Genomic DNA, 144,179 nt, shown 5'->3' with positions numbered 1-144,179 from the left:
AAATCCTTATCTTTTCTCTTTTTGTTTACTTGATCCAAATAAAGACCTGTTTGCTGTTGTTTTCTGGGGCCTCTTTCCTAATTAGGACCAGTTACAATATTCTTTTTCTTCTGACTGTGAGAGGATTTTACCGTAAGTACCAATACAAATAAATAAAATGATGACTTCAGATAAGCCTCATTAATGGTGCAAAAAAAAAAAAAAAAAAGAAAAGAAAGAAAAAGGTAGTTCTTCTTTCCTGCAAGCCTTGAATCCTTTATAAATTTCAATAATCATAAATATTATGTTTAATATAGTTCATCACCCCAAAATGCACCTGGTGTTTAATTTCCAAATTTAGGGCAGCCTTGGTTATGCAGCGCTTTAGTGCCACCTGCAGCCGGGCGTGTGATCCTGGAGACCCAGGATCGAGTCCCACATCTGGCTCCCTACATAGAGCCTGCTTCTCCCTCTGCCTGTGTCTCTGCCTCTTTCTATCTCTCTGTGTGTCTCTCATGAATAAATAAATAAAATCTTTTAAAAAAAGTAAATACAAATTCTACTCAACTTTCACTAACACCTAAAACTCTATAGTGATGTTTACGTTTTAAAGAGGATTCTCAGGGCACCTGCATGGTGCACTCAATTAAGTGCATGGCTCTTGGTTTCAGCTCAGGTAATGACTTCAGGGCCATGAGATCAAACTCCGTGAGAGGCTCTGTGCTTAGCACAGAGTCTGCTGAAGATTCTCTCTCCCTCTCTCTCTGTTCCTCCTCCACTCTCACATAAATAAATCTAAAGTGTCTGTAAAAAAAATCATTAAAAAATTAAGAGAATTTTTAATTACTCTATTCAAAATCTCTGTTGGGATAGACTCTGTTTACCAACATAATGAGAAGTTCTCCATAAACAAAAGTGTAACTCTTAAGTTTTCTTTTGTTGACGGTCAACAGGTCACTCTGTGACCCTTTGGGGGTTGAAATAATGAATATAGTAGCTTTTAACATTGACCAGACAATGAATTGTATACCTTCAAAATTAAAATATTAGGCCCAAGAATTGGTATTTAGACAGCAGATGGGTATTAAGGAGAGCACTTATTGTAATGAGCACTGGGTGTTGTAAGTTCAAGTGTACATCTGAAACCAATATTACACTGTTGTTAACTGGCTGGAATGTGAATAGAACAACAACAACAACAACATAAACCCAAAACGAAATAAATAAAGTGATTGGAATCCCATCATCTGGCTCTGTCTTACTTTACACATGATCAGAAAGGTTTAAGTGAATTACCCAAGCTACACATTCAGGTAGTTATAATTCTGAAATTAGAACCTGGGGCTTCTGACTTCTCTTGAGCTGTAACTTCAATAGGTCCATCATTTGGATAAAATCTATCTTCCAGGGAAGCCCAGGTGGCTCAGTGGTTTAGTGCTGCCTTCGGCCCAGGGCGTGATCCTGGAGACCTGGGATCAAGTCCCATGTCAGGCTTCCAGAATGGAGCCTGCTACTCCTTCTGCCTGTGTCTCTGCCTCTCTGTGTGTGTCTCTCAGGAATGAATGAATAAATAAAAATCTTTAAAAAAAATCTGTCTTCCACTAAGATCCCATCACTCACAGATAATTTGTATATATTGTTCTCTATTAATCTTTTGAAATCACTTCCATTTCTAGGTGTCTGCGTAAGCAGGGAGGGATTAAAAATATCAGACTAGAGAAGCCCTGGAAGCCCACATACGGGAAGAAATGCCAGTTCTTAGGAGAGAAACTTTAGGCCCACTTATCTACATTCTGAGATGAAGCCCTGGCCTAAAATGTTCCTGATATCTAGGTCTAATTCAATCTTGCAGATACACTAGAAACATTGATACAAGCAATGAAAACTAGAACTATGGGCATCCCAACAACAAATTTCACCCACTTTATATTCTTTTCCCTTGATCTCAATATACTACCTTCCTTGCTCTTTTTCCTGCTACCCTTTCTCTAAAATGCAGAAGAATTCGTAAAAAAAAAAATGCAGAAGAAAGTCATTATTATCTATACCTCATTCAGGCTTATCTGTATTCTACAAGTACAGAGATGGAAAACATGAGCCTAAGCCTACTCTTCTTGGCATCTTCCAAAAAAAGCATTTTGTTGTATATATATTCTAATATATAGAATAAAATGCTTTAATCATCTTTAACTCCTTATGTTTCCATTTTCAACTCCTGAAGTCAATTAATTATTGTCTCTTATTGTTATCGTGTAGGTCCTTAGGTCCTTTTTTCTTTTTGATTTCTACATCGGTCTTTTCTCTGCCCTCACTTCTCTCTATTTTTTTTCTTCTATTTGATATAATGAAAAATGCACCTTTAGAACGTCCCGATGAAGTTTAAAACAGTGTCAGGCAATGACTCTGAGAATAAGTAGGCTTAGTGTGCAGCTGAGCAGGAAGCATCCTGACAATTAGAACCAGACATGGAAAAAAAAAAAAAAAAAAGAACCAGACATGGAAAGCAAAGATAAAATATAAGGTAATTCAACATCCAACTGAAAATTGAATGAGTGCGTTGCCATCAAATGAGACCATTATCTACCTGGGAATAAAGTGTATAAGCTCCTCTTCCACATTTGCATTCTTGAAATAAAATAAAAACAAAATGCACGCTTTTATAATATACATAAGAAGTAATAGAAAAATTCACACATGAATACTTATGGCTAGGAATTAGCTAAGGGGTCTTATCGTATTGCATCACTAAAAACTAACAAGTAAACTCTGGAGTTGGTATTGCCTGCAAACACAATTTAGCACCAAAGGCAGTGTCCTGAGTACCTGAACCAGCTGATCTCAGAAGCAAGGATTTTTCCCAGGCTCAGTCCTCTCAGACAGCATAGAAATATTGATCTGTTCTGAAGTTTCCTGGAATATCCAACCCTACTTCCAAATTCCCAGAAATTCTACACTTCCATTATCTTGTTTGATAAAGCCAGCCAGACTGGTGACCGCTGCCAGGTCCTTCAGTTTCCAGTTCTTACCAGAAGTATTCTCCTAACACAGAGCTGTCATTTCACTCTCTTGATGTCAATCAACATCATTGATGGTTAGACAGTGAACACCAACCAAAAACATGAGGATTCCATATGAGATACCGACAATACTGCCAGCCTCACCTCTGGGCACACATGCTATGTTCTATTGCCAGATTTAAGAACTTGATGGTCTTTTGGGGGTTTGTGTTCGGGACTTTTCAATAGCTACTCTCTATGTTCTCGAGTTAGTTAATTTTAACACATTATTTTAGTACGTACTTAAAATGTCACATTCTATGTAAAGCATTCCTTCCCTCAGAGAAATTGAAACTCTACATCCTTTGATCATTTCTATTCTAGAACTATCACATTTAAATTTAATAATTTCCTTATTACACATGAGACCAGTGGTTGGTGGATAAATTTTGTACATTAGCCCCTAAATGACCCTCTGTTTTTGTACGCAGTTTTTATTTTACCATTGTTTCCATATTGTCTATGGATGCTTTTATGCAACAGTGGCAATGCTGAGGAGTCGCCACAGAACCTACGATATATAATACAATCCTGAAATATTCATTATCTGACCCTGTTCAGGAAAAGCTTGCTGAGCTCTGCACAAGAGTTGGACGTTCTGAAATAAGATATACTGTGCCATATTCATCTTTCCATATCCATAAGCTCACAAACTACTTGAGTAGGGGTTAAAAATTCTTGTTAAGTGAATGGATTTCTCTTGACCTTCTTTCATATTTCTTAGTATTTTATTTATGCTTCTCTCATTTACAGAAGACATTGTCATAAAGAAATCGAATGATTTTAGTGCTCTAATATATAGCCAGCACTAATTATATGTACATTAAATATGCAGAAAGAATGAATTTGATTAAACTTTCAAATCTAAGCAACATGTTATTGGACACTAATTGGCAGATGAAAAATACTTTAAGGGATAGTTGATGCAAGGATGTAGGATGGCCAAGATGAAGTGAGAGAAATTAAGCTGCTAACTTCATAAACACTGGAAGACATTCGTATATTTAAACAAAGTAGACAAATTAAAATAGTGGCATTTGTGACTTCCTTTTTATATTTCATCTTTTTAATATTTTATTATAATAGGTTCTTTAGAAGTATTAATAATTATAATTCATTAATAAAAATAACTCATTACTAACTTTGAAATATAGTGGTGAAGATCAGATTATGTATCTTAATGTACACATATTAGCCTGGCATTCAGTAGATATTATTGTCACCCTCTGCAAAAGTTAATCAAACTAAGGACAACTAAACCAGGCATTTCCATCCTTGACCATGTTCCTGGCATGTGTTATGAAGATACATCCTGCGATCTATGCATAGGAATTACATTTCAAAAAGCTAGACTTCAAGGAATTTCACTTTTTTCTCCAAGCTAGAATCCGTCATATGTTTAACTCTAATTCAGAGAAAAACATTTCAAACCTTATCTTTATTTTTTCACATACCATTAGAAAAAAAAGAGAGAGAGAGAGAGAGAGAGAGAGAGACCCTTTTGATGTTTTTCTCCAGGTTTGCAGACATTCTATCTGACAGTGAATGTGATCTAAGGTTGTGCGGCTCAAAAGCCAAGGTAGTTTCCAAAGTGCTTTCCCCACTGGGCACACACAAAATATGCCCTTTGATTATAACCTTCAGCCTTTTTTTCAAGACTAGTTTCTGTTCATAACTCTTTGGAGCTTAGAGTCAACTCAGGTTTGTTTTTAAGCAAAGAATATTTCTTAAAGCTGCATGCAAGGTTGATAGGCCAGCGGTTTTGATTTCAGTTTTCCAACTATGCCACATTGTTTGCATCTGTGTTTCAGCAAAGCCTTAAAAGCATTTTTCTGTGGCTGTTTGCAATTACCTCTGCTGGCCATACATCTATACATACTAGTAGGAGAGCATTCTCTTCGGTATTTATTAATAGAGCTGCAATTAGAATTAATGTTAGACTCTTAGTTAAAATCCCAGAAGAAAATAATTTAATGGTAAAGTCATAATTGTATCCTATTTTAACTTGAGAAATTAAAAATTTGTTGCTAATCCACTTCGAGTTGGTAACTGAAAAATAGAATGTACTATTCCATTAAAAAAGACAGAAAAATAATAGCAACCTCAACCAAGACCTAATCCAAATCAGTTTAATGAATGTCAGACATATATATATATATATATATATATATATATATATTTTTAGAACTTAGAATAATTTGGGTTTTTTTTTTTGGTAAAATAACTCATGTTAAGCATCTATGGACTTCACATTCACAGACAATGCTACTGGCTCATCATTATGAATGTATAAGATGCTGTTATTCCAAATGTCTAGTATATTTGTTCTGGGTTATCACCATATGATTTGGTCTTCTTGTCCATGACCCATGGTAAAACTAATTATATGTATTAAAAAAAAGAGAGACCAAAGGGAAGAAATTTCAGAGTATGTAATAAAGTTAAAGATCTACTCCTTCCACCAAATATACTGAAATTAAAGTATTATGGTTTTAATTCTATTAGCCATGTTCCAAAAGGCAAACTACAGCCAGAGACCCATGTGCCTTCTTTTGTAAATAAAGTTTTATTGGAACACAGCCACATCCACTCATTTACATTTGTCTGTGGTTGCTTTCCAGCTACAACAGCAGTGTTGAGTAGCTTTGAGAGAAACTATAAGGCCAAGAAGCCTAAATATTTACTAAAAGCCCTTAAGAAGTTTTCTGACTGATTCTCCAGAATATTAGAATCTGAAACGGTGGTCTCAAGTCAGTTCTACTGTCTTTGAATACCAAGAGCACTGGAAATAAAGATAATCCAGATATTAATTCCAGGGGCTATAAATTTACCACTGACATAAAATGTTTTCTGACCTTCAGACCGGAGCACTCAACTGCTCACTGGCCACTTCAACTTGGACATAACAAGTTACCAAATTCTTTTACATCTCTCAGACATTAGTCTTATCCATCCTGTAATAGATACTCCAAATTGCTTCCAGGGAATGCTTTAAAAGACAAAATTGACCATGTATATATTTGAAATTTGTAAAATCTGTGAGCACCATTTAATATTCTTTAAGATAAAATCAAGCTACTTACAAAGGCTTAAGATCCATGAGATGGATCAAATCTTGGATCCAACTAATTGATAAACTGGTTATGTGAAATTCGTCTCTTGGCTCATGGACTTTAAGTAGTTGCCCATTCAACATTGGCTCTGCCAATGTTCACTCATCCAAAGCACCGACTGAGATATTAGCCTACCAATAAAACGACCTTAATTTACCTTGACCCATAGGTTAGGTACCACATATGTACCTCAGAAAGATCCTGCTAGCCTTATCGTGACAGTATGACTTTAGACCGTAATTGTTTTTCTTTATTTTTCTCCAAGTTATTTAAAGGATAAGCTTCTTGAGGATACAGCCTTAATTGATTTTGGTTTCCATTTTCTAAGTGCTTAAAACAAATAAAATACTTACTCAGAGTACTGAGTCTTTGGTGAGACTCAAGAGCCTAGTAGAAAATAATTCTAGGGACACCTGGAACCACCTCAACCACCTCAGTTGGTTAAGCATCAGGGTCCTGGGATCAAGCCCTACACTCTCCCTCTCCTTCTCCCTGTGCTCTGCCTGCTTGTGAGCTCTCTCTCTCTCTTTCTGTCAAATAAATAAATACAATCTTAAAAAGAAAAGAATTCTAGAAAGAATGCGTGGTGGAACGAGAAAAGGCTATTTGTGTGATACTAATGCTAATTAACAAAAGACTGTACCTTCATTCTTTCTTCTACAACAAGAACTCTAAGTAGTTTGGACAATTTTTGAAAAAAAAAAAAAACAATAAAGAACAGTGACCAACTTGAAAAAAATCCTAACTTCTTCATATTGTCAGCAATCAATAATTTAACTACATAAGATATTGTGTTACCACAATATTCCTACTCTGTATAAGAAGGGCAACTGGCAACTTAACTGCTTCTTTAAAAGTTTATGAACTGAAAAAATATTTTATCCTATTTGCAAATATTATTAATACGGTTACTATAAACCTCTACTTTTACAACTTAGATGGCTAATTACCATTTATACATTCAAATTAGCTTATTATCTACATTTTACAGATGAGGAAACACACATACACAAGTAAATTAAACCATTTCAAGGCCATAAGGTAAATAATAAAATTTTATTGTATTTTATTTTATTTATTTATTTATTTATTTATTTTTAATAATAAAATTTTAAATGCATAAATTCCCATCACATTTCCATTGCTAATGCTTAAAATTAGGATTTTAGTTATATTTTATTTGCAAAGTTTTCAACAGTAAGGTAAGAACTATTATTATAACAATAGACCAAATAACTCCTTGGGAGTCCTTTATTATTGCAAAATATCATGTAAGAAATATGTATATCAAAGCAGAAAAATCATGAAAACTATTTTTTTTTAGTCTAACTAGTCACATTCGTAGCAGACTGGGAATAATACAATTTTCTAATTCTAACAGCCTAGCAGATTGCAACAAAAGACTATACCTCCAAAAATCGATTTGATTTTTGCTGTCTGATCCTTATCTTTCACCAAATATGGTGAATTCTCTATCTTACTCATCTAATACTTCCAATCACTTTTTTAGCTTTTCCACAAAATGTCTAGCCCCGTAAGTCATAACCTCTTTGAACAAAAAAATCTCACCTTTGGAAATAAAACCAGTAACAATAGATCACAGTGGCAAGAACATTATTTATATCTTAATAAGGAAACATCTAAAGTGGATTTTCCGGGATCCCTGGGTGGTGCAGCGGTTTGGCGCCTGCCTTTGGCCCAGGGCGCGATCCTGGAGACCCGGGATCGAATCCCATATCAGGCTCCCGGTGCATGGAGCCTGCTTTTCCCTCCGCCTGTGTCTCTGCCTCTCTCTCTCTCTGTGAGTATCATAAATAAATAAAAATAAAAAAAAATAAAGTGGATTTTCCTTTAACTCTTAGAAATCCTGTCATTCTATACCAAATACACTGAGAATAAAGGAAAATTCAGACTGGGAATAAATAATTTTAATGAAAAATTAGAACATCCTCCTTAATATTTGGCCCTTTTGCTTATAGCCCCCAAGAGTTGTGGGTATCAGGTGCATATTTCTTGTGATAAAGTTCCTCAAAGGAAAGCCATGTAAAAGGCATTTCTTAGAAATTCTGTTAAACAATCCTGCACAAAGACACTTTCAACTTTACTATGTTCACTAGCTTAGTTGTTAGAAAACCAAAGTTGTAAAGAAATAAAAAGCAAAGACCCAAAATGGGAAGTATGTACTCCAGCAAATTATTCTCTAAATAACCTGTAGTTCTAGAATAACAGAATTTTTAAAAAAGTTTTAAAAATTGGTCAGCCTACGCTTCTTTTGAATGAATCTGTGTGCTTTTACAACGTGTTTGTTTCTGATTTTAGTGGGCAATAAACTGAAACTGATTCTAATTCTGATCTTTGTGACAGTGACTTTGACAAGATCAAGAGTCTAGGAATTCCTCTTTGCTGTCACTCACTGACAGAAATGTACATAATAGTGCACAGCAGGAGGTACGACCTTGAAAACCACCAAGGAACATAATAGTAAGGTACCATGGAAGTAAAGGAGAAGTATCCAGGGGATAGAACACACAAATAGCAGAGACAGGGGAAAGGAGGCAAAGAACATGGACAGAAAGGATATTATTGATATAGACCATAATTAGGGCAGAAGTTCATCGAAATTATTTATAAGTGAAATTAGATGATTATACATGTCAGATTCAGCAAAGCATTCTAAGGAAAAAGAATTTATGATCTCAACAACAGTATATAGTTGTAATGAAGAATGACATTTAAAAAACATTGCTTTACCTAACAAATACTTCTTAATCAAAAATGTCACCTCAACTTTTCTTGGCTGGATTACAGTACTGGGAAAATATTTAGCAGGGTTTTTTTTAAAGCTTTTTGAAAACATATTTTATTTTATTTATTCATGAAACACAGAGAGGCAGAGACATAGGCAGAGGGAGAAGCAGTCTCTGCGAGGAGAGCCTGACGCGGGACTTGATCCTGGGACCCTGGGATCACTATCTGAGCCAAAGGCAGACACTCAACCACTGAGCCACCCAAGTGCCCCAATATTTAGCAGTATTTATTTAATTCTTCCTGCAGATGTTAATCAAACATTTAAAGGCACTTTTCAAATTGGGGTATTTGTGGCAGAGCAGGTGCTATTAACAAAGTTTGGGTCCTTCTAAAATGTATCTGTTGAAATCTAATTCCCACGGTGATAGTATTTGCAGGTGGGGCTATGAGAGGTGAGTAGACCATCAAGGTAGGGCCCTCAGGAATGACATTAGTGCCTTTTTAAAAGACACCCCAAAGAGATTCCTGACCCCTTCTGCCATGTGAGGTTACAGTGAGAAAGCCGTCTATGAATCAGAAGGCAGGTCTATACCTACCGGACACTGAATCTTGGATTTCCCTCTCCAGAACTCTGAAAAATAAATTTGTGCTGGAGGAGGGGCAAGATGGCGGAAGAGTAGGGTCCCCAAGTCACCTGTCCCCAACAAATTACCTAGATAACCTTCAAATCATCCTGAAAATCTACGAATTCGGCCTGAGATTTAAAGAGAGACCAGCTGGAACGCTACAGTGAGAAGAGTTCGCACTTCTATCAAGGTAGGAAGACAGGGGAAAAAGAAATAAAGAAACAAAAGGCCTCCGAGGGGGAGGGGACCGCGAGGAATTAGAGCAGGACCCAGGAGGGCGGGGATGCCCTCGGGCTGCGGGGACACTAACAGGCACCTGCGCCCCAGGGAGATGCGCTGAGCTCCCTAAGGGCTGCAGCGTGCATGGCGGGACCTGGAGCAGCTCGGAGGGGCTCGGGCGGCGGCTCCGCGGAGGGGGCTGCGGGGCGGGAGCGAATCCAACAGCGCAGGCCCCGGAGCACAGGGCCCAGGACACAGCCCAGGATCCGGCCTCCCCCGGGACAGGCAGAGGCCGGGAGGGCCCAGGACAGCAAGGACGCTCCTGCCCCAAGCTGAGCAGATCAGCGGCCCCGCCCCGGAGCCTCCAGGCCCTGCAGACAGAGAGCCCGGGAGTTACTGCGGGAGCTGACTCCATGGCTGCACAGCTGGCCCCGCCACTGCGGCTGTTCCTCCTGGGGCCTCACGGGGTGAACACCCCCCACTGAGCCCTGCCCCAGGCAGGGGCAGAGCAGCTCCCCCAAGTGCTAACACCTGAAAATCAGCACAGCAGGCCCCTCCCCAAGAAGACCAGCGAGAGGGACCAGTTCCAGGGGAGGTCAAGGGACTTAAAGTATACAGAATCAGAAGATACTCCCCGTGTTTTTTTGTTTTGGTTTTGGTTTGTGTTTTTTTTTTCTTTCTCCTTGATTTCTGATTGCTTCCCCCACCCCACCCCCCCTGTTTTTCTCTCCTTTCTTTCTTTTTCTTTCTCTTTTCTTTCCTTCTCTCTCTTTTTCTCCTTTTCCCAACACAACTTGTTTTTGGCCACTCTACACTGAGCAAAATGACTAGAAGAAAAACCTCACCACCAAAAAAAGAATCAGAAACAGCCCTCTCTCCCACAGAGTTACAAAATCTGGATTACAATTCAATGTCAGAAAGCCAATTCAGAAGCACTATTATACAGCTACTGGTGGCTCTAGAAAGAACCATAAAGGACTCAAGAGACTTCATGACTGCAGAATTTAGATCCAATCAGGCAGAAATTAAAAATCAATTAAATGCGATGCAATCCAAGCTAGAAGTCCTAAGGACGAGGCTTAACGAGGTGGAAGAACGAGTGAGTGACATAGAAGACAAGTTGATGGCAAAGAGGGAAACTGAGGAAAAAAGAGACAGGCAATTAAAAGACCATGAGGATAGATTAAGGGAGATAAATGACAGCGTGAGGAAGAAAAACCTACGTTTAATTGGGGTTCCCAAGGGCGCCCAAAGGGACAGAGGGCCAGAATATGTATTTGAACAAATCCTAGCTGAAAAATTTCCGAATCTGGGAAAGGAAACAGGCATTCAGATCCAGGAAATAGAGAGCTCCCCCCCCCTAAAATCAACAAAAACCGTTCAACACCTCGACATTTAATAGTGAAGCTTGCAAATTCCAAAGATAAGGAGAAGATCCTTAAAGCAGCAAGAGAAAAAAAGTCCCTGACTTTTATGGGGAGGAATATTAGGGTAACAGCAGACCTCTCCACAGAGACCTGGCAGGCCAGAAAGGGCTGGCAGGATATATTCAGGGTTCTAACTGAGAAGAACATGCAGCCAAGAATACTTTATCCAGCAAGGCTCTCATTCAGAATAGAAGGAGAGATAAAGAGCTTCCAAGACAGGCAGGAACTGAAAGAATATGTGACCTCCAAACCAGCTCTGCAAGAAATTTTAAGGGGGACTCTTAAAATTCCCCTTTAAGAAGAAGTTCAGTGGAACAATCCACAAAAACAAGGACTGAATAGATATCATGATGACACTAAACTCATATCTGTCAATAGTAACTCTGAACGTGAACGGGCTTAATGACCCCATCAAAAGGCGCAGGGTTTCAGACTGGATAAAAAATCAGGACCCATCTATTTGCTGTCTACAAGAGACTCATATGAGACAGAAGGACACCTACAACCTGAAAATAAAAGGTTGGAGAACCATTTACCATTCAAATGGTCCTCAAAAGAAAGCAGGGGTAGCCATCCTTATATCAGATAAATTAAAATTTACCCCGAAGACTATAGTGAGAGATGAAGAGGGACACTATCTCATACTCAAAGGATCTATCCAACAAGAGGACTTAACAATCCTCAATATATACACCCCGAATGTGGGAGCTGCCAAATATTTAAACCAATTAATAACCAAACTCAAGAAATACTTTGATAATAATACACTTATACTTGGTGACTTCAATCTAGCTCTTTCTACCCTCGATAGGTCTTCTAAGCACAACATCTCCAAAGAAACGAGAGCTTTAAATGATACACTGGACCAGATGGATTTCACAGATATCTACAGAACTTTACATCCAAACTCAACTGAATACACATTCTTCTCAAGTGCACATGGAACTTTTTCCAGAATAGACCACATACTGGGTCACAAATCGGGTCTGAACCGATACCAAAAGATCGGGATAGTCCCCTGTACATTCTCAGACCATAATGCCTTGAAATTAGAACTTAATCACAACAAGAAGTTTGGAAGGACCACAAACACATGGAGGTTAAGGACCATCCTGCTAAAAGATGAAAAGGTCAACCAGGAAATTAAGGAAGAATTAAAAACATTCATGGAAACTAATGAGAATGAAGATACACCATTCAAAATCTTTGGGATGCAGCAAAAGCAGTCCTGAGGGGGAAATCCATAGCAATACAAGCATCCATTCAAAAACTGGAAAGAACTCAAATTCAAAAGCTCACCTTACACATAAAGGAACTAGAGAAAAAGCAGCAAAAAGACCCCACCCCCAGCAGAAAAAGACAGTTAATTAAAATTCGAGCAGATCTAAATGAAATCGAGACCAAAAGAACTGTGGAACTGATCAACAGAACCAGGAGTTGGCTCTTTGAAAGAATAAATAAGATAGATAAACCATTAGCCAACCTTATTAAAAAGAAGAGAGAGAAGACTCAAATGAATAAAATCATGAATGAGAAAGGAGAGATCACTACCAACACCAAGGAAATACAAACGACTGTAGAAACATATTATGAACAGCTGTACGCCAATAAATTAGGAAATCTAGAAGAAATGGACGCATTCCTGGAAAGCCACAAACTACCAAAACTGGAGCAGGAAGAAATCCAAAACCTGAACAGGCCAATAACCAGGGAGGAAATTGAAGCAGTCATCAAAAACCTCCCAAGACAGGAGTCCAGGGTCAGATGGCTTCCCAGGGGAATTCTATCAAACGTTTAAAGAAGAAATCATACCTATTCTACTAAAGCTGTTTGGAAAGATAGAAAGAGATGGAGTACTTCCAAATTCGTTCTATGAGGCCAGCATCTCCTTAATTCCAAAACCAGACAAAGACCCCATGAAAAAGGAGAATTACAGACCACTATCCCTGATGAACATGGATGCAAAAATTCTCAACAAGATACTAGCCAATAGGATCCAACAACACATTAAGAAAATTATTCACCATGACCAAGTAGGATTTATCCCCGGGACACAAGGCTGGTTCAACACTCGTAAAACCATCAATTTGACTCATCATATCAGCAAGAGAAAAACCAAGAACCATATGATCCTCTCATTAGATGCAGAGAAAGCATTTGACAAAATACAGCATCCATTCCTGATCAAAACCCTTCAGAGTGTTGGGATAGAGGGAAATTTCCTTGACATCTTAAAAGCCATCTACGAAAAGCCCACAGCAAATATCATTGTCAATGGGGAAGCACTTGGAGCCTTTCCCCTAAGATCAGGAACAAGACAGGGATGTCCACTCTCACCACTGCTATTCAACATAGTACTGGAAGTCCTAGCCTCAGCAATCAGACAACAAAAAGACATTAAAGGCATTCAAATTGGCAAAGAAGAAGTCAAACTCTCCCTCTTCACCGATGACATGATACTCTACATAGAAAACCCAAAAGCCTCCACCCTAAGATTGCTGGAACTCATACAGCAATTTGGTAGCTAGCGTGGCAGGATACAAAATCAATGCCCAGAAATCAATGGCATTTCTATACACTAACAATGAGACTGAAGAAAGAGAAATTAAGGAGTCAATCCCATTTACAATTGCACCCAAAGCATAAGATACCTAGGAATAAACCTAACCAAAGACGTAAAGGATCTGTACCCTAAAAACTATAGAACACTTCTGAAAGAAATTGAGGAAGACACAAAGAGATGGAAAAATATTCCATGCTCATGGATTGGCAGTATTAATATTGTAAAAATGTCAATGTTACCCAGGGCAATTTACACGTTTAATGCAATCCCTATCAAAATACCATGGACTTTCTTCAGAGAGTTAGAACAAATTATTTTAAGATTTGTGTGGAATCAGAAAAGACCCCGAATAGCCAGGGGAATTTTAAAAAAGAAAACCATAGCTGGGGGCATCACAATGCCAGATTTCAGGTTGTACTACAAAGCTGTGGTCATCAAGACAGTGTGGTACTGGCACAAAAACAGACACATAGATCAATGGAACAGAATAGAGAACCCAGAAGTGGACCCTGAAATGTATGGTCAACTAATATTCGATAAAGGAGGAAAGACCATCCATTGGAAGAAAGACAGTCTCTTCAATAAATGGTGCTGGGAAAATTGGACATCCACATGCAGAAGAATGAAACTGGACCACTCTCTTTCACCATACACAAAGATAAACTCAAAATGGATGAGAGATCTAAATGTGAGAGAAGAGTCCATCAAAATCATAGAAGAGAACACAGGCAGCACACTTTTTGAACTTGGCCACAGTAACGTCTTGCAAGATACATCCACAAAGGCAAAGAGAACATTTGAAAAACATGCATTCCTCTGCGACCCTTATTCAAAGCACGTTTAGATCTTTAGTGGTGAGGAAAAGGTTCATTTCCCTCAAAAGAGCTACTGTTTTTGTTCAGAGAAAATCCCGGGCCACCATTTGTGCCAGGCATCACTTGCACCAATTCTTGAAATTAAAAAAAGCGGTCATTACAATCCAGTCATCTTACCGAAGGCTGGTGGCAAAGAAGAAGCTGCAGGAGATGCACAGGCTGCGGTTCTCATCCAGGCCACTTACAGAATGCACAGAACATATGTTACTTTTCAGACCTGGAAACATGCCTCCATTTTAATTCAGCAACATTACCGAGCATACAGGGCTGCAAAATTGCAAAGAGAAATTCTGTTTGACAGAGTCCTTCTGCTTTGATCATTCAGGCTACATATAAGGGAATGAAAGCAAGACAGCTTTTAAGGGAAAAACACAGAGCTGCTATCCTAATACAAAGCACATACAGAATGTATAGGCAGTATCTTTTTTACCAAAAGATCCAGTGGGCTACAAAAGTAATACAAGAAAAATATAGAGCAAATAAAAAGAAAGCTCTTCAACACAGTGCACTCAGGAATGCAGCAGCAGCCTGCACTGAAGCAGATTTCCAGGACATGATCCTAAGGAAACCGATTCAGGAACAGCATCAGGCTGCCACTATTATTCAGAAGCATTTTAAAGCCTCCAAAGTAAGGAAGCATTATCTCCACTTGAGAGCAAATGTAATTTTTGTCCAAAGACGATACAGGCACTAACTGCAGTGCGCACCCAGGCAGTCGTGTGTACACAGTCTTCATATAGAAGTTGTAAGGTGCAAGAGGACATGCAGCATAGGCACCTGGCTGCCACACGAATTCAGTCATTCTACCGAATGCACAGAGCCAAACTCGATTATCAAGCAAAGAAAACCGCCGTTGCTGTAATACAGAATTATTTTAGGTCCTATATCCGAGTAAAAGTGGAAAGGGAAAATTTTTTGGCAGTTCAGAAGTCTGTGCGAATTATTCAGGCCGCTTTTAGGGGCATGAAGGTTAGAGAGAGACTGAAAACCCTCTCGGAGGTAAACGTGGTAGCCAGTGCTAAGCAGTCTGCCTTCTGCTCTTGCAGAACCGAAGCTCAGTGTGCAGCTGTTCACGGCTCAGCACTTAGGACTCAGAAGTGGCGTGGAGCTTCCCTGGTCACTTGTTCACAAGAGGCCGAGTACCCCCAGAGAGAGGCTCTAGTAGCGACTCAAAGAGCTTTCTGCGAGATGGTCACAAGGAAATTGGAAACACAGAAGTGTGCTGCCCTGCGCATTCAGTACTTCCTTCAGATGGCCGTGTGGCGGAGAAGGTTTGTCCAGCAGAAAAGAGCTGCGGTGACCCTCCAGCAGTACTTCAGGACGTGGCAAACAAGAAGGCAGTTTTTATTGTACAGGAAGGCAGCAGTCGTCTTACAAAATCACCACCGAGCCTTTTTGTCTACAAAACATCAAAGACAAGTATATTTACAAATTAGGAGCAGCATTATCATGATTCAAGCTAGAACGAGAGGATTTATACAGAAACGGAGGTTTCAGAAAATTAAAGATAGCACCATAAAAATCCAGGCTGTGTGGAGGAGCTATAAAGCCAGGAAATATTTACATCAAGTGAAAGCTGCCTGCAAGATTCAAGCCTGGTATAGGTATTGGAAAGCACGTAAAGACTATCTAGCTGTATTAAAAGCTGTTAAAATCATTCAAGGTTGCTTCTACACCAAACTGGAGAGAACACGGTTTCTGAATGTGAGAGCATCAACAATTATCATTCAGAGAAAATGGAGAGCTATACTTTCTGGAAGAAGAGCTCGTGAACACTTCTTAATGATGAAAAGACATGAAGCTGCTTGTTTGATCCAAGCGAATTTTAGAAGATACAAAGCAAGGCAGGTCTTTCTCCGGCAGAAGTCTGCTGCTTTGACCATACAGAGATATATACGAGCCAGAAAGGCCGGAAAATGTCAAAGAATAAAATATGTAGAATTAAAAAAATCTACAGTTGTTCTACAAGCACTAGTGCGTGGTTGGTTAGTAAGAAAAAGAATTTCAGAACAAAGAACCAAAATCAGACTTCTTCACTTCACAGCAGCTGCATATTATCACCTGTCTGCTCTTAAAATTCAAAGAGCATATAAACATCACATGTCTATGAAGAATGCTAACAAGCAGGTTAATGCAGTCATCTGTATCCAGAGGTGGTTTCGAACAAGATTACAGCAAAAGAGGTTTGCTCAGAAATACCCTAACATCCTCACAAATCAGCATGAAGTTCCAGAATGTACGAGCCAGCAGAATAGAGCTGCATCGGTCATACAGAAAGCAGTACGCCGTTTCCTCCTCCGTAAAAAACAGGAAAAATTTAATAATGCAATCAGTAGAATTCAGGCATTATGGAGAGGATACTCTTGGAGGAAGAAAAATGATTGTACAAAAATTAAAGCTATACGACTAAGTCTTCAACTTGTTAACAGGGAGATTCGAGAAGAAAACAAACTTTACAAAAGAACTGCGCTTGCACTTCATTATCTTTTGACCTAGAATCACCTTTCTGCTATTCTTGAGGCCTTAAAGCACCTAGAGGTAGTTACTAGATTATCTCCACTTTGTTGCGAGAACATGGCCCAGAGTGGAGCAGTTTCTAAAATATTTGTTTTGATCCGAAGTTGTAATCGTAGCATTCCTTGTATGGAAGTCATCAGATATGCTGTACAAGTCTTGCTTAATGTCGCTAAGTATGAGAAAACTACTGCAGCAGTTTCTGATGCAGAAAACTGCATAGATACACTGCTGGACCTTTTGCAAATGTACCGAGAAAAACCTGGTGACAAAGTTGCAGACAAGGGTGGAAGCATTTTTACAAAAACCTACTGTTTGTTAGCTGTTTTATTGAAGAAAACGAATAGGGCCTCTAGTGTTCGAAGTAAGTACAAAGTTGTTGACCGTATTTATAGTCTCTACAAGCTTACAGCTCGCAAACATAAAATGAATACTGAAAGAACACTTTATAAACAAAAGATGAATTCTTCTATAAGTACTCCCTTTATTCCAGAAACACCTGTAAGAACCAGAATAGTTTCAAGACTTAAACCAGATTGGGTTTTGAGAAGAGATAACATGGAAGAAATCACAAATCCCCTACAAGCTATTCAAATGGTGATGGACACACTTGGCATTCCTTACTAGTAAATAACATTTTCAGTATGTACCGTAAAAAATACTAAAGCTAATCATGAATGTGTAAAGTGTTTTTGGCTCTCCTTTGTACAGCTTCTAAAATCTGACTCTGTATTAAAATTAAAATATATATATGTAACAATAAAAAAATGCAAAAAAAGCAAAAATGAACTATTGGGACTTCATCAAGATAAGAAGCTTTTGCACAGCAAAGGATACAGTCAACAAAACTAAAAGACAACCTACAGAATGGGAGAACATATTTGCAAATGACGTATCAGATAAAGGGCTAGTTTCCAAAATCTATAAAGAACTTATTAAACTCAACACCAAAGAAACAAACAACCCAATCATGAAATGGGCAAAAGACATGAAGAGAAATCTCACAGAGGAAGACATGGACATGGCCAACATGCACTTGAGAAAATGCTCTGCATCACTTGCCATCAGGGAAATACAAATCAAAACCACAATGAGATACCACCTCACACCAGTGAGAATGGGGAAAATTAACAAGGCAGGAAACAACAAATGTTGGAGACGATGCGGAGAAAAGGGAACCCTCTTACACTGTTGGTGGAAATGTGAACTGGTGCAGCCACTCTGGAAAACTGTGTGGAGGTTCCTCAAAGAGTTAAAAATAGACCTGCCCTACGACCCAGCAATTGCACTGTTGGGGATTTACCCCAAAGATTCAGATGCAATGAAATGCCGGGACACCTGCACCCCGATGTTTCTAGCAGCAGTGTCCACAATAGCCAAACTGTGGAAGGAGCCTCGGTGTCCATCGAAAGATGAATGGATAAAGAAGATGTGGTTTATGTATCCAATGGAATATTACTCAGCAGTTAGAAACGACAAATACCCACCATTTGCTTCAACGTGGATGGAACTGGAGGGTATTATGCTGAGTGAAATAAGTCAATTGGAGAAGGACAAACAGTGTATGTTCTCATTCATTTGGGGAATATAAATAATAGTGAAAGGGAATATAAAGGAAGGGAAAAGAAATGTTGGGAAATATCAGGAAGGGAGACAGAACATAAAGACTCCTAACTCTGGGAAACGAACTAGGGGTGGTGGAAGGGGAGGAGGGCGTGGTGGTGGAGGGGAATGGGTGACGGGCACTGAGGCGGACACTTGACGGGATGAGCCCTGGGTGTTTCTCTGTATGTTGGTAAATTGAACACCAATAAAAATTAATTTAAAAAAATAAATAAATTTGTGCTGGTTTTAAGCCACCCAGTCTAGGGTATTTTTGTTACAGGAGTGTTAATGGATGAAGACAATGGGAAAGAGTATATTTACAAGATTTTTTAAATTTGGCATAAAATAACTTGTGCTCAAAGGGTAACATTATTCAGTTTTTGGACTATCAGTTTATTCAATATAAGTTTCTTCTATCAAGCTGTTAGTATCAACAGTATTTCCTTCTAGAAGATACTGTCATGCTTTTAATTATATGAGTCTTATCTCATTGTCTTTAATACACCTCTGTAAAAAAATAGTTCTCATCTACAGCTCTACAGATGTGGAGAGAGTCATTCAGATTAACAAATGACCATCTCTATGTAAGGAAAATAATTTACTCTCCTGATCTTATGCTCAAAGAGAGAAAGGTACAAATAAAATTAGGAAAAGATAAACTATTAAACTATTTAATAGTAGGGTCACAGACAAAATAATTTTTGGTATGAACTCAAAAACATATACCTAAATTTTTTTGAGTAATTCAAAAGAAAGCAGGCAGGAAACAGACACAGAGAGAATGCCAAATGGTCAATTACAAGACCTAGAAATCCAAATGCAGTACCCTAAAGAGTTATATTTTTATCCACCACAAATGTCTATTAAATATTACAAGTCCAAGCACTGATTAAGTTACCTATGTTAATATGATTATAATAAGAAAATCCACTTATTTTGTGAGTAGAAGGTAGAGAAAAATGCACTGATCATGAAATACATACAATCATATGGAGTCGATACTTCGTAAGGCTAAATTCAATCAGTGAAGCCATTTACTTTGTTTTCAATCGGCCATGCCCCCAGAATGACAAATGATGGGTAAAAAGTATTATCTATTTATACAAATATATGTGTATCCACACACACACACACACACACACACATGCATGACACATACACCTCTACTTTTGTGTGTGTTTTCAAAAAAAGCATTCAAACCAAGCAACTGAAGATAGAAACAAAAAGTGAATTTGTATCAGTAATTGATTTGTACACTATTGAACCAAAAGTTATATTTAATCATGATAAAAGGCTATAAAACTGCACTTGCGCCTGTACAACTCAACTTTTTTTTTCCCGACAATTGGATGAAGGCATAGAAAACAAAATAAGTATTAAGTCTTCTTAAGAAGAAATTTTATTTAAAAAGTAGCATATTAGCCACCATGGAATTTCTACAATTTTGTTTCATATGAACAAAGGAAAGGACTTGTTTTCTGTAGTTTTAAAAGATGAGAAGTAGAATCAACCAATATAGGTTATATTAAAAGAGCCAAGAGTCATAATCAATGCTTGTGAAATTTATAGTACCCCAATCATGGTAAATTTTTGATTTAAAAAATTTTATTAAATTAAAAAAAAAAAGTTTGAACCTAGTTGATCTCTAATATTTCTTCCAACTTAAAAATTTTGTACTTACTTCCCAGAATTAAAAGGAAGTTCCATGCAGTCAGCATAGACACAAACATTTCAGAATCATTCTGTTTGGCAACATATGGTACAGTTGATCCTCATTATTCTCAGATTTCATAATTTGCAAATTCGCCCACTCACTAAAATTTATTTGGAACCCTAAAATTGATACTTGCAATGTCTTTAGGGTTATTTGAAGATATATATGCAGGGCAGTACAAAAATTCAGTTGCCTGATGCACACATTCCCAACTCAGGTTGAAAAAGACAACACTCTGCTTTCTTATTTTAGCTTTCATACACTAAAACAGTGTCCTTTTCAAGGGCTATTTGTGCCTCGGTTTCACATTTCAGAGCTTCATGTTGATGATTTTGTTCTTTAAAATGGCTTTAAGCATAGAACTAGAGAGCTGTGTGGAGTTCCTGAGCAGAAGAAGGCCATGATGTGCCTTAGGGAGGAAATACGTGTGTTAGATAAGTTTCATTCAGTCTTGAATTACAGGGCTGTTGGCCATGAGTTTAATGCTAATGAACGTTAATGAATCAACAATATATATTAAATACAATGCCTTCAAACAGAAACACACAAACAAAATCATATATTGATCCATTGACAAAAATGTGACAAAAGGCCCACAGGAATCTACTCCTGTATTATTTTTCCAAGGAGCAAGGGTTCAATATTTGCTAAATCAATGTTTCAGAGACTCTATAGAATACAACCACTGCAAATAATGAGAATAGACTATTTCCTTGCAGTAAACTAATGTTGGATTATCTAAACCTCTCCAAAGGTGTGTTCATTTAGGACGTGGGAAGCATTTAGGTTAAAATTAGCTTCACATGAGTACCTTATGGCTTGGTATTCTTACTGCATTCTTTGGGAGTCAAGGATAAATATATTCATGTTTAAGGAAAGTTTTCTAGCTGTGTGATAAAAATCTTGCCCTTCTCCAAATACACACATTAACTTTCTATATCTCATCCTTACTTCCAGATCATGAGATCAAACTATCTGGGGGACTATCTAGAGACAATGTTGTAACATACGAAGTACTTTTTAAGCATTTACTTCTATATAGTGAAACTATAACTAGCAGTCAGCCAGGTGGCTATTTATTAGTGCCAAAATGAAATCAGCAAATCTGAGCCTCTGGCTGCCTGCCCCTGATCACAGAGGAACACATGCATTGCTCTCTGTCTGTTCCTGGAAACCTCTAAGCCAAACCGTGTAAGGCTGTTATGAAGCCTGAGAAATCCAGAGTTGCTAAACAATTGTTAGCACAAGTTACAATACACCAAACTTACTGTAAATATTTACAGCACTGCAAGTTAGTCAAATCCACACTCTTCCCCAATTATAAACAATATTAAAAATATAATTTCACAATTTGCATTTTGATCAATAGTTGCATAGTTTTTATGCTTTGTTCCTCAATATCTGTCTCTTTTTGTGAAATGTTTACTTCCAGTCCCATACTTCAAGCATTAAATGGGACATCAGGACCTTAAAATTGAATGGGGATTATTGGTTCCAGAAAACTTATGTGCTATATTAAAACTGGCATCAAAACCTTTTATGAATTTAGGAGGTATAACCTTTTATGAATAAGTTAAGGGTATAAAATATGAATAAAAGATTATGTTTAAGTTTGAAAAGATATTCTAATGGAAAAACAACTCCTGGAAGATCATGGTTTGTGACCACAAACCACAACATAATTTTCTTCATTCAATTATATGAGCTTCATAAAAATCAGCATACTGTACCTTGAGTAGACTCAAAATGAACCTCATGGAAAACAACAGATAAGGAAAGCTTAGATTTGATTTTTGTTGTGAAATCTACATACTGCCCTTTTCTTAAATGAACAAATTAAGAAGATATCGCCCACTTGCAAAGACACAGAGCCCAAGAAAATAAAATAAAATGCCTGTTGCAATTTCACATCAGGAAAAATTAACTCCACAGTCAAATAACAAGAGGTTTATCAGACTGACAACCAAGGAAATGAGTTTCAGGATGGTCTTCCCTTAACACTCAGCGATAGCATTCTCACATTGAGAGTGCCACTACCTTTAGCTTTTCCTTAAATTATTATCAAATTAAAGAGAACTCAGGATCACCTATTTCATTATTACCTAAGTGAACCATCTTTGTTTTTTAATTTTATATTTTTTAAAGATTTTATTTATTTATTCATGAGAGACAGAGAGAGAGAGACGGAGAGAGAAGCAGGCTCCATGCAGAGAGCCCGAAGTGGGACTCGATCCCAGGTCTCCAAGATCATACCCTGGGCTGAAGGCAGAGCTAAACCTCTGAGCCACCCAGGCTGCCCTTTTCTTTAATTTCAATATATCAACATAGAAAGTCATCTTTTTTTTTTTTTTACATCCGTATGTAATGTACATTAGGTAGCATTTAAAACCATACAAAGATAAATAGTACAAATATTCATAAATGATTTGTGGCATATGCACAAATATTGCAAATATTCACAAATGATATGTAAATTAAATATAAAATCGAAACAACGGATAGAAAAAGAAACTATTTAAATCATTTTACATTATCTTTCTCTTAAGAAATAGCCAATATTTTCTCAAAATTCACAAAAAAATGACCAAAGCAAGCTTATTTATTCTGTGTTTTAAAATTCTCTGTCTTGTATATAAATTCTGAAAGGAAACAGACAACCCTTTGTAATTCAGATAACGTAGAAACTAGTGAAAAAGTATGTCCAAAAATGAAGACATTTGTTACCTCAGAGAAGTATAGGGTCATTCTCACCCATAAATGCATCACATTAATCTTGGGATGATAAGGAGAGTGATGCCACTTAACAGAGTAGATGATTCTAAATACGCACACATATGTCTCAACACAGCACAAGATGTGCTGATCCACTGCAGGAAGCGGTAAAATAATTACAAGTTTCCTTGAACAAATCAGAGAAAAAAAAGTGACATAAAGCATCTTCAAATAGTATCGAGATAAAGAAAATTTTAAATGATACTTTTAAAGTTTGATTTCAGGACAGAGTTATGCTAAATAGTTAGAATCATGCTTGTGATACAAATGATGCTTATTACAACCCTTCTTCCTACCTGTAGGAGATGTAGGGTTGGAGAATTAATACTAATTTTAATGTCTTTCAATAAGAGTATCATGTGAACATTTTCTTGAAATTAAATGTCTTCCTCTCTTTCCTTTCCATCACAATTAATTCAATGTATTTGTAAGGAATCCTTAAGTACCATAAGTTTATTCAAAATTACTGAGTAAAATTGATCTGAAAGACATCATTTGAGTCTTTTTAAAAATATTTAATCCTTGTGCTTTATTTTTAAGTGAAGTAGAGTTGAAATAAAATATTTTGTCACTGGAATATTTTTAATGATGCTGATTTCTTAATCTAGAAGGCAGCAATTGGACAAATAGGTGATATTTTAAAGTTCTTAGACAAAGAGAAAAGAAAGTATGGGGGTAATGCACCTTCTACCTTATATATACATATATATAATGTAGGAGGTGCATATATCATATATATATATGATACAAACATGCATAAACTATACAAGTCTACAAACTGTGTAATACTTTTTAATTGAAGTGGTGTTATTCACATGACCTTAGACACAAAATAAACAATACCAGCAGAGAACAGAGCTGGGAAGGTACATGTGTCAGGTTTTGCTTGAGCTGAAAGATCCTTTACATTCATCTACTCACATCTCTAATAATAAACTGAGCCAACAGGTTGCAGTCTCTCTTGCTACTGTAGTTTTAATCAGTTTTCTTAGTTCTCTTCCTGAGAACCAGTAGACATGGAAAACCCATCATTTGGTCCAACCAAGAACAACAAATCAGAAATCTTACCACAGAATAAACTGGGATTATCTGTCAGGCATTTGTCTCAAAGTCTCTGCACTTTCAGTCATCTGTGACCAACCCCAAATAATCTAGTTCTTTCCATGGAAGAATTCTCATACATGCTTAGAAGTCAGTTGTGGAAACAAGAGGCCTAACAAATGGTCAAATGCTCACAATCAAGGAAGGAAATGCTATCACATTAATCTTTTTTATAGGCCAAGTATTTAGACAAGAGCCGTGCACAATCTGCCACAATTGCTTGTGGTATCTACTACTATCCTCTTTTACAGAGGAAGAAACTGATGTTTGGAAAGATTAAGCAACTTCCCTAAATTCACCCATAGCTATGATTCAAAGCCAAGTGATCTCAAATGCAAATCAAAGTTTTGTTCCACTATACTGCAGTCATATTAGAGTCAAATACATCTCAACTAGTGCAAATTCTCTCTAATTCACTTACTTTGAAATTGTATTAATTTCAGAAATTATAAAATTTGCCAAGAATCACATAATCTCAAAATTGGTGGACTGGTGGACTGAGTCCATTGTAAATTGTGTTTCTTCTCTATATCCACCTAATGCTGGTTAACAAATGCATTTGCCATCCTCTATCAGGATCAGTTTTGAATTGTATTTGTTTGAAATTATAGCAGGTCATCAGCAACATAGTCCTATAATAAAATGTGACCTACCCATATAACACGCTGCCTCAACTATTATGGAAAAAATTAGTTTCTGAAAGTTCTTTGCATGATAGAACTTTCATTATTTTCATGAAAAAAAATATTTTTAAAAAGTCACAAACTACTGGGTGATGAACATTAAGGAGGGCACACGATGAGATGAGCACTGGGTGTTATACTATATGTTGGCAAATTGAATTTAATAAAATATAAAAGGTCACAAATTAATGAAAATTTGTGGTGGATTTAAAACAATTTATATTCTAAATTAAGAACAGTTTTTGATATATTGAAAAATACTAAATTTTAAACAGTGTATTAATCAACTCTTTACGTATTTTAATGTTATACTAATGTTGAGGGGGAAACCAGGATATAATATTGCATATAATACATGAACTCAACTCAGCCCCAAAAAGCAGTAAAAAATAAATAAATAAATAAATAAAATGAATACTGAAAGGAAATGCTCTAAATGTTAAGTGTCTAAATTATAGAGTTTAGGGAAATTTTATTTTTTTTAAGATTTTATTTATTTATTTATGAGAGATACAGAGAGAGAGAGAGAGAGAGAGAGGCAGAGACATAGGCAGAGGGAGGAGCAGGCTCCATGCACCAGGAGCCCCACGTGGGACTTGATCCTGGGTCTCCAGGATCACGCCCCGGGCTGCAGGCGGCGCTAAACCGCTGCGCCACCGGGGCTGCGCTAAAGGCTTTATTTTTAATGTAAATTCTAGAAATATGTCTAAAACATCAAGACTATTGTTTGTTTGTTTGTCTGTTTGTTTGTTTGCCTAGGATTTGTGATGGATTTTATCAGATTTGCTCACGATACTAGAGAGAAGGCTACATCCAAAATTAACAAATACCACAGATGCACTTTGCTATTTTACAGTTTGCTATTTTGTAATTTTGACCACAGTTGCTTTCCAGGATTGGCCTAGTTTATAGATTGTAACCTAGTAAGTATTAGACCTAGAATATGTGTCACATTCTAGCATGGCCGTCTGCTCCAGTGAATATTTCAGTACAATCCAGATCCTTGCATAGGTTTATAACTTCTTGAGCCATAAAAGAGACCCTGAAAGATTCTATAGAGATCTGAAATACTATAGAGTAGAGGCCATGGAGCTACCACTGATGAAGAACCACAAAATATTTAGAAATAAAGTGAATAAACATGTTGGGCCAGGAAGTATCTTGGAATAAGTTATCTTTGAATAATGAAAATCTTGACTCATCCAACAGGGTGGAAGTCAGTAAAAAATAGATCTGATGTGTTCCTTTTGGCATTTATCAAATGAAAAGCTAAAGAAGAGAGTGGTAACCTATTACGCTTGTCTATATATTATTTTACTTGTTTCTCAAATAAAACAATAAGAAATTGAATAGTATTTGACAGGCATGTTGTTAAGTCACAAAAATTATTTCAGTTAATTCACACATTAACTCTAGGGGGTAGATAGTCCTATTAGACTCAAGTTTACAGCTTTACAGCTGAAAAAACTAAGATGTACACACAAAGCCACATGCAGTTTAGTGGAAGCAGCACAGGTTAGTAAGAGTCTTAATTTTAACTAAATGTGGAAAATTGACAACTAACTAAAGTTGAAAACTCTTGTTTTTTATAATATACATTAGCTATGTGTTTGTAGATATATGAAAACAAACACTGTAGAAGAGCATAAAAAAATATAGTCTAGAATGCAAGATGAATCTCTCAGTCATCTGATCACTTCCAACAACAGAGATAGTTTGCCCCTTATTCATGCACAAAAGGAGCTACAAAGCTGTTTGCAGAATATTTTGTCATTGTTAATGGCTTATCTATTTAAATAACTACAGATTTAAAAGTGATAACCTGATAATTGGTGGGAAAGTAATGTAGGTTTAAAGTCGACTATATCAAAACCCGTTTTCAAGGGCAAACCAACCAAAGAGACAAGAAATCTAGGGGAAACTTTACTTGGACACTAAGCTTGCATAAATAACAAAAGTAGAACAAAAATTCTAGATTAGCCATGAGTGGAACTGAACCAAGACACTGTCCTGCCCCCAGTTTGTCATTTGTTCATGCCTGTATCTTCAAACATAGAATTATATCTAGAACATAACAAGCATTCAGTACATACTTTCTAAATTAATTAATACCTGTTTTTTAAAAATCACAAATATTAGAGACACAAGTTTTGGCAGAGCAAAATTCAAGGCAATAGGTGGAGAGTTAAAATAATTGGATTTTTTATTTGAGTAAGGAAACAATTTAAAGGTAATACAAGATTTCACACTTGAATGTAAAGGTATGGAAAAGGTTGCAGACTTAAAAATAGTAGAACCAAAATATTTGACACTTACTAAAAGGAACCATATGGTTAAACTAATTCAGTTAAACAAAACTGAGTTAAACTAAGTAGTAGATAGATAAGTGAGACAAAAACTATAAAGAAATGTGGATGTTCAGAGATGGCAAGTGAGGGTTTCAAAGCAAAGGAACCTAAGACAAGCTGTACAAGAATACTGTGTGACCCTAAGGATGCAATTAAGGTGAAAAAAGTTAAATTTATAAGATAGTAACAAATATTTACTGAAAAATTACACAATGTTAGAACTCCACTGTTAAGGATAAAAGCAGTGGGTAAATCAGGTCTTTATTTAGATCATAAAGAGAAAAGTGTCCTATTACTAGAAAGTTATGAAAATAATTACAGGTGACCATTGGCTAGAATTTGGCCTAAGATTAATGGGATCAGGGATGCCGTTAAGGAAAAGGGAAAAGAAGTAGCAGATAAAAAATATAGCATGGATGCTAGTGGGTCAAAGGATATTAAGATCTGGCATCTAGGGATCCCTGGGTGGCGCAGCGGCTTGGCGCCTGCCTTTGGCCCAGGGCGCGATCCTGGAGACCCGGGATCGAATCCCACATCGGGCTCCCGGTGCATGGAGCCTGCTTCTCCCTCTGCCTGTGTCTCTGCCTCTCTCTCTCTCTCTCTCTGTGACTATCATAAATAAAAATAACAAAAAAATTAAAAAAATATTTTAAAAAAATCTGGCATCTAACTAAGATGTACTTTAGGAGGAGAAAGTGTTCCTCTCTCTCTCTGTATTTCCCAGAAACTGAAACAGGCAGGCAGAAATGCAAAAGCAGCATCCAGCCTGGCTCTGACTGTGTGGTGGTCAATAAATGGATGGGAAACATGGGAGCATCACTAAAGCAACTCATGTACACTTCTCACCACCACCACCACCATCCCGTCTGGGGTCACAGCTCTAAATTAGGACCATCCCTAGAGATAATTCTCATCCTGCAACCCCCAGATAAGGGCTGTGTTCAGTGAGTTTATGACAGCACACACACCCCTGCAAGGGGAGAACTGGGCTCATTTATCCTTATCAGTTCCACCAATTAGGAAAACAGATGCATCACAGAACAGTTGTGGTATATTAGTCGATGGCAAGGCACTGCATGGTCTAGGGAGTCAGGGAGACAGCTGGGCTAGGCATAAACAAATATGAATCGCTGACTGTTTGGAAAGTTCTATATACACCATAACTTTTAATAAACACACATTAATAATCACAGTTAATACTACTGTGGTTAGATAATCGACACAATCAGGCCAGATAAGCCAATTTTTATTGAATTCACACCACTTACTGAAGGCCTACCAAGTTTGAGCAGATTATATATTAGGAGATAAGTGAAACTGAAAAGCCAGCCCTAAGAAGGTCTATCTTGTGGTGGGCAAGACATTAACATCAATAAGATGAAAAAGACTATGATGAAATATGCTTAGAGTCTTATAGAAGAAGGATTCAGGAGTCAGAGAAAATTTCTTGAAAGAGAATTGGAACTGAACTTTAGTTCTCCTTCACAGCTAATAGAGAAAATCCTTTATACTCAGCAATTTACCATGCGTTGCAAAAAAAAGCAGAGACTAGCAGTTTAAAATGGAATCTGGCTGGCAGGATTCTTGTGTAGTGTCTCCCAACTTCCCAAAACAAACACTGAGACAAGATACCACCTAAATGAGGGCATCCGGTGTGTGAGCCAGGCTATGCATACATACCCGTGGCCAGAATCGAGATTACTCTACCTCATACAAAGCCAATGGCTCTGGAATCCAAATACAGGTAGTGATCCAACTATACTCTTCTTAAAGTGAGTAGGAAGTCTTTCATCCTCCCTCCTATTCTGCTCTCTGATTTAGAAATGCAAGATCAGAAAATAAGAGGCATTTTCCTAACCCATAACCCCTAACCTATCAGGCAGGCTACTAAAACCTTCTTTTCTATATTCACTTGAGAATTACATTCCCCATAATAGTAGTGGGAGCTGGAGTGAGGCAACTGTCCTGCATTCAGATAGACACAATCCCCATGAATCACAACCTCTTGGCAGGTACACAAAAGTATCCATCTCTACATTAACTACAACAGGAAAATAACCAAAAAAAATCAATCACTCTGCCAGTCAGGTCACAAACGTCTCATAAAACTTATATAAATATCTTGCAGAAAAATTTAATATCCCGTAAAAAGGTTAAGATCAAGTACATTTCCAATGGAATAACTATTGTTCCTTGATAAATTATTTCTTATCCCTCACTTCAGTCTAGTATTTCCTCAAGCTCCATACTAAATATCTTCACTGTCTTTTCCCTCTTCTGAAACTACAGAATGGTGGTTGTCTGACGATGCTTTCAGAAATGCTTACTCAGTAGCATCTGGCTATGCCAAAGAAGAGTTGTGTCCCACTAATGGGGTCAACTAAGCCATGGACCACGTTAAAAATATGAAATCATAGTCTGAATTTAAAGTGGTCAATATGAACAAGATCTTCTCTTAGGTTAGATTAGAATCTTTTAACTGCATTGAAGGTACATCACTTACTGATGCATTAACCGAAGTACATCCAATTTAGACACTCTAGCAATTATTGGGGCAGCACTGCTACTAAAATAACTGCTTTTATTAAAGAGCAAAAATGTTATAGAACAGTTTACTTTTAGTGACATTATGGCTCATTTCCTTTTTTATTTTTTATTTTTTATTTTTTTAGATTTTATTTATTTATTCATGAGATACACAGAGAGAGGGAGAGAGAGGCAGAGACACAGGCCGAGGGAGAAGCAGACTCCCTGCAGGGAGCCCAACTTGGGACTCGATCCCTGGACTCCAGGATCATGCCCTGGGCCGGAGGCAGGTGCCAAACCAATGAGCCACCCAGGGATCCCCTATGGCTCATTTCCTATACATCTAGAAGGAAACAAATATCAAAATATGTTAATATTTGTACCATAGTAGCACACATCAATGAATGTGCAGTTTTCTTCTCTATTTATCTTATTACTAATGAGCCATAATTAAAAATTAATTTCTAGAGTGATTTAAATATAAAAATATAAGCTAAAACTCTTTATTTTTAAAATATATTTTATTTATTTATTTATTTGAGAGAGAGAGTGACTGTGTGCATGTGAGAGAGAGAGAGAGAGAGTACGAGCAGGGGAGAGGGGTAGAGGGAGAAGCAGACTCCTCAGTGAGCAGGGGGCCATCTCAGGGCTCCATCCTTGGACTCAAAGATAATGACCTGAGCTAAAGGCAGATGTTTAACTGACTGAGTCACCCAAGTGCCCAACTAAAACACTTTATATTCTATTGGTTTAACTTAATAAAAAATATATTTTAAAAATCTTGTGATATTTTCAAAAAGGTAGTACCTAAATAGTTTTTATCAACTTTACTTTGACTGTTTCATAAATCTGATTAAGAATTAAAATCACTGTTGACCAGAAATGCCCAAACCTTTTTAAACATATTGACTTCAAATACTAAATTATAATTATGACATAGTTCATAAGACTATTAAAAATCTAGATATTAAAATATTAAAACATTATGCAGACACATAGACCTATAAAATGCATAACTTGAGCTTTAAGTACAGGAGTTATAGCAAAAATAGATCACACTTAGAACAGTGATTCCTGAGTCCGAAGCTTGAACCCACAAAGAAAAACAACCTCAAACCCTATTTACCTTGGCTTCATTTTGTTTCCTTCTTCTGGTGGCTATTATAGAGAACTGGATTCACAATCTTATTACCCATGTGATTTAAGTATAGAAAGTATTCTCTCATAAAGTTTTGAGCATCAAACATGACTTAATTTAAAGATTGTTTCAAGTACATTAAGTTATTAGTACACTTACTTGTCTGTTCATATAAATATGTATGAAAGACATAATGTCATATTAAAACATGTGTATTTTGGGTAATTCTGGAAGATCAATGGAAATAGGACTCTTAGAAAGTGAGGGGTACAGTTACCAATAAACGGTTAGCATTTGAGGGCAGGATAAGAATATCTTTTGTCACACTCAGTAATTTATGCTTTCATGTTGAAGAAAGAAAGCCTGTATAAAAAGTAACCAGATTTTTTTTAAATAGAAACCCTAGAGACCGTGTGTGTGTGGGGTGGTGCCAGGGAAGGAGTGGAGACAGCTTGATGAAAGAATGAAGCAATAGTACTGATGAAACACTGCAAGAATGCAAACAAGGTCCCGGCAATGGAGGTGAAAGGGAAAGGCCACATATTAGGGATTGTGGACCACGTTAAGGTGGAAAGTCAGGGAGACGGAGAAGCTAAGGACAGCATTAAGTACTTTCTTTAACACAGATGTCTGGGCAGATAGGAGGGGGCTGCTGAACAGCAAAATTTATGAGGTCAGTCTTTGGACCTGCTGTGGTTTTATGTGTCTGCACATCTGTCAGTAAAGATATCAAGAAGGTAATTAAAAATAAGGAGATATGGGGCATCTGTGTGGGTTAAGTGTCTTTCTTCAGTTCAAGTCATGATCTCAGGGTCCTGGGATCGAGCCCCAAGTTCAGCTTTGGTGCTCTGTGCTCAGCAGGGAGTCTGCTTGTCTCTCTCCCTCTCCCTCTGCCCATCCCCTTGCTTGTGCTTGCTCTCTCTTTCTCCCTCAAATAAATAGATAAAAAATCTTTAAAAACATAAAGAGTTGTAACATGGGAAATAATTCAAATTGGCCTGGGTAGCTAGATTTGTTAGATTAATCAGCACTCTCCTTCAGGTTCTTGTTTGTACCTTTAAATAAGTCAATCAATACATTATTAAGTGGGGTTTTTAACACACTTTTTTCCTCTTTGATCTGCATTCTTAACATGAAATTGTAAAAGGATGTCAAGGAAGTGACTGTAAAAAGCATGCATAATGTACAACTAGAAGAGACACAGAAAAGCTCAAAAGTATTTGCGGGACTCTGTTGTTCAGTATAGCAGACTACCACTAATATGTCACTGAGACACTGAAAAGGTTACATTATTTTAGCAAATTCTATAAAAGAAGCCATGGTATATTATAGAAAGTTTTCCCTCAAAAGTGGTAAAAATAATTTTCTACTTGCCTATAAAGTTGCATGACATTTTCTCAAGATACTGGATACATTCATTATGTTACTTCAAGTTCAAAAGTTGAAAAATAATGTCTATATTCTTATCACAAGAAGGAATATTAAATAAAAACTATATCCATTGAGACATGTCTGAGTGAACTGATTTCTCAGGTTCTAACATTCGTAGTCTACCATCTGTTAGACACTGATCCATGCATGGAACACACAGAGATTTTTTCATTGCAGAAAAAGAGTTTTCATCTTCTGGATATACCTTATCCAGTCTGATCTCTGGAAAATATGTGGCATTAATTTCCTTTTAAAATATACTTCCAGGGGCGTCTGGGAGGCTTAGTCGGTTAAGCATCTGCCTTGGCTTAGGTCATTATCCTGGGATCCCAGGATCTAGCCCTGCTTGCTAAGGGCTCTCTGCTCAGCAGGGAGCCTGCTTCTCACTCTCCCTCTGCCTGCTGCCCTGCCTACTTGTGCCCTCTCTCTGTCAAATAAATAAATAAATAAAACCTTTAAAAACTAAAATAAAATATTCTTCCAAATATATTGACAAACAAAATAAATTCTTGGTGTTTCATTAATAGCACAAGGATTAACCATAATGAAGAAAGCATTTGGCAAGGTAAAAAGTCCAAAGGTGATTGCAAATGTGGGGCATTTTTTTCTATAAAATACAAGTTTTGGAAGATGATCATTGCAGTTATGTATATCACACTCCGAATGTTTAGACATTCAGAGAACACACTTTTTTTTCCAGTTCACCTTCATACAGTGAAAAATATTTATATAATTTAAAGCCCCAGTGTGTTATATATACATTGAAATTGCAAGAATAAAAAATAAAAATTGTAATGCAATGCAAAGGCTAATGTTTGACAGAAAACTCTTCTTGCTACCATGTCTGAGTTGACAAGTTAAAAGGCAAAATGATATGGATTAAATGCCTTTACAACCTAGCAGGTGTCTAGTCATCAATAATATTCACTACAGGCCATTGTGCGGAGAGCACTTCTCTTCATTTCCTAATTCCCTGCATGGCTCTCAGCAGAAAGAAAGGGATGTAGACAATGATTTCTGACACCTCTAACAACTTTGGATAGAAAAAAGCTTTTCTTGCAATATACAAGTATAAGTATTATTTCATCAACATTCTCTGCAAAGTTATCCATTGGATTTTCATAAAATTTGTTTTATTAGATATTGACATCTGTAGAATTCCAGACATAATTATAAGATTCTAAATGACTACACAGAAATAAGGAAATCTGTATTTTCATTGAACAAAAAATGGAGGTAGATAGGAAGTAGTCAAGAGAAGAAACAAATTAATTTATATGCATCTGTTTTTAGCATGACACTTATTAAATTAGAAGAAAATGCACTTTCTAAATTTGGTGCAAAATAAAAAAAAAACTGATGAAATACCTCTTAGTATTCATTTTAATGGTCTTCTTGCACAAAAAAGAAACATTAGGGGATCCCTGGGCTCAGCGGTTCACCGCCTGGCTTTGGCCTAGGGCATGATCCGAGAGTCCCAGGATGGAGTCCCACATCGGGCTCTATCGGGCTCTGGGCATGGAGCCTTCTTCTCCTTATGCCTGTGTCTCTGCTTCTCTCTCTCTCTCTCTCCCTCTCTATGTCTATCATGAGTAAATAAACAAAATCTTTTAAAAAATTTAAAAAAAATGAAACATCAGAAAATTGTCAAGGCTTTCAGATTGAAAATTCAAATAGAACATGTGGAAGTGTAACTACTAAATTTCAAAAGAAGTTCCATCAAGAATCTTCTTAAATAAGAGACAATCTTTATAAAAATTGTATGTTTTGTAATTTTAATCTATATTTTAGTACAATATATTACCACTTCATATTTTAATGTTTAATATACTTTGGGGGCTGAATAATTAATCTGTTTTATTTTAGCAGAAACTAATTGTATATTGTCTATTAGGAAATTCGTGTCATGTTTCAGACTAGTATTATTGTTTAAATCCCAGCTCAAGAACAAAGAGGATATTTCATATTATATTCAGTACTCACATATGTAAGGAAATTAACGTAAGCCCAATCCTAATCCTTCCCTCAGTATATACCCTTTTCTATAATATTCACTCAGTTTAAAATGGGGTACATGTGTGTCTGTGTCACATATTGAAAACCTAAAAATACCAATTGTTTATCTTTTTGGTAAATATATCCTTCCAGGATTTTTAACCTTATATACAGATATTTAGTTCATGCTGATACAGACTCTCTGCATAAATCATTAAGAAATTAGTTACATGTGTTTAAAACACTACTTTAAAATTTATAGACATATATTAATTTTGAAATGCTAGACGTGGATTCCATCTTATGACTACAACTAGAAACACAAATTAATATTTCATTTAGTAAAAACAAACAAAACAAAAACCTGGCCAATGTTCATATTCTATTATCTTGAAAATGATAAATTCTAAAAAGAGTTATTTTTTCACTAAGAAAAATGTCCTTTCAGGGCAACTTCAGAAAGACAAATCCACACTATTCATATTTAGCTAAAAGTCAACAGAGAGGGGAGATATCAAATCTTGGTATCCCAAATGTATGCCTACCATATCAGCTACAAAGCTCCAGAATGGCCATTTAACTACTAGATTAGAATATTTAAATAACACAGTTTAATCGTTGTGGATTTTCTGTATACCTTGCTTAAAACAAGACACAAGACAATGTGAGCAGGGTTTCCCTTATGGTTTGAAATAATGTCTTCCACTAAAATATAATTGTCCTTTCAGAAAGACAGAAGAATTGACCACCCCCATAGACTTTGGCAACAGCTCCCACCAGTAAGTACATTTTTGGGCTATGTTGTGGATGTTTGATTTCAATTAGTTTCTGAAATCCATCTATACAAAATTTAGGTGACTCTTTCCAGGAGTATACTTAGTAGCTTAAAAAGAGAAAAATATTATTTATAATACATTCCCATTTACTTGGAAGGAAGGATGGAAAGAAAAAAGGAAGAAAGGAAAAGAAAAATAGGCAAGTAGAAGCTATGTATACTCAAATATGGAAATATTCTTCCGGTTGTCTCTACAGTTATTGAATATTCAAAATGCCCGAGTATCCAAAAGTATATTGCTGTTAAAAAATTTTATGGTAACCTTTCTTCCCAAACTTATTTACAGATTTATAAACATCAATATACTACATTACATCCTCCCTTTTTCTTTTTTCTGTATTCTTCTTTAGATTTTGAAATTGAAGAATATGTTATATCCTTTTTAATTTTTCTGTGATTTTTTTCAAGGCTCTCCAAACTGTCTCATTAGAGTACCTTTTCTATTAATTCCTATAATGTTCTATTAAAAATATTCCACAGAATATCATAGAGCAATCTGAAACCAAAACTCTGAGTACTTAATGCAAATTATGGATTTTACATTTAGATGTTTTTTCTCACAATGTTTCTAAAATTTATTGAGTGTCCATAATTTTCTGGAGATAATACCAGGAATTAAGCCTCACAATACCTTGTGAGGTAGGTATCATACTTGTCATTTTTTAGGTGAAATATCTTAGGGTCAGAGAAGTAGAATCACTTGCTCAGTTACACCAGCAAATCAAGACCAGGCCTATGTAATCGCAAAGACACAACATACTAACATCCTCTACACCTGTATCCTGTGGTTACAGTTCTCCAACTGCAGGTAACACTATGATGTAAAACATGAAATAGTCATAGTAGCTGCTGCTGCTGCTCACACTTCTGCTGCTGCTGCTGCTTATTATTATTACTCTAGAAATCCCAAATATGAAAAGATAGAATTGAGTCTGGAAGACAGTCTCACCAGGTTACTTTCCAAAATGTGACTAAATGAATGATTTGAGAACATGCACATGGGCAAAAACAAAAGCAAAAAAAAACAAAAAACAAAAACAAAACAAAACAAAAAAAACAACAAAAAAAAAACCTTTATCTGTTTATATATTTTGCTGTTCATAGTAAATTAATTTGAAACACATTAATAGGGTAAGTGAGGTGATCATCACTCTGAATTATATTTCCTAATTCTGTTCTTTCCGTGGCAATTGTAAAATCTACAGGCTTCGCAATGGGTAGGAAAAAAAAAAATGTTCCCTGCAGCTGCAGCTGACTTTCTGGCAGACTCGGAAAGCAACTGTGTTGGCAGCTTAACCAGGCATCTGGGGCTGTCGGTGAATTAGTCTCAGTACTGACCTTCTAGATCGCCTATAAACACTCTGCATTTGCCTTGCTCCATAATGAAGGGAATTTAACTCTTTCTACGATTATGATTAGAGGTTATTATGAAATCCTCTCTCTAAGTTAATGCAACCTTTATTTAATGACATACTTACATAGGAAATAACAAGTGTTTTCCTTTCTTAAGAACAAATTCTATTTGATAAAAGTGAAACTTTAGATTAGTTACAACTCATGCAAACTGGTTCCGTGAAGAGCTATCTCATGATTTGAGGCCTTTCAATTCTCTTTAGCATTAAGAGAGCACACTTTTAAATCATCCAGTAAGGAGGAAAAATGCAATTATCCGTTTAGACACCAGAAAGTATTTCACCACTCTCTAGTCTACAGTCTACTTGTCCTGCCTGAAAATTATCTCTTAATTAAAGTCTAAAGCACTCTTGGAGTAGTTTCAGAACATTATCTTTATTTTGAGCCTTAATGAATATAAAAAACAGTTGTTTATGGCACTTAGCATAAAATTATCCTCATTTATTGAAGTCCTTTCCTGGAATGACCAGGCTTCTTTTCTCTATTTAAGACTGATAATTTCTCTCTCTCTCTTTTTAAAGGTTTTATTTATTTATTAATGAGAGACACACAGAGAGAGGCAGAGACACAGGCAGAAGGAGACCAGGCTCCATGAAGGGAGCCCGATGCGGGACTCGATCCCAGGACCCCAGGATCATGCCCTGAGCCAAAGGCAGATGCTCAGCTAACTGCTAAACCACCCAGGTGCCCCAAGGCTGATAATTTCTAATAGTTTAAGATTTTTCTTAGAAGTATTTTACAAATGACTATGTCTTCAGTGACCTCTCTTCTGAACATACATGTCTCTCCTTATAGAGAGCAAGGTGAAAAGTCATAATGCAATGAATTATCTATACATACACATGCATTTTTGAAACAAATGGAATCATCAACAGGTTCATTGGCTATGTACTTGTATATCAATAGTATGCCAAAATACCAGTAAATATATGAATATACATACATACATAATGCAGATGAATTTTTAAAAACACATTATATATCAGTACAATTTTATAAACACACCGGTAACTAATTTCATCATTTTGTAACACTTTGTTTTAATCAAAACTTTCATTTAATGATAAAGGCATAATCATATCCTAACTTTTGCAAAGTATATCCATTTGCTTTAACTGCTGAATTAGTTAGTCTTCAAGTTGAAAAAGACCTTGGAAATGATCCAAGTCTAACACCCTCTGAATAACTGACCCATAGAGAGATGAGTTTGTTTCCCCAGGGGATGGGGAGTCAGTGGCACAGTCATCAGAACTTTAGTTCTTGAAGCCCTATCCCTTGTACTTTCCATTTTCACTATACTGCCTCCGACATAAGGTTTAAATAGGGTTGAAATGAGATCATGTTTAAACCTAAAGTACAGCAGAGCTTATTTTAAACTTCCATTCAATTTTGCTAGAACAGGTTTCTTATGCAGAATTTCCCCTATGGCCTATTTTAATCTTTGGTTTTACTTTTTTTTTTTTTTCACATAATGCAGCTATAATTCCATGACTTCAGACAAATTTCTGATATAAAGAAGAAACACACACACACACCCTGAACTAGTAATGATAAACACTGAACATAGGAAATATATTAATATTTTTAAAATGTTCTTCTGACATTTTAGCAAGCAAATTATCTTACTCTGTGTTTCTTTATTTTAAATGAGCAACAGCGGTATTGTGCTTTATTTCAAATATAAACAAAATACAATTACAAAAATTCTTAAATGATCTATAATCAAGTATGGAACATGACATGTTTTTTAAAAAAGGACTTAGAGAGTGCTACTACATTATAGCTTATCTTAACTAGGTGTATTTTAAATGCAGCTGTTAATTTGATTTCTGTTCACCATAGGAAGTTGCTTTAAAAAAGTCTTTTACTTATTTATTTTTTTAAAAAGTCTTTTATTTAAAAAAATAAACCACAATCATACTGGTTCATACACATAAAATTACTGAAAAAGTGCTGCAAGATAATATTCTAGGAACAGAGATAAAAACAGGAAACGGCAATCGTATACTCAGAGAGTTTATCATCTATAAGAAAAAGGATGAATATATAAACAATAAGACAATTAGATAATTTTGGATAGTGATGCTAATGTCTTAGATAATGTCAAGGAGACTACGTTAGAGTACTAGCACACTTAGTTTAATTTCTTGATTTTTAGATTACCAAGTACAACTTTTCATTTCTAAGTGCTTGTCATATAGTTTACAACATTTTTGTTTGTTTACGTAAAATGAGAAGACTTTTTTTATTCTACAAGTAACTTTACTTTATTTCAAGTTTTCAGTTTAGATGTTTGGATACGTAAAGGTGTCTCTCCAAACTCTCAAGTTCTCCCCAGTTTTAAAGATTTTAGTTTGAAAGAAGCACCTGTCCCTTTAGAACACCTGCTGATTGACATATTAGGAAGTAAAGGGAGAGACTGCTTTTGTAAGTTTTGTTTTGTTGTCAATATCTCATGAATTAATGCTTAAACCATTGTTTTAAGAACTGTTCTGTTGTGGTGTATTTCTCCATTTAACCTCTGAATGTATGTAGCCAATAATAAAATATTTTTTGAAAAGTCAACAATTCAATTCGTAAACTACAAAGCCACAATAGGAAGAGCTTCTCCTGGGCCTGACCCGCAAAACGCAAGGGCTTTCTTCTAACTATTGTGTTCCATCACTTCCATCCGTATTAACACCAACATAAGAAGACAAGAGTATTAATTTTAAGACATATTAGATCTTGACAAAAAGCCAACTATGGGAGATATATTTAGAAAGTTCTGAGTTTGTTCTAAGTTGTAGGAGTGTATGTTAAGTTTGTGGTAGATAATTCTCTGAAAGGTTATTCATTGGTGTTATTTTGGATCATATGTGGCTAATATTAACTATACTTACGTGTTACAGTGTTAGAAATTCACATGATGTGTACCATCTCACTACAGTTAGGCTCTGGACACGATGCACTAAAGATCATCCACAATTTTTACTGAGGTCTATTCTAACCTCTTTCACCACGTATGATGTCTATATCCACTGGGTCCCTAAAAAATTTGATTTACTGATATGAACTATAACTTTATATCAAGCCTCATTTGGAGATTCTATTTAGAAGAAACATATTATGGATAAAGATGCAAAAGATCTACATCTACCCTCTCCACAATACTGTTGTTTTCATTCTCATAATGATCACTCTTTCACCTATTCTACTATCTTCTCTGATAGCAAAATAAATCCAGAAATGCCTTACTTACTCTTGTTTTTCTTTAGTTTACTTTTAAAGTGAAAAACCACCTTTAGATCCATGAGGTATGTCTTTCATCACTGATAAAATGTGGCAAGATGAAAATGAACCTCTACTGAAGTTTCCAAAGGAGCATTTGGAAAGATAAGATGAGGGTCTCCCAAAAAATGCCATGCCAGATAGTCTATTTGCTGTCACTGATTACTGATAGACAATAGCTGACACTAGGTTGTCTGAGATTAATCTTCGTCAAAAATAATTGTAAAGAAGCCTTCTTTTTCTAATATCAGCTATCCAAGAAATAATGACCACAAGAAATGACGAAAAATGCATGGAGTAGTTTTGGTATTAATTTTGGAGCCGCAGTCCAAGGAGAAAGTATACTGCCAGAAATGTATTACTCTCTCTCCTTCTGATTTTACTTCCAAAAAAGTAAGTGGTCACCAAAGTTACAATGTACATTTTTGTATTTTTGACATTTAAGACTTTCTGTATTCTGGAAGGAAAATGATTGTGGAATATTATGATTTAGGTATTTTTCACCAAATATCATGCTTTATTTGAAGTATGGTATATTTTTAAAATAGGCTATCTAAAAAGCATTGGGCTTGCTGATGGTGTCATTTAACTTTCCATAATATAAATCTAGTATCTAACATATTAAAGTTTAATGTCTTCTTACTATCACTGCCCAGCATGCCAACTTTCAAAAAGTGGATCATTTATTATCATAAAAACGCTGCATAATTTTGAATATGTAGCTATGGCAAATCTATGAATAACTTCCATAAATTCTTTGTCTAGTCTAAGCTTTACTCTCATAATGATAGTATCAAAAACCTAGGTACTGTATTTTTGTAAAAAGAATTAAAACTGAAAATATAAATACTGACTTTTTATATCATCTTAATTTTTCTATTTTTTCACATTTTAAGGTTATGGCAGTATACAGTGGAAGTTACCTAATCCTTCTTAGGAAAATTGATAAAAAATCAAGACATTCCTCCGGCATGAATAATCTCCCTTTACTTATACAGTTCACCCATTTTGAACTCTTACTTGACAAGTGTTTTCCCACTGGCACTCATCCTAATACGTGTGACTTCTATTTTATTTCATGAGGCCAGGAGGCCAGACATGAGCATAGAAGTCTAAGAGCACTTTCACTTAGGTTTATTAGTCTAGAAGATGTGCATCTGAGAGATTATCTCTGCATTGTAAGATGACATGCCATGGAACCATCCTGAAATTCTGTATTGATCCTGTCTTTCGCTGATAAAAGATTCGTGAGATAGCAGAAAAAGAAGTTTTCTAAATAACATTGACTTTTCTATTAAGGTAAGACTTAAATGTTTTATGATGTAAATAGCAGCAAGGAGGATTTATTACATGAGAAATCAAGAAGGACAGAAATTACTTTTGTCCCCAGTCAAAATTATACAACTGTGATTCCACAAGGAGGTAACTGGGTAGAACTCTTGAAATACTAGTCTTTATTTATATCCGGATTTTCATTGGAGAATAAATTATATGATATATTCTTCTCCAAAAGTATTGTAAAGTCATTAAGAAACATAAGTTACAATCGCTTGTTTATAACATGAGATGGTTTTTGAAAAAACAAAAAAGTTGTCATTCTTTTAAGTTCTCTCCTATCTGTATTTTCTAAACTTAAAGGTATCTGAAGCTATAATTCTTAGCAAGAAAATATACCTCAGAGACACCAGTGTACTAAGTATAGATGGGCAGACCAGTAATTCTCTTGTTACTTAGTTTCAAGTAAATGTGCTCTTTTATATCTGACTACTGGGTACCACAAGATGGTCGGAAGTCACAATTAATGATATCCTGAAACATGAAAACACTAACTGACAGCCTACCTATGTCAGTTTTGTTTTCTTACAGAGAAGTGTATTAAGCAAACAATTTCTTTTCAAGGAAATCTATCTTATTTCTTTTGTTTTAAAGCTTAATTCAATTTTTAGCATTTCAAATAATTAAAATGTTTTCCTTGAGCTTCTGTATTTTATGACTTTTTGATATGACATCAACTCAAATTGTACAAAATTTTACCACTTTAAATTCTGACTCAATAATAGTAAGAATTTTGGAAAATGAAAAAGCCAGGTACAGAGCCTTTTAAAGCACATAGTAACATAAAGATTTCATATTATCTTAAATGTTAAAAAAAAGGGAAGTTGTACAGTATGATAAAAGTTAACTGCTTAGAAGAAAGTTTTTTCTGCTGTATGAAAATACTGCTGAAAACAAACATGTAAGATCACTATAAACTTAGCTGGTTAATAAAAAGTAATGCTACTAGAATACTGTATCTTACCTAATGCACTTATTGAATGAAAGTGTTTTAAGAAGTCACTGAGACACAAAGATGACAGAACAGCACCACCTAGTTCTCTATATAAAAGTTTAAAATATGTATGCATCTCTGACTTACTTCAGAGAACTGAATATACTCTCAAAAATAAGTCATTTAATATAAAACTATATGCTTGCAAATTATTACCTGCAACAGAGCATTTACTTCAATTGCTTTGATTTTAACGTTTCATTTAAAAGAAAAAGCAAAATTAAAGATAACAGTTAAGCTGAGGTTTTTTAGTTGTGCAAGGCACTGCATTCTGTAATCCAGATAAGTAAATCTCTAAGTAGACTAACTGTACATGCTTGACCACCACCATTATGATTTCCAAAAGTATATATCTTTTTTTTTTTTTTTTTTACTCTATCTACTACAAGATATATATATCATCTACCCCGGGGACACCGATGGACAATAAATAATAATATAAAAACACCATATGACCTGTTAGGAATATGACCTCATGTGCATGTTGAGGTCATCAATCAAAGTTAAATACTAAAAGAAATAATATAAAGATATCGAGAATATTTGTATCCCACTCATTATTTTACATATTCCAACATTTCACACAACTGTATATACAATTCATTTTATTTTTAAAGTTTTTAAGTGGTATTCTCATCTATTCTCCAGCTTTATTTATCAGGTGATTCTTATTTCAGCCATATTCAGGGCAGCTTGAGCAGGAGGAAAGATTTCAAGAACAACATTTCATCGGCAGTCTCGAGAAGCCATATACTAGTAGCACAGGTTTTAATCAGGCACAATGTAGTATTGTAATATAAGCAAGGGACAGAGTTTTAATATATATGACACAGTATAAGGAGCATTGTTTCTGAATAGGACACTTTAAAAATGTTTTCCCTGAGGCATCAGCAGCTCTTTAAATGACTGTCACTGGTAACATCAGAATTGCTCAAGCAGAACTTCAGCTCTAAAAAAACTAAATATTGTTGCTTGTTACATAGATTCTTCTCACAGACCTCTTCTCCCCTACATTCCCTCTGCTGACCTGGTCATCTACTGTTCTGGCCCACTGAGCCTTTATGAAATTAAATGAATCATCCTCTTGAACAAATCAGTTAGAATAGACCGTGCTTGAATATTTCTTGTTCACTTGTCAGCTTCTTTCAAGTTGTATTAATAAAAAAAAAGAAAGAAACTGGAATCATACTGAGAATGTTTTCAGGATAAACAACTGGAGGAAATGAGAGCTCTTTAGGCCAAACTTAAATAAAAAAAAAATGTTAAAAGCTCAGTGAGGCTTATAGTAATGCTCTTAAATCAGCGATTTCATATTTTCATTGATACATCCACATTAGGTAGCTATTGAAAACATATTACTATAAAAATGGATTTTTTATTTTAGAAAATAAGCTAGGGTGTTACATATTTTTGTGTAACTAGTATCTCAGCTACTAGACTATTAACCCCATGAGGGTGGAAACCGTTTTCCACCTTGTTACTGTGTATATCTAACATTTAAAACAGTGCCTGCAAGTAGATATTGGTTTAAAAAAATGAAACAGTGAATGAGTAAGTTATGCTTAAGAAAACCAAAGCCTATGAAGAATAAAATGATTATAGAAATTTACGCATGCACACATTGAATAATGCACAAAAACAAAATTCAATTTAAAATTGAAACAGTCTATTTTCTTATAATAAAAATGGCTAATGCAATGAGAGCTGGTGTTGTATGAAAGTGATGAATCACTGAATTCTGCTTCTGAAACCAATATTGTGCTGTATTACTACCTAGAATTTAAGTAAAAAATTTAAAGAGAAAAAAAATAAAATAAAGGACTAACAGCAAAAATTTACTAGTTTTTGAAGTTGATCTACGGATGTAATTTCATGAGAAAGGCACGTATGACCCAAGCTCAGGCTGATGACTACAAAACTAATTTATAAAACTCATTGACAGAGACAGAAAGCTCTGAAATTTATGTAGACATATGTATCAGAATAAAAATCTCTTTACAGTGTAAAATCTTAACTGAATAATGCACGGGTAGATATCAAAAATTAAATTTTAGTAAAAGGTATTTTTTAAGACTACACAGTGAATGTTACACTGTGTTACAAAGTATTTTTAGGTGGAAAGTGAAAAGAAATATGCCATTTCTGTAGTCTTCAATCATCCATAATATTCTTCTACAACCCATGACCAAAGAATGAATGTGATTCTAGTTTCTCAGCCTACAGAAGAAACTGCAGAAGTAACTTGCTTGGTTACTGGGTGTCTCGGTCAGTTAAGCATCTGACTCTCGATTTTGACTGGGGTCATGATTTCAAGGTTGTGAGATCAAGCCCCCCATCGGGCTAGTGCTGGAGATGGAGCCTACTTAAGATTTCCTCTCTCCCTCTCCCTCCCCTTCACACAGAAAAGAAGAAAGCAAAAGAAAGTAACTCGCCCAAGGTCTCTAAAATAGTGGCATGGTGTAGATGAGAACTGAGGCCTTTTCATTCCTACCATTATGTCTTGCTGCTGCAGGGCACTTCCAAAATTCAGAGTTTGAGTTAGTCCAGCAATATCTCCTCGCTGTACAGAATATGGAACCTACCACCACGAGGCCAGAGTCTTTACTGTGCCTCCACGCTAGCAGTAGTTTGGCATGGCTGCTGCGTATGTTCTCCTGAAGGATCAGGGCTGTGATTCATGCCTCCTCCCCTGTCACAAGTTACTCCCATTCTCTGTTCAGTCCCCCAAGATGATATGAAAGTTTTTGGAGGAAATATCTCTAACACCTGATCAAGTTTACTACTGGCTTGTGATAAGACCATCATTAAATGATAGAAAGACTGTCTTCCCAACCTGTCCACACCCATCCATCAAACAAAGTTGTGGTATTACAAAATACACTTTCAGGCTGTCCTGTCCTTCAAGGATAACTTGATGTTCTGCTTTGTTGGTCGTCTGTACTTGTGGAGCCAATAAAATTCGGTAAAGTGAAGTGAAGGTTTAAAGTAAATCTGACCTTACTGAACTCTACTAGATCTCTAAAAAACTGTGAACTTATCACTGTATCAATACCTTCATCTTAGCTATTCCACGGCAGTGAAAGGATAGGGAGGATTGAAGTTTCAAAATACCATTAGTCTTACCTCACCCATAGCATTTTTATGTTTAAAGAAAAAAATGCCGGCCAATGGGCATGAAACTATCATATGTAAATTTTACTTGGCCTTTTAAAGATATGTTTTTTATATTAAAACTAGATATATAACTTTATATATTAAAAATATATAATTTTTACTGAACACACTTCATTTTCATGCTAGTTAGCATCAGGTCTTTCCATAAAGACATTGTTCAGTATTCTTTTGAAGAATATAACGGATATTGTTTTTAATTTGGTGACTCTGGACAAAAACTTTGGCCTGAAATGCTTTCCTTCTATCAAATTAAAAAAATTCATTTTCTGAGTGGGTCATTATGATTAAAACTGTTGAGAAATAAACAGGTATAACTCTTCGTCACATTTCCAGTGTTTCCGATATTAAGTGGTTACACATTAAAAAATCATGTCACTTCTAAAAATGGATTTAGAAGAATATTCTCTATATAATAAAAATTCAGTAACATATTATAATATTTTTTTCACCATAACAGGGAAACAGTCAACAAAAACTGCTTCTGAAACTACCTTCCTGTTTATTCCCTAGGCTCTGTAAAGTCAGTCAGTAAGGGCCGAACCGAAGCCACATTAGAAGGTTATTCTGCAGCTGTTGCATCACATTGACAGTCACAGTTTAACATAAAGAAGATTCTAAGTACAGCAGCTATGGGTGAATATAATTCTTAATATCAACTCCATAAAGTGGTAACAACATTTAATAAATTGAACTAGTTTAATCTGCTTGGGATATTTTTATTTACTGAATGTGCATTTCTACACAATGACGATAGAGTGATTTCAGCACCTTCCGTCAGGTAAATCTTAAGTTAGCCTAGTCAATAATACCTTTTCAGATGCCCAAAGTCATGAAACAGTTAAAAATCCAAAAGATATCAAGAAATTGATTTTCTAAATTTGAAGAAAAACTCTATGGCTTTAAAGAAAAGCTATATTTCCCTGGGACTTTTAAGAAAAAGCATTCTTAAAACACTTTATGTGGCATTAAAGTCACTACGAATTGTAGAAAGTCTTTTTTCCCTTGGTGTTCAGCTCCCAGTAACTACATTTAAATTCTCTTCAAAAGGCAGTTAATATTCCCATCCTACCACCCACGGTCTTTCAAAATGCTAAAAGGGAAATAAATTCAACCACAGCAAACATGTGTCTTCAATTGCAGAAGTATGACTAAGTATCAAGAAAAACCCCACAATATTTAGGATTTTCTTTAAAAGGCCTTTCAAATAAAATGGATGTAATCTTCCCAAGTCAAATTAAGTGAAATGCACCCTGAATCCATACTTTAGAGAAGATTCCCAGAACATCTACTCCACAGCTTTGGCAATAACAAAAGCAGGTCAGTCCCCACTGATAATCTGGCAGATCAAGGTCAGTTTGTAATTCCTCTTTGTTCATACATTTATCCGGAAATACTGGCTACTCTAAGTAGAACAGTAAGATGATTTGGTTTCATGTTTACCTAAAGCCATCATCAGGAATATTTGGAGGACTACAGATAGAAATCTTTAATAAGTTAAAAAAAAAAAAAAAAAAAAAGACAAGGGGTTATGATGCCCGGAGAAATCAGGGAGATTCAAAGCTATGAGATGAATGTTTTCAGTGCAAATTCGTATTGCTTGCCCTAATTGAAAGCAATGGTCTCATAGTTTTGTGAAGGATGTCATTATTCAGAATTGTTTGTGTTTCTTAGTAGCCATTTTTTTTTGTACTCTCTCTGTACCTTAAATACGAATAAACATTCATTGCAAATATTTATTCTATTCAGAATAGTTTATTGGCACTTTGGCAGTTATAACATAAATACTTAAATATTATTTGGATCCAATTAAAGAGATGTGTCGGGATTAAATGGATTGGAAGAGAACTAATCAATCAGTGGAATGAAAACATTAAAAAAAAAAAAAAAAGACACAGACCAGACCTTAGATTAAGCACTTGAAATAAAATGAAGAATAAGACCCTGTACTTTATGGGTTTATAATCCAGTAGAACAAACAGACAGATAAATACCAAACATTCAAAATACTATAATAAAAATACACAAAAGGGTTACATAGATCATAGCATAGGCAAAATAAAATGTTTCAAATATCAAGGGCAGATGGCATTCTTTTGCCTAAACACATCAGATGTTGGCCAAAATTTTTCTTAATAAAAAACTCCAGTGAGTTACTGGAGACCAGTATTTTTTTAAACTATCATTAATAATAACGTGGCTTCAAATTTGCAGTTGTAAAATAACAAAACAAAAATTGGTTAAAATTGTTAGTATATATCAAAGTTAGTTAGTATATACAAAATGCTTTTTATTGCAGTAGTCATAAATAAAAGAAAAAAGTGTACTTACAAGTCAAACTGAAGTTTTCTGATGATATGACACATAGGCCAATGCAAGTCAAAAGGTACAATTAAGATAAGTATGCCCTCAAACTCGTGCAATGCAGGAAAATATCCTCCATACAAGTGGTGACATGTACTAAATGAGCCAATTCGTATAACCATCCCTCCACAAATGAAGTCCCTATTTAAAAAACATCTGTCTTTCTTTCTCTTTCTCTCCTCTTCCTCTGTTGGGTTCAATGTCCCTATATAGTTTCACAGTTGTCCAAATTGCATCTAAAACAAAAATCGAAAAAAATCATGGCTCAGATTTGACAGTGCACTGACATTTGGCAGCCCATGCAGTTGCGGGCAATTAATACTATCTAAAAATCTACAGCCTCAAATAATAACCAGCGTAACTTGAAGATCCCACCACAGCAAATGTGTTAACAGACTAGTTATGGAATAGAGTATTGATTTAGGAACAATTTTTGATTCTTGTTTTGAGAGAGTGAAAGGGACAATCCCTATTCAAGATAAGGGATACACATTTTCACTCATTATTTTATTTCATTCCCAGGCCAAAGAACTACTCAGAAATAACAGATACTGTATTATGTATCACAATGGTGAATTTCATTCTGCCTTGGCAGGGTAACTAGTAAGTGTAGAATGTAGCTGCTTGCTATACTGGAGTCATGGGTATATAATTGCCTTCAGAAACATCCTTCTCTGAATACCACCTACGCATTAATACATGACAGTGAACTTACAGCCAGACCCCTGTTCTATCCCACATGATCCTTGAAAAGGCTTTGAAATGAGGCCACGTGCATAATTAAGGCACACTGAATACCACAGTACATGTAACAAGCTAGAGTATTATGAATCCTTAGGGGAACCTCATAGAACTAATACATTTTCTAAAGAAAGCTGCACATGAGTAAAGAGAGCCCAAAATGCTAATTAGATCCTCTCAGTGAAAGCTATAGAAAAGTTGATTCTTGAATCCTGAAGTTGGGCACAGAATGGAACATTTGTATACAGAAACACTGAAGGGGGGGGAAGAATTTGACATAAAAGCCCCTCAATAGATGGTTTACACAATTCATGAGAAAATAAATAATACAAAATAAACAAAATAACAGTGGGAGAATGTCAACCCTCCTGAAAGGGTTAAGTATGAGAACCGATTTCCTATTAGAAAGGGATTATGTAACAACAGAGGGAAATACTCACCCTAGCATATGCTAATTTAGTCAGCTTTGCCAGGCCTTTCTGTGTGTGTTTGGCTGGCTGACTCACCTTCCTTGCCTCTCCTTTTTGCCATTTCATTATGAAAGTAAGGAGTTTGAACTCTCACAAAACGCAATAATAGCAATAACAAAAACAAGTAAAAGCACATTATATGAGTTTTATCCTTGCTAAAACATTGGGGTATGCATTGTGGAGGTCAAAAGGAAAATCACCCAAACTGTATGTATTCAGCACATAGGCTTTAGCAAATCTCCCTTTCTTGAACCACTCTTCATTCCTCATTAATTACTTTTAATAGGTCTTTCAGGTTAGGAGTATGGTCGGGACTGGGGGGATATTATATTCCTGGACAGTGCAAAGGAAGCTGAGTTACTGTGTTGCTCAGACTTCAAAATAGAAAATAGAGAGCAGTAAAGGAGTGACAATTAGACAAGCTTATTGTATATTTTTTGTTTGCTTTTTAATACAAATATTCTAACCATCTCTCATTTCAACCTAAATCTACTACTTAAGATTGGAAAGTAGGGGGCATATAAGGTATGAGAATGAATGGAAGATACGTAGGTGTCATGGGCATTTTCCCCCAGAGGGGATAGAGGACAAGCTAACGTCAAATATGAATTCATTAAGAGAGTAAAAATGTATTTTACACACCATAAATTTGAGTTTGGATGTTTAAGTAAACCTTAAGGGAGTCACTTGCATTTTGAAAGGCAAACACTTTTAACAAAGAAGCCAAAAATATTTCTCTATAAGAACAAATTAATTGTTTTTTTATAAATCATACTGAATCAATATAACAGCTATACACTTAACAGTTGGCAGCACATCCTTGTCAGGAAAGGTGCTTTCTTGCTCTATTCCCAAAGATGACTTTAGATAAACAATGAGTGCGCCGTTACTGTAAATAAGCCATCATCAAAAACATAAAATTGTTAGGGGATCAATTTGACCAATAAAAACTGTTGCTTTCTTAATGTGATTTGCAGTACTTGATCATACTTAGCTCTAAGATTTTTTATTTCTCAAAGCAAATGATTCCTTATTTTTATTTTCTAATCTCTAATGACCTCTGCATCTAGCCCCCAGAATGACTGTTTATGACTGAATTGGAGCTTCCCGTTCAGCATTCAAGTGGCTGAAAGATAATTTAAAGATTCAAGTAAAAACTATTTGCTGACTTAGAGTTATATCAAATGTTGAACAATGACTGTCTTAATATTTACTTCAAAGACCTCTAAAATAGAATGTAAATAATTAGTAGCCAGCCCTCTCTAAGGCAGATCCCTTTACAACTTCAGCCCTGTGTCTATTCGTGTAGTGGAAGGGTCTCATTACTTAGTTTCATAAGCACAAAAGAAGATTCAGAATAGATGCTCAGCTCTATCACAAATTCAGAAATTGTATAGCTTGCTTGTGTGTTTTTAAGGGGAAACGCTAATCATTGTTAAAGCCTAAGAAAATTTATTCAACAATATACTTTTTAACCCTCATAAAAAGGGTAAGAGAAAATAACTGAGTGCAAAGAAAACAAACTCTTGCCTTTTCCTCACATCACATCCCATCCCTGACAGCTCCCAAATTATAAAGATACTGAAGAAACCACCCCCCCCCCCTTTAAGTAGGACCAGCCCTAATCCAGAGGCAGCCCATCCAGGTGCCTTCCTGAAGTTTTAGCAACAAAAAGCATTCTGTTTGTGATAAGAAAACCATTTCCCCCCACTCCCTGATTGGAATGTCCCTGAATAGGTTCATGTTGACCTGAGAAATCGATAACCTGAATGCTATGCGACTGCCTCGGTTCTTCTGTCTTTAGGCGGTTTTTCTTTTTTCTTTTACCTTTAAAAGATGCCTGTAATTGCTAATCGGGGCTCTCTGCCTCCGAAGAGCCCTTTTGCGCAAACGTTCAATAAACCTTCTTGCTAATTGCATCTGCCTCTCTGGGGTCTGAGTCTCTGGGGCGTCCACCGGGACACGTTGGCACCCGTGAGCCAGGGTCCAACAACTTAACAAAGTTTAAGTGCTGACATATTATGAAGAGATGCAGCTACTTAATTCCATTAGGACATACCTATTCATGCCAACACTATTTATTATGTATCTACTAAATTGAGAATAAGAAGATTGCACAGATGACAAAGGCTCAGGGCTTGCCCTCAGGAAGCTTAAGTTTAGTAGTCATTGGGCACTAGAGCTGTTCAAGGAGGACCAAAAAACCAATACCTGCCAATTCCACAAAGACCTCTAAGTTCAGCTTTTGAGTCTGGCTTCCTCAGTTTGTGATTTCTCACCACTTCCTCAGCCTACTCAGCCAGCTGTTACACATTGGGTGGTTTTGCCAAGGTTGTTAAACGGGCCTATTAAAATGAGGACGCCTTCTCAATAAATCTCGTGGAACACACATCAGTGTTCTCAAATAAAGCATCAATAGGATAGGTCTATTTATATTATGAATGTACCCCAAATCCTTCATAATAAATAAACCTTACTTGTCTCAACCATCTGATACCCCATAGATTTCTCATTTTAAAAAGAAAATTAATATTATTTGATATTGATTTTACGTCACTTTAAAATGCATGACTCACATTTCGTCCAGCATTTTTGTACTTCCATTTGCTCCTTAAGTAATTCAAGTAATTTTTTTCATTAAAAAAAAAATGGCATCTCACTATTTCAATGTGGGGCAAATAGTTCTCAAGTATCTGATCTTCCAGGGGAGAAAGCAGAAAGAGGCCTCTCAATCAATGCTTACTTTGGTCATGTTATGCTCCCACAGTTCTAATAGTTGTAGAAATGGTGAAGACAATGAAGTAAGTTTCCATATCTTGATAGAAAATCTGCCCAGAGACTCCCCATATTTGCAGGGAGATTTTCCTAATTACTAAGTGTTTGGGGTTTGACCATTTAAATCATAGTCTTTGGCTCTTATGTACAGATTCTACTCTTTAAAGTTTCAGTTGTTAATCAAGAAAGGGAGGAATACGGTTCTTGCATTCAACATAAGAAATGAGCTCAACAAGACTAAGGCTATTACAAATAGAAGGAAATGAATGGGAGAGAGAGGCTTTTGAGAAGCATTAAGTTATCAGTATTTTATTAAGTATATGTAGGTGTGTTTGTACTTAATAATATACTTTCTAAAAATGTAAGGGGAAGTTTATGTTCAGTGTATTCACTGAGGCAAGTACTATGCATGTCCAATTGACCTTCAATTTGAAAGTCTTTCTAAAATAACAGATCATTCATCAAAATATCTCATGGAAAATAAAACAAGACAAAACCAAACACTAAAATCCCAGTATTTGTGTTGGATGTGTTTTTCTGTAAGACTAACTCTAAAAAGGAAACAAAGTTCTCAACAAAATCTCTATGTATGTCTATTTTCTGGTTATATTTTGTCCTTTCTTCTTTGCCCTTTCTAGGACCGTTTTCTTGTGCTAAACGAGACAGTCTCCATCTTTGCAGTGCCCCCTCAGGCATGGAAAGGGGACACAGCTTCAGCCAGGGTTAGCAATTGAACTGGATCTGCTCTGTAACCAAGAGAGGTTTTAGTTCCAGGTGGCAAGCTTTTGCACGCCTCCTTCTAAAGAAATTCATTTCTCTAAACTGTTCTGTAACCTCATTCCAGATTTTTCCCCTGCCTGTGATGGAGGAAAATAAGAAAGGATGCCCCATAAACTAACACAGAAGCAAATTTTGTTATCTAAGTAGTCTATACATTGCGAGTTGTGCTTTGGTCAGAAACATATTTATTTCCTTCTAATGATTCATTTTCATTTCCTAAGAATCCACTGAAGACAAAATGGTAGATTTTTAGAATAGTACTATTTTTTTTAACTTATTTTATCATTGACTTGATTCTCACCACTGGCTCATTAACTTTACATATTAACAAGCCAAAAGGTTGATTTTGCTTCCCAGAAAGGGTAAAATATTGGTGACAATGTAAAACACAGAGAAGATACGTTCAAATGAGTCTTCTTGTCTAAAATAAGGCATAGTGCAAGAAAGGGGATAATAATAGAAATGCTAAATTAATTGATCAGTATTACTTAAGTCACAGAATACCACCATAGTTCCGATAAAGCTAAAAATAAGAAGCTATAGGCTGCCTATAGCATTTGCCTAGTCATAACTACCAGCAGGCAGAACAGATTCCCTCTAGCCAAAATCAGTTAGTTGCTCACTAGTTCCGCCGCCACCCTTCTTTCTCTGCACATGGAAAGGAAAGACCTGCTAAGTGTTTAATCTGTGTCCAGGAAATAAAGCTTTTCATTTTACAACCTAACCAAGTCCTAATAAAAGTGTAGGATGCTGGGAGGAACATAAACCTCAACCCTGAAGCAATGTTTTTGGCCAAGAGTAAAACAAGGAAGGCCTGAGCAATTTGTTTGAGCAGGAAATGACAATATCAACAAAGTGCGATGTGTCTGTGGAGCAGTGTTTGATCAATGTGAGTCAGCCATAAACATGAGACGACAATCCAATGGTGCTTTGCACCCCCTCCCCCTCTAGTTTTTTTTTTTTTTCCTTTTAAATCCTCTTCTGTCCTTTGGTGTCTTAACATGGCCTGATCTAAGATGCTCATAAGTACACAGACCCTGTTGGGCTGGTGCTTTCTCCCTGGTTGCTGTAGAGGACGCTTATTTATTTATATATTTGGACCTGATGCTGGTGCTGCTGTGGGTTGCAGTGGTGCATTTTCTCTGGCATGCCCACAGCCCTTCCACCACCACCTCTAATCTGCTGTGAAAAGCAGCACTTTTTAAATAATTGGCTTACGTACTTAATACAAGAGACCCATGTTCTTAATAAAATAGAATGCAGCTGATGGAATCTCTCCGGGTAGACAGAGTAAATCCTCCTCCAGGCTGAGAGAATGAGACACCAGCAGACAGTTATTTTGCAGTGCAGTGAATCGACAATTCATGGGAAATGTTGAAGGCAGAGGAGGCGACCCCCAAGTGCAGTCCTTTGCCCACATGCTCTATAATAAATAATCTCACACCAGCCCAGCAGTGTGTGCAATGACGTGCCGGGGCCAGCACGCACAGGTTGGCAGGGAAAACACATCCAGCGGTGTCGAATTTTCATCGCAATCACCGAATTAACTGATTTCCCCACCTCACACTCCCACTACCCTGCAGAGAGCCCGCGCGCGCACACACACACACGCATTGTTGGGAAATGCAAGTTACTGAGAGGTGAAATAGGGCATCTAGGAACACGTTTCAGCATGGATTAGAGACCCAAGTGATGTGTCAGCCTCCCGGGGTACTTGTGAGAAGGTGGGAGTGCGAATGGTGGGAAATGGGACGAGGCAGCGTAAGCAGGGAGAAGGCTGCCGGCTTTCTCGGGGATGCTGGCACATGACATATCTGAAATTCACATTTAACATAAAACACAAAAAAGATGGTAAGAAATACCTCCGCAAGGTCAGTTAGTTAATTCAGAAAAACTCTGTCCACTCTGTTTTCCTTCATATCATAAATATGCATAAATAAAATCCATCCCAGTCCATATCCTGGAGGATAGGAGGCAGGATGCATTCCAAGGACTTGCTGAAAGACGATTCATCGACCTCATTTAAATCCTCCAAAGGCCAATTGGGTTTTGCACGCCTGCGGTCTACTTGTGTCTTACTTCCAGATTCATTTTACCAAGGGACAAATACATTTGATCAACTTATCCTTCCCACAACTACAGAAATGACGACAGAGGGGTTAGAGGTGGGCAAAGATTTAGCAAGAAATCAAGAGTCACCTAGCTTTGAAAATCCTATAGTCCATCGTTTCCCATCCATCCTTCCTGTATCTCACTCCCGCATCCCTGTATGACTCCTCTCTTCAAAGCAACAACTTTCCGCCCGCCGGCCCGGCCCCCCCAGCCCTGGCCTTCCGCCCCCGCCTCACCACCCCCCAAGTGCGCTCTCCCCACGCCCTCCTACTCCGCACAAGGCCATTCACTTCATCACCAGCGTCCTCCTCCCCTTCCACAGGGCCCCCTCCTCCTCCTGCAAGAGGGAGGATCTGAGGAAAAGTGCACCCCGGTTCCCCAGCCGCTCTGCATCCAAACCCAGTGATTTGCATCATAACAGCGTTTTGTGCGGTTCCCCCCACCGCGGTCGCAGGGGTTCGTACATTGCACGTGAAAGGACAATATTAATGACGGAAAGAAGCGGCAGGAGCAGAGCCATAGAGAGGTCGGGAATCCGAGCGGAAATCCCTTCGCAGTAAAGTAACTGCTTAGGTGCGTAGATTTCTTTGCTTAAAGAAAAAAAGAAAAACAAAGAAAAGAAAACCACACAGGCTGATTAATTTTAAAAAACAGGCTTGTTGATACAGTAGCTTTGAGTCTTTTGCTTTTTCCCTTCCTCTTTCCCTTTTTTAGTTCTTGATTTATTCTTTCTCTCTTTAACCCCCTTTTCTTTTTCTTTCTTTCTTCCTTTCTGTCGCTCTCTCCTTTACATCCCAGACAGTCTCCTCTCCCTTCGGAGGTGCGTGACACGTCTCAGGACACACCTGCCCCCGGGGATGTCACTGCAGTGCACATGGCGCTGCCGCTGCTGTTCTCGCAGTCTCGGTAGCTCGCTCCCAGGCTCTCACTCACTTTTCTTTTCTTTTCTTTTCTTTTTTTTTTTAATTTTTTTGTTTATTTATGATAGTCACACAGAGAGAGAGAGAGAGGCAGAGACATAGGCAGAGAGAGAAGCAGGCTCCATGCACCGGGAGCCTGATGTGGGATTTGATCCCGCGTCTCCAGGATCGCGCCCTGGGCCAAAGGCAGGCGCTAAACCACTGGGCCACCCAGGGATCCCCCTTTCACTCACTTTTCAAAGACGCACGGATGTGGTGGTGGGAAGCAGAGAAAAGAGGAAGGCGACCCGGAAAGGGGGAGGTGAGAGCGAGGAGGAGGGTGGAGGTGGCCGGTGGGGGTGGGTGGGAGGGTGTGATGTTCAGAGAAGGCACCAGGTGCCCGCCGGAAGGCGGGGGAGGTGTGGGGGTGCTGCTGGCGGGGACTGAGTGAGGGATGGAGGCAGCTCAGGTGGGTGAAGAGGCGGAAAGGGCCGCGCACGGGGCTGCCTCCTGGGAGCGCAAGGCTGAGCCAGGGCCGGAGATCCGAGGGCCTGGAGCCAACTGCCGCTGCCCCTGCCGCACCGAGGAGTGGGGGGGGGGGGGGGGTGCACATCGCCGGGGAGTAGGGGACTGGAAGGGGCAGAGTGGAAATGCGGGGTGCAGTGGGGGTGATGGGGAAGGGCGTGAAGCTGATGCTCCCGCGGCGGGGAGGGGATGACCTGGTAGAGGAGCCCGCAGACGCTGTAGAAGCGGAGGACGGCGCTGCGTCTCCAGGTCACGGTCCCTTCTCTAAGGGGCTCGGAAGGAACGAGGGGGCGAGAAGATGCTGGTGACGGGGGCCCAGAGTGCAGGGGTGTCTCGGGGTCCTGGCAGGGGAGGCGGCGGCGGTGGACGCGGCGCTGGCGGCGGCGGCGGCTCCCGGATGCTCGAGCTGCAGCAGCAGCAGAGGCACCGGCGGCGGCGGCGGCAGCAGCTCTACCGAGCGCCAGACCCAAGGGCAAGCTCAGCGCGGCGGAGGCCCCGCCCCCACCCTGGCAGGGACAGACACCGCCCCCGGCCAATAGGAGCGCACCCGCCTCCCGGGCCTGGCCAATGAGAGGAGGCGGTGGGCGGAGACAAGCGCCGGGAGAAACCAACTGGCTTCTCAAGGACCCTTGGGGCAGGGAGGACCCGACCCCCGCCCACACCCCTCCCACGGTCTCACCTCCTTGGACACGTCTCGCCCCGACTTCACAGGGGAGACCCTCGCCCGTCTTGACCGCGCCTTCCCTCAGGAACGGTTCAGCCAATCGCCACCGCGAGGGGGCGGGGTTAGCCACGTCCCCGGCAGGTTCTGGGATCCGTGGGGCCTGGGCCAGATCCTGGGTGCGAGGTGCTTGTGCGCATGCGGACTCCGAGAGCAGATGGTGGCTGCACCTGCCCACGCACCAGCTGCAGCACATTCTCCAACGCTCTCAGCAGCAAAGGGAGAGAGGGCAGGGGGCGGGGGGAGGCTAAGTGTAGGGAGCGGCGCACCTGCCTGCCTGCAGCATCACTCACCAGAGTTCATATTTTACCTTACGTTGCCAAGATGCCCTGTCCAGCAGTGAGGAACCCTATAATTCCCAATCTCTGTGTCACTTTCAAGTGAGGATTAAAGATAGGCATGAGTTTTCTACACACTCCCTTTTCACATCTTTACAATCTTTGCTCCTACGTGTTCCAGATAAGGAAGAGGGCTGCTGATCTCTACATAAGACTTTCCCTAAGCGGCTATGTCAGAGGTTTCCAAGACTATCACCAGATTCAGTGATTTGCTAGAACCCACAGGGCTCAGAAGTTCTTGTACACATAATTATGGCTTATTACAGCAAATGGACAAAAAGCAAAGTGATTTTTTTTAAAGCAAAATGATTAAAGGAAAATAGTACATGGGGCAAAGTCTGAAGGAAACCAGATGTAAGCTCCCAAAAGTTCTCCCTCAGTAGAGGACATGGTTAATTTCCCTAGCAACAAGATGAGGAAACCTGTTTGAAGTATTGTCTACCAGTGAAGTCACCTGAGCCTACAACGCCAAGGCTTTTATTGGTGGTCCACCACGTAGGTATGTATATAGCCACTGCCTACAAGACCAGTTTCTGAGGCTCCAGAAACCCAGGAGAACAGGTGTTCACCATAAATCACAACGTTTGCACATATTCTCTAGAAAGACTGGTATAACACCTCAGGGACACAGGCATACAAAACATTTATATTGTTTAGAATCCAAATATTTTTTAACAACTTTGTTGAGCTATATCTCACATACCACACTATTCACCCATTTAAAATGTACAATTCATTGGTCTTTTTCTATTCAGAGATATGTACAACCATCTCCACGATTTTAGAACATTTCATTACTGGAACTGTGATTTCCAGTTCTGCACATAGGAAGCTGAGAAGTCAACTCTCTGTCCTAACAACAAGTAAACAAGCTGAATAGACTTAAAAATCAACTGTTCTCAGGTTTTTAAGAGGGGGAAGACACAGGAAAAATCACTGATCCCAAGATTGGATATATAGAAAGGTGAATGAATAACAGGAGGGAGTCATAGCTTACCTGGAGCAGACACTCACAAGCGGAAACACCTGTAGGAACCAGGCCTGAGATGAAAATTTGAACTGTACTTGTACTTGAAAACTTGAATTTCTGGAGTCTCAGAGCAAACAACTCTGGGGATTAAAAACTCCAAGGGGATCTAGTCATAGAAGAAACTCCCACAATACTGTTAGACTCACTTGTAGGAGCTCCATCAGATTCCCACAATAAATACTATTAAAAAAATTCCCTGGGGCTTACAGCAGGGAAGGGGAAGAGAAACCATTTTGAAACATGCCAAAGCACTCCATTTTTCTTAATTTCTCTTCACTCCACACCTATCTATGTAGAAGTCTGAAAATTCAACAAAAATATTTCTGGAACTATTAAATGAGTATAGCGAGGCTACAGAATGACAGGTTAATATACAAAGGTCAACTGATTTCCTACATGCCAGCAATGAACAAGTGGAATTTGAAATTGAAAACACAATGCCTAGCCAACACTTGTCTCCTATGTTGTTAATTTTAGCCATTCTGACAGGTGTGAAATGAGATCTTTTGTAGTTTTGATTTGTAATTCCCTGATGATTGATGTTGAGCATGTTTTCATTGATGTTGAGTCTGTTAGCCATCTCTATGTCTTCTTTGGAAAAACATCCATTCATGCCTTCTCCTCATTTCTTAACTGGATTATTCATTTTTTGGGTGTTGAGTTTGATAAGTTCTTTATAGATTTTGGATACTAACCCTTTATCAGATATGTCATTAACAAATATCTTCTCCTATTCTACAAGGTTGCCTTTTAGTTTTGTTGATTGTTTCCTTCACTGTGCAAAAGCTTTTTACATTGATGAATCCCAATAGTGTATTTTTGTTTTTCTTTCCCTTCAGGAGACATATGTAATAAGAAGTTGCTACAGTTGGTGTCAAAAAGGTTGCTGCCTGTGTTCTCCTCTTGGATTTTGATGGTTTCAGATCTCACATTTAGATCTTTAATCCATTTGAACGTAAGAAAGTGGTCCAGTTTCATTCTTCTGCATGTTGCTGTCCAGTTTTCCCAGCACTATTTTTTGTTAAAGTGACTTTTTTCCCAGTGGATATTCTTTCCTGCTTTGTTGATCAGCTGACCATATAGTTGTCAGAATCCATTTCCGGGGTCTCTACTCTGTTCCACTGATTTTCGTCTGTTTTTGTGCCAGTACCACACTGTCTTAATCACTGCAGCTCTGTAATACAGCTTGAAGTCCAGAATTGTGATGCCTGCAGCTTTGTTTTTCTTTTTCAAGATTGCTTTGGCTATTCAAGGTCTTTTATAGTTCCATACAAATTTTAGGATTGTGTGTTCTAGCACTGTGAAAAATCCTGGTGGTATTTTGATAGGAATTGTATTAAATATGTAGATTGCTTTCAGTAGTATAGATATTTTAACAATATATGTTCTTTTGATCCATGAGCATGGAATGTTTTTCCATTTCTTTGCATCCTCTTTAGTTTCTTTCATCAGTATATTATAGTTTTCAGAATACAGGTCTTTCACCTCTTTCGTTGAGTTTACTCCAAATATCTTATGGATTTGAGTGCAATTGTAAATGAATCAATTCTTTAATTCCTCTTTCTGCTGTTTCACTATGGATGTATAGAAATGCAACAGATATCTGTATGTTGATTTTCTAACCTGTGACTGTACCGAACTTGTGTGCCAGTTCTAGCAACTTTTTGGTAGAGTCTTTTAGGTTTTCCGTATAGAGTATGATGTCATCTGTAAATAGTGAAAGTTTGACTCCTCCCTTGCCAATTTGGATGTGTTTTATTTCTTTTTGCTGTCTGACTGTTGAGGGTAGGACTTCCACTGCTATGTTAAATAACAACGGGTGAGAGTGGACCACACTGTCTTGTTTTTGACCATAGAAGAAAAGCTCTGTTTTCCCCACAGACAATGATATTAGCTGTGCGTTTTTCACATATGACCTTTGTGATGTTGATATAGATTCCCTCTATCCCTACTTTGCTGAGGGTTTTTATTATGAATGGATGTTGTATTTTAAGGGGAAACCTCTCACACTGTTGGTGGAAATGAAAACCGGTGTAGCCACTCTGAAAAATAGTACAGAATTTCCTGAAAAAGTTAAAAATAGAACTACCTTATGATCAAGGAATTACACTACTGTGTATTAACCCAAAGGATATAAAAATACGAATTCAAAGGGATACATTCACCCCAGTGTTTATAGCAACATTATCAACAATAGCCAAATTATGGAAAGAGCCCAAATGCCATCGACTGATGAATAGATAAGCAAATGTGTATATATAAATAAATGGGATATTACTCAGCCGTAAAAAGAATGAAATCTTTCCATTTGCAACAACGTGGATGGAGCTATGGAGTATTATGCTAAGCAAAGTAAGTCAGTCAAGTAAGATAAATGCCTTATGATTGCACTCATATATGGAACTTAAGAAGCAGAACAGATGAACAGGGGGTAAAAGAGAGGCAAACCAGGAAACAGACTCTTAGCTACATAGAAGGAACTGATGATCACTCTTCCCAGGTGAGCAGGGGATGCATTACATGGGGGATGGGTATTAAGGAGACCACTTTTGATGAGCATGGGGTATTGTATGTAAGTGATGAATCACTAGGTTCTGCACCTGAAACTAATATTGAATGGTTAACTGTAATTTACATAAAGAATTGGAAAAAAAGACTCACAATACCATTTACATTAACAGTCTCAAAAATGAAATACTTAGGGCAGCCCAGGTGGCTCAGCGGTTTAGCACCACCTTCGGCCCAGGGCCTGATCCTGGAGACCCAACATCGAGTCCCACATCAGGCTCCCTGCATGGAGCCTGATTCTCCCTCTACCTGTGTCTCTGCCTCTCTCTCTCTCTCTCTCTTTCTCTGAATAAATAAACAAATAAATAAGTAAAAAAATGAAATACTTAGATGAATCAAAAAAACAAACAAAAACTAAATAAATGGAGATATATTCTATTTTTATGGACAAGATGATTCAATATTATGAAAATGTAAAATTTTATATATATATATATATATATATATATATATATATATATATAAAGGGGGGGATACAGGGAGCTATCAATGTAATACCAATTAAAATCCCATCAGGTTATTTTATATGTATCAAAAATTAATTCTAAAATTTATATGGAGAGACAAAATATCTAGAATAGCCAACACACTATTGAGGGAGAACAACAGAGTTGGAGGGCAGATGCTACTTGGTTTTAAGCCTTACTACTCAGCTATAGTAATCAAGGCAGTGTGGCATTGACAAAAGAACAGACAAATAGAGTAATGGGCCAAAACAGAGATCCCAGAAATAGATCTCCATAAATACAGTCAACTGATCTTTGACAAAGGAGAAAAGGAAATACAATAAAGATAGTCTCTGCAACAAATGCTGAAAAATTGGGCAATCATCTGCAAAAACATGGGCCTAGACACAAATCTTGTACCCTTTACAAAAAAATAATTCACCTACATGTGAAAAAGAACACTATAAAACTCCATGAAGAGAGTATATGAGAAAACCTAGATTACCTTGGCTATCATAAGGTCTTTTTACCACACCACCAAAGGCAAGATCCATGAAAAAAAAAAAAAAAAAGATAAGCTGAATTTCATTAAATTTAAAAGCTTTTGCTCAATGAAAATCAATATCAAGAAAATTAGAAGATAAGCCACAGAATGGGTAATATTTTTTTCCAAAAAATGCACCTGATAAAAAACCATTATCCAAAATATACAAAGAACTCTTTTTTATTTACAAGATTTATTTATTTATTTTAGAAAGAGAGTGAAAGAAGATGCATGGGAAGCATGAGTGGGGGTAGGAGCAAAGGAAGAGAATCCTCAAGAAGACTCCTTGCTGAGCTCAGACCCTGAGGTGGGGCTCAGTGTGGGGAAGGAACGCCAGGCTCCCATTCTACCTCACTACCTATGTGATTATGACTTGAGCCAAACCAAGAATTGGTCACTTAATCGACTGAGCATTCAGGGGCCCCTTAAATATGCCAAGAAGTCTTAAAACTCAAGAATAGGAAAACAAACAGCTCGATTTTAAAATAAGCCAAAGAGAGGTTAGGGGCACCTGGGTGACTCAGTTGGTTAAGCATCTGACTCTTGATTTTGGCGTGGCTCATAATCTGGGTCCTGGAATCAAGCCTCCCATTTGGCTCCATGCACAGTGGGGAATCTGCTTAAGGATTCTCACTCTCCCTCTTCCTTTGTCCCTCCCCCTGCTTGCACATTCTCTTTATGTAAAATAAAAATAAATAAATCTTTAAAAATAATGATAATAATAAATAAAAATAAGCCAAAGACCTTAACTGATACTTTACCAAAGAAAATACACAAATGGCAGATACACGTATTTAAAAATGCTTCACACTATATGTTATCAGGTAAATGAAAATGAAAATAACAGGGAGATACCCACACACACTTACTAGAATGGCCAAAATCCAGAACACTGACAACACCAGGTCCTAGTAAGGATAGGAAGCAAGAGGAAATTTCACACACTATTGGTGAGGATCAAAAGTGGAACAGGCACTTGGAAGACAATTTCAAAGTTTCTCGCAAAACTAAACATACTCTTAATATATAATCTAGCCACATTCTCCTTGGTATTTACTCAAATAAATAGAAAATCGTGCCCACACAAAAACTGGCACATGTATGTTTATAGCAGCTTCAGTTTAATTTGCCAAAAGTTGGAAAAAACCAACATGGCCTTGAGTAGAAGAGTGAATGAGTGAATGGATGAATGAATGAATGAATGAATAAATATTTATCTAGCACTAAAAATAAATGAGCTATCAAGCCACAAAAAGACAATGAAGAACTTTCAGTACTAGTATATTAGCATATATATTAACATTTTAGTAAGTAATAGAAACAAATAGAGAAGGCTACATGATTCCAAATATGTGACATTCTGGAAAAGATAAAACTCTGGAGACAATAAAAGTATCTATGGTCAGCTGGGGTCGGGGTGGTTGGGAAAATGAATAGGTAGAGCACAGAGGATTTTTAGTACAGTGAAAATACTCTGTATGATATTATAATGATGTATGTATGTCATTATATATTCATTCAAACCCATAGGATGAATAACACCAAGAGTGAACCCTAAGGTGAACTATAGACTTTAGGTGATTATGATGTGTCAAAGTAGGTTTCCTTTTTGGTAGAAAAAAAAAGTAGGGTGATTGTTGATAATGGGATAATGTGTGTGGGATATAGGGAGAGAGATGGGATCTCTCCCTCCCTCTCAGTCTTGTTGGCAACCTAAAGCTACTCTAAAAAAGTAAAACCTTAAAAAAAAATCCAGTACCCTTTAGCTTTCACCACCTTATGATCCCAGCTACCTCCCAAGCCATAAGCAATCAGTCATTTATTTTATGTTTCTATACCTTTGCCTATTCTGGATTTGTAGTGAATCTTCAAGATTGCTAATACTGTGGCTGCACTGGCTCATATGATTTTTATTTTGGTTATAGGACACATTTCGGCAAGAAATCATCAAGGAACTTCGAAGAACAAGATTTATAACTCACACATCCTGGAGGGAATATGGCATGTCAAAGGCACAGAGTAAAGGCAAGGTAGAGAGAAGGGGGTGAGAGACATAGAAGATGGAGAGAGAAAGGGATGGACAGAGAGACAGACAACCCTGAACTTGGGGTTCTGCCTTTATTAGGGTTCAAGTGTGGAGTGTTTAGAGTTTCATGCGTTCACTTTTCACCAGCTAATTTAAAGCATAAGAGCAGGAATTAGGGGTGGGGATGTAAAAGCAGGGTCCCTCAAGCTGTCAAGTATCTCAGTTAACTAAGGCTTTTTTGCGAAAGGAAACTTCATGGCGGGGGTGGCCTAATTCCATGCCTGGTTGTTTTGCTAGTAGTTGGGTCACAGAACTAATAATATATTTATTCAAGATGACTGTCTTTTAATAAAAATTTCCTGGCCATAAAAAAAACCTAATGTCAACCGCTCATACAACACCACCATCAACAACAAAAAGCTTCATGTCAGGCACTTATATTACACAGAGAATCTACATTATCACATTTGCTTGTTTTATGTATCTCCTCGCACTCTTGCTAGAGACAAAGGAGAACTCCCCAGGATAGAACAGCTTCACTCTGTCTTCCCAGCAGGAATTCCAAAATTTCTGTGGACAAGTGCTTGATATATTTGCCTGTTAGTGAATGTAGTAATCCTGCCTTTGATCTACCATGCATTTTCTGCATGAATTTATGGAGAGATGAAAGCTGATGCCCTGTCATTTTAGACCATTGAGCTCTGGACTCAAAGGAACCACATTTGAACATATGAAGAAACTATGTGACATTACCTGAGGGTTTGTGATGAACTGGATATTCCCTATTTGCTCATCCCAGACTTACCTTCCCCCCATCCCAATCCTGCTGTGTCGCAGAGGCTGACCTCCATGGACTTCATCAATCTGGTTGTCTTGCCTCTGCTGCTAGTTGTGATCAGCCCATGGAATGCACACGTCGGAAGCTAGAGAAAGATGAAAGAGAGATACATATCAGGTTTCTTATTTCTCTGTGTTTCTCTCTGCTCGTTTGAGGGTTTGTGTGTTTTTTATTGTTGGTGGTGGTGTTTTTGTTTTGTTTTGTTTTTAAACATGTGTATTTCTCTACTACTGTCCACAGCTTCTGGTCATGCATTACACGACTGTACTTCTAAGAGCGTTCTGATAGCCGTTCCCTTCTTTATCCCTTCACGTCTAAGGGGTAAAAGACACATTGATTGCTTGCTGCTGCTTCATGTTCAGGGCAGGCGCTTCACCATTCTTTACATTTCCCTTAATCATCCCAACTCCTGTATAAATACCACCTTGTATAACTCTCTATCATTAGATTTTTTCCAGTTACCTCTTGAGTGTGCCTGTTTTATGCTAGTAGTTTGAAAAATACATGAGATTCTCATTGGGTACAATTACTGGGTAGAGATTTGCTTCTGTTTGGCAGAATGTGTGGGAAGAAATAAACAAAGGACTATTTGGTTCTATTTGGTTTAACCATTGTACAGAAAGTAATTTTGCATTTTCCATGTACTTCAAAATGTTTCTCAGCTACTTCTTTAGTGTTGGGTTGGTGGGCATGTTCTTGATTCCAGCCAACAGATTATAATAAGAGGTGCTATGTATCATTTGTAAGCAGAGGCAGTTCAGAACAGGAGTAAATTCTCCATGCTGTATTTTCCTCTAACTTAGCCACAGCTAAGGCCAGATTTTCTCAGGATAAAGAAGAGTTGCCCTCCCAATACCAGCTGTCCAAATTTTCTGAGGTAAAACCATGAATACGTTAGACTAAGTAATGAAAATTTTGACATATGAGTACTACCTTGCATGTTTTATAGTAAAGATACATCTGCACAATAATAAAGTCCATTTGTAAAGTGTTTCTCTGTTACATCATTTGTAACAGCAGAAGACTAGAAACTATTAAAGCTTCCACAAATAAAAACAAGTTAAATAAACTGTGGTTTAAACACACAGATACAGAAAAATTGCAGGCTATAATGCTACATTACCTGAAGAACACTCTCTATAGATTGTCAACTTTTTGTAAGAGGACGAAATATAAGTACATATTCCTGTTTGCTTTATTTGTGTGAAGAAAAAGTAATATAATAACAAAAACATAGTAATATAGTGGTCTCAAGATGAGTGAGGATTGGGTGGAAGTAAGAATTCTAAATGTACAGCTTCTCAATTAGTTTGAAACATTTTTGAACCATTGAATGTAATGATTTATTTAACAAATGACAATTGAATATTTTTACCTCTAACATCAGAAAAATAAAAATAAGTAAGAGCAATGCACCATACATTCTCAACAAAATGAATCAATGGAACACCAAAGAAGGCCTCAGAAGAAATGCAAGTGAAGCAAATATTCAGCTGTTGACACCTGTAGGTAGAGGATCAATTTGTTTCAATAATGATGCTGGAGAGATTAAATTCCTATTGCAAAATGTAGGTAATGTATGTGTCTCAAAATATATTTTAAAATAAGATATTACTCAAAGATATATTTTGAAGAATTATAATAGGCAAAATTATTTTTGAAGGGTGTGAATATATATCTGTATATGTATCCATATATAAAGATTAGCTTAAATAATTATAAGATTTCTGCATGTCAAAAATCATAAAATTTCAAAACAAAAGACTTAGGCAAAAAAATGTGAGAGAATATAATTTTCCAACAAATAGTGAAATAAAAATCTGATATCCTTCAACAAAAAAGAGATAAAATGGTCATTTGAAAAAATAGTAATAGAGAAACCGAAAAAAGCTGTTATGCCTAGAAACTTTCAAAGGAGGAAATACAAGTAATCAATAATTGCATTTAAGTAGTCCAATGTTAATTGTGATCAACTGATAACCAGATATCGTTCACTAGGCTGTCATAACTGAAAATGATTTTTTAATGCACAATAATTTACAGTTGTTCAGGGAATATATGTGGTAAGGTGCTTGTAGACATATCAATAGGTGAATAAGCAACTTAGCAACACACGTCAAAAGCCCTAAGAATATGAGAAAATATACATGTTTCCCCAATTGGGGCTATTGCAAGCAATAATTCATTGAGCAAAATGTCAGCTATTTTCTCTAATTTTAGGTTACATACTACTCAATATAGAGTTATTTTTTTAGTATGTGTATAAACAATGATTATAACTTTTCCATATATTTATGGCTGCATGTTTTATTCTATGAAATGCTTTCTTGTGTTGATCTCATGACTGGAAGTGTTTTCATTTGATGAAAATAATTATTAGGCGCAAACAGGTTTTAACCTGATAGTTTCTTTTCCATTAGCTTTGCGAACAAGAATCAATACAAGAACACTTCTCCAAAAATGATCTCTCATTCAACAACTATCAATGAGCATCTACCATATATCAGATCAGGTATGGTGTTAGGTGCTAGGAATAAGGCAGAAAACTATAAAAACAAGACAAACAAGTAAAAAAAATAATCCTGCCTGTATACAGTAACTAATATTCTAGTGCATTTTGAAGCACTGAAAAGATGATAGATTCTGTAACCAGATATGTGAAAATAATCAAAATAAAAAGATACCTTCACATGTTCCTACCACTTGCTCTTTTTTAAATAATCACATACAGCTAATTGTCTTCCCTGTCCCTTTCCAACACAATTCTTTTTCTTTATGATAATAATAAAATATTCATTAAATAATTAATTCAGAGAGACAATATTAAGGTAAAAGATTTTCAAGTTCTCAAACTCATCATTGATACATATCCTCCAATATTCATTTATATTTTGTCTATAGTTCTACATTAAAATATTTCACTTGCCTGGGGAAACATTTAACAATATTTATAACAAAGAAAACCTACCCTTGGAGAGTGGAAGCAATGCTGAATTGTTTCCTACTATTCATTAAAGCTCAATTATAAAAAAGAATATTTATGGAATTAATCTGTTTTATTTCTCCTCTTCTTCCCCGTTTTTCTCCTCTCCCTTTCCTCCTTCTTCCCCTTTTTCCTCCTCCTCCTTTCCCTCCTTCTTTCCTGTGACTCTAAAGTGTTGTGCTATATCAGATTTTGTATATATTTGTGCTTATGTTTGAGTATAAATATATATAAGTTCTGATATATTATACATATATAATCTACATATATAGCTACATTATACATATATATTATGACTACTCTAATATTTAGTAAGTTTTTAAGTGATTATTTTTATAATGAGACTTTTGAATAAAATATTTAGGCTCACCTTTGTATTCATTATGAGAAAAAAATCTTGCATTCTCTTCCTCCCTCATACCTTCCTCTGCTCCGTCACTTAATATTATCTTCCTTGTGTGTTTATCTTTGTATCATTTTATTTTTTAAATTTATTTATTCATAGGGACACACAGAGAGAGAGAGAGGCACAGACACAGGCAGAGGAAGAAGCAGGCTTCATGCAGGGAGCCCGACGTGGGACTCGATTCCAGGTCTCCAGGATCACACTCCGAGCCGTAGGCTGCACTAAACCGCTGTGCCACCAGGGCTGCCCGAATTTATCGTTTTAAAAGATGTCCTTTGACTGCAAGCTATTGTGCATAAGGTAATAAAGAGAATTATCTTAATATCCAAATTTTCTTGTTTTCATTTATTCATTTGATATTATCAGAATATCTAATATTTATGTTCTATCCTGTTATTCCTATTCCTGCCTTGGTTTTTATGATTTCAATTTTTAGTTGAATATATTAAATTCATTCCACTGGAGGATCCCTGGGTGACTCAGCGGTTTAGCGCCTGCCTTCCGCCCAGGGCACTATCCTGGAGTTCTGTATCGGGCTCCCTGCACGGAGCCTGCTTCTCCCTCTGTCTCTCTCTCTGTGTCTCCCATGAATAAATAAATAAATAAATAAATAAATAAATAAATAAATAAATAAATTCTTTAAAAATAAGCAAATAAATAAATTCTCCCTAATAGTCTTTTGCCAGGATCTTTCCATTCACTTCTTACCTAACTATAGCCTTTCTTCCAGAAAGGCTTGTATGAAAAATGTATGCTGCTATTTTACGGTAAATACTGTTTTGTCTATATACTTTATACTTGGAAGATGACTTTGCTGGATATAAGATCCTTGTATCATATTTTCTTTCCTTGAGTCTCTTTGCAAGTGTTGATCTTCTATCAATGAATATTGCAGCCAAAGTGATTACCTGGACCTTCATTTTCAATTTATCTATCTTATTTCCTTTCCTTTATAAGTGCCATACTCTTTTTCACCAAGAAGCCAAATGGATCTTTCCTAATAAACTCAAAGGAACATTTGTTTATTTGATTTTCTCCTTCACATATTCAGTTTTGCACATGTTATATATTTGGTTCCTGTCTTTTCTTTACTACTTGTTCACTACTTATTTGAATTTAGTTTCCTTTTGTTAATTTTTCTCACTTCACTTTTCTATGTATCCTACTGTTCTGTTTCTTTTCTTCCTATTTATCTTCCTCTTTACTGGCCATTCTTTCCTGTGTTCTTAGTGTTTTTTTTGTAAAAGTTGTGATTACATATTTAATATTTTTGTGTTAATGTTGGGAGTGTTGGATTCAAATTTTATCTGCTTTAATGTCTCGGTTTTCTTCCATGTTTTTTCTCTGTTGGGAAGTTTTCCTATTACCCCTTTTCTTTTCTTTTTTTTTATTACCCCTTTTCTTAAAGTAACATTATATGGATGCTTTATCTATTCCCCTTTGTTGGTTTTGTTGTTGTTGTTTCTTTCTGTGAGCTTTTGTTTTTTGTTTTTTGTTTCCTTTTGGCATATTTTTGTTGAGTTCTATTTTCAGAGAAGAAATTAGCAGGCGATAGCAATGACCGCATTCTTAAGTACTGGTTCTTAACATCTTTTTTTTTTTTTTTTTTGGTTCTTAACATCTTTTGTCTAATTTCTCTGTAGATGTTTGCCTTTTATTTATTGATATTATTTGATTACTGATATTAAGAGCCCTTTATTTACTAGAAATTATTTTGTTACATGCATAGTGTTATTTAAATGAGCACAGAAGTCCATGTAGTATTATTTTATAAATCTTTATAAATCCTCATTCACTTTATTTATAACCTTTTGTCATTGATGGTTCTATTAGGATAACATAAACCTCTGTAAATATTGCAAGCAATTTAGAGTTTAGCACAGCAAATTAAGTGCTTACAAATCTGTTGAAAGGACTGAGAAGTAAAAGGTCACGGCATACCACCAATAGATCTCAGGTTTGTTGATAGCTTTGGGGGAATTATGAAGTTCCTATTTCCAACCCTGCTCAAAAGGTACGGGAAGTCACTGCTGTTGGTTGCTGCAGGGCAGGCTGTAACACTGAAGAGAATGATTCTTAATGGCCAGCAGACACTAAAAATTCTCACATTCACCATATCCATGCTTTTGCTTTCTGCTGCAAAAGGAAGAATAGAACTGTTTCACTTCTGCCTTCCAGATCTAACAGTCACTCATATTATTATAATCTAAACCAAAGCACTGCCACAAAGCACCCTGGGAAATTTGTTTTCTAGACATGCTTCTAAGCTATAGGAGAGAGCACGGAAGGTGGTGAGAATGGTTCTGAGTACCAACAATCCTTTTCCTCAGTGCCAGTACACAGCCTTCTATTCAAGCTTATCTCCCAAACAATGGCAACAAGATCATGTGACTGACAAAGATGATGTGCAAGTGACAATGTGTTTGCTCTTTTCCTGAAGTCCTCATCATATGCTATACGATATATAGCATTAGATAGTCTTTATTTCTTTTCTAGTGTAATCCCAAACCCCCTTCTAGTTTGTAGAACCTGTAACCTGTAAAGACTGATTAATAAGTCATTCCATCAACCCTTTATAAAAATTGTGCAGAAAAAAAGAAAGTCTTCACTTTTTAAATTCATATTATTTACTTGTTTATTTATTTATTGTATACTCCATACCCAGTATGGAGCTTGAACTCACAATCCTGAGATCAAGAATCGCAAGTTCTACTGACCGATGTAGTCATGGCGCGCTGAGAAAAGAAAAGCTTTAAAAAAGGCAACTGATAAGATACAGAACAATAAAGACAATATGATTATTTGTCTAGTCTTTGTTTAACAACTGGTATTTAGTTCCTATTTAAAACTTCTTTCTTTCACTTTCCATGCTATGTTACATTTATACTCAGTCAGTGCCTCAAAAGTTTGTGATACTCTGCTTAGTAAGGTGATTCAAACTTTTATTCCTTAAATATCATGCTATGTTTGATATTTGATTGCTGTGGCCTTGAGAACCCATGAGTTGGACAAACATAATCCTCTCTGCTTCTACTGTGTAGCAGAAATTATATTGCACCTTACTATTAAGATTGTAACTACAAACAGTTGGCCTTTACCTATTAATTTGGTTGCATTAGAAACTCAATAAGAGTAAGTTTTGTTTTGTTTTTTTTTTTTTTTTTTTTTTTTTTTAAAGATTTATTTATTTATTTATGATAGACATAGAGAGAGAGAGAGAGGCAGAGACACAGGAGGCGGGAGAAGCAGGCTCCATGCCGGGAGCCTGATATGGGACTCGATCCCGGGGCCTCCAGGATCACGCCCAGGCCAAAGGCAGGCGCTAAACCGCTGAGCCACCCAGGGATCCCCCCTTTGTTTTGTTTTTAATTTCGAGTTCATTGAAACCATCACTGTGCCCTTGTAAAACAATTCCGCCTTTGGAAACAAACACCTGTAAACCATCAAAGCAGTAAATTATAGGGAGGGGAGACAAAATCATTTTTGAGGGTGTTCTGAGGGATTATAATGAAAGGAGTCATTCTCACTTTCAACCATTGAGTTTCCAATCTGTTTTCTAAGACAGAAAAAAACATTTGTGGTCATAAATAAAAAAAAATTTAGAACATTTCTTCAATTCTACCAGATATTTTCTATAAGCCATTCCACTATATAACTGGACCAACTGCTTCTGGGTAATGAGGCACCCAACAAGGCGAGTGATTCCCTTGGGTATGAGTCCATTGCTTTACTCTTTTGTTGTAAAGTGAATGCCTTGGTCAGAAGCAACATTGTATGGGATGATAATTGTAGCAAATAATGTATTCTATAAATCAGTGGGTAAGACTGAGGGCAGGAAAATTAGAGACACAGAATGGAAATGCTTATCTATAGTAAGTGATAATATCAATGGGGGGAAGGATTACTACTCTTTGATTCAAAAGGGTAAACATTCATTAAACTGCCACCAGAACTTACTTCCACCCTTCCCTCTGGGAACATATACGTAGGATTTCTAGTTGATCTTCACTATAGACATTTGGTAATTGAGCAGCTGAGGTAGCCAGATTTACCTTTATGAGAATCTTACGTATTTGAGGCTAAGCAAATTCTATACCAGCATCCATTGTCAGTTTGTTAACGAGTCTACAGAGTAAACACTAGGTGGCACATAAAGAGCCTGACTGACATCCACACAATAAGAAATCTTATCTGACCTGGTACTGCAAGTCTCTTATATATCAGTATGTGTTTGAAAACATTTATATAAATAACAAATATCTATGTTTTTTGCCAATTTTTAGAAGTTCATCATTAATCTTCCTTCTTAACCAAATTATTCCCTAATTTTTTGATTGTAGGGTTTCTAAAGTTAGTGTTATTGGAAAAATTATTTGTCAGCACACCTGATTGTTAATGTCAATGAATTGATGCATATCTGTACCTTCAACCAATTATTTTCCTATGCAAAGTGAACAACCAGAGGCCATGCTCAAAATTCTACCCCTGAAAGGATTTTCCTACACAATTATCTTTCAGGCCTATGATAATTAATTTTAGACATCAACTTAACTGGACCATAGGACACCAAGATATTTGTCAAACATTATTCTTGGTATTTCTGTGAGGGTGGTTGTAGATGATATTAACATTTTAATCAATATACTGAATAAAGCAGAACTCCTCCCCTAATGTGAGTGGGCTTCATCTAATCTATTAAAGGTCTGGAGGAGGGTGCCTGGGTGGCTCAGTGGTTGAATATCTGCCTTTGGCTCAGGTGTGATCTCAGAGTCTTGGAATCAAGTCCCACATCAGGCTTCCCACAGGAAGCCTGCTTCTCCCCCTGCCTATCTCTCAGCGTCTCTGTGTCTCTCATGAAGAAATAAATAAAATCTTTAAAAATAAATAAATAAATAAATAAATACAAAATAAAGGTCTGGAGGAATAAGAAAGCTGAACCCTCCCATGAATAAATAGAACTCCTCTTGCTTATGTGAATAGGAACATCATTATATTCCTGTCTCCAGACTGCAATGGAAAATTCATCTCTTTTAGGGTCTCTAGTTTACCAGCTCTCAATCTGGAACTACACCATCAGTTCTTCTGGATCTCAAGTTTACCAAATATAGACTTCTCAGCTGCCAAAATGAGATAATTCCTTCTAACAAGTTAATAAATCTTGCGTGTGTGTGTGTGTGTGTGTGTGCACAGTTATAATTATATAATTATATATATATATATATTTGTTTTGTTTTGTTTTGTTTTCTCCTAGTCAATTGATTCTATAGAATTCCCTAACAGGCTATAGATAAGAATGGAAGTAGCGGTGGTAATTAGATGCCATGAGAGTCTGAGCTACGTGATTATGTAACTCATACATGGTATCAGAATCTGTAGGAGCCTGACTCTAGAGAGTAATGAATCTTATAACAGCTAATCATGTTGTATAACTGAGACTACATGATTATAGGTAAGATGTCCCTTTCAGTCTCTACTGAGGGTTTAGTAACAAAGTTGAAGCTCTTTAAAAATGAGAGCTGTTATTTGATGGAAAAAGTCATAGTTTTTCTCCCTAACTTCAAGTTTGTCTGTTTTTCTCCTTGCATAAATTATTAGAGGGTTTATACAATATCCTAATTTGTATAGGAATTTTATGTGTTGTTGGAGTTACTAAATTATAGGCCAAGTGGAAGAGAAGGTAGCCTTCATCTTATTTTGTTTGTACTCAGTCAAAACCAGCAACCTGAGGGAATATGTCAGAGCAGTATACATTTTTTTTCTTTTTTTAATAAGTTATAATGTAAACTTGTGTCTCTGTTACCTGGTATTCTATGTAGGGATTCGGCCTACTTTGTAAAACCTGGGTCTTCCCTCTCCAATGTGATAAAGACCTTCACTTTGTAATATGATAGCTCAAATGAGGTGGTGCCTTTTCTGTCTTGTTTTGGTTTTGATTTTAAAATATCACATAACATTGAATGATGTCCATTGATTTCACTGCTAGAATGTCCATGTGAATTTGCTACTACCAGAGGTGCCTACAATGAAAATTACTATTATTATTGTACCTACTTTGCTGCCCATTTCAGGGACCACATTGGGTGTAAAATCACCATACTAAGGGCTATACTTTGGCATCTCCCAATCTGGAATACTGGCATGACTATTAATGTCAAGAGTCCTGTTCTTTTTGTTATCCCCTGCCTCAAGAAGACATCCAATTCAGAACCTGTCAAGAGCACTAGTGCTTCCCTCACAAATAAATTTTCGATGTTTTGGTGACATAAATGTAAGAAGGTCCTTTGAAGACCTCCCAAGAGATATTACCAAAGATAAATCCCTTAAACATCCTTGTATATTTTAGATTTGGGATTTATGTAAGGACATTATATCAAAACAGTCACAGAACTCCAAATTCATTTAAAATAGACGCCATTTGGATTAGGTTTTGGTTATCCACCAAAGCACCATGGGATAACTAACACATTAAATCCAGAATCTCTGGTATATCTACCTATATTCTTTTTTTTTTTAAGGGTTTATTTATTCATTCATGAGAGACACAGAGAGAGAGAGAGAGAGAGAGAGAGGCAGAGACACAGGCAGAGGGAGAAGCAGGCTCCGTGCAGGGAGCCCGACGTGGGACTCAATCTCGGGACTCCAGGATCACACCCCGGTCGAAAGCAGGCACTAGACCGCTGAGCCACACAGGCATCCCATCTACTTATATTCTTAAATTCGACCCACGTTAAATTCATTTTCCTTCTTGACTGTTTTTTGGCATTAAGAATTAATTTCCATACATATTGCTCCATATTTTGCCTGACATAAAATATCAAAATATTGCTCTTCTTTTTGTACAAATGCTATCTCCTCCATGTTCAGACTTTGGACTCATTCCCTTCAGGAATTTTAAAAACTGACTAATAATAATTCTGGAAATAATAATAGTTAATGAACTGGATATTACAAAGAATAATGATTGTTACGGATGAACACAGTCCAGACTCTTAAAATAAAAGGAATTTAGTCTCCTTGCATAGAAGAAAAGGAAATGGTAAAAAAAAAGATCAGTAAGATTTGGGCATTCCGTGTATCAGATTCATCTAAATACTCTCAAATGTCTCTAGTGTAATCTTCAGGATATTGATATTTCCCAATCAGCAAAGGCCTTGAAAGGATCTGGATTCAGATCCCTTGTTTGTATTTCTGTCCTCAGAATCAAACTTTGGATCTGGTTTCAAAAACATTGGCTCTTTTATTATAAAGCATAAAATATGTTTTTGGAGAAATCATAGAAGCGTGTTCTTTAACTGTGCCATGAACCATTTGAAGGTTTGAACTTGTCATTTTATTGTTATTGCTAATTCTTCTGTGTAGTCAGGAGAATTTAGTGTATATATAGTCATCATTCCTACCACAGAAATATAGCACAGCAGCTGTTAAATGATTTAAACCATTGTCTTCCATAGGTACTTTATTCTAGACTCCAGCCAACTAATGTTTGCTGTCATTTCAGGGACTACCAGTGTCCCATATTTTACTTGAGAGGATAGATTATTATTATGTTAAGATCCAAGAAGATCAAATAGTATAAATCCATTAAAAGCACACACATATAGAATTATATGTATGTGTAAAATTACATATTTCAAGGGATATCAGTGATTCTACCTGCTTTCGATATTTTAATTCTAATCCAATCATATATATATATATATATATATATATAATATATATAGTTTATGTATACACATACATATATATGCTGAGGATCACAGAAATTGTAAATTAAAACTATCTAGGGGTGCTTGGGTGGTTCAATGGTTGGTGTCTGCCTTTGGTTCAGGTCATGACCTCTGGGTCCTGGTATTGAGCCCTGCATTGGGCTCTGACTCATCAGGGTGTCTGCTTCTGCATCTCCCCTCACTGTGCTCTCTCTCTCTGAATGAAATTCCAAAAAAAAAAAAAAAAAAAAAACACAATTTCACATTTGAAGGTATTTTTTTCACCTATTGATTACTGTTGATTATTTTTACTAAGATAATTATTGTTCTCAGGGCACTGTTGGCAAACAAGTAAAAAAAAAGAGAGAGAGAGATTTAATATTGTAAATAACCCTCAGGAAAAGTGTGATCTAGGGCAGTTGTGAGAGTTTTGGCAAAAGAAATTATCAGACTTTCACTGTGATGTTTTATTGCTAATGAGATCTTAGCATCAATTTACTAACTTGATATAGTAGAATTATTTAGTTCAACTTTCAAAAAAGGAGAAATCTTTTTTTTTAAGATTTTATTTATTTATTAATGAGAGACACACACAGATAGAGAGAGAGAGAGAGGCAGAGACACAGGCAGAGGGAGAAGCAGGCCCCATGCAGGGAGCCCGATGTGGGACTTGATCCTGGGTCTCCAGGATCACACCTGGGGCAGAAGGCCGCACTAAATCGCTGAGCCACCTGGGCTGCCCTCTGTTGGTTTTTGAATAGAAATTAAATAATTCCCCTGGATCAAATGGTCATATTTGAAACAAAAACCTATGATTAAAGGAAAAGAGGATTATGGGGTATGATATTACTCTCAGACCCACTCTAACAATCAAGTACACATAAGGTTTCAACTCCAAAATAATAGGATATGGGCTGAAGCAGGCAAAATATATTTTTTACATATTTTTTCATTTATTATTTATTTATTTTTAAGTAGCTAGTTTGTTTAGCACTACCCAGTCACTATGGTAGAAAGTTAGCAGAGTGTAGATTTCTATGACAGAAAACTACTGGAAATCAGAGTGTGGAAATCAAAACCAGCAGTGTGGTTTTGGGCACATGACCCCACTCAATGCTACAGCAGAAATCCAATTTGGAGCTGAATATACTTTAGGGGAGGCAAGTCCTTTGTGAGTCATAGGGTGATACCAAAACTCCTTTAAGATTACCACATGAATACGTAGGAATTTGAGAGTAAGACAAAACAGAGTAAATTGTAATCCATTAAAGTTTTCCAAAAATTTCTAGAACTCATTCATTCAATTTACTTCTAAATATATTACTCACTGTTCTTCTCTATTATTAGATGTTATACAAGAATGACTTAAAATAAGTGTGAGTTTCTTGATAATGCTGTGTGTGTTTTTGAAATGAGCATGAGGCCTGTACTATTGCAAGTACCAGTATATGAGATTGGTCAGACTGACTAAAGACTTGTGATGTTGTGATATCTCGTCAGACACAATTATGCTATTTCTAGTTGCCTCTGTGTGCCCGAATAGAGATAGAAAATCTTTATCCGGAATTATAACCAAATAAATGTAACTTCCCTATATTCTGAATTTTTATAGCATTTTATGCTTATTTAGAATTCTAATCTACTCTCTATAATTTTAAGCAAATAATTTTTTGAATTTTTTTACCATGAGGGGAAGAATATATCTTATTTATAACTATATCCTCCACAACACTTTATGCACATGCTGTGCCTAATAAGTCCACAAAAGAAGTTCCATTTGTACTAATTGATAGGATACATTTTTGGCAAGAAGCAGACTTCATTATTGTTTCCCTATAAGGAAAGAGTATTCGGTAGCCTTTGTGGCTCAGCAGTTTGGCGCCACTTTCAGCCCTGGTGTGATGCTGGAGACCCGGGATCGAGTCCCATGTCGGGCTCCTTGCATGGAGTCTGCTTCTCCCTCTGCCTGTGTCTCTGCCTCTCTGTGTGTCTTTCATGAATAAATAAATAAAATCTTTAAAAAAAAAAAGTATCTTGGATTCTTACAGCAGTAATTTTTACAGTAAAAATTATGTCACATCTTATTACTACCCAAAGAAGGGTATGTAAACCAATCTGTTCATCAGCCAATCTTAGGTATTCAGTTCTCATCATCAGCTCTATTAGCACTGTAAAAGATTCCTCTAACTCAAAAATTCCCATTATGGAACATTCGACTTGCAAGCTCCTTGTAGTGACTGTAGATGGCAGCATGGAAAGAAGCTCTTCTTTTTCTCTGAAAACCATACCTATATCATTTTTCTGCCAAAACTTACTGGCCTTTCTCTACTGTCATGGGGAGTTTTGATTTATGTAGCTCACTGTGAGGATTCAGTGAATAAGTCAATGCCAGTTCTGTGTACTTTCTGGTACACATATAATAGTTTGTCTGCCACTGTCATTTCCCTTTCACCTGACATTCCAAAATGACAAAAAGCAAACCACTGGTGATCACACACACATATGGCACACACACGCATACACATACATCACACGCATCACACACATGCACAGGCACCCACACAATGATAATCAAGACATATTAACCTTAAGAAGAAAGAAAGAAAAGCAAAAATATAATCAGTGTAAAAAGAAGAGAGTTAATGATCAGATTGCTTATAAGGCTTATAACTAATCCACTCCCCAAGACTTTCTTGAATTGTATTTATGTCATGATTCTTTTAGCAAAATGGAAATTTGCAACATATTTCTATTTTAAATATTGCCTAAGTTGAAACTTTCCAAAGTTGTCTAAAATCATAATGTTGAGAAATATTATGTGACTTCCAAAGATCCTTTAAACCATACATGCTTGAAATAATCTCTTTTAAGATGATTAGCTGCATGCACACACATACACACACGCACATCACTATGAGAATTCAGGAAATAAGTCAGCACATGTTCTTTTGTACTTTCTGGTACACAGAAAAAAGAATGGTTTCAGTGCAGATAATTTTTATTAAAAAATTTCTAAATGGTTATTAACATGCAATTACATGAAAAATTAGATGGATGTTTAAAACCAAGTGACTATTCATCCCAATAGGTTTCATTTTGAAGTAGTGTTTTATAGGTTCTACCAACAGATAGTTGTTTCTGAATCCTGGCTATACCACATTTTAAAATGTGGGACCTTGAAAAAATTAAAATAAAGTATGGAACCCTGGTCTAATTATGATCTCTCAACTCAGTTTTCTTAATTTTAAAATAAAGATAAGTAAGAGTACCTACTTTATAAGATTGTAATAAGGATTAGACATTAGTGCCACACTTAGTAAGCCTTTAATAAATGTAAACTATTGTTACTATCCTAATGAGTTTGCACAAATGAAAAACTGAAAAAATATAAATGCCTGGTAAAAAAAAAAAACAGTGGATATGCTGAATTATTTTCTTAGACAATACACAAAAATATTTTCAATTACTTTCTTCTCTGTGCATATGCAAAGGTGAAAAAAATAATGGTAGAAGAAAATAAATCAGTGAATAGATTACAATGTGACAGCTTGAATTCCTTAGCAGAGGAAGAGTACATAAACCCACTCCCCAGACATTGGGTGTGGCTTGTGATGTGATTTGCTTTGGCCAATGGAATGTAAATCCAAGTTTAGTCAGTAAACGTAATTCATACCAGTTATTTTAACAGATGTTTTAATAGGAATTAATCTCAATAACTATTAGAAGCAAATTTATTAGTTAAAAAGCAAAAGGAAACATTTATCACGGAGATAGCTATGAAAAGCACTTACCATCCCTAAAGCCACAGAATGAAAAAGGAAGATACCAATATTGTTAAAAATAGAGAAGTATGGAGGGAAGACCTCATGAATGTAGAAACTCAGACTCCTGCAAAGTTTGGTTCTGGTAAGGCTTCTGGTAAAATCTCTACAGAGATTGAATGGAAAACCTGAAGAAGAAGAGACACTACTCACTTGGTAACTATGTCTTAGGAGTTCAAAAGGGGGGCACTGGTAGAGGTGGAACATAGAATTCTAAGAAGGGGGACTTAGACAAGCTGGTGTGGGTGCCTCTGAGCAGGTACAGAGAAGCTATTTTTGGGAGATTCAGAAAAACTGCAGTGTGTGATCTATTACTATCAGGGTAATGAAGTATTGCTGGGGTTATCCACAGATTTCTTCATCCTCCCGATTTCTAGTGTCCCCTCTAGTTGGACAGCAGCTGACCAGAAGAGTTCTGTTTAGATTACATAAACTCTAAATGATTCGCAGATATAAGAGCAAGAATCTGATAGAAAACAACTGTTTTATGTCACTAAGTTTTAGAGTAATTTGTTACACAGTAATGGCGGATTGATAGAGATGGAGAGGTAGGTAGATAGGTGCATAGATACATGACAGATAGATGCCCATAAGGGCAAGAATTTTATTTGTCTTGATTATCTTTATATATCTTTTATTCTGTCTGATAAGTAGTGACAGTCAAAATAATCACCAACCAAATAAATATAATGATTATAAATATTTGACTTCAGATATTTATACAATTTTGCATAGTTAAAATTTCCCAATGTTATTAAATTTATTCCAAAATTTCATATATATATATATACACACACATATGAATATAAGCATAATTTTCCTTACAGACTCTTGATTAGGGATATTTAGTTGGTTTCTAAGTTGCTTTCACTATAATGGTCCTGTAGGTAATATTTAACTACCTGCATGTAATGTATAATCTCTAAAAATTTTCAGTCAGGTTTATTTATAAAAGTGAAATTCCTGGGTCAAGGTCTACATGCACAAACACACATATGCATACCACATACATGAAGATACACACTAAGATATTATATGTAATTACACTATAAATATTACATATTCTGTTTAGAAAAGATGGCATTAAGTCTATGTATATAGGTAATATCTAGAACGGCTAATGTTTCCAATTACCATTTCACATTTCAGTCTATGCTCTTTTATTTATTTTTTTTTTGCCATATCACATGATTTATTAAACTTACAAATTTTACAATATTTTTTTTTAATTTTTATTGGTGTTCAATTTACCAACATACAGAAAAACACCCAGTGCTCATCCTGTCAAGTGTCCACCTCAGTGCCCGTCACCCATTCCCCTCCAACACCCGCCCTCCTCCCCCCTTCCACCACCCCTAGTTCGTTTCCCCGAGTTAGGAGTCTTTATGTTCTGTCTCCCTTCCTGATATTTCCCAACATTTCTTCTCCCTTCCTTTATATTCCCTTTCACTATTATTTATATTCCCCAAATGAATGAGAACATACATTGCTTGTCCTTCTCCGATTGACTTATTTCACTCAGAGTCTATGCTCTTTTAAAGCTATAGTGTATTAAAGAGTAAATAAACAAACAAATAAATAAATAAATAAATACAACTATAGTGCATGGGCTCATAAAATTTGTTTGGTAGAGATCACCTTAGTGATTTCAGAAATTTTGAATTAATTTATTTCTATCACAATTTTCACCATCTATAGAATAGAGATTACAATAATAATGTCTATGTATTTGTTTTGATGATTAAATTAGTTAAATTAACTGAGTACTTAGCACTAGATCATATTAGTTTTATTGATTTAGGGCTGACAATTTTAAAGAATATCTTCAATAGACATGGCAAAATATTCTACAGAATGTTTTTTTACTTAATGGTATTTCTATTACAAAAGCTACTGAAATTAATTTGGAGGAAAGCAAATCATGAATAATAAATAGATTATTTAGGTGATATGTTAGGTATTTTCACTGTGATTTATCTAATAGTTAGAAAATTTAATAATGCATTTGATTACATCTTCTGTTTTGCTGAGAATAAATGTTTCGATTCAAAAGTTGAAATTTTAGCCATTAGAACAAACCAGAAATGTCTTAGTTCTGGAGGGATTTATGGTTAGATCTCTAAAGATCTCAGAGTCCCTGAAATGAGGTAAAGGATGAACCCTCCTAGCCTTTTCTCAATTTAAGCTAAATTTTTGCCCATACTGTTGCTTATTTCATAGATACAAAGATAGGTGGCTCTTAGTACACAAGGTTTTGTGTGATGTCTTCTTTAGATTACAAAAAATCCTCTTTGCCTTAGACTCCCTGAAGCCTACTACCATTAACTCTTTTTTATCCTTGGAATGAAGGAATTAGTCCAGTTTAAAGCATATGCATTTTAGCCTCCGTGATGGGTCAGTCAAATTTGAAACAGATTCATTGGCAAAACAAAAATCTCTATTTATCAGAGAGTGGAAAACAAAACAAAAATAAAGTATGTTCATAGGCTTCCTTTAGCCAGCAAATCTCAATCTAGTTATCCTTTCAGAACTTAAAGAAATAGATGAACAATGGTTATGTTCAATATGATTTCTCTGCATGAGTTTAATTTTTGCCTGTGTCAAACTATAAATGGAAGAATGTAGGATCACATTGATTTCATGTCCCAGAACAAAATGTAAGTTTATACTGCTAGCAACAGCAGTACCATCTTCCTCTGCTTAATCCTATGTGGATTTTAAACAATATCCCTGCTTTTGATATTGTTGAAAGAATTTTACCTTAAGTAATGAAGGAATTAGCTAGTCCTTTCTTGGTCAACACAATTATTTCCTCACTCTCAACAGGAACATAATCATCATATCAACTTTTAATTGTATGACAGACACAAGTTATTAACTTACAGTTCAGTTTTCACTATTCGGTTCAAGCCATTCCTGCTACCACCATTCGTTATGGCCTGGAGATCCAAGATCATTTGCCAGGAACTCAGGAGAGGAGAAGTAAAGGATTTGGATGGGAATTGAAGGAAATTGGGTGCTACTAATTCTAGTATAAATTTACATTTGCATTTAGAACAATTTTTTTTTAATTGAGGATGAGGAGGAAAAAAAATAAAGACAAAGAAGCAACTGTAAGATACAGGATAAGAAATCTGACAACACTGACTTTCTTTAACTGTTAAAAACTAAGTTGGTAATAAGAAAACAAAATGAAATAAATTGGAGTGTCACATGACTGAAGAAGTTTGGGGACACTTAGATAAGGAGACACTAATGTGTTATCTTGGGACTGAAGTTTAACTTCAGTAACTTTATAAATTATGCCAAAAATAAATGTTTAGGTTTTAACAGATGATGCTAATAACAAATTAAGAATTTATTTTTTAATTTTTAAAATACTTTATTTATTTATCTGACAGAGAGCACAAGCAAGTGGAGTGGCAGGCAGATGGAGAGGGAGAAGCAGCCTCCTTGCTGAGCAGATATAGGTCGGGCTGGATCCCAGGACCTTGGGATCATGACCTGAGCCAAAGCAGATATTTGACCAACTGGGCCACACAGGTGCCCCAGAAAGTAAGAATTTAAAAAGTAGATTTTGAGTCATCTAGATGGTTCAGCCAGTCAGGCATCTAAGTTGGGCTCACGTCATGATCTCAGGGTCCTGTGATACACCCCTGCATTGGGTTCCCCACTCAGCAGACAGTCTGCTTCTCCCTCACCTTTTCTCTCTGCCTGTTCTCTCCCTTCTCTTTCAGTAAATAAAATATTTAAAAAAAAATTTAAGTAGATTTTGTTTTTGTATTAAACCTATGTTTATGTTTTTGAACTACTAATCCTGACACAGATAATCTAGATATTTTCAAGTAAATTCACATCACTTTTTCTATATTTAATTATGTTTGCTTAATTCAACATTCACAAAACATTTCTAGTCCAATTTGCAAACAATTAATTCTTTAACTGCTGCTTCAGATCTCTCACAAGTGCATACATTAGAGCAAGATTGCTGCTGGCACGCAACACTTAGAAACAGGACCCTTGAGCTCATCAAGAATACCATGGTCTAGTGAATCATGAAAAGTATTTACAAATTTCTGATTCTTAGAGCAACATATTCATTGATAACTTAAAAAACTAGAGTCAGAAAAGTATCAGGAATCCAACTGAGAGGGCAAAAAAGGTCAATCAAGATAAGAAAAGTAAAACTGTATTTCTATACCATTCATTCTCTATACAAGCAAATGTACCACCATGAGAACTACCACTAGGAATGAATGACCTATGCCAAAGAGAATAGATAAGAAGGACATGGGCAGCTGAAGCCAGCAGGAACACAAATCTAAGCTCTTCTCTCTAATTCTTCATCTTCAACAGGGGCTTCATCATAGTAAGTTACTGCTCCCCATTACCTAGTTACCTTCAAATATTTGTATTTATGAGGACCTGATATTTTTGGTTGAACCAAAAATATTAGATATGTTTGCACACTCAACTGATACTGGGTTGTGAATCTTGAATTCACTCAAATATGTACTTGGATCAATGAAATGTACTTGATGTTGTCTAAATATAGTCAGGAAATACTAGGGACATCAAGAAACAAAACTGCCTACTTGCCAAGTAAAATTCTATTTTTTACATTCCCAATCTCAAGCTAATGCCATCTGTATCAAAACTTAAATCATTGTTTTTGGCAATTTTCAGATATACAATGCTAAATGATTCTATTTAGAAAGTCAATTCATTTTTGAAAAAATATTTGGCATCTGACTACCTTTGGTGGACCCATCACATGACTATGCTTCATTAGATCTGACAATCCATGTATGCAAATGCATAGGCAATGCATTAAGGTATACAAATAAGAAGTGACTAATTATCATATCTAGTTTAATATGACATGAAAAAGAAAGCACACATTAATGAAGGTAACTCAATCCATAAAGTGAAAAATTTAGGAGAGTGTTCTCTGAAGCATTGATGACAACAAGAACCTAAGTTATCTATGAATTTATAAAATACTGGGAAAAGATTAAACTCTCATAATTAGTGGCATAGAACTTTCAGACATTTCATCCATCTTAATAGACAGGGCTGCTTCAGCTTACATTTTGTTTACATATGTTACAGTCCATTTTTTAAATGTTGCTTCCTTTACCTCATTTTAATTTTTTAACAGTTAATTTCCCCAAACCTATCAAATAGTATATATACAACTTTAGTTTATTGGTTTGAATGAAATAAATTTTACCCCGTGTCTCAGAGAGGAAATCCAAGAAAGAAAATCTTTTTCAGCTTTATTGAGACATTAATTGATATAACATTGTGCAAGTATAAGCTATACAATAGAGTGATTTTATATATGAATAAGTTGCAACATGATTTCCACAATAAGCTTAGCTAACCCATCTGTTATCTCACATAGTTACAACTTTTTTTCTTTTTTTGTGTGTGAGAAGTTTAAAAATCTACTCTTTTAGTAACTTTCAAATATATAATACAGTATGGTTAATGATAGCCACAGTGCTGTAAATTGCATCTTCAGCCTTTATTCCTCTTGTGTGTTTTGACTGTCTTCAGCCATTTCCTTCATTTCTACCACTCTCCACCACTGGGCAGTCACTAATCTAGCTTCTGTTTCTATGTTTTTTGTTTGTTTTAGAATCCACATACAGCTGAGATTGTCTTTGTCTGACTTATTTCACTCAGAGTAATGTTTTCCTAAGCAGGTCCATCAATGTTGTTGCAAATGGTAGAATCTCCTTTTTTTTACCGCTTAAGAATATTTCATATTCTTAAGTACACTACACTTTCTTCATTCATCCATTGATGGGCACTTAGCTTGTTTCTATGTCTTGACTATTGTAAATAATGCTTCAGTGAACATAGGAGTGCAGGTATATTTTCAAGATAGTGATTTCATTTCCTTTTGATATATAGCCAAACATAAATTACTGTATAATATTTTAAATTTTTATGAAATCTCAATACTGTCTTCCTAAGAAAAATAATTTGATATCAGCATTAAATCATAGTGTCATAAAGAAATAAACCCCATAATAATGTGACACTTTAATGAATTAAATGCGTAATTGTCAAATATTTACTTCCTAGAAAATTTCCCTACCCATTCTTTCATGACCTTTAAACTCTTAAGTGTTTTACACTTAAAATTAATTATTACACTGTATTTAAAAAATCAAACTATTGATTAAGTATTCTTAAAAGTGGAAGTATGCTCTTAAAAATAAAAAAAGACTTTTCAGGTGTTAAAAATCATATGCTTTTTAAATATTTAATAATATTAACAAGCTGTGAACATGTATGTAATTAAGCAGTTGTTATAAAATCTCCATTCTGGGGGAAGTAGATTTAGAAAGTTTTTTTTTTTTTTTTAGAAAGATTTTTAATTTTGTTCTAAGTTTGCTTAGCCTAATATATTCACACATATTTTAGAATACCTCCAAACTGTATTGTTTTTAAATATCATTTTATTCCTTGGTGTCGGCACATTATATCCATCCTTTGTGTTTGTTAGCTTATCTTCCATTTTGTTAATTATTTATGCAAAGATCATGTAAACGTGTTTGAATTTAAATCTTCTCCCATTTAATTTGACTTGGCAATAATTAAAATTTGAAAGCAAACAGAAGTTGTTTATTTGGAAAATAAAAAGATTTAGAAAAATTTTTAAACTTCTTTATTTTATAAGATAAGAAGACTCCTATCGTTCTTGACTAGTAACTGAGATATTTTTATGTTTCCTGCTGTTAAAGTTTTGAGCATAAATATTGTATTTTTTATTTTATTATATCTAACTGGGTAGCAATCTTAGACTCTGAAACACCTGAGTATTGTAAATTTGTGTGTGCATGTGTCTTTGTGCTTGATTACAAATACATTATATCAGTATATCAATGTTTTATGCAATGGTATTTGGTTAATCATCTAAGTGTGGTGGCAAAAAAAAATAGGGGGAGTTGGGGTTTCCTTCAGCTCCATAAAAACAATTTTATTTTATTTTTTAAATGATTTTATTTATTTGAGAGAAGGTGAACAGGGGAAGGAGCAGAGGGAGAGGGACAAGCAGACTCCATGCTTAGCATGGAGCCCCATGTGAGGCCTGATCCTGTGACCCTGAGATCATGACCTGAGCCAAAAACAAGAGTTGAATGCTTAACCAACTGAGCCACTCAGGTGCCCCATAAAAAACAATTTTAAATAGTCAGAGAAAAGAGTCATCCTCCTTAAACACATCCTACTCCATCATATTGACACACATAGGGTCACATTACTTCATAGGCCAAAAAGCAGGACACCTAAATAACCTACCTTCTATATAAAGAAAACAAAAATGGAGGGATCCTCATGTTTCACTTAGGAATTTTTGTCATTGCATTTTGTACTTCGTTATAGAACTAGTATATATGTGATTACATACAAAGATTTGAGATCATCCAGATTAGTGTTCTATTTTTGGTTCTGTCATTGAGCAAGCTTGGAAAATATAAAAATTGTTTCTGAATCTCATTTTGTTAATTGCAAAATCAGAGTAATAAAAAAAAATCTCAAAAGTACTATTAATAATAATTAAATAGTCCATAAAAATTTCTTGGCATTTACTAGGCACTTCACAAATGGCAATTAATTATTATCATTGATGAAGTCCTAAAGGTTTACTTAGTTTAAAAAGTCAAGATATAGAATAGTGAGTGTAAAAATGGATTTTTTTGAAATATGTGTCTATAAAAACATATTGTTGCTAATTATGTGTAGGATATCTGAAGGATATATAAACAATTGGGCAAGGACTTGGGTGATTAGTAAATGGAGTAGGGAGGAGAATTACTTTTCATTGTAGCATTTGATTTTTGTACAATTTTGTATTAGTCACCTGCATATAAACAACCCCAAAACCTAACAGCTTTAAATGATGATCATTTTTTTCTATTTCAGGTACTGGATTGGTTGAAATTCAATTAATCTAGATTGAGCTAAGCTGGACTTGAGTCTAAGCTACATATTGGGTTCAGGTATGTTTCATCTATTTCTTATCCTTGGATTAGCGGGTCATACAAAACATTTGTTGTCCATGATGATACCAGACCTAGAAAAATGAGTACTTTCCCATGCATGTGTGTTTTCAGTTTTTGCTTATGTTACACCAGTTAATATTTCACTGGCCAAAGCATGTGATATGGCCAAGCCAAAATCTAGAGAAAAGAAATACAGTCCACTGACCATGGTCAAAACCAGTACTAGTGGAAAGAAGTATACTCCCACTTCCATGTAGGTGGTAAAAGGAATTGTTATAGCCTTAAAATTACATCATTTACTATGTCTATGAATGGATTACCTATTTTAAATACATATGTATATATACTCAGAAACAAGAAGAAAACAAAGCAAAAAATAGTAGAAAAAATGTGTGCCTTTAGTCCAACCACAGCAGAGAAATATCCCTAACGGTACAAGTTTCAGAATAAGCATTTGCTTATATAGTTTTTCCAGAGATGGCAAAAGCACTTCATTTGAAAAGCTCATCATATATGGAGATTATCTAAGTAGCTAAGATGACCTAAGGAGGAAATTTTAAAAGAGGATGTTTTAACGTTGAAGACCCACTGATCTCTTACTCTAATCTTACATAGGCAATTTACTTTCAATAATACACACTTACAGAATAATTTTTGTTATTGTTTTTTAGCATATAATTTATTATTAAAATAGTTTCCCGCTTGTTTGTGTGTGTATGTGTGGGGGGTGTTTATTTATTTTGTGTTGCTATGGTTGGACATTATTCTGCTGCTCAAATATGCATTTTTTGCTCCTATTCTGTTTGCAGTGAAAAACAAAGCAAGGGGCAGCCCGGGTGGCTCAGCAGTTTAGTGCCTGCCTTTGGCCCAGGGCATGATCCTGGAGTCTCAGGATCCAGTCCCACGTCAGGCTCCCTGCATGGAGCCTGCTTCTCCCTCTGCCTGTGTCTCTGCCTCTCCTCTCTCAATCTGTGTCTTTATGAATAAATACATAAAATCTTTAAAAACAAAACAAAGTGAGAACAATGGAGGCACCCTGCAGTTTTCAGGCAATTTTGTGTTATTTTTCTTCCACTGTGTTCTTATTAATCTTTATTAAGGATTAAGTAAATGCTAGATTTATTTCAAAGGTATCTTGATTTTCAGTATTTTAAAGCACATATATTAGATTTTTTTAAATCAATTATTTGCATCAATGTCATTAAATATCATTACAGTGTTTTTAGCCTTAGAAATGTGTTTTTCCTGAAGGAGGTTTGAAAAAATTTTTTCCTGAAATCATGTTGGGCTATAGGAAGCTGTGTTGTCAGTCATGAATCTATGAGAAGATACAGGGAATTACTACGGTTGAAAGATATATAATGGAACACACAAGATTAATCCTAGTTCTACTTTGGCCAAGTCATTTACGTAGGTTATCTTTATTGCATATTCATTTACTAAATAAAGATATAGGGCAGCCCAAGTGGCTCAGCAGTTTAGTGTTGCCTTTGGCCTAGGGCGTGATCCTAGAGACCTGGGATCGAGTCCCACGTCAGGCTCCCTGCATGGAGCCTGCTTCTCCCTCTGCCTATGTCTCAGCCTCTCTTTCTGTGTCTTTCATGAATAAATAAATAAACTCTTTAAAATAAATAAAGATATAAAGTTTGACATCTCCATCTTAACATTATGTAAAATTCTCAAAGAAGTATGTGGTACATCCAGAATGGAGTCCATACGGCCACCAGAAGTGTCTACTTTACTATATTAGATGACCCAAATTCATGGTGTTAAATACACAAGTGTAGGAGTTGAAAGAAACACCATTCTACAAATGATGTAGAGCAAATTTTTTGGCAAAACTTGGTGACCAAGTAAACTTCAGTAAATCTGTCAAAAGCATACATGGGAGAGAAAAAGGAACCATTATACCCATAGTATAGGTAAAATTATTCAAAATAGGCTTGATCGTAAAAACTTGATAAACTAAAAAAACAATTGGAGACTTTGGGGAGTTTGAATGCACTTGATTCAATTTTGCACACTGTGTCTGCCTATCCCAGCATCAGTCACCAAGAAGAAGATAGTCATCTGCAAGTGAACAATTGAAAGAGGAATATGTCAAAAGATAATTGCATCAGAGATAAATAGGCAAGGAAGACTTTATTCAAAACTATTGTAAATAGAGAGATAGCCTGAATTCAACTCTATTGAAACAAAAGACGGGAGGTTAAATTTAAGCATTGATGTGATTTAGTGAATGAGTACTGAAGGATTTTAAGAGGGACACTGGTCAATGCAAAGCTATACTGTGTTTGCTAAGTAAGGTTAAGCTCCTACCCTCCCACAGCAAAGGGGGGATTTGGAGTGCAATCTTTCTTGATGATTACATTTTAAAAGGATGGCTCCTAGATCCTCGAGAAAGACATTTCTGGGTTTTACCAAATAAACCTAGCATGAGGCTGAGAAAATATTTACATCTTAAAGGGGCACAGATACAATTTTCAGTCGAAAGTTTTATCAAGTAAATGCTCTAAGAAAAGGGAGATCCAATGCCTGAAACCAGGAAGAAATATGTCAAAAGTTCAGGCAAGCTAAGAAGCACACTAAGGCTATCTTGATCAGATAATAGGATTTGTTCAATTAATATGGACATAATAGAAGAAAACAAGGAAAGTGATATAAGAGCTAAAGAGAAGAACAGACTCATTATCATGCGTAGTAAAATATAATAGGATAAAAGAGAACCAGTTCTTATCTTCAGGGAGTTTACTTACTAGTAGGAATATGATACACACACACTCACACACACTAATAACTTTACAGTAAGGCAAAATGGAATAAGGATTATTCTCAAAAGTGTTATAGAAGCCAAAGGGATAATGGCTTTCAGAATGATTTCATGAAGGTGGGTGGATAAAAAAATATGAAAATTAGAATTTGGTGAGAAAAACAGAGTATAGCATCCAAAAGAACTGATTTACTTCCCAGTAAAAATTTTTATGGGAATACAATTTTTAAAATACAATTTAAAAATGTCGAGGCTCCCGAGGGGTGCGTTCTGTTAAGTATCTGCCTTTGGCTCAGGTCATGATCCCAAGGTCTTGAGATTGAGCCCCACATTGGGCTCTCTGCTCAGCAAGGGGTCTGCTTTTCCCTCTTCCTCTGCCACTCTTGCTCTCTCTCAAATAAATAGAATCTTTGAAAAAATAAAAAAATTAAAAACCTGAATGTCTGTGGAGATTCATTTTAACATCTCCATTTATTTATTTATTTCAAAAATTTCCGGATGTGTTATACTTTTGTTAGCCATTTTGGATTCAAAGATAATACTATATCATCCCCTCAGATAACTTATAGATTCATAGGAAAACTGCTATAGAAACACATAATACAAAAAGAAAGGGTAGATGCTGTAATAATGGTAAATAATATAGAGACACATCAAAGAAGGGAGTGTCTATGCCTTTACATCAGAAAAATTTCAAAGAGGTTGAAGCATTCAGAGGACAAATGCACTTTGTAAGAAATATTCTGGCAAATCAAAATAGGAAGAATACAGAAATTAGCAAGTCATGGGTAAAAGGGAGGTTGAAACCGGTAATAATAGAACGCAGTTTTAATTTTTGCTTTCTTCTAATTCATTCTCCAAAATGCATCTCCAAATATGTTTTAAGCTTTTATCTTTCTATCATCTATCTATCTATCATCTATCTATCTATCTATCTATCTATCTATCTATCTATCTATCATCTATCTATTTATTTGAGAGAGAGAGAGAGAGAGAACATATGAGCAGGAGAATGGGCAGAGGGGAAAGGACAGAAAGAGGGAGAATCTCAAGCAGACTCCACAATGAGCATGGAGTCCTACAAAGTGCTCATTTCAGAACTTGGAGATTATGACATGAGCTGAAACCAAGAGTTGGATGCTTAATCAGCTGAGCCACCAAGGCATCCTGGAAGTGATTATTTTAAAATATCAATGAGATCATGTCACTTCTCTGCCCTAACCATTCTGTGGCTTTCTGTTGTATTTTAAATAAAATAAAGGTTCATTTTCTTGGCATGCAAGCTCTCTTCATATTTTTCCAACCTCCAACTTAAACTCATTTCTAATGCTACTAATTTCCAAATTCCCTGGCCTGGTTTTGATTTCTAGCATGTACCACACTCATCCTATTTTCTGGTTCTTACACAATTGGATTCTTCTCATTCTTCAGCTTACAAGATTAACGTCACATGGCTATGGATAGTTTCTTAGAACATCCTATTTAATTTTCCCACCATCCATTCTTCTCAGTTACAACCTCAAGTGATTTCTGTCTTGAACTTATTAAATTCATGATTATATTAACCATTATGTATTTGTGTACTTTGTTTCTCTGGAAAGTGAATAGTTTTAAGTCTTTAACAAAGATTTCCTGAATGAATAAATGTACAGCTTTGTCTTAATTCTACAAGGGGGAAACAAGCAAAATATTGCATATAATATAATACGTATATTTTTATTTGTAAAAAACAAAAACAAAAACCAAAAAACCAAACAAACAAAATAGTGAAAAGTCAAAATAAAAACTAATAATATTTATGTAGGAAGACAGAGAACAGAGGGAGGGAATTATAATGAAAGATTTTCTGAGGGAATATTGTTATTAATTCTGACTTAAAACGTACAAACTTATTATATGTCACAAATAAATGTACATAAAAATGCAGGTCTGAAAAATTGAAGACAAACTAAAAGAATGGACATATACCAGTGATATAATCACACAGACAAAACAAATCATTTCAATAAGGTTCAAAACATTGTATTTTGGCCATATATTCTTAAAGGAAATGTTTACACACAAAGAAAACCTAAAGTACTTTAACTTTTTTCACTTGTATGGCTCTAGTTAGAATATCAGTATGGTTACTTAAAATTTGCATTATGTATATTATAGGATAAAGCAAATGAAAAGGTAATTTTAGAATTTTCAGTGTAAGAGAGGAGGATATAAATATAAAATTTCATAAAGTTAAAAAATACATAGTATTAAATTTGGTGTAAAGTATGAATTCATAGTATTTTTGTTAAAAAAAAAAATTCCTAGGTCTGTCCACTGAAAAGGCCTAGAAGCTACATCTACTCAATGGCTCTGAACACCTTATGTACATAGCATGGCAACTAAGTTAGAGCTGCTTAGAAAAAATAGCTTTTTTTTAGGTTTACAGAAGAAAATGTACAAAACTAACATATAATAGTTTGCTATGCTAGAAATCAAGAAAGCTATCAAAGAGCAATGTAGTCATTCCCAAAAGTCAGAGTTGACAACCTTAAGAAGATCGCACTGTAAAAGAGGGGGCAATTTAAAGACCAGAGAAATAATAACACAATTAATTTAAAACATTAAATATACATTTTATACTCATAGTGTTAAAAATGCTTTTCAAAAAGCTAGGAAGCCAAAACAAGAAAAAAAACCTTTTTCATTATTGAGGATATTGAGTGCATCAATAATTTATCTAAAAAATCAGTAAAAATAAAGAAAAAATATTTTCCTTTCTTTAGAGAATGTACTTGATATACTAAATAATCTTAATTGATAAGAAAAATATTTACGTATGAATTCTAGTTAATAGAATATATTATTAAAATAGTTATTAGAATAGCTATATATATATAGTTATATATATATATATATATAAAACTATATATATATAAAGGATAGAATTAGAAATTCATCACTTTGCAACCACTACTCTAATACTCTAATGATTATATCAAGCAAGAATTATCAATGTATTTAAAAAACATCTTGTGAGAGCTTGATAGGTGTATTTATTCCTAAAGTTATTCCTAAAGTTAAAATCATCACCCCAAGTGTTATTTGTTGATTTCAAGATGAAAAAAAAATCATAAATTTGCAAAGGAGAGAACAAATTGTCACTTCCTGAAGCAATTTATCAACCACTAATAATGGCTGACCAGACATTATGTTTGTCTAGATAGGATGCAGTAGACACCCTGACAAAATGCTGAATGTAAATTTAATATACCTTCAGATTTCATTTCTAGTTTTCAGGAGATATAGGAGTTGGAGCAATAAAATTAAGTGACACCACAAAGAAGTAAGGTAGGTAATTTTATAAAATAATTGATCAGGTCTTGTCAAGTCAACACTATAAAAAAGAGCCTTTTTTTAAAAAATAAAAGATATTAAAGAAAATAATAACCAAATGTGATACAGATATAAGCAGCCTGATTTGAACATTGAGTGTAAAAGGACACTTTTTAGACAATTGAGAAAATTTGAAATATGGAACTAGTGTTATATATAATACTAAAGACTATTGTGGTTTCAAAACATGTCCTCAAGTTTATTGGAAATTCTTCCCATTGAGAATTGGGGTGTATGTCCCCTCCCCCGATATGGGTAGGCTTAGCGCTGAGTAATCACATGGAGCAAAAGAATCACTTAGCTAAGCACTGCTCAATTTCTTGATCCAGAAATGCATGAACATAATAACTTGGCTGTTGTTTTCTACCAATAATACATCAAAGAAAGGATTTTTTAACAAAGAGTATATGACTGGAATGATTAACAGTTGTTAACTTTTTAGGTGGGTAATGGGACTAGGGTTTTGAAAATATACTTTTTATTGGAAAAACCAAAAAATTTACTTAAAGGTAAACTGTTTTTATATTTAGGATATGGATTAATGAAGCATATCTAAATTATTATAAATATTAGCTTTATTTTGTGCATATATGAGAGTTTTTGAATCATACTCTGCATATCTTTTTTTGAAAAGTTTATAGTACTTTTAAAGATCATCTACTGGGTAAAAAGTAAAGATTTCTGTTATAAATTAAAGCAGAGCAGGGGAGGAGGAAATTAAGGCTCCTTTTAATTTTAATACAATCTTAGAAAAAAGTAAAAACATCAGATTTGAAAAGGAGTTAAAAGATAGACTTGAGAAGAACTAAAAGTACAATGAAAAGTAGGAGATCAAAGAGATTCTCAAAAAATACAATAAAATCACTTTGTACTGTAATGATGTGTTTCACGTGGGTGTACCCTTCCATGGGTTTATGAAATCATTTGAGTAAGGATATTATCTTCAACTTTGTATTCCCCAGGGTTAGCATATTGCCTGCCATGCTTAGGGCATTCAGTAAATGTCACATAAAAGAAGAAAAAAGTTGTGGAAATTGGAATTTAAAAAAAAAACTGTATATATTAGTCCAAAAATTCACCATCGCATTTATGAAGGTGGATGCATAGAAGGTTAAGCGTCTCTATTCAGGGTTCTGTGCCCTGGTCTGTCCATGTTGAAGTGGATATTACAAATATACCAGACATGACCTTCAAACTGTGGAATGTATGATTGGAAATGAGGAATGGAGAGAGAAAAATAAACATTATAAATTAAAGTAACTTTACCTCCCATTTGAAACAAATACAAATATTTTTAAGCCACATTATTATTAACTCACCATGTTAAAAAAAGAACAGATACTTGGAGATAATTTTAACTATCTTAGAAAATAATGTTATAGGGACAGATAAACTTTAAAAAGTGAATTATGATAATAGCAATCATCACCATTACTGGCAATTATTGAGTATCAGGTACTTTACAATCATTATTGCTAATATATAACCCATTTCTGCAAATGATGCATTATTTTCATTTTCAAGATAAGGAAATTAAAGGTCAGGGGTTTAAGTATCATGCCAAGAATTTCACATGTAAAAATACTTCAGTACAAGTCACAACAGTAAACAAAAACTACACTTAATAAAATCTCCATTTCTCCAAGATAAAATTGAGTCAAGGAATCTTGCAGTTCATAAGGGGCTAGTGTTTGAGGTTTTTCTGACTCCAAAATACTTGGCAATAAAATCAAAGTGTAAGCCAATCTTCAATATGAGATCAAATGATGCTAACTTACATACACACACTTATAGTTGTATTACCAAAAAGATCCCTGGAAAAATGAGAGGAGCTGATAGATTTTTTTAAATATATATATATATACACATACACACACACACAAGGGAAAATAGAGGTTCTATAATGCAATGTGAAAGATGTTAGTTTTTCTGATCCTGCTATGGTAATAGCTGAAATTAATCTCTCAACAGCTGAGAAATTTGGCAGAGGTATTTGGAGGCTGAGAATGTCCCTATGAGAACAAGAAGAAATTTTTAAAAATATAAGAGGAATAATCAAGAATAGAGAATTCCTGTTCACCTTTCCAGCTGTCACAAAGTGGTGGCTCATATTTTTAAAAATGATATAAAGAAAATTCCCCAGGGAAGGAATCAAGCCAACAGCTTTAAAGAGTAAAATAGCTGCAGAAATCTTTAAAGGAGTACATAGACTGAGAAAGTCAGGGTGAGGACATGGAATCAGTAATCCAAATGGAAATAACAGGTCTGTAAAGATAGGATGGTGAGAGAAGAGAAAAACAGACAAGAACAAAGACACTTCCTACAGACATCTGAGGTTGTGCAGAGATAGAGTATGGAGAGTAAAAGGAAAAAAAAAGTTGCAGTTTAAGTTGGCACTAAAGAAAAACAATGGTGATACTTGTGCTCCCTAAATGATGGTAGCGATATTTATAAAGGAACTTCAGAAATAGGAAAGAAGGAGTCTGAGCTGATGCAAGCTGGCAACAAAATAATAAGCACTTGCTTATTTATTGGAAATGATCAGTTCAAGAACTAAGTTCAAGGAAGTAAGTACTCTAAAGAAATGTTTTACATATTTAAGCACATCTTACATATGATTTACTACAATATTTAAAAATAGTAAATGCAAACAGAATCTCGACTTGGTAATTTTTGAATATTGAAAGACTAAAAGTTGTAGACAATGAAACTGGACCTTGATTTCAAGAATTTTCTAAGCATAGCATAAAACATATGATAAAAAAAATAAATAAATAAAACATATGATAGGCACAACGGTAGCAAGGAGAAAAGCTATTGGGTTGAGGAATTTGAAGAGATACCATGCTTTAAGAGGAAAGTGGGAAGAATATTAATTTTATTTCTATGAAGCAAATATTTGATCAGGAAAACAACAACACAAACAGTTTCTGTTTAAGACCATCTGTCTGAACACTGATGAAATATGTGAAGACATTTCCCAGCAACCCCATCAGCAGCCCATACGCAGTGGTGGGGGATTGTGTGTGAAGGGTGTATAGTGCAAGGTGCCAGAGAAATGAGACAAGCCTGCTTTTATAGCTTCTGTCTGTATGTATGGCCTGGAGACTCTTTTACAAGGAGATTCTCAGGTACTTCCAGGAAAGTAAAATACACAAGTGAAACTGGGACTCTAATATACACTCAAAAATGAATTTTATTTAATGCAGCTGACATTGCTTTTTACAGGAGGAGCACAGGTTGTAGACAGATATGAAGAGAGTTCTCTAGAGAACAGTAGGAAGTACAATTAAGCAGATCAATTAGCAAAACCATAAATGTGCTACCAGATGCAAAAGTGGCACTGTGGAATGTGACCATGCAGAGAGACTGACTCCAGGAGAACTATTGGCTTGCACTCTGTAGAGAGGACTGTGGTGCAAAACAAAACATGGAAAAGAAAAGCAAATGAAATGAAGGCAAAATCCACTATTAGAAAGTAGAGCAAAGCTGAACAAAGAGCTTCCAGGGATCATTTGTGTGTGTGTGTCTTAGTTCTATGTGGTCTCCTCACAAGCAGGTTACTCACGCTTCTTCAAGTTCCATTGCACACACAGGAGCAGCTTAACAGAGGGTTACGTACCTGTTTACAGGAGAACAATTACAGTTTATTGTTGTATTTTCCTGTGTCAAAGTGAACTGGAACATTACTTTGGGGAACAAATTTCACATTTCACTAACTCATGTGAAAGCATGAGCAGATAGGAATGCTTTCCGGAAGATAAATTTTTGAAGGAAGAAAAAGGGAAATCTTGAAAAGGATATGGTGAAGTACTCTATATGACAGCATAGGAGTATAAAAAGCCACTTAAAAAAGCAAAACCAGGAAAGTATCCTACTTAGAAATAACAAAGGAAATCTCTCTGTATAAAACAGAAATTGATGAGCTTGAGGATGAAGATATTAAAAACAGTTTTCAAACATCTAAAGGAAGTAGTAGAACAGAGTCAAAATAAAGTGGTCTTTTTGGAAGGAAAAGAAACTTCTGGTTAAAATATATATAATGTTCTGCCTGAGGGAACCAGGAGTGGAGGAGACCAGGGAACACACACTATGAAGTGCTTGAGAATCAGACGGCTCAAGTAATGAAAATAAATAATCGTAATGATGTCACATACACAAACATGCATACATGATAACCTGCTTACGTGATATTTTACGTGAGTTGTTTGATGTTTTTAATAATCCTTCAGTCTAGTTATCTTAATTCCCATGTTGCAGGTGAAAACACTGAGTTTCAAAGAGATCTATCAAGATTTCCATGAAAAAAAAGTTATTAATCTCCCTTATCATCACTTTTGCCTATGGACTCCTTATTTATGGAAGTGGATACCTATATTTAGGATGAAATATAAAAGCTTGGGTTTTTATTTGGCATGTCTTTTTTTAACATTTCTTTCTAAAAATTCTTATTGTATTTTATGTAATTATTGGTCTGCATTTGAAGATAAATCAGGAAATAAAACTTTCTTTACCACCACTAGGTAGAAAAATACTGTGCTAGAAGACAAAATCATTCACTAGAAGGGCTAACCAGAGAAATTATAACATAAAAATAAAAAATAATAATTAGAAGAGTATTAAGGGAAAAGTGGTAAAAACTGGAGTGAATTCAATTTATGATAATAGATGTTACTTTTTAACATGTTTGTTGGTGTAAAACACATAGGTATCATATACACAGAACTTCTTAACATAGAGGGAATCCCACCTTATAAATAGGCTTCGATTTTCCACCTTACACCATTCTGGCATTATGTTAAACACTATGAGAGACATGGAGTGATAGAAGACTTTTGTATTCAGGAGTGAATAAAGGGGAGAGGGTGGTATGCAAAGATCAGGGAATATAACTATAATTAACCCTGAACATTTACTTTTCATTAAATTATTCCATTAGTTTTGTATTCGTTCATTCACTCAACAAAGAATTTATATATTTATCTATACAATTATCTATAGCCACTAAGGAAACCAGTATGGACTTTCCATAATAAGTTAAAAATAGAACTATCATATGATCCAGCAATCCTACTTTGGGGTACATATCCAAAGGAAATGAAAATAGCATTATTTACAACAGGCAAGATATGGAAACAATATAAGTGTCACTTAATGGACAAATGGATAAAAAAAAAAGATGTGATATATATATAAACACATGATGAAATATTATTCTGCCATGGGAAAGAAGGAAATTCTGGCATTGAAGACAATATGGATTTTGAGGGCTTATGCTAACTGAAATAAGCCAGACAGAAAAAAACAAATACTGCATGATATTATGTATGTGTGAAATCTAAAAAGAAAAACAAACAAAAAATCCAAAACACAGAAACACAAAACTCATAGAAACAGAGAGTAGAAAAGCAGTTGCCAGAGATGGATCCATCTCTGGTAGGAGGGAAAAGAGGGAGAACTTAGTTAAAGGGTACAAACTTTCAGCTACAAGATAAAAGAAGTCTGAGCATCTAATGTGAAACATGGTAACTATAGACAACAACACTGTTACATACTGAAAATTGCTAAGACATTAGAATTTAAATATTCTCACCAAAAACAAAATAAAACAAACTATCGTACCTCAGGGATAAATTATTAACATTTTTGTGGGCTTCCTTCCAGTTTTAATTTTGTATATATACATATGTTCATATGCACACATGTGTATATCTTGTTATATATATATATATATATATATAATTTAAGGACCCTTTGTCATCTTATAGATCATGAACAGTTTCTTAATCATTTAATAGTCTTCTATAATGCCATTTTAATAGCTATATATTTTTCCAGTACATGTGTGTATATGTGTACATGTGTACTATTAATTTAATAATTTCTCTGTGTTGGGTATTTACATCACTGTCAACATTTCACTACTATAAAAATGTTGTATTAAGCATACTTGAGGTGAACATGAACATATCTGTAAATTCTTCTTGTGAGGAGTCCCTAGAAGTCTAATTGTTACATATGATATTTTGCACAGTTTTCTGGTTTCTAATATACATTAGTATTTATATTCCTAAATCACACTACAGAAAAATTTGAACTTTTTTTTCAAACCAGCTGTTAAACATGAGTGTCAATTTCTTCACGCGCTTGTGAACAATGGGCACAATTAAAACTGTTTTAAACAACAACAAAACAAAATTTAAAAACTAAGGGAGAGTTTGCCCATTTACACTTTTCTTTTTTTTTTTTCTTTTTTTTTTTTTCCATTTACACTTTTCAAACAAATTCCTACTGGCACATATATCTTTTTCTTTATATATAGTACATGAATCTCTATAGTATATCTCTATTCTCTCTCTCTCTCTTTTAAATATTTTATTTATTTATTTATGAGAGACACACACACAGAGAGAGAGAGAGGCAGAGACACAGGCAGAGGGAGAAGCAGGCTCCAGGCAGGGAGCCTGACACCGACTCCCTCCCGGGTCTCCAGGATCACACCCTGGGCTGAAGGAGGCGCTAAACCGCTGAGCCACCCAGGCTGCCCTCTATTTTTATCTTTGTCTCTGTATATTTAATATGTATTCTTATATAACTATTCCTCATTGATGAACACCTAAGCTCCTTACTCTGAAGTCCTAGGTTCCTCTGTTCCACATATTGGTTTCTGGGCTTTCAGTGACTCCGGGTCACCAAACTTTTCTACAATTGTCTGGTGAATTAAGTGGAAGGTATTTCATGAAAGAAAGGTGGGGGATGAAGATGAGAGTGGAAAGGAAGGCTGGTGGAAAAATCTTAGAAGGTGCAAAATTGGGAAACCACAGGGTTTGTGGCTGCTAGGGAGCCTTTTAGTGGAAAAAAAGGTTTATTTGGAGAATAAACCTCTGCAGAGAAGTGGTTCTGATGGAAGCAAAATTGCTAATTCACTCCTGAGCAGAACTCCCCAGACTCAGAGTTAACTAAAGAAAGAAAGAAAAAAAGTTCTACATCTGCTTGCATAGAATTATTTATAACTCAAAGTAGTGTTTGGAATTTCACCAAGAAAAAAATTATTATGGTTAGCGTGTACCCAATTTTCCAATACAAATAAACAGAAAGAGTTTGAGGTTATTAATCAATCATGTGTTGATACAGGTAAGTTTATGCTTATTGTTTTTTTCCCCTGACAAACATAAACTAAGTTACTCTGCAAAAAGAAAAATTGTGATTTGCTCTGAGTTTGCTTCTTGGAATGTGGATTACAGAGATATGTATTCTAATTATTCCCAGTGTAGGGATCTGAGGAAATTTACTGGACACTGGGAAGGAAAGCACCAGCATTGTAAGAAAATTGGAGAGTGATATTGTCGTTTCCAGAAATAACATGTCTTATTTCAAAACTGCCCCTAAATTTGTTGGTATGGGAAAAAAAAATAGAGAGAGAGAAAGAAAACAGCACCTTCTCTGAGGTTCTAGATACCTGGTCCTGTCACTCAAAATACAGGTAATTATAATTATAATTTGAGAAAGTTAAATGACCTGGACTTCCTGGTAAGGCCTGTTTCTCTATCATTTGTAATAAGCATTCTATGGAAAGACGTCGTCCAATATTATATCAATGGATTTTTTTGTCTATTCCTGCTATTTCAAACAGCAGTTCTAATTCTTAATGGTGTTACAGAGAAAACAAAAGTCCCTTCCCATAAACAAGAAATTTTCAACCTGATTTTTAAGCGGACTGCTAATTGGAATATAAAGCATATTAAAATATGATGGGGACTCCAAGTGCCAGGAAAGACCAAAAGGGGGGCAAACTATTGGTTTATACATCAAATCTCAGGACACATCTTCAGCAAAAATCAAGGTCTCTGTGTATTTATGTGTGGTTTGAACAAGAAGACATCATACTAATTCAGAGCATAACTTTTTACTGGACGAAGACAAGTAATTTCTTTTTCAGTCATTAACCAAATAATAAATGATTTAAATAGGAGGTATTTAGATCCTGTTCACAGGTATGTATGTAGAGACTACCTATTTGAAAACAAGCCCTTTTTTGTGGGTTGAAAATCCTTTCAACCCACAAAAATAAGCCAATCTCAATATTCTAACTACTCTTTTGTCTTTTATGCTAGCTGTTTTGAGATATATTTCATTAAGGGGAGGATTTTTCTCAAACGGATAAAATGAGTGAATAATGTTGGAAAGCAAGGGCAAAAGTAGCAATTATTTGAAAAAATGGCCTGTAGGGTGAATTAAATAGTTATATATATATATAATAAAATGATCAATGATTTTTTGGAAAGAAAATTTTTCATTTTCTGATGTATGATTCTCTGTAATCTCTATTCCTAAAAAGACTACACCTGTAAATGGGGCTTCTGTGCCAGCAGCCAAACACTTTAGATTTCTTTTTTTTTTTTTTTAAACTACAGGTCACAATCCAGAGTGTAAGTGTGAATGTGTGTGTCTGTGTGTGTGTGTGTGTGTGTGAGAGAGAGAGAGAGAGAGAGAGAGAGAGAGATGACAGAGACAGAAACAGAGATAAAGAGAGAGAGAGAGAGTGAGAGTGAGAAGGGGTGGAAGGAGAAAGAGAAAATATTTTGTTGCATTCCCCTATACAATGCAGTGCATCTTTGTTCTTTATTTGATTGCTATTTTATTTTCCTCCTCTCCAGTACCACATCGCTTTTTGTTTCTTTTTTTCCTCTGGGTATCTATATGTCGGCATATCTAACAACACTTCTTCACATTTGAAAGATGAGAAAATTACTAAATCTGCAAGTCCTTATATCTCATATAGCATCTGGCTTATATGGTATCTAGCAAATGAACCTAAACACCTTTAAGAGCTTAATAGTCTCTTTTTCTCCTAAATTTTAAAATTATTTCACAGTAAAACATTTTGGTATTTGGGAATGCATTTTAAGCTTCCCATTGAAAATCACTGAATGTATATCCATCACCTCTGTATAACAAACTAAGCCAGAATGTTTTATAATTACTATTAAAATGGAAATCCCTAAGAATTAAAAATTTGAGACTTCCTTCTGTAAAACTAATTAAAATTTTGATCCTGAGTTTTCCTGATTTAATTTTTTCATAAATAGACAAATAGATATTTATATGATCTGCCAACTTCAGCTTCAGTATCTAGGGGGAAGAAGTTGCCAGACAGGCATGTAATAATCATATTGGTCAATCTAGCTTGATTGCTTTCTTCCAGCAATGGGCAGTTGTAATTTCCTATCACATTTATAGTCAGCATATTTGAGAAAGGGCAAAATAGGTTAATGAAATCATTATAATTTCATTCAAATGATATATATTTTAAAAGCTCAATTAAAGAAACAGATACCAGGGCACCACATTTTATTTTGCCTTATGGAGACCACTTTGCTGTAGTACCTGTAAAAGATACTGAAAAAAACACATTTACCAGTGCTGAAATGAATGTGAAGTCATTATCATTACTAAACATATCCATAAAGTAAATTTATTGTGAAAAGGGATGATGGTTTTTTTTTTTTGAAATTCATTTGTTCTTTCATCTATTCAATGCATGTTTTATCAAATTCTACTCCTTTTAAGATGGCATAACTGGTTTTAAAAGAGTACTCAGGGGATCCCTGGGTGGCGCAGCGGTTTGGCGCCTGCCTTTGGCCCAGGGCGCAATCCTGGAGATCCAGGATCGAATCCCACGTTGGGCTCCCGGTGCATGGAGCCTGCTGCTTCTCCCTCTGCCTATGTCTCTGCCTCTCTCTCTCTCTCTCTCTCTCTCTTTCTGTGTGTGTGACTATCATAAATAAATGAAAATTTAAAAAAATTAAAAAAAAAATAAAAGAGTACTCAGAAGTTAGACTAAGCCAGAATTTAACATCATTGCTTATTATTTGTTTGATTTTAAGCAAGGTAATAAGTTTCTTTAATGATAAGTTTCTTTGTAAGATGGACATATTGATGTTACTATCCTCATTGTAATAAGGGAAAGAAATAAATATAAAACTACAGTGATATACAAGATGTTAATAAATTTTATTATCATTTTTATTGTTATTATTATGTTGCAGCCTTTAGAGCTGTGGAACATGAAGAGTTGAATAGTATATTCCCTTCCCCTCAGCTTACTGGTGTCCAGGTAAGAAAGCAGAGAGATAATATTAATATGGTAATATTGTGTCAAGATATGACCTAAACACACTTTATCTAAATTAACTCACTTATATTGTCAATGATTGTATGAGGTGAAATTTGTGGGTGTCCCCATTGTACAAAGAAATAGTATCTCCAAGTTATACAGCTAGTTAAAGCTGAGTTGGGGGGCAACTGAGTGGCTAGGGGTGCCTGAGTGGCTCAGTTGGTTAAGCGTCTGCCTTCAGCCCAGGTCATGATCTCAGGGTTGGGATGGAACCCTGCATTAGTCTCCTTGTTCAGCAGGGAGTCTGCTTCTCCCTCTCTCTCTCCTTCTGCCTCTGCCTACCACTCCTCCTCCTTGTGCTCTCTCTCTCTCTCTCTCTCTCTGTCAAATAATTAAATAAATAAATAAATAAATAAATAAAGTCTTTAAAAAATGCTGAGTTGGTATATGAATCTAGGCAGTCTGGATTCAGAGTCATTGTCTTTGTGTTTGTTTAATCCTTAACATTATAACTGTATGCTTCCTAATTCATACTACCTATGAACCCTTGATTCTTTGGATTAGAACAATACCTAGAAAAATCTGAGATACTTCAGAATCTTTCTATCAGTACTCTATTCATGGCTATGAAATCTCAGGTAATAACCATAATTTCTTCCCATAAAAGAAAGAGAAATGGCTGTCCCCAACCACATTCAGTGTTTTTCTTCTAGTTATAACTCAGCCATCAGGATATCGGTCTCTGCACACAAAATAACCCAAATTTCCAGAGTGAAAAGGATTTTCTCCATATTTTACAATTATTCTAACATCCCTTGCCCAAGATAAGCAAAATCCATAAGGGCATTCGGCCATGACCTTTCCCCCAAACACTACTGCTCCTTCTGGCACAAATAATCCATGTTCTTCACCCAAGTCATTTATTGCACATTTGCTCTGGACCCAGCAGCAGGAAGATAATGAGAGAAATTCAACGCTACTATCCCCACCTTCTGGAAGCTTACAACCTTTTTAAACAAATATGCAACCATAATGTATGACCTCATTATGGCATCATGAAAAAAGAATAATATCTATGTCCAAAACAAACTTGCATATATGTAAAATGGCACTTGGTTATAAATATAGTGCGTTCTGCTTATTTTAGAATTATTTTCTGCCCTCACTCAATGATAAAGATTCCAGACATTTTTCATTTCCATAGTGGGGCAGGGGAGGCATAATTCCTATTTCATCCTTATAGAGACAATGTATTTTCTGGGGAATTCCAGGTTTATGGGAGTATATTTTGACTTTAAAAGAAAATTGTTTCTCTCTTGGCAACACTTTAGACACCAAATATGTAGATTTTCTACACCAAGAAATTCTCCAATTTTCTGCAGATACCAATTACATGTCCTACAATTTATTTTAATTCCGTTACTAACTACCCAGGATCAGTATGCAGACCCCAATGATTAAAGCTTCAGACTGTCCCACCTCAAACACCAATCACAAGTAGTGGGTCCCCAGGTTACCCACATTTTTGCTGGAATTGGCTACAAATCAGAGATTCTTTTTTAAAAATTATTTATCTGTTTGTTTGTTTGTTTTAGAGAGAGCACACAGACGCACAGGTGGGTGTAGAGGGAGAGGATCTTGAAGCAGATTCCCAGTGAGCACACAGCCTGACATGGGGACTACATCTCACAACCATGAGATCATGATCTGAGCCAAAACCAAGAGTTGGTCACTTAACCCACTGAGCCACTCAGGAGCCTCTACAAATCAGGAATTCTTATCCCTCCTCAGGTTTGATAGTTTACCATAATGGCTCACAGAGCTCAGATAAACACTTAATTTACTATTACCGGTTTATTATAAATATACTATAAAGGATAAAAATGAATAGCAAAGAAGTGTATAGGGGGAGCTCCAGAAGACTCCCAAGATGAGGAGCTTTTTCCCTATAGAACTGGGGTGCACCACCCTCCCAGCATGTGGATGTGTTCATTAACTTTGAAGGCTCTCTGAATCCCATAGCTTAGGGATTTTTATGGAGGCTTCATTACATGGGCATGATTAATCATTAACTCAGTCTCCATTCCCTTTCCCTTCGCCAGAGGATGTGAGGATAGGGATGAGAGTTTGATGCTTCTAACCATTACTTCATCTTTATGGTGACCAGCCCACATCCTGAAACTATCCAGGAATCCACCAAGAGTTCCCACACTAGAACAAAAGATACTTTATCACATAGGAAAGATCAAGGGATTTAGGAGGACTGTGTAAGGTATTCCTATCACCCCATTACTCAGAAAATTACAAGGATTTCAGGAAGTCTGTGTCAGGAACTAGGGACAGACACTACATATATATTTCCTATTATATCACAGCCTCTTCACCATGGTTAGATGCAGTAACCATAAAGGAACCCTGCTCAGCTCTAACTTCAGAAGAACTTGCTGGAAGATTTTGTTTATTTGATAACCTCCAGCAGCCATACCTTCAGCTAAGTCATTACATTCATAGGAGACTGTGGTTTTTACTGGCTCTCTTAGCTGTTGATGGAGCACAAGGAAAGAGGAGAGTCATTTTGGTTGATGCAGGACCCTTCTAACAGTAAATCTTTGCTTGGAGCTTTTTGTAGGGTTGATCAAGACTTTCTGAGAACTATACTTCATCCTAAGTCTCTTCCCCATCCAATCATTGTCTTTCTTTTTTCTTTCAAAAATCATTGTTTGAAGCTCCTTCTCCCTATCCTTACTCTCTCCCCTATTTATCTTTCACAGTTGGTTATGTTATCCTCGTGTCTGTTTCCAGGAGGATCCAAACTGTCAGCAGGTCTTCCATTTTATTTGTGTCCTATAAGAAACATGAAATGAAGTCTGCAAACCAAAGTGAAAGCTCTCTCAGTTGAACAAAAGAATAGCTTCAGGGATCACCTACATCATTGGCTTCCCATTTTCATGTAAGTTTTGACATAACTACTGTGTACTTACCTGTGGTATCAAGAATGCACTTAATATTGAATTACAATTAAATATGCTACCCATTAACTTCAGTTTTTACTGTGATTTTGTTCATGTATTTTGAGCAGAAATGTGGTGGAGGCTTAATCTACTTTCTTCTCTGATAATTTATAACTACATGCTAGCTCTCACAACTGAATGGAATTAAAAATAACATTACCAGGTGATTAAAGGGAAACAAAGAAAAATTGCAACTATTTTAAAGTGGTGGTTCTGGACTTTTTGTTTGTTTGTTTTTTGTTTGTCTGAACCTAGACTTCTGATAAGGGCAAAAAACAATCCTTTTTAAAATAATCTTTTCCAAAGATCAAATAATTTTCAAGGATGAAAATGAACAAATTCATAAATCAGAAAAAAACACAAGCAAACCGGGATGCCTGGGTAGCTCAGTGGTTAAGCGCCTGCCTTCAGCTCAGGGCATGATCCTGGAGTCCAGGGATGGAGTCCCACATCAGGCTCTCTGCAGAGAGCCTGCTTCTCCCTCTGTGTCACGCACGCTGGGGGCGACAACCATCCAGGGATGAGAGTAAGGGAATGAGGAAAAGAAAAGAGACATAAACAGAGTGGGAGCAGGGGGACATATGGCCGGATTCAGCCACAATGCCAACTTTATTTGTATTATTCACTCTTTTATAAAGCAGGGTTGTTTAACAAGCAGGATATTTTAAGCTTAGTTCTCCAGACATGTCCTTTCACAGTAGACAGCAACAGTATGCGTCCTTGAGCCACAAGCCTTCAACAACAAGGGTGAGACAGGTGGGCCGAGGTTGGAAGAGTCAACAGAGAGCCATTGCTCGATCCATTAACCCCTTCCTGGCATGCGGCTCAGGTGGGCCGTGGCTGGAAGAGTCAACTGAGAGCCATTGCTCGATCCATTAACCCCTTCCTGGCAGGCAGCTCCCAACATATGTTGCCTCGCCAATTTATCACAAACTAAAGTGGTTTAAAACAATTAAATTTTATTATCTTATGGTTCGAAAGGTCAGAAGCTCAACATCAGTCTCACTGGGCTAAAGTCAAGGTGTTGGTAGGACTAGTTCCTTCTGGAGGCTCTACAAGAGAATCTATTTCCTTGGCTTTGTTAGTCTTAGAGGCTATACGTTTTTTCTTGAAATGTGGTCCCCTTCTCTATTTTCAAATACCATATGATTTCACTCATGTGGAATTTAAGAAACAAAAGAGGTGAACATAGGGAAAGGGAAGGAAAAATAAAATAAGATAAAAGCAGAGAGGAAGGCAAACTATGAGATGCCTAACTATAGGAAACAAACTGAGAGATACAGAAGGAGAGGTATATGGGGAATGGGGTAACTAGGTGATGGGCATTAAGGAGGGCATGTGATGCAATGAGCACAAGATGTTATGAGCAATTGATGAATCACTAAATTCTACATCTGAAATTAATAATACACCATATGTTAAATTAATTGAATTTAATTTTTAAAAAGTGTAGTGACATTATATTTCCTTCACTGACAATTTCTTTTGTTACATTGCCATCTTTTATTTGACTTTCCTGCATCTCTCTTATAAGGACCCTTGTAATTACATTGGGTACACAGGATAATCAGGATAATCTCAAGATCCTTAAATTAGTTACATCTATAAGGCCCCTTTTGCCAGGTAAGGTAACATATTCATAATTTCTGGGGATTAGGACATATGCATCTTTGGGGAGGATATTATTCAGCCCATCATAGGCCAGGTGATGATTATTTTTAGCATTTTCTGCCAAGAGGCAAGGTTGAGTATATTATGTAGATACTTATATAACAAGATAGAAAACACTTGTCCTGCCTCATTTTCCTGGGATGAGTCATCCCAGATGGTGGGCCTGTTTTGGCTCAAGTGGAAAAATTCTCTGGAAAAAGAACTGGGCAAGAGGGGTACCTGGTAGTGGGAAATGCTGGCTATCTCCTCATCAGTTTCATTCTCTATCCAAGGAATCCCTGCATTTCCTTCTCTTCTCCTAAAGAGTTTTCCAAACCCAATTTGGGCAGTTGGACAGAGATGAGGTGACATTCAGAGCTCCTGATACTCAGCCTGAGATTCCAAAGCTAGGTGTCCAACAAAAGTTGTCAACATGGAGAAGTGCCAAATGTGAAGGTGGCCAGGCACAGACCCCATGCAGGACTATGGTGCAGCCATTGGCCAGGGTGACAGGTGCTGGGAGCATAGGGAGGGCATCTAAACTTGGTTTCTGTGGCTCACAGTGCCAGACTGCTGGAATGGTGCCCCTGACTGCAGGGGGTACCAAAATAGGTGATGTAGCAGGTTTTACCTGAGGGCTATAATTTCCTAATTTGTGTTGTACACCATACTTCAGAAGTTACTGTTGGATTTGAGCTACAGTTGCCTATAGCAATGACCTGCTCATATCTGCATGCTCTATTTACTTCCTTCCCTTCCCTATATCATTTTCTGCCCACCCCCAACCCCTGCAATGCTTCCTGAAATAACTTCCCAAATAAACTACTTGCACTTAAATCTTTCCTTTGGGAGCACTGCTGGGATAACACAACTAGAATATGCTATGACCAGAAATGGTAATGACAACGTTTTTAAAAGTCACTTCTTTTTGTCAAATATATACCAATTATAAACTTAATTTTTCATGTAATATCAGGTTTTTAGTAGCTGGAAAAACATGTGCTTTCCCTCCAAACACCTTTGTGTTACCCACTTTTTCCCAGTGTGTTTGTTTGCTTATTGTCTTTGTACTGTATATAGATGAGAGAATACAGTAATATTAATAATGCAAAAATCTATGGAGGATTGCTAAATGAAGTAAACAATAGAGGGAGAAATTCTCTAGAAATACCAGAAAATTAATGATGACTAAAAGACCACTCGGCATTGCAATTTGTTGATTGACCTCTAATACTTGAAAATCATTCCAGAAGAATGAAGAGCTAGTTGTGTTTTGCCCACTTGGCAAGATATTTTCTAAGTTCACTAGTACTGCTCTCCTGAAAGCCTGAATAATGTTTCTCCAGTACAAAGTCAAAATGCAAACTGGAGGTCAGAAAAAATGTTTGTTTCAATCATATGAAAGGAGGTACTATTTTAAAACCACCTTCTTATTTATAAAGAAGGTATTTTACTGTCCTAAGGCAAAAAAAAAAAAAAAAAAAAAAAAAAGGCCAGGGATGGAATATTCAGGAAAATAATTTATATATTTCAGGTATGATTTAATCTGTTTTGGTGAAAAAATAAAATCTGGATTTTTATCCACTGCCAAGGAACACTGTATATACTTTTTTTTCTTCCAAAAATATGTAGCTAAGTGCAAGAATAACATACATTTTGCAAGTTTTAACTAGTCAAGCTAACAGTTTTCACAACATATCTTCTTCTAATATAATTACAAGGAAACATTTCATGTAGTGTGATTGTCATTAGAAAGATTCCAATTTAACTATAATAGCATTAGTGAGTAACCGGGCATGGAAATGAGCTGTACAAACTAGCACCATAAGGAAAAGATTTTATATCCACACTATTTAGAATGGGATCACTACTATCTTTGTGTCTCTGTGATTCCTAAGTTTCTCAGGTAAAAATAAACTTAACATAGTTAAACAAATAACATTTAAAATGAAAAATTCAAGTTTCTATTGAGTCAGAATTTGAGGCAAAGATACAATTAATGTTTCCTTTACCTACACTCTCCCCCATACACACATAACTAAAATCAATTAAGACCTATCGTCTCAATTGATAGTAAATTTCATATAGACTAAAATATGCTCATCCATTTTAAGCTATTCTTTTGTCTCAGATTTCCAGCACACTTGGTTACATACAGGTATAGATATAGATTAAGACTACATAAGGTATCTGCAATATAGGGACTTATGCAGATATGAACAAAGTGATGGAGGTAAATATTAATTGATTAATATTAATATTAATAATTAATTCTAATAACTTTTTGACGTATGACAAGGAGGTAATTCCCAAACTGGGAAACATTTTCATTATCTTTCCAACCCATGCATTCTGAGAGGTAGTTTTAATAACATATACCACTAATATAATACATTTGACTGTTTATTGATTGATTGATTTTTGTTTTATTTTATTTCTTTTTAAGTAGGCTCCACACCCAGCATGGAGCCCAACACAGGGCTGGAACTCACAACCCTGAGATCAAAACCTAAACTGAGATCAAAAGTAGGTCGCTTAACTGACTGAGCCACCCAGGTGCCCATAAGTTTGACTATAAAAAAATAAATGAAGTATTGTTTCTCTAAATCAAACCATAATAATTGAAGGGTACTAAATTTCAGTCTGTAGTGAGCTATTAATTAAAGATGAACATATCTGTGTATTTCAACAGAGCAGAAGGTGTTGAATTTCAGGAAATTTGCAGGCCTAGGAGATATTTGCATTTTTAAAAGGAATCACAAGAAACACTATTGTATGAATTTTACACCCACGGATCTCCTAAATTTTAAAATGAAACCAATAATGTGTCTTGTTCCAAAAGTATGATTGACTTAATGTGTTGAAGTTTTTTGTTTTTAATATATATAGTTTTTCCATGACCAATTAGTTGATATACAATGGCCTGTGTCTTCTCCTACAGTATGTGATACATTTTTGGTGAACATGCACTATATTTGCTGCTTCCATAATAAATCTTCAAGTTATCTAACAGAAAGATGTTTATACAATGGGTACAGATGGTATAGACTGACAAATTTTTAGACATTACTTCTTAACACAGTGTCTTTTAACACAGCTTCTCTGGAATGTTGCATATAGGAATTCTAGTTAGAGAAAACATATGTAAACTATGTCTTATAATAAAAGGTAATTTTTTAATCTTTATATTTGTTGTTTAAAATGGGATTGCTAATGTCTCTGTTTCAGCCTTTATGCTAGTTTTATTTTTTGAGATGTAATTAACTACAATAAAGTCTAATTTATAGTTAGAATTTGGTAAGTTGTGACAATATATAAACCTGTGAAACAATTAATACAATCAGGATATTGAACCCATCTCCATAAACTACAAAAATTTGTGTCTTCCCTTGGTAATCACAGTTCCCAACCAAGCTACCTCCAACCTTTCCTAGGCAATAACTGATTTTATTTCTGACATCTTTTATTGGTTTGAATTTTCTAAAATTTTCTTTAGTTAGATCCTATAGTATATGCTTTTTTGTGTGTGTCTTATTTTTTTTAAGATTTTATTTATTCATGAGAGACACACACACAGAGAGAGAGGCAGAGACATGAGCAGAGGGAGAAGCAGATTCCCTGGGGGGACCCTGATGTGGGACTTGATCCCAAGAACCCAGGATCATGACCTCACCCAAAGACAGATGCTCAACCGCTGAGCCACCCAAGTGCCCCTCAGTTTTAAGATATTATGAATAATAATATTATGAATATTATGAATAAAACTATGAACAATTTGCATATAAATCTTCCTATAGGTATTGCCTTTTTTTTTCCTCTCAGGTATATGTCTCAGATAACACAGTAGTGTTATGTTTAACCATTCAAGGTTGAAATCTTACTATTTTTGTTTCCATTTTTCCATGTGTTCTTTGTTGCCTTTTTCTTCTCTTTAATTTATACTAATTGGATATTTTTATGAATTCACATATCACTTTTGTTCACCAATTAACTATAAATACTTATTTTAGTGATTGCAGGTTGATGGTATATATGTTTAACTTTTCAACACTTCAAGTAATATTAAACCATTTCATGTGAAGTGTGAGAACCTTATAATAGTATACTTCCATTTCTATCCTCATGGCCATTTGTTATTGTTGTCACACATTTATTTCCCCATATGTTATAAACTCCACACCACATTGTTATTATTTTTGCTTTAACGGTAAATAATCATTTTTTCCAGTTTAAAATTGTGGTAAAATATACATGATATATTAAAATTGACCATCTTGAGGGGATCCCTGGGTGTCTCAGTGGTTTAGTACCTGCCTTCGGTCCAGGGCAAGATCTCGGAGTCCTGGGATCAAGTCCTGCATCGGGCTCCCTGCAAGGAGCCTGCGTCTCCCTCTGCCTGTGTCTCTGCCTCTCTCTCTCTCACTCTCTCTCTCTCTGTGTCTGTCATGAATAAATAAATAAAATCTTAAAACACACACACATACACAGACACACACACACACACACCTCCCTGTTTATCTACAATGGCTGTGCAAATTTGCATTCTGATCAACAGTGCACAAGGGTTCCAATTTCCTGGAAAATAACCCATGTACAGTTGAAAAGAATGATTGTTTTTGGGTAGAGAACTCTATATATATGTTTGTTAGATGTAACTGGTTTAGTTGTGTGGTTCAAGTCCTCTATTTCCTTCTTCCTTTTCCAGAGAAATCTCTTCTGATTTTTCTAATCATTATTGAGAGTGAAGTATTAAAGCATCAAACTATTATTGCAAAACTATTTCTTTAAGGCTTCTTCCAAGAAGAAAGATTAGATTACCAAGGGAAGACAACCTTGCTTTATATATTTTGATTGTTATTAGGTATATAAATGTTTATAATTTTGTATCATGCCGTATGAACATTAACATATAATGTCCCTTAACTTTTATTACCTTTTTTTCATTTAAAGTTTATTTTTTCTAGTGTTACTATAGCCACCCTCTCCTCTTTTGGTTACTATTTGCAAGGGTTTTTTCCATCTTTTCACTTTCCACACGTTCGTGTCTTGGATCTAAAGTGAGTCTCTTATAGACAGCAGATAGTTTAACCATGTTTTAACCCATTCAGCCATTCTCTATGTTTGGATTGGAGAATTTAATCAATTTATATTTAATGTAATTACTGATAAAGACTTCTGTCATTTTGCTATTTGATTTACATCAAATATGTCTTATAGCTTTTTTGTCCCTAATTTCTTGCATTACCATATTCTTTCATGTTTAGTTGATTCTTTTAGTGAAACATTTAAAGTCCTGTCTAACCCCCTCTTGTGTGTATTCTAAAGCTATTTTCTTTGTGAATACTATGAGGATTATATTTAAAATTATACCTGAAACTATAATAATATGCTAATTTGAATTTGTCAATACTATATGAAAGCTCTGCTCCTTTATAGCTCTATCCCTATTCCTTTCAGGTGCTGATGTCACAAAATTACATCTTTATATGCTGTATATCCAAAACCGTAAGTTGATATTTTTTTAATTCACCAGGTTTTTTAAATTATGTAGAAAACAAAATGTGGAATTACAAACCAAACTTCCAATGATACTTTTAGACTAATAATAGTATTTTAAAAAGTTTTCATTTCTTATTCCTACAAAAAACAGAAAGTAAAGTTACCAACTATTGTTACAGTAATAATAGCTTTTGTAATTGCTTATATATTTATATTTCCTGAAATCCTTGTTTCTTCATACATCTTTCAGTTACCATCTATTATATTTTCCTTTTGACATTCAAGACTCTAGTATTTCTTGCAGAGCATGTGTAGTGGTAACAAATTCCCTCAGATTTTTATAAGACAAAAATCTTAATTTATGATATTTTTGAAGTACAATTTTGCTGGATATATTATTCTTGGTTTATACTTTTTCTTCTTTTAGAACTTGGAATATATCAGCTCACTTTCTTATGGCCTCCAAAATTTCTGGTGAGAAATCTGCTTATAATTTTAGTGAAGATCCCTTATATATGATAAGTCATTTTTCTTTTGTTACCTACAAGATTCTCTGGTTTTCGGGGATCCCTGGGTGGTGCAGCGGTTTAGCGCCTGCCTTTGGCCCAGGGCGCGATCCTGGAGACCCGGGATCGAATCCCACGTCAGGCTCCCGGTGCATGGAGCCTGCTTCTCCCTCTGCCTGTATCTCTGCCTCTCTCTCTCTCTGTGACTATCATACATAAATAAATTTAAAAAATTAAAAAAAATTAAAAAAAAAAAAAAAAGATTCTCTGGTTTTGGCTTTTGGCAGTTTGATTAAAATGGGTCTTGATGTGGGTCTTTGAGTTTATCCTGAATAGATTTGGTTGAGCCTCCTATACTGGCTTGAATAGTAATCTCCCAAAATATATATCCACTCAGAACCCATGCAGGTGACTTTATTTGAAAGTGGTGTCTTTGTAGATACAATCAAGTTAAGATGAAAACATAGTGGATTAAGGTGGAGCTTAAATCCAATATGACTGGTGTTCTCATAAGAAGAAAGAGATTCATCAACAAATCCAAAAGGAGAGCATCATGTAAAGACAAAGGCAGAGAGTGGAGTGATCTATCTACAAGTCAAGTAATTTCAAGAATGGCCAGCAACCACCAGGAACAAGGAGAGAACCTCCAGTCACCACCAATCTTGTCAACACTTTAATTTGAACTTCCAATCTTCTGAATTATGAGAAAATAAATTTTTGTTGTTTTAAGCTACCCAATTTTTAGTAGTTTGTTACAGTGGCCCTAAGAAACTAATAAAACTCCCCTTAGTCTTTAGATGCATAAGGTTGCAGCTGAATTTGGAACTTCAGTTGTAGACCTATTGGAATATGTTTCTTTCACAAATTAGAATAGCAAATTAATGGAATCCTTATTTCCTAGTGATGAAGTTTAGGTAATGTGAGATTATATAGTGTCATGGTGTTTGAAAAATGTATGAAGAGTTTTAGGTTTATGTGGATGTAAACTCGGGGTCCTTGCTTTCTGTTGTCCTTTTAAGATACGTCTAGGGTTACTGTACAAAAAGAAGGACTTTCGAGAGACTGGAGACAAGGATAAAGAAGAAAAGATCTGAGAGCTATTTCTAAGGAGGAAAAAATGGCCTACCCCAATATTGATTCCCTCCCTTATGTTTTCCAGAAATATTTCAGGATTTCTATGAGCCATTGTCTGCTATAAGCTTATCACTCTTACTCTTCCCTAAAATACTTACTTCTTATGACTATCTGATATAAATTCACCATAATATTTTAGTTTAAGGAAATAAGTTCATTTTTTATTGTATTATTATTGTCACTGTTACTATTTTCAATAACAAGCTGGCAATTTAATCGGGAGCAGATATGACTTAACACACTTGAGTAGAAAAGGTAACTCTAAGTTTCTACCAGCTATCTTGCTTTGTCTTTTTGCCAACAGAGATGTCCCAAGCAGAGATTGTTCCTTTAAGCACAGTCCGTAATGGAAAGGCATATAAAGCATACAAACATATAGCTCCTGATTAAAAGTAAATGTGCTTAAAATTACTAAAAGTAATGTTTTATGCCACTGAAGTTTGGGGGCTATTTGTTACCAAAGCAAATCTATCTAAAAACAGTCTTTAAAAATAAAAATGTAACAACTTTTACAAGACTAAGTTTAATGGTTGGCAGATGATTAATGGGTAAAATGAAATTTTGTAAATTTCTTCATCTTTCACAGCTTAGATGGAATATATATTGTTGTAATTGAAATATCACAAAAAATAAAAACTAGAACTATTACCATTTAATATTTCTTTCTTAATTCTCTCTCCTATTAGTAGCCTTAAGTAACATTTATTAGATTTAGCAAATGTGTATGCATTGTAATAGGACTTTATGGAAACTCATATCATGGTTTGGAATCACTTTCCACATTTATGATTTGGAATCATTTTCCACATTCATGATTTTTCACATCCTTGTGATGCGCTCTGCGCAATAAAATATAAGGGAAATCACAGTGGATCAGTTATGCATTTAGGCCTCAAGTGTTATTGAATACTTCTGCCTATTTTCTGGAACTCCTTCTATGACTATGAGAGAAAGCCAAAGATAGCTTATTGGAAGATGAGAGACAGGGGGGATGCTAGAGCCAGCTCTTATTGACTTGGAGGAGCCAATCATGTGTATCTTTTACGAACTTCACATTCAGCTAAATCACATCGTCGTTGCTAGACCAAAATTACCAAGGCTGAACACTGATCTGCCTTTCTGAGTCAAAATGTTTTCTCAGTGTTATCTCTTTGTATTGGGGTCTTAATTCGGTAAATTTTTTCAACATTTGAAATCACTGAGTTTCTGAAATCTCTATTTTATTTTTTATTCCTACTTGCAAACTGGCCACTTTTTTTCAGTTTGCCTCTTTTTTTCAAAATACGTTTCTTAAAGAAATCACCCCAAACTGAAACATACTACCAATGCCAATCTTTAGATCTAAACATTTCTTAGTTATCCAGTCTTCCTTGTAAATTACTTCAAAAAACAATTTTATCAAATATTTCACCAATGCGGTCTTTAACTTCTGATTAACGTTGTCTTTTACAATCTGGAGAATTTATAAGCCAATGCCACATACTTTATTTTTTAAGGCACCACTTTACTTTTGATACTATCAACTGGGAGGTTTGTCTCAACATTATACTCCGCCAAGAATATAATTTGGTGACGATTCTACTGTCTGCAGTGAGATGTAGATTGCTGTGGTAGTGAAAGGGGACATTGCAAATTATGTCCTACTTCTTAGAGGTTTCTACTCTAAGAAGCACATGACTTCATATAATGTGTGGAGTGGCAAAGAATAATACTATCATTTTCCCAAAAAGAGGGAAAGCAAAAATCTACAATAACATTAATGATTACTACGGTAGCTATTAAAAGAAGAAATAATAGAATATCACATATACCAGATCTAAAGAATGACATGATTTGAGGAAGAAAGACATGTGGCTATTTGTTTTGGTGTACAATGATATAATCACATGCAGAGTGCAGAGTGCAATATTGGATGTGAAAAGAGAGCCAGCATCTGGATGCTGCACAGAAACAGTATCAATGACCAGTTAGTCTTAACAAGAGCAGCAGGGTGAAGAAAAGAAAACTACAGCAATATTCATATGAGTAACTACATGTCCTATTCCATTTTGGCACGGAAGACGGCTCAGAATATCAAGATAACAAAAAGTAAAAGATGTATGCCTCAGTTTCATTCTTGGGATAGCTATCTGGCTAGTTTTGTGGGAAAGAAGGAGGCAAGCATTAAAACGAATATGAAACTGAAGCTTTAAAGTTGGCCAAATTTTTGTTTATAATTGAAATGACCATAAAATTGGAAATGTGCACAAGACAGGCACTACTGTGGAATTAGAAGGGAGATTTTAAAATATTGCTGAAGGCAGTGTTTGTACACAAACAAAATAGGCACAGCCATTTCTTATTATTGGTGGGTAGTTATATTCTATAAAGTGACCACACATGCCAAAATAGCAAATACAGAACCACTTTTCCTAAGGATAATGCAGGGATATATTCCTGAGAACTGATCACAACATCTTTATCAACTGATCAATATATAACTTTGTTTTATGTTTCTCTTTAAAAATACTTTCTTTAATATATATTGTTGATTGATTAACTTTGAATTAATGGCAAATAGCACTATAACTCTTGTCTGAATGCAGCTTACCACATGTATTTTCTTTGTAAGACACATTGTACACTTTTGCACATAGGAACACTAGACAGCACTTCAGCATGATATTGGAGACCAAAAGAAGCTAAATCAACGATAAAAAGCTTAAATATGTAAAAACAAAACAAAGAATAAAAACCAAAGTATGACACCAAATAGACTAAGGGATATGGCAGGAGGAAGGATTATTAAGTTGAGACTATTTCACTTACAGGTGAGAAATGTCGACCGTACCTTGATTCTAAGTTTTCGTAAAAATGCAAAAGTCTAAGACTCTAAGAAGTGTTGTGAGAACAGAGCAAATAAGATATTTCTGTGGTTGGAGTAGTGAGTTCTAGTTTGGAGTTCGAGAAGAACTTTTCAAAGTTCTTTTCAAGAATAATTTTGAATAAATAATAAATGTATACATATATATTTGTATGCAAATGTATTTATAATTGTAAGAAATCATGAAACGTCAGGAATATAAAACATGAGCTATCTCTCTTACTCAAGTCCTCCTACTATTCAGAACTCCTTATTGGATGACACATAGTGTTACAAAGAGGGAAGGAATCTAGAAGGACATGGCATTTGAACAGGGCTTTAATAGGTCTTCTGGATTTGGAGAAATGAAGATGCATTATCAGTGCATTTATAGAGACAGTATGAGAAAATCTCGATTGAGGGGATCCCTGGGTGGCTCATTTGTTTAGGACCTGCCTTTGGCCCAGGGCGTGATCCTGGAGTCCCGGGATCGAGTCCCACCTTGGGCTCCCTGCAGGGAGCCTGCTTCTCCCTCTGCCTGTGTCTCTGCCTCTCTCTCTCTCTCTCTCTCTCTCTCTCTCTCTGTCTCTCATGAATAAATAAATAAAATATTAAAAAAAAGAAAATTGCCAATTATAGATTTAGTGAGAAGTTCCAAGTTACATGATCATATTACAATTCTCTTTTGAATCATGAGTTAAATATGCCAAGGAGTAGAAGTTATATCAGTGGATCTCAGAAGTGTATTCTTAATTTCCCTTCACTGTTAAAATTGTTCCTTAATATCCCATGAAAATCTTTACCTATTAATTTCATCCTAGTGACTTATTTTAGTACAAAAAGGATTATATAAGACTACAAGAAAGCCAAATCAAACAGTAAAAAGAAATTAATGAAATACAACCTTGTTTGAATTTAACTGTTATTTCTGATAGTTTCAAAAACCTTTGGGGTTTTAAACAAACTCAACTGAAATAGTTCTACAGTCCCATGAAGTAGGTGCAGGCATTATAATCTCTATATTACAGCTGGGAACCTTGAGGCACAAAGCCATTTAAGCGATATGTCTGAGGTCACTGAGCAAGTAAGTCACTGGTGAGGCCAATAATAGAATCCCAATTGTTCAGCTAGTTCTTTGTTCAGAAGACCATATTGGTTTTTTTATTACGCCAAGGATAAAATTTAGCTTTATATCAGAGGATATTTCTTCTTACATGCCAACCAAAAAATCAACATTTAAAAAAATCATTAAATGGGGATCCCTGCGTGGCGCAGTGGTTTGGTGCCTGCCTTTGGCCCAGGGCGCAATCCTGGAGACCCGGGATCGAATCCCACATCAGGCTCCCAGTGCATGGAGCCTGCTTCTCCCTCTGCCTGTGTCTCTGCCTCTCTCTCTCTCTCTCTCTCTCTCTGTGACTATCATAAATAAATAAAAATTAAAAAAAATTAAAAATAAAATAAAATAAAATAAAAAAATAAAATATAAAAAAATCATTAAATGGATATTAAATCAAATCATATTTCATGCTTGAGATTTTCAAGTTACTCTCAGAAAAGTGTTTTCTTGTTGTTTAAGAGGAAAATATCCATACATAGTTTTTTGTTGTCATCATCTCAATTCATAAAACTTTTCTCCCTCCCCTAAATATTTAATGACTCTATTTAACTATGAGTATGTTCTGGTTTCTGCACAAGAAAATGCAAGCCATAGTAATTGGCTTTGCCTTCAGACAGCTGAGTCAGCAAGAAATCAGAGAGCCTATAGAAACCTTTTTATTTCCTATCAGTTTTTCAGAGTTTTAAGCCATTGAAATATATTGAAAAAATCTGGGAGGGAACTAAACCATGCAAATTAACCTTACATCTGCTTTATACAACTCTTGAACCTCCAGATTTGTAATTCCTTATCTGTGGCTGCTCAAACAACTTTCTGGTTCATAATGCTGTCTGTGCTGTGGTAGGAAAGGAAAGTGGATTATAGTCTGAAGCACATGTTTGTCTCAAAGTGCTTCTATTTTTCCAGTCATGAAAATAATCTTTTTCCCCTCTTGTGGGAATCCTCGAGAGCTAGAAATTCTATGTTTTAAGTTTCATTCCTACGCATATGGATTTTGTGGAAATGATTTTATAAAGTTCAAAGTTGTTAAATATCTTAAAAGAAATATATGCTCCTACACTCTAAAAAGGACTATAGATATATTTATCTCTCTTTATACACTATATGCCTATCACATATAAACTCATATAGACATACATTTACACAAATGTAACATAGGCCATTTTAGAATTACAAGCAATTATAATAATAGATAGCATTTACTAAGCAATCACCTTTTACCAGACACTCTGTGAAAGTTTTTGTATATAATATCTTATTTGTCCTCATTACATTACAGAGTGACTATTATTATTACTTTGACTTACTTAACAAGGAAACTGAGACACTGAGAGCATATGTCAATTGTCCAAAGTTACACAGCTTTTACGTGGGACAACAGGGTTGGAAACACCGGTGGTTTATTTTTCCTACACTGCGTGTGAATAGAAATTATTTGTGGACATGTGAGTAAAATAAAAATGTGTAAAGTCTAGAGCTTTAGTCAAAATTGACTAGATTCATAAACTAAGATCTAGAAAAGAGAAATGTCTTCCATAGGTTGTACAGTCAGTCACCCAGGTCCCAAATCTGGAAAATGGCTCCGATAGCATTGCATTATTGCTCTCACAGTTGTCATAATGAAATGATGTCATAAATGGCAAAACAGGTAGGAACTATCTTTTATATAGATAGCCATTTTTTTTACATTTTTTCGGCTGAGATAATTTTTAAAATTAGGTAGATGAAATATTTTCCACTTGTTTAGTTTTCTGTTAATGTTTATAAGACAATTGCAAAGGATATATATATATATAGGGATTTCCACTTTCCTATGGCTAGTGTTCAACAACTTTTCTCCACAGCCATTTATTATTCAAACTCCTTCTCCATAAATGTCACAGAAATAGCTTAAGACACTCGGATATCTGAAATGCTACCATCAGTGCAACATCTTAGTGTTTATCTTAGGGTAATCTTTTTTGGTAGGTTTTACACTCTTTACTCTTCCCTTTCTCCTCTGAGTTTGTCTCCATGTTATTCTGGTCACACCTGCGACTTTTAAATGTGCTTCCTCTCACTTCTGTGTGAACAGTTCTTTAACAAATATTGATGTTCTTTATTTTTATTCTATAGCCTACTATTCTTAGTATAAACCACCCCATGGTGGAGGGTGATCATATTTCCCATAATAAACATATTTGGATAATTCTGTATGTGAATGACATGCACACACATACACAACAGAGGACAGTGACCTTCAAATTCCACTTGTTTACTGTACTTTCTCAACCATCCACAGTGAAGGGTACAAAACACATACCAATGATGGTCAGAGGTAGCCCCACAGGGATAGAACACCTATACTGAGGTCGAAAGCTCCAGAATGATTCAGTTATGTGACTGTATCTGGAATAATTTCTTGAAGTTCTATTTTTTAGTAACTATCTTCATGTGGTACTATGTTGATAAAATTTCCTGCTAAAGGTTCATTAAAACAAAACAAAACAAAATGAGAAACCAGATTCAAAAGCTTCTCTGATCTCCCTTGGTTTCTGGAAGGACCTCACTTTCCCATTTAAGGCTGACTTGCTACAATTTAAAACTTTACTCTCAAACTCAACAGTAACATTTCCTCTCTCACCTTCCCAACTGTGTAGCACAGATTAGTCTTACCTTGAGCTAATGAAAGATGGAGTCAAGCAGAGAAAATTATGGTCTGTCTTTCCCAAACTTCCCTTCCCTCCTTTTGTGTACTGAGGCATGAGTTAAGAAAGGGAACTCCAATATTTTCTTACTCACTAGCGTGGGATTGTAGTCTTTTCTTTGCTTGATATAATTATTATATTCCTTGTCTATGAGCTCCAACAAACCATGACAAAGTATTTGTGTGCAGCTCCGCTAGGCATTTTTACATTTGTGGGTTTGGCCCCATCTCTCAGCTGACCCTTAGCTGATGAATTCCTTTAATGTTTAATGTCCCTTTTGTCCCTTCACTCCTCAAATCTGTAGGTGTCATGGCAAGGCTATATCCCCCAATTGTATTTGCCCTTCGAGGTCCCGTGGGACCCTGCAGAATGCTCCCCCTGTATACTTGGAGAAGGTGTTTCTGCTCCTTCTCGTGTCTGCAGCTTACCCATACGCACAGATACACACATTCTCTCCCCCCCTCTCTTTCTTTTCTCTTTCCCATTCTCCTTCCTTCTGTTCATTTAGCACAGGAGAATTTCAGCAATCCTTGTTCCAAGCACATTTATAAACAAAGAATGAAAACTGTTTCCTCTTCTTGAAGCCTTTACAAAACTTTCAAAATAAAATTCATAGAGCCCCCTTCCATGTCCCCAAAGTGGGGAGGCTTTCCATGAACAGCAATCTCTGCAACATGTCAACCATAGTATTATTTTCCAATGTTCATTCTATAGTAATTGGTAGGGATGAATGAGCAGGGTTAACGTGTGTCCTTTCTCTAACCGGCACCTCTCAACAATTCCAATTTCTGGTGGGTCTCTGAATTTAGAATGTTAAGTACTTAAAACAAGGTGCCGTCAGCTTACACCATAAGTCCAGAATACAAGAAACCACCCACATTTTGTTACACTGGATCAAAGATGATTCATCGGAGAGAAAGCAGTGGTTGCAAAGGCCCTTAAGGGCCATTCTCTTCTGGCATCTTAACAAACTCTGACTTCATCTTTGACATTTAACTGCTGAAAGTTTTCAAGCCCTGTGTCTTCTGCCCCACAACTGGCTAAGCTGATAAGAAAGGCTGGGTGCTCCCTCCTTTGGCACGAGTAGGAAGTTCCAACCATGCAAATCCCAGGCCCATTCATGGGAACATTCACTCAAGCAGATCCCCTAATTTCAAGAAAAGCCTAACTGGTCTCTTTTATCTGTTATCTCCAGGCTCTGCTTTTGCATCTGCTCGTGAGATAACAGTTTTTGTTTTTTTTAAGAAGGCTTCATTATGTGAGTAATAAACCTTTCTGTATCCTCTCTCTCTGTTTTGTGGGTTTTTTTTGTTTGTTTGTAAAAAATCACTTTTTGTATAGGTATCCATGACATGTAACGTCATGTTGCTTTCAGGTGCACACATAATGATTCAATATTTGTATATATCATGAAATGATCATGATGCAGACTCCTGACCGCACTACTGCCAAGGAAGAGAACCTGCCCCTGAAGCAAGCCCGGGAATCATCCTTATGATGATCCTTTGAGAACGTACCTTGCAGAAACGTAGTAGGCCTGGAGGGAGCTGACTAGTTCCCGATGAAGACGGCCGCCTTGGAGCACTCCCATCCCCAGCTGAGGTGGCTCGACGGGGCGTCAGTTGTCCAACGTGTCGTGGAGGCCAAGCATCTGGGCAGGCAGCCCCAACTGGTCGAGGGTCTGACTAGGGGCCCAGTCACCCCACAGTGCAGCGCATCCCTGGACAATGGAGGGAGCCGGTCCTGTCACGGCAGGGAGGTGCCCCTGGAGATCTGGCTGGAAGCCCTGGAGGAGGCTCCCCACATCCAGGACCCGCCCCGTCATCCTGTGCCATGGAGCCGGCCGGCAGGTGCATGTGCTCTGCCTGCCCAGGCCTCCCCACGCAAGCAGCGCGGCCTCCCTGAGGAGAACGCACACGCCGCGAGGACCCGCCAGATCTGGCGTCTTCGGCCCACGGCCCAGACCCGGGCGCTCTCCCCCGGACCGCCAGGAGCGTCTCGTGTGTGGACGAGACCCAGGACAGGCGGCGGCTCACGTCTAGGACACCGCCGAGGAGGGGCGCTGCGTGCGGCCAGCGTGCGTGACGTGCGTGCGTGACGTGCGCCTGACGTCCGGTACGCCGTGCGCAATGAGGTCACGCGGATGCCCACCGCGGAGCGCTGAGGGTGCGGCCGGGGTGTCGCCCCTGTGTCCTCTGCGGAGGGCTGAGAACCCAGCCGAGTGGTGGGGGCGTCTGTGGGCCCCAGCTGGAGCGGGGCCGCGTCGCGGAGGAGGCCCAGGAGCGCGTCCCCGTGTGTGTGACGGAAGCCGACCCGCTCTTCAGCGAGGCCCAGGCCTCCGTCCAGGCGGCGAGGCCTCCGCCGCGAGCACGTGGGAGCCCTGCAGGCCCTGCCCGGAGACCCCGTGGACAGGCCTCGCCGCAGCCGGGGACAAAGGCTGCAGGACGGCGTCCAGCTCTGGGGAACGTCCTGGACCAGCTGCAGGCGGCCTCGGGAAGGGGAAGTCGGCCCGGGCGGAGCTGCGGTGGCCCCGGGGCCTGGCGCACGGCGGCCGCGGACCCTCCACGCCCTCAACCACGTGGCGCTGCCCCTGTAGGGTGTGGGCCGGGTCCGTGCCAGCCGCTGTGCAGCGCCCAAGCTCGACGTCCTGCGGTGGATCCTGATTCCAGGACGTCAGAGGCCACAAACGCCTTCACAGCAGGTACTGATTGGGCCCGTGGGGGAGGGGACGGCGCACCACACCCTGCTGCTTCTTTTTCTTTTTTTCTTTTTCGTTTCTTCAGAGGGAAACTCAAACACCCTTTCTTTTCTTTCCTTTTTTTTCTTATCTTTTCTTTTCTTTTTTTTTTCTTTTTTCTACCTTTTTTTTTTTTTAATGCACCAAGAGGTTCAATTGTGTGAATAGTTCAAATGGATTTTCTCATATGGGAAGAGGATGAAGCAGGTGCACATGTTCTTTGAACAGAGATTAGAAGGTAGAAACTCCTGTGTGGGGTCCCATAAGCACCCCCAGCTACAGTAGTACCATGGGAATAATAAGTTGGATGTGGTGAAGACAGTGAGGAAAATAAAAAAATAAAAAACCACTTGAATTGAATGTGGCATAATCGGGCTTAATATCCTACCCAAAGTTGAGGTGGCACCAGTGTGGGGGTACATCCCACTTCCATGGGCGAGTGAAACAACTGGCTCTGCACGGAGGCTGGCGAGGGACCACTACCACAGGCTCTGGCGGCGGCCGGTTCCTTCTTCTAATGCCTTTTTTGGTAACTTGGTTCTGCTGCCTACTGGCAGGCTTTCACGTGAGCTGCTGAAGGACGGTTTGTGCTTTGAACTGTGTCGCATCGTGCTACATTGGCCGAGCACTGCAGCATCTCCCTGACAGATTCAGCTGACCAACACGGGCAGGTTCTGTTAATTGACATTTAAGGACAGGAGTATGCAATTAGGGGCCTCCTTAACACGGCTGTAGTTCACGTGTGTTGTCTGGGAACTATCCTGGTGTCTCAGGCACAATCCTCTGTCTTAATTCTAACATAAGCCGTAACTGCCTCTAACTCAAAGGAATGACTTTCATCCTGGGACCATGGATTGTGCGTCTCAACCTGGCACTGGTTGCCATTATAGGATGCACTTAAAGGAAAGACTGTAAATGAATGTGGACCCATCAGTGGTTGCTGATGGGGAGCAAGAGTAGTCACTGTGTAGCATACAGAAGACCACACTCCTAAAACAAATAACACACGGTAACTTTTAAAAGTGCCTTTGTCTGTGTTGCAAAAAAAATCCATATAGTCTGGAATATAGGGAATAATATCCATAATGCCCTCATGACACAGCTAAGGGGCTATTCCAAACCAATCTCAGGCGAGGGTTCTTAAACCCAATAAAGTTATATTGCCATGGAAAAGCCTCTAACTCTATGACACTGATTTGTTACTTTCTGGAGGAAGAAACTTATGTGAGCAGGGTATAGATTCTGGATTCCCTCAAAGTATATCCAGAAACTACAAAACAAAACATAAACCCAAAAACCAAACCAAAGGTCCGCAGTTTACTAAATTGGAGATCCAAACTTCACTGGAAATTCAAAATTTACTGAAAGAATTTCTACAACAAACAGATAAAAGAGTGCTAATTAAATTTTATGCCTTTACAACACAGGTACTGAATTAATTTTAACATCTGCTCACATACACCAATTGCAAGAGAGCAAGAGAGAGGCAGAGACACAGGCAGAGGGAGAAGCAGGCTCCATGCAGGAAGCCCGACGTGGGACTCGTGGGACCAATTGAAACATTTCATAGCCTTTATCTGTACTGAAGCTCAAATTTCAGTTATCCTTGGGGATCCTACTAAATTTCAGTAAGGTATCCCTTTAAGGGAAGTTACAAAATATAAATTGGGGGGGGGGGGTAGTAGTATGCTTCACTGTAACTGTCAGAGCTATTACTTTGCTTAATTCCCCATTGTCAGAATACCCATTCACCTAAAATATCCCTGAGTGGCGTGGGCTCCAAACCAAACAGTAATAAATTAAAATTAAGCTAAGTATTTGGCATTCACAATTAGATTTTTAAACTGGGCTCCGCATCAACCTTTCTACTCAATTTCCTACATTTTCTGGTTCCAGAAACAGAGGTTTCTGGTTCATTTGGTTGAGCAATGGCTTCAACAGTGTGCTTCTTTTTAATCCACACTGCCCACTCAGTGTCACTGACAAACTCAGAGTGGCAAAAGAGGAAGCCCCAAACTAGGCCATGAATGGAAGGTCTCACATGGATGAGGTGAAAAAGGATCAGGTCCGTCGTGCCTTTGGTTATTCTCCATCACCTCATTTCAACCATGGAGGATCTTACTCCTTTAGTTATAGCTACTGGTAGTCCAAATTTTGATGAGGCATGGATTTGGTGAGAATATTTGAGGTGGCAAGTAGGATGTGCTGTAGAATGGAGGAAGAAGGAAGATGAGGATTCCCAGGAATACCATGGAAGTAAAGGATACTCAGTTTGAATTTATCTGTATAGAGAGTAATTCCTGAATCAGGACACTTAGGCTACTTTAAACTTTCTCTACCTAAAGGCAGAGTGTAACTTTTAGCAAAGGTTGTGTTTGTGTTCAATTCTCCTCTCTGAGTAGCTTTTAGAGAAGGTTGTGTTTTTGTTCAGATGTCTGTGATCAACCTCTCTTTATTCAAAACCACTTGAGACTCAGTTTGATGAATTTAAAGTAAGGAAGATTTCATTTAAAAAAAGAAAATACAGTGCTAAAAAACTAGGTACAAAAGAAATCGCTACCAGGTGTAAGATTGAGGTGAGTTGTCTACTTGAAATAAAACAGCACATTTTCATGCAACTGTTTATTGGTTATTTCAAGATTCTAAACTTGAGATAGTAAATGATCCTTCTTGAGTCACTGTTTTTTATTAAATAGGTAATACGGCAAATAAAGATCATTTTTAACAACATGCTTTTAATTTTACAAATAATGATTCTCAAATAGATAATCTTATTAATTTTATTTTTCTATTCTTAATAGAGCATATGGACATGATTTGGTTTTCAGTTACTCAGGAAGTGTTTATTGAGTCTCTACTATATTTCTATGCCAGGAAAAAAATAAAAATAAAAAAGGTAACGTGAGGCAGAAAAATACTGAGGAAAATAAGAAAACACAAGCCATGGACTATGATCTATATTAAAATACTTTTAAAATATTTCTGTTTCCCCAGAGATGTTAGATATACACAAATAGTAGCTTGTGAACCTTTCTCAGAGCCATCATATTTAAATAAAATCAATGACATTTTATCTGTCACAAGTCTGACACCTTCCTTCGACACCTCGATGGAGGCTCCTTCCACAGTTTGGCTATTGTGGACACTGCTGCTAGAAACATCGGGGTGCAGGTGTCCTGGCTTTTCATTGCGTCTGAATCTTTGGGGTAAATCCCCAACAGTGCAATTGCTGGGTCGTAGGGCAGGTCTATTTTTAACTCTTTGAGGAACCTCCACACAGTTTTTTTTTTAATTAAGATTTATTTATTCAGAGAGAGCAAGAGAGAGGCAGAGACACAGGCAGAGGGAGAAGCAGGCTCCATGCAGGAAGCCCGACGTGGGACTCGATCCCGGGACTCCAGGATCACACCCCGGGCTTCAGGCGGCGCTAAACCGCTGTGCCACAAGGGCTGCCCTCCACACAGTTTTCCAGAGTGGCTGCCCGAGCCGCCGCCGCTGAGCTGTTCCCGGAGCCCCGCAGCCCCCTCCGCGGAGCCGCCGCCCGAGCCCCTCCAAGCTGATCCGGGTCCCCCCGTGCGCGCTGCAGCCCTTAGGGAGCTGGGGGCATCTCCCCAGGGCGCAGGTGCCTGTTAGTGTCCCAGGGAGTCCGAGGGCATCCCCGCCTTTCTGGGGATCCTGCTCCAATTCCCCGGGAGGCCTTTCCGTGGGGAAGGTTGGTGCAGCTCCTGCTCCTCCGGGACACTCCTGTCCTGTCCTGGGGACACTCGCCCCGGCCTCAGCCCGGCTCCTGTGGCTCCTCCCCCTTGGAGGCCTTTTGTGTCTTTATTTCTTTTTCCCCGTCTTCCTACCTGGATAGAAGCTCGAACTCTTCTCACTGCAGCGTTCCAGCTGGTCTCTCTTTAAATCTCAGGCCGATTTCGTAGATTTTCAGGATGATTTGAAGGTTTTCTAGGTAATTTGTTGAGGACAGGTGACTTGGGGACCCTCCTCTTCCGCCGTCTTGCCCCTCCCCCTCTGTCTTGGTTTTGAGCAGTCCAGATGTGAGACTCCTACATGTTTTAGAGATGCTGTTCTGCTTCTACAAAATCAGGTTCTTTTCCTGATGAAACTTGCCTTCAATTCAAGATTATGTCCTTTATCATGTAAGAATAAGACCTTCCTTTATCATGTAAGAAGACGACCTTCAGGTCTGGGTTCCAGTCCTGCTTCTGTATCCTTGATCCAGATGTATCCTTGCCCCTGACCCATGGGTCTCTAATTCACTGAACAAGAGACTCTACCCCATACAAGCATCTCTCTCCTATGTCTCTCCTAACATTGCTGGGCTAGTTCTCAAAATTATCAGAAACCCACCTTGGGGTTCGAAACGTCTGCTGCAGGCGGTGTGGCCAGGCATCAGAGGAGTCTGTCCCTAACACTCTAGTCCACCTTTAAGCCTCTGTGAATGCCAGACTAGACCTGACTAGAACACCAGTTGCCCTTCCAACAAAGACCCGTGACTAAGCAGAACTAATAACAATACCAATTTGAACACTGTTTGGGGGGGGGGGGACTCGAGTAAGTGTGTATGGCACTCCTTGTATCCTGGGGACAGGACAGCACCTCTGGCAGGACAATGGGACTCTGAAAAAGGATCCCCCCCTACTACTTAGGACTTGGGAATCTGAAGCTGTACTAACAGGGGAAAACCAGTCCCTCCCTTGGTGTGATCAGGGCTATGGCACTGACATTAGCTCCACAACTACCCTGCCTGTGACGTACTTATGGGCTGAGGGAACTTCAGATTTTCCCATAAATCTCCAGGGGATGGGTCCAAACTTGTGTTGTCACGTGAAGGGAAGTCAGGGACTGCCATCACAGAGCTTATGGTTGAGACCAAACACCCCCTCCCTTTTGTGATTCTATGGTGGTAAGAATCTAATATTTGTATTTGAGGATTAATTACACTGAGCTGAGTTGTAGATAGTTTCTATGAAGGTTTGCAAGGGGCCAATTCCTCTTCTGGGAGACCAGACTGCAGGGAATCAATCTTTGACAAGTCCAACCTCTGCCTTGCCTCTTCTACAGAATTATTTTCAAAAACTGTTGATCACTCATGATTTATTTCTTCCAAAAGTGCAGAGTCCTTTTCCTAGGCTTTCTTCCAGGAATCGTGTTTACAAAAAAAAGCCCTGTATCCCAATCTAAAAGATGGAGCTCTACTATGTACCAAAGATGTTCACTAGTTTCAGTCTGGTTTTGGAGTTCTAGTGTCTTCATCCTTGACCTCACATGTGATATGTAAGACTTAATCCAGAAGTTCAGTTGTCCTCTGTACTGCTCAGCCCTGGCTGAGCCTAACTTCCTAGGACCTCTAGGTTGTGGCAACATGGCCAGTTGCTTTCCTGAAACAACCCTGAGGAAAAAGCAGCTTAGCAAATGCACGGCCCTCCTCCCTCGTTGAAAGCTGTTATAAAGTTGCTGTGCTAGAGTGGGATCTTGATTAATCCTAAGAATGGTTGGAGGACACATCACGTCACCATTTGAAGGTGACCATTGAATAAAAAACACTTCAACATGGTCAGGATTGAGAGAAAAAGGTTTCTAGGGCTCAGGATACCTCTTGAGCAGGAAACTCCTCAGCTAGGACTAAAGCCTGCCTCTCTAAGCAGGAAGGTTACCTGATATTTCACTGACTTTTATATTTGGTTATAAAGAGAGTCTGTGCCCTCCATGCCTATTCTCCAATGCCAGGAGCCTACAAGAACTGAGTGTCTACAGGCATCACACTGGGCAGTAGGGCATAGGAATTTGCTCAGCTTTATAACTAAGGAAGACTCTCAATGGGTGTTGAATGTCCTCTGTCACTAGGCCATGCTATCTAAGGTCAGGGAAAGCTGGAAGAGCCTATGATAAGAGAAACCTAAATTTAGAGGTTAGGGTTCTTCAGGGACCTGGTGATCTAGTGATCAAAAGGTGTTATGTTGTGACTAAAAGATAGGTGTGAGGGGATAAACTACAGCCTGAACCTCCATCCTAATCCACAGCTTCTGTCTCTGAAACAACAAGGGTTAGGTGAGTGGCAGTGATGCAGTCAGCCGGATCTTCTGGGGAGGGTGGGCTCACTGGAGTAGATGTTCATAAGTCAATCATATTATTTTAAAAGCCTTTTAGAGAGTAGGGGAGAGGGAGGAGGGGTCTTAAGCAGATTCCCAAAGGAATGTGGAGCCTGACATGGGGCTCCATCTCCTGACTGAGATCATAACCCCAGCCATAATCAAGAGTCAGATGGTTAACCAACTTGAGCCACTCAGACACCCTTAAATCAGAATTTTTTTAAACCACTCATGGGACGATGTAAAGGTCCCAGAGCACAAACTCCACTTACTGTACCTCTCCTGACTTCTATATTGGTTTGCTGAGGTTCCCATGACAAAAGGACAGTCTGAGTGGCTTATACAACAGAAGTCTCTGTATGGTCTAGAAGTCCCAACTTCAGTTCTGACCAATCTGGCTTCTGGTAAGACTCCAATCTGGCTGGCTTGTAGATGGCCACTGTATCCTTCTGCCTTCAGAGAGTAACCCCTCTGGTGTCTTATAGGGGCACTAGTCCCATTTAATCAGGGCTCTACCAGTATGACCTCCTAGAACTCTACTACTTAGAGGTCCCATGTCCAAATACCACCACACTAAAAATCAGGGTCTCCACTCAAGTTTTGCGGATACAGACTTCCAGTCCAGAGCACTTGCTATTACAATTGTGAATTTGAACTGAGATTTTGATCATTGACAACTTTGCAGATCTCCTTAAATCAGTACCAATCCTAGTGCAGAACAGCAAGTGCAAATCTTCAGAACATTAAGATCACATCTGTAGGGAACTATATACCCTATATGCTGCACTATATATGATACATACAACATACCATTAGGAGTCCCTGGAAATAAGACCGGAAACTCTGGATGACAGGGAATTGGTACAAAGAGCCTTGGGTGTGTCTGACCTGGGAATCACTGAGCCAGTAAAAGATATTTGGTGGTCAACAAACATGTTCTGACTTATCTTTAAAAAGCTATATTCTTACCCTCACTCCCCAGAGCATTCTTCCACTATCAAGCCACTCCGACATTTCCTTGCTTCCTATTCTGGTCTAAGTCCCCATGTTATGCCTGGATTCTAGTGATTGTTTTGTCTCCTTGCCTCATCTTGTCCACAGTAGAACTCTTCTCCCACAGACCCGCAGTGACTTTTGAAGATAAATCCCAACCCTACACCACAGTTGTATCCTCATTGGAGTAATTCTAACCTAAGACCATAAGGTCCTTTTTGTAATCCTCACCCCAATACCCACTACATCTTTGAGAGAGGGGGAGATGTTAATAAGCTTCAACCATACCAGTTTTCTTCCTTTTCTAAGGTGTTTTGGCATCCTTTGTTCCTGTCTGGAATCTTCTCTTCCTATACCCATACTGCTAATTCTGCAGTCCAGTCTTTGCTCACCTATTAGGAGGTCTACACTAGAGATTAAACATAAAGCTTACCCTGCCCCATCATGCTGACCGAAAATACCTAAAGGAATTCCAGTGGAGAGATCCATAAGTCCCATGAAAGGAATTTTTCAATCTTTCCCTTTTTCTATACAACTTTCTGCCAAGAATAGTCCTTGCACACAGAAGTCATGCCCTTGCAGTGGGAGTGGTGACCAGGGACCAACTAAGAATCAAGATGGGAGGAGAGAGGCAGACTTGGAAACAAATCAAATTGGACAGGAGGGTGATTATTTTTAGAATCTGATGGACCCACACCCTGAAGTTTAATAGTATTGTCTTTGTTCTCTGAGGTACAGATCTATCACCAGGTAGAAGGCTTATCAAATGAAAGTCTAGACCTCTTTTCAGATGGAGTGTAGGATGTGCTTCCAGCAGAGGCATTAGGACTTTGCAAGAAAGATTCATGTAGTCTCCACCTTCTGGCTGATTGAAAACTCAAGGTTCCCAGAAAGGAGGTGAGATTCATGTGTTCCAGAGCCCAGAAAAATGGAAAGCCCAGGTCTCCTCTTATGCCTATTTTTCTGGGATATCCATAGAAGACCCCCAATACCTAAAACGAATGAACTGAACTGATTTCCCTTGAGGTCTTGAGGTATTTAGGAAGTCCTGGCAGATTATCAGAACTTGGAAGCCAGTCTATAACTTTTGTGAACTAAGACCCACTGGGATTTAGAACTCCCATAAATCCATTGAGAAACAAATGGAGACTCGAATTTGTGAAAGTAGAAGTAAAAACCAGTGTGGTTGTGGGAACAGTACTTCATTTTCTCATCTCCTAGGTGGTCTGACAGCTTTCTGGAAGATGCTGTGGAGATACTCTCGGCTTCCAAGCCTAGTGTAGCACTTTGTCTTAACCTTTTTATCAAGGCTCTTGGTAAGAGAAATATCTAAGACAAGTGCAAAAGGCATGGAGTTGGAATGGCTACCAAATCAAATGCAAAAGAAATGTGGAAAGACAAGAAAAATACTTGGGACAAGTACAAAAGATCCAGGGAAACCCAGCTTACAAAACCTGGGTTTTCATCCAGGCTCAAAATAAGAAACCAAACAAAAATGGCAGCAAGACAGAAGTCCGGGATGACTTGCAGCACAAATGGGATGGAACAGATTTTATCTACTCAAGGAAGCCTCCTAGAGGAGGATGTGCTCTGTCTGGACAATAGGGAGGGCCTGCCTGTATATCCTCCCTCCCCATACATATCCTCAGCCTGTGAATACAGCTTCTCAGGGTCCTCATGTTGCAGGTGGGAGGCCACAGGAGCCCAAATGCCCTCATGCTTGACTCCCCTCCAGAAACAAGAGGGCTGGCCTGCATTATTAAATTGTAGAAGTGAGGCGGGTGGGGGGATGGGGTGATTCGGTGATGGGCACCGAGGGGGGCACTTGATAGGATGAGCACTGGGTGTTATGCTAGGTGTTGGCAAATCGAACTTCAATAAAAACATACTTAAAAATGTAGAAGCAAGCTCAACTCCAGTCTCACTCCCCATCTCTAACTTATTCAATTGTTCCCTATTGTCGATATCCCAGTGTCTAAGTTCCCTACTGGGAAATCCTCAGGTATCTCCATTCCTACCCCACTTCTCATTATTCCATCCTCTATTTGCCAGCAAAAATGGGTTGCTTTCACTGTTCAGCTTTTCCTCAGTGACCTTGAGGTTTCCAGTCTCTAGGCATTCCATCCTGGGTGATGCCCACTCAAATGGAGTGCCCTTCTCCCATGATACTTCAGTAATCAAGCTTTAACTGCTGATTCCCAGATGCCACTAAGTCAGAGCCACTAGGGACGAGTCCTGTAAAACTATATAAATCGATAGGTTTCAAGTCTCCCCAGGTGACTAATAATCAGACCAGTCATCATTTTCTGTAATCATACTACCTGAGGTTTAGGTCAAACCTGGCCCATGGTGAGCATTGGATAAGTTGTGGTTCTGGTAACATTATCCCACTGGGAATGAGGTATCCCTTTGTAGAAGAGGCAGGAAAGTAAAAACGGATCAAGTGACACACCTAAGGCTACACCTCAGTTAAGGCTGCAACTTGAATCTAGAGCTGCCTAACTGCAAGATCTGTTCCTCCTAAAACCTCACTACTGATCCAGAGGGAGATAGCCCGCTCTCCTCAGAAGGCTCACAGCATCGCCCCGTTCTGCTTTGTCTGATGGGTTTGTGTACCTGTTCTTGTATCCCTCCCCTGGCTCCTGACAAGTGACAACTTCCCTTGCCCCACCTCTGTCCTGTCCCCCCAACCCCCAAGCATTTTGTCCACAGCTAGATACATCAGATATTCAATAAATGTTGAATCAAATCACTTAATCATATGGTTCTACTTTCGAGATTCTTCTGGAAAAGGGTGAAAGAAAACTCTCAATTTGGTACAGTAACTTTTCTCAAAGTTTTGAGTAAATATTCAAATGGCCACAATTCCATTGCAAGCAAGGCAATTACCAATATGCCACTTTTTCCTGTATAAACAAGCAACATAACAAAAGGATTCCAAGTTCAAGATTGGTATTCTAGAAAGGTGGAAAAAGGCAAGTAGCTTAATCTTGCTGAAGTCTTACTATTTTCTAGATGGAGGAATTTAAACTATCTAAGAGCATAAGTGAAAAGGAAAAAATCCTTAGAAAGCATCTTGTGAGGGGAGAATGGATGATTCTATATGTAGGCAACAATAAAGAAAAAGAAGATCCTAATGATGGACAAGAAGTTGGCAATGCCAGCATTACAGGCTCTTTAGGTTCCTAATAGTGTCTAACAGCACGGATCAGATGTCATTATCTGGATCCTAAACTCTGGTCAGCCTTATTGCTGTGAACCTAGATAAATTTTCATACTTCTCTAAACTGGAGTTTCTTCATCAGTAAAGTAACCATGATAAGAATTCTAGCAGTTATGGTGAAGACCCAACAAGAAGCTCAGGAGTGTGATATGAACCTAATGTCAATTAAGCTCATGGTGAAGCCCTAACCCCCTAAAATAGTGGTATTGGAGGTGGGGCCTTGGATAGGTGCCCTTACAAGAGGCGATCAGCACTCCCTTGCTTTCCATCTGGTCAGGACACAGCAGGGAGGTGGCCATCTGCAAGCCAGGAAAAGTGCACTCCCCAGAATCCAGCCATGCTGGTGTCTTTCCCTGGGGCTCCCAGCCCCTAGAACCATGAAAAATAAACTCTTTAGGTCCCCTGGGCTGTGATATCTTATGGCAGCCAAAACTGAAAGCGAACAAAGTACTTAGCTCTGTGTCCTGGGGACACCTAGTAAACAATCGTAGTCCTAGTAAGACTACTTGTAGAAGTCCTAATGGTGGACTGCTTGCTATTTTCCTCTCCATGGAGTCCTATAGTTGGCTAAGGTATCTGGCAAGTGTTCATGCAAGCTTTGTAGAAAAAAAAATTTGTGAGGATGAGAAATGTATTCTTTGACACTTTTTTTTTCTCCTTTCACAAAACAGTTCTGTAAGGTAACTGTTTAAGCCCTACCTTCATAAGTCAAGACTTTTACTTTAGTCTGGCATATAAAAAAATCATTAAAGTGGTCTTGGGTGCTGTACTTTCAGTGCCCATCTGCTCTGTGCCCAGCATGTGGGGCTGGGAAGGATGTGTCCCCACAGCTCTGGGAAAAGGCTTTAATCTCCCAGATTATCCTTTTAAAAAAAAGTTCTTAAAAAAAAAAAAAGAACTTCAATGGAAATGACCCATTCTTCCTTGGGAGCAACTCCTAAGGTCTGTCTGTGAATCGATGCAGCAGGGCCTATGGCTCTGCCCCTCCATCCAGGTCCCTGTGCATGGGGGACACCTACTGCCACCACCCAGTAAAAGTCGTGTGTGTGTGTGTGTGTGTGTGTGTGTGTGTGTGTGTAGGGGCCAAGTGAATGGATGAGCTGCTTTAGCTGAAGTTAAGGGGGAAGAAGGGACAAGCTGGGAAAGAGGCATTTTGCTTTTTAAGTCCCCACCCAGTCTCCCTGGCTCAGCCTGGAGGCCACAGCCTCTGAGTCCACATGGACGCTTCAGTTTACACCTACTCTGGGTTCCCATGGGAGCAGTCCCTGAATTGGCTGAGTGACGCTGGTCTTCCAACAGTCCATGATGAACCCAAGCAAAAACAAGCATTCCCCTCCCTTAGGTCCCTGGAGAAGGACACAGAACCAAAGAGGAGCAGCTGCCTATAAGCACCCTCCCGACCTGTCTCTCTACTCTGGACTTTCTGTCCTGCTAGCTTTGCTCTATTCCAGGCCCTTCAGATATTGGAAACTTCTGCCTCTGGGCCTCCCCTAGTGCCTGGCCTGGGTTCATAGTTCTTAACTTGCCATGGCTGCTGGGCGGGAGTCACCCCTGGATTGCCACTCTAGTCCCCTAACTGGCCTTCCTGCCACTGGCTGGCTTGTTTAACAGACTTCTGTGGCTGCTGGGTCTTTGTTCAGATAATTCACTGGCTCCCAGTTGCCCTCCAAGTAGAAGCAGGTGTTACCAGTGACCCCTGGGGCCCTGCACGATATAGGACATCTCCTGCTTTGCTTCTCTGTACAGCTGCTCTGGCTTCTCACTACTTTGTCTGACCATACGTGCTCCTGGATGTTGCCTTTGCACTAGTCTCTCCACCTGAACTCTTCCCTGGCTATCTGCATGACCAGCTCTCTCCAGGACTTTCCAATGGCTCCTTGAGAAGCAATATCGAAGCAATAAAACTACTTGGGCTCCTTACCCTGCTGTACTTAATTTTACTTTTTCTCTTTCCCACCTCCTTTCCTTCTTAAGCTTAACTTGCCAACCTATAACACCTGGTGCTCATCACATTATGTACCCTCAATGTCTGTCACCCAGTGATCCCATCCCCCCACCCACCTTCCCTTCAGAAATCCTCCATTTCCTAGAGTCCAGAGTTTCTATTTGTCCCCTCTAACTTTTCCTCAGTTTCCTTTCCTTTCCTTATGGTCCTTTTCACTGTTACTTATATTCCACATGAGTGAGACCATATAAATGTCTTTCTCCAATTGACTCATTTCACTTAGTATAAATATCCTCCAGTGTCATCCATGTCCCTGTAAATGGGAGATATTCGTCCTCTTGGATGATGCAGTAATATTCCATTTTGTGTGTATACATATAGATATATACACATATATACCACATCTTTATCCATTCATCTGGACCCTCCATACCTTTCTCCAGAGTGGCTGTACCAGCTTGCATTCCCACCAACAGTGCAAGAGGGTTCCCCTTTCCTGCATCTTTGCCAACATCTGTTTCCTGCTTTATTAATCTGCATCCACATCTTTCATTTCCTTAGTGGTTAATTTTAGCCATTCTGGCTGGTGTGAGGTGGTATCTCATTGTGGTTTTGACTTGCATTACCCTGGTGACCAGTGCTGTAGAGCATTTTTTTCATGTCTGTTGGCCATGTATAGGTCGTCTTTGGAGAAATGTCTGTTTGTCTTCCGATTTCTTGACTAGATTCTTTGGGGTATGGAGTTTGAGAAGTTCTTTACAGATCTGATATTAATCCTTTATCTGATGTCATTTGCAAATATCTCCCATTCTATAGGTTGCTATTTAGTTCTGATTATTTCTTTTGCTGTGCAGCTTTTTATCTTGATGAAATCCCACGAGTTCATTTTTGCTTTTGTTTTCCCTTGCCTTTAGAGCCCGGTCTTGCAAAAAGTTGCCGTGGCCAAAGTCAAAAAGGTTGCTACCTGTGTGTTCTAGGATTCTGATGGATTCCTGGCTCATTTAGATCTTTTATCCATTGAGTTTGTGTATGGTGTAAGAGATTGGTCCAGTTCATTCTTCTGCATGTGGTCACTTTTCCCAGCACAGTTCATTGAGGAGGATGCCCTTTTTCCACTGCATATTTTTTGTCAAAGATTAGCTGGCCATAGAATTGTGGATCTGTTTCTGGGTTCTCTATTCTGTTCCATTGATCTATGTCTGTTTTTGTGCTAGTACCATGCTGTTTTGATTATCACAGCTTTGTAATGTGGCTTGAAATCAGCCATTGTGATGTCTCTAGCTTTATTTTTCTTTAAACCTTCCTTTGGCTATTTCAGGGTCTTTCCTGATTTCATACAAATTTTAGGGTTGATAGACATTTCAACAATTCTTCCAATCTTGAGCATGGAATATTCTTCCAGCTTTGTGTCTTCCTCAATTTAAGTGTCCTGATTTTACAGTACAGATCCTTTACCTCTCTGGTTATTTCTAGTTATCTGATGGTTTGGGGTGCAATTGTAAATGGGATTCCTTAATTTCGTTCTTCAATCCCCTTGTCAGTGTATGGAAATGCAACTAACTTCTGTACACCCGATACTTTTTTATCCTGCCACATTACTGAATTGCTGTAGTTCTAGCAATTTTGGGGTGGAGTTTTTACTGCCTTATTTTCTATCTCCTTTCGTAAACAATCCCCATGAGCCAGTCTTTGCCCATCTTGTTCACTGAAGAATCCCCAGTACCTAGAGTTCCTGGCACACAATTGGTGTTCAATACATGGAATAAATCCTGCTGAAGATAACCTTAGAGTCAGGGAAGGAAGGGAAGAAGAAAGGCAGAGGTGGTGGCAATGCTAGGGAAGAAAAGTGTAAGGAAGGGATGGGAAACGGACTCTTGGTATTTCCTCCCGAAGAGTAGCAGAGTGAACCAGAACCTGGGGATCCTGACACCTGTCCATTTTCCTTTTATTTATGAGCACTTTATAGGCTGAGTGTCCAAAGGCTAGATTAGCATGAGTGAAGTATGTGGGGAGCCTCCAGGTGGAGGAGCTCTCCATCTCGGTAGCTCCTCTGCTTCTCACTAGGTCTTGCTGGGGTCTTCCCCCCGCTCTGGCCTGGCCAGTCTCTATCCTCTCTCACTAGGCCTTTCCCACTCGCAGCCCTCTCATCCACCTGGGCGAGGTCGTCCTTTGAGCACTCAAAGCACTTTTCAAGCCCCTAAGAGCTATGAGCAGACTCTGCTGTATCAGTTATTCCCATATCTCCTACTTTAACAGGAAGTAGGACTTGTAGAAAGTTTCTCAACAAACCTCAAAGCAGCTAAAAGGACAACCACATTGTAAGTGCTCAGCAGGTGTCTTCAGATGGACAAGGGAAGAGTTCAGACCTTCAGGCCAGCCTGGATTTGAATCCGAGAGAAGCACTTAACTGTATTAACCTAGAAAAGTTTGAGCCTCACTTTCCCTGTCTTACAATGGGGATAATGTGATCCCTTACATGTATTGTTAGGATTGACCAAACCTATGAATGCAGGGAGGTGTGGGGGACAGAGTGCCTGGTGCATTAAAATCCTAGTGGTCAGAGGGAAACAAGAGGGGTTTTGAAGAAATGAGGCTTATGTTACTCAATGCGGACTATTAGGTCAAAGCTAACAATGGATCACTAAAACCATTCCCTTCCTGCTTCTAAGAGTGGCAGGAAGGACATTTCATTCCCCCTTTCCCCCTACTTCTAAACACTTCAGACACTGGGCAGATAATAGGTATTTCAAATCTAACCACTCTCCCAAACCCAAGACCTAGGTGCCATTACTTGCATCTCCCACAAGGGGGTACAAAGAATCTGGCTACATGGAGCCTTAGTTTGCATGAAGCTTGCATTGAAGCTCCCATATAGGCGTCTGGAATCAAGCTGATACTTCTAACACTCAGCCGGATACCTTCTTCTGCTGTGTACTGGCTCGGAAAGAAAGTTCAAATGTATTTGCCTGACTTGATCTTCAAAAACCTTGCATTTGACCGATTTAAATGAAAGCCATGTTTGCATTGTTGGGGGAGCACAGCTGCAAGTATAGATGGAGAATCCCACCTGGTTGAACCCATTCCAGTAACATGACAGCTGTGGGACCTGTATAGGTTACTTTTCTCTGAGGCTTCAGATCTCAGATATAAAGTGAGACAATAACACACCCTGAATGGTTTCAAGGATCCTACTAAAAATCTTAATATAAATGGGTTCATATCATAAGTCATAATGCCTAAAGCAAGACACTAAATTTTAAGTCAAACTCCTGATTCTTGGCCATTAAATTCAAGAGATTTTAATATTTGCGGTAGGTCAGTTCTAGTTTACTCTTTTAAGGTGTGCCAAGCCACTGGCTGCTCACACAGCCCTGAACTGCCTCCTGAGAAACATGATTGACAGCAGGGCTTTAAAGGTTAAATATAGTTTCAGATCTTGCATAGTGATCCAGTAGTAGGACTGGAATTAGAACCAGATGGGATTTTTCTCCATAACCCAGAATAACTGAATTAATGTTGTACAGTAATAAATGAAGCTTTGTTTCCTCCTCTCCATGAGGAATGAGTTCTGTTGCTCAAGACAGTGTAGGAAGAATTTGCATGAGCAAACTTCCTGTAAGCATCAAGAGACACCTGGCGCCAGATGACACAGCCAGCCCCACTTATGCTCAACCACCTGATGAAGCCACCAGGGCCTTTTGCCCATGATGGAGTGTTTCAGGATGGGTATAGGACAAGAGCGGCAGGCTGCCTCTACTCCTCCAGAATCTTAATGCAGACTACTGCACAGAGCTTCCATTAAGAGGATGGTTCATTTTTCTGAGTTTGCCAAACACAAGATCAGAGGTCTTATATATATATATTTTTTCTTCCTGCCTAGAAGTTGCTGATGCCAGCTTCACAATTCAATCCAATATAGATTCTTAGGGAGACTATCTTGTCAAAGATCAAGTATTCTGCTCAGTGACCTGTTGCTAATGGGTATACCTAGACCTTGAACACGGAGCCTCTCATTTTCAACCCTAAGTACATTCTACTGCTCATGATCTTCATAAGCTCACTGCAGTTGTGCTTTCCTGAGTGGCTGTGTGGGAGTCGGTTTTCACATGGTGGGACCACTAATCCTATATAACCATAGTCCTATGTCAAATTCTCGTGTGACAGGTGCCATGGTTTTGAACAGAACTAGGACTCTTGAGGATAAGAACAATATATACTTAAATGGCTTCTAATGCATGATCCACCTGTGTATCCGGCTTATTGGAGGGGATTTTGGCAAGTGACATTTTGCAATAAACTTCCCTTGGAAAAACAATTCTTTTAACTATGAAGTTAAAATCCAGTACATATGTTCTGCAGTGAAGTGGTAGCCTCTAGGGCTTTTATAACTGTAGGCAGCTTTCATGGAAAGCAACATTCCAGCATTCTGTGGGTCATAGGTTCAGGATCCCTCATCATATTCATGTCATCTGTGTGAATTATGTCTTAGCCCCCTACTGATCATCTTTCAATTATAAGCCATTCTGAATGGAGATCCTACCATACTCACATGTACATAATCACCTCTATTCCAGCCTTTAGCCATGCTTGACCTTTCTAATACTTGTATGAATGAGTCAATATCTAAGAATCCCATCAATGTCAGATTCCAGAAAGAGGTTCTAAACAACATAGCCATAGTTCAGGTCTCAGGCTGGGTACCAGGCAGGTTCAGGCTTAAGAATTAGAACCTAAAAGTTCCTCCCCACTCTTTTAATATAGGATAACTGTTATCTTCATAGGCATTTAGAAAGGTACCTCCTCTGAGGATTTAGCCAAAAATGCTGACCATCCGGGTGGATGAATTAGGGAAAAATTCCAATGTTGGTGTGGAGAGGGATCAGAGAATCACAATTCTACGAGATAGGACAGTCACACAAACATGCCCTGGCTCTCCTCTGGTAGGCACTGTGAAAACGACTGTTCCACGACTCCCAGGAGTTGGGGAATGCCATTTTTATCCATGGGGTCTATGGTGAACATGACTAGAGTTAATATCCCAGATGTGCCCTAATGTTTAGACAAAGTCACTAAGATATCTGGAATTATAGCCCATCTGTTCAGCATGGACAATAACATTGTTTCTTGCATACCCAGCATATGAAATGCGGTCACCTATGTGAAGATGCTCTTGGTGCCCTATACTATTCAGTTCAGGTCTAACTTCTCCAGACATACCTCGAGAGGTCCAATTCATGCTGACAGTGACCAGTGCCAAGTGCTGGCCCTAAGGTACCTTCATGTCTGCTTCAGGGCCTTTCCCAGGCTATAGGGAAGCAGGCCAGCAAGCAGACACATCCTGGGGTGTTTAGAGATTTAGGGTTCCCAAGGCAGTACTAGACAATGCTATACAGGAGACTCTAGGTAAATTCCCAGCCTGTTGGCTTTCTGAAATAAGATTCTGGAAGGCCTTCTGTAGCTCTCCAAATGGTCACAGCAGAATTTTGCCCCTACTGCCTATGGCAATGGTATTGGTGCTACGAACTGGCAAATATGTCTCCCTTCCTCACTGTTCCTGCTTCCTAAGACCACTTCCTAAGTCAACCACTGTACCAGAGCATTTTCCCCAGGTTCTGCTTTGGTGAGGACCTAAACTAAACATACCTGACTTTGGGAGTCCGCTCCCACTTGTAAAGATATTGGAACTCATCACCCCATTCTTCACAACAAAAACCTGGATAGACTAAAAGCCCATTCTCTGTAAACCTAGTGACTTGTTTTAGGCACATCAGATTTCAGGTGGCAGCTGTCCTGCAGAGATAGGCAAATCCAGACCATGCCAACCAAGATATGCTTAAAGCAGAAGCTGCTGGGGACCTGAGGTGGTACAGAGATGTAAGTGGTAATCTAGATGAATTTCTAGGAGCCAACTGCAGACTAGCATGAGAAGGAGAAATTTCTAGGGGCTCTACTTTGGGGGGGACTTTTCCCTGTGGGTTCTCTGTGAAAATCCAAGAAAGATTCCCCTTCCACCCTTCCAGTTCTGGCAGGGGCTGGGGAAGAGTTGTCATTATGAAATAAGCCCAGGGCATTCTAATAGCAAAGGACCCGTCTCCAGAGGGAAAAACTTTATGAGCATGTTCCAAACTTTCCTCTATTCTTGCCCCCTCTAGCTATCCTGTCCCTCAGGATAAGAAACATGTGGAGGTCACAGCTCATCAAGGGACTGAAGTTTAATTGGAAGATTGTAAAACATTCTCTCCCCACACCTCTTCCCTCCACAAGCAGAGCTACAGTATGATTAAAGCCGGAAGAACTACACATTGAAGTTACTATAAGTGCCAGAGGCTTCATACTCTTCCTGTGTCCTTAGTTTTGTCTCCTGATGACTTTGTAGGGAGAATACTGTACCAAAATCAATTAAATGTAGCTCAAATCATGGCCAGGTTAACATAAACTCTCACACTAGAAACCAATGTACTTCCGGGTCCCCTTACCTTGTACAACACCTCTATACTTCTTGGCTTCACCTGGCTTTTAATAATAAAAGCAAAAAGTCTGAAAAAGACAAAACCAGCATCAGATTTAGACTCAGGACATGGCTTTTAGGATTGTGAAAGAATTTATAACTAGGATTAATGTACTAAGGGCTGTGTTATGGGCTGAATGGGATTAGGATAGAAGCCTATATCTGAATACAGCCACTTTGTATCTCCCAAGATTCTTAAAGAAGTAATGGTTTCCATGACATTATAGAAGTGAGGCCCTGATCTAATAGGATCAGCATTCTTAGACAAAGAGATCACTTGCTCTTTGCCATATGAAGACACAATGAAGCCTCCTCCATGGTCTGTAGAAAACCACCTTTTCACTAAGGACCAGATCAGTGGGCTCCTTGATCTGACTCCCCAGCCCCTAGAATTGTGAGAAAATAATT

At 37.2% G+C, this 144,179-nt stretch overlaps 2 long non-coding RNA genes and 1 pseudogene across 2 annotated transcripts; 2 read left to right on the top strand and 1 right to left on the bottom strand.

Annotated features, from left to right (window-relative positions):
• Positions 1 to 14,537: 14,537 nt before the first annotated feature.
• LOC140596413 (abnormal spindle-like microcephaly-associated protein homolog pseudogene) lies at positions 14,538 to 18,396 on the top strand (annotated as a pseudogene).
• Positions 18,397 to 55,330: 36,934 nt separating this feature from the next.
• LOC140596427 (uncharacterized) lies at positions 55,331 to 57,066 on the bottom strand. Its single transcript, XR_011998407.1, has 2 exons — positions 56,797 to 57,066; positions 55,331 to 55,625 (listed from the first exon to the last, which is right to left on the bottom strand). It is a non-coding gene; the product is annotated as an uncharacterized lncRNA (long non-coding RNA).
• On the top strand, positions 55,848 to 116,280 carry LOC140596423 (uncharacterized). The gene is made up of 9 exons (XR_011998404.1): positions 55,848 to 55,914; positions 59,046 to 59,161; positions 63,690 to 66,133; positions 67,049 to 68,317; positions 87,483 to 87,559; positions 103,757 to 103,824; positions 106,627 to 106,774; positions 113,943 to 113,990; positions 114,412 to 116,280. It is a non-coding gene; the product is annotated as an uncharacterized lncRNA (long non-coding RNA).
• Positions 116,281 to 144,179: the final 27,899 nt, after the last annotated feature.

Source organism: Vulpes vulpes, unplaced genomic scaffold, assembly GCF_048418805.1.
Source record: "Vulpes vulpes isolate BD-2025 unplaced genomic scaffold, VulVul3 Bu000000642, whole genome shotgun sequence".
Taxonomy (NCBI): domain Eukaryota; kingdom Metazoa; phylum Chordata; class Mammalia; order Carnivora; family Canidae; genus Vulpes; species Vulpes vulpes.
Note: the sequence above shows the minus strand (reverse complement) of the source record. Positions and strands in the feature narration are given on the sequence as shown.